This window comes from Schistocerca piceifrons, chromosome 2, assembly GCF_021461385.2.
Source record: "Schistocerca piceifrons isolate TAMUIC-IGC-003096 chromosome 2, iqSchPice1.1, whole genome shotgun sequence".
Lineage (NCBI taxonomy): Eukaryota > Metazoa > Arthropoda > Insecta > Orthoptera > Acrididae > Schistocerca > Schistocerca piceifrons.
The window spans coordinates 959,132,071-959,276,249 of record NC_060139.1 but is presented as its reverse complement, the minus strand read 5'-3'; the positions used below and the strand labels follow the sequence as shown (position 1 = coordinate 959,276,249).

Below are 144,179 nucleotides of genomic sequence, written 5' to 3'. Positions count from 1 at the left end.
GTAGGAACTGAATAGAATAGAGGAGAAAAGAAATTTGTGGCATAACTTGAGTAAAAAGAAGGGAACTGTTGATAGGACACTTTCTGAGATATCAAGGGATGAGAACTGTAGTATTGAGGGGAAGTGTGGTGGGTTAAAAATTGTCAAAGGAGACCAAGAGATGCATACCATAAACAGGTTCAAAAGGATAAGAATGCAGTAGCTATTCGGAGATGAAAAGCTTTTACAAGACAGGCTAGCTTGGAGAGCTGTATCAAATCAGTCTCTGATTTGAAGACCACAACAACAGCAACATGCATTAGAAAGTGTTGAAAGTCACTCACTAATTTGGAATGTGATGAGTTCAATTGCCCTAATATTCGGATGAATTAATGTAAACTAGATTTAGTACCGTGCTTAGAAAATTACCCATCTCACCAAGCTACGAACGTATCACCTCAGACATAGATAAGTGCTCGCTGAACTTATCAAAATGCTCTAAATATCACAACACCAGGCTTTGCAATGTGAACCAGAAAATAGGCAAATAGTTACAGCACATAATCAGTGAATGAACCACAGAAACTGACTGCAGTTCTACTTAATATCTTACTCAACGAAAGCAGGGTCCCAGCACACCAATCCAAATCGACGGACGGCGTCCAAGTAGCACTCTCTTTGTGTATTCACACTAAACGCTCCCAGTAGACCACATGGCGCATCCTGATTGGACTGCCGTGACCGCCTCGCCAGAGTTTTCCTCGTCGACCCCTACTGAGTATCTCAAAGAGAGTCATGAAATCGCTCACTCGGTACGGAATATATCTTCACGGAGTGTTTGCTAATTAGATCACATGAAAGAAAATCGGTGTTGAAATTTGCAATTGACAGACAATTCTGAACACGTTGGGCAGTCCGTGTTGATATACCAACAAAACGGTCTGCTTCAATCACAGTGTGGCCACGGAAACTTCCAAACACCATAATTTCTTTTTGTCATTCTGTCACGTCTACATGTCGACCCATCTTAATGAGCTGATTCCTTTCAACTGGCTGGCACGTCACGCCATTTCACTGACCATGACTCATCTTAGCAATGGAGGATCACATGACCACCTGATACCAGTATAAACCATCTACGAAACTCCTATATGCCCTTTTAATGGCACTCTAGTGTTTTTTTTTTTTTTTCAGTGCGCTTGTTTTCCACCTGTAGGTGATGTACTACCTACACGAAACACTACCAACTACTCCGTACATTAGGGCCATAACTAATAAAATAACTAATTAAAACTCTACACCGACATTCCATAGACTTCTTTCGCCCTCCCTTTTCATTTCTGCCTGTTCGTCACATGCACCAGTTCGTCTATATTACATAGTAGCCTGTGCCATTACTCACTTGTACAAAATATTTCACTTATACATTCATATAGTTTTAATATTCAAGTATACTGTAATATATGATTTATTTGTCAGAGTCCCTTTGTGTATTATATTATGGTTATGTCTTGTATCGCTATAGTCATGAAATGTCACATACCTTTGTGCAACAAACTTTTTACAGCTATCGACTCTTGCTGCAGTTGTGTGGAGTATGTGTTTCGTATTAAGTTATCTGACGATGGCCTCTGAAGCCAAAACCAGATTCATAACGAACGATTAAATAAATATTATTGTGTAAGATTAATACTGTGTATTCAATTATTAATACGTCTATGTGGAATATTCATTAAATATTATTAAATAACAAATCTTCTGGGATTAATATTTTACAGAGTAATCACAATTAAATATTCATCCTAATGTAGGTTTTATTATTTACACAAGTGAAGTGTAGTTGAGGCTGGGGAGACATACCTTCAGCCAGAACTCATCGTTTGACTATCCTCCATGTAACTTTCAGTGGATGAGGGTATCGCGATTTACCCAGTCCAGCCTCCATCGCCATTTTTCCATTGTCTAGAATACTGTATGTTCAAGTGCTCCATATCGTCGTTCAGTGATGTACACTGTAATGTCCTTTAAGTTTTTCGACAGCCTCTCGGCGGGAGTGCAATATTTTCCCATCCTTCTATCCTCGTTAATCACTGTGCGATCATGATAAGAGAGTTTGTCTCATAAAATTAAAAGGATTAGTTTGTTTCATAAAATAAAAATGATTTTTTTTCTTACAATCTTGCCTATTAAAGCAGTGAAATGTTTGTAATGAAAGATTTTACTCAGTTTGAGGCCACAAGTTGGTGTCATTTATATAGTGATGGATATCAGTAAACGTAGCATAATGTGAACCTATTTAATCAATTGTGTTGATTCCATTTTTTAATACTGAAGTAAGTGCAATTGATTTCAGCGTTTTCAGATTAGTAACAAATAAGGAGACAACGTCACCCAGCTATAGGGATGTTCATTAATTATGTTACAATCATGCATTTTAACACAGTGTTGTGTTTGCACCACAGCTATTGAATTTCAGAAATGATCAGGCTGCAGCCGACCTCCAGGAGGTCTAGTGTGGTACGTTCTGCATCACAACAACAACACGAGAAAGACAAATTTGGAGTTTGATAGTCTATTGTAATTTTTCCAGCGTAATATCTTCTGGTCTGAGTTTTATTCACACTTCAGGTCTCGATTTTTAACAAACACGAACAGACCGTACTCCCTTCTGGTGACGCAAATTGCAGAGTGTATGATTTCACCGTGATTCCAAAGCTACATTAAACGTTATGTCCCTTCACTACCGACTGAAGATGAGTTAGGATGGGCCATGAAAGAAGTCGAAAGCTGCTGCAAGTACTCTGTCACCAGTAAGCTTTCTTACAAAAGAAATTGTACTTTGTTAACTGCACCAGTCGTTACATGTGTTAATAATGGAATTATTTCTTGTTGTGTTTGAATTTTAGATGTGACAGATATTTGAGTTGGACTCTAATTCGAACTCAGATTTCCTCTTTCACGACATTTGATTCCCTCCATCATTTAACTGTTTCCCTGAGATTTCGAAGTTTTCAAGAAGGTGTGCCCGCCGCTGTCTGACTAAAGTAAGCTGCCTGGGTATAGGTAAGAACCAAAAGTTTATTGAATATAATTTCCACAAAAAAACTTTCTCGACAGTGAAACAGGAGAAAGGATGGTGCTTCCATAAGTGAAACAAAATGGATGTAAGTCCCACAGTAACTGATACAAAACAAATGATGGTTCATAATAACAGAGGTGCTTAGACTTCCAGAATCACAAAGTTAATTAATAAGTTCTGAGATACTTGAAAGAGTTACACATGCTTCAGTGAACAGAGACTTAGTCTTAAGAGCTTTACGTTAAAAATAGTGAGTTAAGTTTTTGTAGTCAAACGCTCTTTTACGAGCAGACTTGAAGTCCCAATAACTTTAGCCTAAAATGGGAATATAAGTTTCTCACTTGATGTTGAAAACCAAAGTCCAAACCCAAACTTCAATCAAGGAGACTAAATACTTAACAACTCATGGTGCAATTCGCTGAAGAAGTGTTGTCATCAATAGTAATGAAATATCTAATTCTGGCAATGACAGTAACTTCCAGTCTTACACTATCTCGTCAGTTAGAAGAACAACAGTACAATTATGCCAAGTCTCAACAAGCTCATTGCTCATCACTAAGAGTCCCAGCTGAGGAGGCGGTGTGCTATTCAAAAGTCGATGGCCCAGTTCTTGGCACAACATAGTGGAGATCTTCAGGCTGCTGGGTGCAGCAGAACTGCTCTCCAGAGTATGTGCGCTGTCCGAAACAGCCACCTCATGGACAGATACATGCAGACCTATTGTTTGTCCATGTCATGGTAGATGTATGAAGAGGTACGGTTTGCCTCTATATAGCCAAGTATCTGGTGACCTTGAAGGAGTGCTGTTGATGGCCTTTGCTAGTATGGCTGTAGAGTTCTGGGGCTGCAAAGTTCAATGTCGTCTGTACTGGAGTGACTGAGCTCGCTGCAACCTGCACAACAGTTAAGTTTTGCGTGTAGCTGTCGGTGCCTGATGTCTAGGATGCCACAGCACAAGGTCTGCATGGAAGGCATGTGTCTGAGATTGAATACTTGTCCAGCTCTTAAATAGTCATCTTGTCGTTTCAAGTTGTAGCATGTGCACGCCAAATCAATGGTGAAAAATGATTATTGTTTTCTCATGAATTGTCAACAATAACGAGAGGCAACTGTTTCGACTCGCAGTGAGACACAGGTCTCTTCGTCATTTTATTTCTATTTCAAACATCCACATGTTCAGCTACTAATGAAATAAACTGATATTTAACGTCTATTCATGGCTGGAAAACAACGGCGATAGCCGCTGGGCTAGAATTCCAATAATACATAACATAATCCTAATAAGGCATACCATTTTCGTCCCCTTATTTAATTCATCTCGCTATTTGTGAAAAATTCGATATCTAACATTTGATTATACTTAGTTAACAATCAGACTAGTTGACGGATTCGACTCCCCATCTAACACAAAACATTTTCATGTTGTTTCAAGTTAAAAAGTCAGCACATTTTGTTACTTGTGAATGAATTTTGTTTAAGATTTTTCGTGTTTAGTTTACATGAACGGTAGATGCTGAATATGAATTCGGGGTCTGTGCCCAGCATAGATATTTTCATCATGCAATTTCGTATTGAGACTTATTACAAAAATTTGAGTTCACAAATTTTAAAGACTATATCATCTTTAATCATGAGTTTCCTTATATTTGAAGTATCCTTACATTAATTTACTTTTGGAATGATTGTCATAAGGGGCAGTGTTCTCTGGTGGTCTCATAGAACAACCATTTTGTATAGCATACACATTTTGTGCCTGTTCTTTCGGATATGTCCAAAGGAAGAGACACCACATGTATATTAACTAGAGAGAAACAACCAATGTTTATTTCAGTGAAGATCCACAAGCAAGCCTGAACTCCTACAGCAATCAGCAATTGCTATGAGTAGTGGGGATAATGGACGGGGCCACTACTTCATTAATGTGTGTATAAGTTGGAAATTTGTGTTAGTTAGGGATCCTATCCGGATGGCAGAGGTAGTCAAGGCCAACGTTTGCAAGAAACGGAAAATCCAGCACAAAGTTTAAAAAAATGTGTGTGAAATCTTACGGGTCTTAACTGCTAAGGTCATCAGTCCCTAAGCTTACACACTACTTAACCTGAACTATCCTAAGGACAAACACACACACCCATGCCCGAGGGAGGACTCGAACCTTCGCCGCGATCAGCCGCACAGTCCACGACTGCAGAGCCTGAGGCCGCTCGGCTAATCACGCGCGGCACAAAGTTTAAACATTCAGTATTGGTTTATTTCAACACCCACTAGCAACTAATGTCATTATTTCTTTGATTAATTTCGTATAATCAACGACTGTCCTAAAAAGTGATTAGAGGACGTGTAAGAAAGTTACGTTATCTGAGCTGCATCCAGATTAGCAGTTCAGATCGTTCGGATACTTTTCAGCAGGATAGTACATTCTTATGAATTCCTTTCGCAAATTAAGTTCGCTTTTTCCACTAGTGATTTCCTTTGTCCAGGAAGGCAAACTATGGCTGTGATTGTTTTTTATGTCGTCGTTGTCTCGTTCGTCATACGTTATTTTGCTTCAAAGGCAGGAGAAAAAATCCATTTCTTCTACTTTGCAGTCCCCAATTTTGATGATCAGTTTAAGCTATTGTCATTTCTCCTACTCCCTCTTACTGTCGTATTTCATTGTTTACTCTCAACCTGCAGTTTATACTCATTAGACTGTTCGTTCCATTCAACAGATCCCGGAATTCTTCCTTAGTTTCACTGAGGATAGCAATATCATGGATGAATCTCATATTCTGAATATAGTTCCTTTCAGCTGACGCTGAACTAAGATACTAAGAAAAACTTTAAAAAATTCTAATGTTGCTGAATTCCAGATTTTCATTTTGTAGAAACTATTATCTCTTCGACATCTGTATTAAAGTATGATTAGTGTGGTTAGCCAGATCTATAATTCTTTTAAATTTGTAAGCAACAGAAATGTTAATATGTTGATATAAAAATCAAAATATAGTTTCAAAAGTTGTGTGTAAATCAACAATGACACACCTCGCTCACAAAAATTTAGCTAAATAATAAAATTTTCGTGTTTCAAGTCCAATCACTTAAAAAAAAAATCGCTCTTCACGGTATATAGAAAACTTAGATACATCGAAAACATCGATCTTTTAGTGCTTTCGTCGTCGAAAGTTCGACATATCGATACTTCAGAAACTTTTGTTAGACAAGCTTCAATCCTGTAGGTATTAGTTATTTGGTAAACACTGGAGCGCCAAAGAAACTATCATAGGCACGCGTGTTCAAATACAGAGTGTGTAAACTGACAGAATAAGGCACTGCGATCGGCAACGCCTCTACAAGACAAGTGTCTGGCGCAGCTGTTAGATCGGTTACTGCTGCTACAATGGCAGGTGATCAAGATTTATGAGTTTGAACGTGGTCCTATAGCCGGCGCATGAGCGATGGTTCACAGCATCTCTGAGGTAGCGATGAAGGTTGAATGATCCCGTACGACCATTTCACAAGTGAACCATGAGTATCAGGAATCTGGTAAAACATCAAATTTCCAACATAGCTGCGGCCGGAAAATTATCCTGCAAGAACGGTACCAACAACGAATGAAGAGAATCGTTCAACGTGACATAAGTACAACCCTTCCGAAAATTGCTGCAGATTTCAAAATGGTTCAAATGGCTCTGAGCACTACGGGACTTAACATCTATGGTCATCAGTCCCCTAGAACTTAGAACTACTTAAACCTAACTAACCTAAGGACATCACACAACAGCCAGTCATCACGAGGCAGAGAAAATCCCTGACCCCGCCGGGAATCGAACCCGGGAACCCGGCCGCGGGAAGGGAGAACGCTACCGCACGACCACGAGTTGCGGACTGCAGATTTCAATGCTGGGCCATCAACAAGTATCAGCGTGCGAACCATTCAACGAAATAGGATCGATATGGGCTTCCGGAGCCGAAGGCCCACTCGTGTACCCTTGATTACGCCGCGACATGCCTGCCCTGGACCCCTCAACACCGACACTTGACTGTTGATGACTGGAAGAAACATGTTGCCTGGTCGGACAAGTCTCGTTTCAAATTGTATCGAGCGGATAGACGTGTACGAGTATGGAGACAACCTCATGAATCCATGGACCCTGCATGTCGGCAGGAGACTGTTCAGGCTGGTGGAGGCGCTGTAATGGTGTGAGGCGAGTGCAGTTGGAGTGTATGGGACACCTGATACGTCTAGATACGACTCTGACAGGTGACACGTACGTAAGCATCCTGTCTGGATACCTGCATCCATTCATGTCCATTGTGCATTCCGATGGACTTGGGCAATTATTATTCCAGCAGGACAATGTGACACCCACACGTCCAGACTTACTGCAGAGCGGCACCAGGAACACTCTTCTGAGCTTAACACTTCCACTGACCACCAAACTCTCCAGACATGAACATTATTGAGCATATCTAGGATGCCTTACAACGTGCTGTTCAGAAAAGTTCTCAACCCTCTCGTACTCTTACGGATGTACAGACAGCCCAGCAGGATTCATGACGTCAGTTCCCTCCAACACTACTTCAGACATCAGTCGAGTCCATGGAACGTCGTGTTGCGGCACTTCTGTGTGCTCGCAATTGTCCTACACGATATTAGGCAGTATCTTTGGCTCTTCACTGTATATCGTCTAGGAAATTCGTGTAGCATTTCAATATTTTATCTACGAAATTAATCGCACACATCGACATAACGAAGTTAAATGCACAACAGGAATTCACTGAAACCAACCAATAATTCTTCTATCAGGATAAAGTGAACACACCACTCAAGTCTTAAGAGATCCCCTCTTGGTACAGGACACAACGTAGTGGTGACGTTTCCACTAGAGAACTTGCCACGCCGGAGGCGCACCGAAGTGACAGCACACACAGGATCGGTAGAAAAAGAAAGCGATGTTTATTGTGCAGCTGCACAACAATAGTTCCATTGCTGGCAGCTACCGTTACAGTGGCGTATGCGTGGCCAGCGGATAAACGACAACGAGCTGTTAACACCGTCTAATGCGGCTGCGTGTTGCAAACGGAAGGGTACGAAGTCTTTCAGATCAGAAGTAAAGATAGGAGACCAACAGCACAGCTGTGCAACCACGGAGTTGGCTAACGTGTAGCGGAACGCCATTCTTACTGTATTTCCGGATCGTGGACCTAGGTAATTTCCAAGGCATACCGACAGCTATAATCTCAGTAGATGTAGTGAAATTTTCGCATCCAGTACCTTGTGCTACTGTCTTCGGTTAGTTAGTTAGATACTTGTTCCATAGATCATTTGACGATTCTTTTACCCGAAATGATGTGGCACGAGTCATTTTACAGGAAATGTATCCATGATTAGTGTTATATCAATGTACACATTGTTATTTTTACTCCTTCTCATGTAACTACACTTGACGTTATGTATATATCAAGTAGAAATGAACAAATTCTTTTTTTTAATGGAATAGAAGGAGTAGTCCAGGAGCAATGATTTTAAATTAGATTTAAAACTTGCTTCGCTACCTGCAGACGCTATATGCTATTGGACAAATGATCAAAATATTCTGTCGCTGCTACTGAACTCCTTCCTGTCAGACGCTTTATGTTATTGGAAAAATGATCGAAAATTTTTGTTGCTGCATATTGAATTCCTTTCTGAGCCTGGGACAGCTTTAACAACGGATAATAAAAGTCATTTTGCCCTCTATTGTTGTAGGTACTGAGATCACTGTTCTTCTTACATCATGATGAATTTTATAGGACTAATTTCATTAACGAATATATCTACTGTGACGACGCAGTTAAAATGCCTAGCTCCTTAAAGAGGTATGTACGTGATGTCCGTGAGTGAAAAGCAGTGTTATTCTTACTGCTCGCTTTCTAAGTAATGAGTTACTCCAGAAAATTAATCCGTTAGACATTACTGAGAGGAAACATGCAAAATATGTCAGAAGTTGATATATATATGTTTCCACGATTAGCAGTTACACGAAAAGCAAAATTAGCTTAACTCAACAAGCTCTTCGTTGTCACTGACACTGAAACGCAAGAGTTTGCTTATTTTTTCTTTTATTTCATTTCATTCCGTTCTGTTATATGGCGCAATACGCTTGAACAGTTCCTTGCGTCCATACGATTATTGTCTAGTCTACAACAGTGTTATCATGGCAATCTTTGCCGAGCGAGGTGACGCAGCTTTCAGCACACCGGACTCGCATTCGGGAAGACGACGGTTTAAACCCGCGTCCGGCCATTCTCATTTACGTTTTCCGTAATTTCTCTAAATCGCTTCAGGCAAATGTCGGTATGGTTCCTTTAAAAGGGTACGGCCAACTTCCTTCTCCATCCTTACCTAATCGGTTGGGACCGGTGATTTTACTGTTTGGTCCCGTCCCCAAAATGAACCAACCAACCAACCAGGACAATTTGAAGTGCAAATTCGCGAACTTCGTGGGTGACCACTGGTGAAGCGGGAAGAAGTTCCAATTTAGCCAGCTCGATACATACGAGTATACTCCTTATTGGATTCATATTCTGGGGTCCCTGATAAGAAACTGCAGTATTTTCTAAGTAAATTACAGACTGCAGAACTTCACGGTCCAGACAAATTAACATCGCTACCGCCTACGTTCGACATCAACGTGCAATAACCAGTCAACAGTGGAGGATATATAGAGCAAGTCGGGGCGGAGGGAAGTTTGGAGGGATGTGGGAAACGGTGCAGTCGTTGTCGTAATGCGGAAACGGAGCGATTTATCTGACGTCCATAAGGGCACGATCATTGGCTTTCGAGCGATAGTGGAAGTATTTCGGATATGGCTGAATCTGCAACCTCTGCAGCTATGGTTAAAGTACACTAATGGCCATTAAAATTGCAACACCACGAAGATGACGTGCTACAGACGCGAAATTTAACCGACAGGAAGAAGATGCTGTGATATGCAAACGATTAGCTTTTCGGAGCATTTACACAAGGTTAGCACCGGTGGCGACACCTACAACGTGCTGACATGAGCAAAGTTTCCAACCGATTTCTCATACACAAACAGCAGTTGACCGGCGTTGCCTGGTGAAACGTTGTTGTGATGCCTCGTGTAACGAGGAGAAATGCTTACCATCACGTTTCCGACTTTGATAAAGGTCGGATTGTAGTCCATCGCGATTGCGGTTTATCCTATAGCGACATTGGTGCTCGCGTTGGTCGAGATCCAATGACTGTTAGCAGAATATGGAATCCGTGGGTTCAGGAGGGTAATACGGAACGCCGTGCTGGATCCCAACGGCCTCGTATCCCTAGCAGTCGAGATGACAGGCATCTTACCCGCATGGCTGTAACGGAACGTGCAGCCACGTCTCGATCCCTGAGTCAACAGATGGGGAAGTTCGCAAGACAACAACCATCTGCACGAACAGTTCGACGACGTTTGCAGCAGCATGGACTATCAGCTCTGAGACCATGGCTGTGGTTACCCTTGACGCTGCATCACAAACAGGAGCGCCTGGGATGGTGTACTCAACGACCAGCATGGGTGCGCAAATGGCAAAACGTCATGTTTTCGGATGAATCCAGGTTCTGTTTACAGCATCATGATGGTCGCATCCGTGTTTGGCGACATCGCGGTGAACGCACATTGGAAGCTTGTATTCGTCATCGCCATACTGGCGTATCGCCCGGCTTGATGGTATGGGGTGCCATTGGTTACGCGTCTCGGTTACCTCTTGTTCCCATTGACGGCACTTTGAACAGTGCACGTTACATTTGAGATGTGTTACGACCCGTGGCTCTACTCTTCATTCGATCCCTGCGAAACCCTACATTTCAGTAGGATAATGGATGACCGCATGTTGCAGGTCCTGTACGGTCCTTTCTGGATACAGAAAATGTTCGACTGCTGCCCTGGCCAGCACATTCTCCAGATCTCTCTCCAATTGAAAACGTCTGGTCAATGGTGACCGAGAAACTGGCTCGTTACAATACGCCAGTCACTACTCTTGGTGGACTGTGGTATCGTGTTGAAGGTTGGTTGGTTGGTTTGGGGAAGGAGACCAGACAGCGAGGTCATCGGTCTCATCGGATTAGGGAAGGACGGGGAAGGAAGTCGGCCGTGCCCTTTGAAAGGTACCATCCTGGCATTTGCCTGGAGCGATTTAGGGAAATCACGGAAAACCTAAATCAGGATGGCCGGACGCGGGATTGAACCGTCGTCCTCCCGAATGCGAGTCCAGTGTCTAACCACTGAACCACCTCGCTCGGTATCGTGTTGAAGCTGCATGGGCAGTTGTACCTGTACGCGCCATCCAAGCTCTGTTTGACTCAATGCCCAGGCGTATCAAGGCCGTTATTACGGCCAGAGGTGGTTGTTCTTGGTACTGATTTCTCAGGATCTATGCACCCAAATTGCGCGAAAATGTAATCACATATCAGTTCAAGTATAATATACAGGGCGTTTCAAAAAGAAAGAGCAGATTTCAAACATTTATTTCTCAAAAACTACAAATGATAGAAACACAATTCCAACGGTCCTTCACTCAATATGAGTACCAAATGTTACACAACAAATATCAAAACTGTACCTCAATATGAGCACCATTTGTTACACGACAAATATCAAACCGGTATCTCATTTCTTGCCACACACGACGCAACTGGTCTTTAGTTACCGAATTCACGGCCGCAACAATTCGATGTCGTACCTCTTGAAGAGTAGCGGGCATAGGTGGGACATAAACACAGTCCTTTATGTACCCCCACAAATAAAAATCGCAGGGAGTAAGGTCTGGTGACCTGGGAGGCCACAGACGATGACATTGATCTTGTGCTCCTGCTCTTCCAATCCACCGTCCTGGAATGGTGTTATTTAGGTACCGTCGTACAGGTTCAGAGAAGTGTGGTGGGGCGCCATCTTGCATGAAGATGAAGTGATTTGAATCTTCCTGAAGTTGAGGAAATAGCCAGTTTTCTAACATGTCCAGGTAAATGGTTCCTGTGATAGTTTTCTCCATGAAAAAGAAAGGTCCATAAACTTTGTTTACCGAAATTGCACAAAAGACGTTAACCTTTGGTGAGTCTCTTTCATGTTGAATAACGTCCCTCGGAGTTTCACTCGCCCAAATTCGTACGTTATGCCGATTAACTTTACCAGAAATGTGAAACGTTGATTCATCTGAAAAAATTAATCGTTCGGCAAAATTGTCCTCTTCCATGTCCTGTAGAATTGCAGTTGAAAATTCGAACCTTTTGTTGTGGTCGTCAGGACGCAATGCTTGCAATAACTGCAGTTTGTACGGCTTCATGTGCAGACGGTTACTCAGAACGCGCCATACCGTTGTTTTAGACATGTTTAGTTCGTGACTTGCCCGTGCCGTGGATTTTCTAGGGCTCCTTTCGTAAGCTGCACGGACACGCTCGACATTTTCATCCGATGTGCGTGGACGACCCGTGCTTTTTCGCTTGCAGATGCAACCATCTTCTACGAATCTGTGATGCCACTCATAAATTTGCTTATGACGAGGCGGCTGTTTGTTGAATTGACGGCGGAATGCACGTTGCACACCAACAATGGACTCTAACTTTGCAAATTGCAGCACACAAAATGATCGTTCCTGTGGTGTCGTCGCCATTTTCCTACAAACAAACGCCAGCGCCACTGCGGATTTGCATGGAACTTCTGCGCGGACCATTGAAAAACTTTGAACCTTTCTCTGACAAGAAACGTTTGAATTGTGTTTCTATCATTTGTAGTTTTTGAGAAATAAATGTTTGAAATCTGCTCTTTCTTTTTGATACGCCCTGTATTTGTCCAATGAATACCCGTTTATCATTTGCATTTCTTTCTGGTGTAGCAATTTTAATGGCCAGTAGTGTACATCACGCCTGGGAGAAAGGCGCTCCGAAAACCGGCCCCTAGGCAATCGTGGTGCACCATGGACCATAGATGAAAATGGTGAACGATGGCTGCGGAGACGTGTACGGGTGAACAGACGTGTAGATGTTGAGCTACTAACAGCATAAATGAACCAAGAGGCTACCAACAGCGTCTCCACAACGAACGTTTAGCGAACATTGTTGCGTGTGGGCTTGCGCAGCAGGCACTTGGTTCACGCATCCTTACCGACCGCTGTCATTTGCGAAGAAGGCTCGAATTTTCACGCCAGTACCATAACTGAGTGGCTACATGTGGCATTTTGAGATGTTGGATCACGTTTTATGCTTCATCGGGCAGACGGTGGAACGGCTTGAAACGTCTGAAAGCAAAGGGTCCAAGCGTTATGGGGAGCGTTATTGTTTGCGGAATGTTTTCGTGGCATTCCGTGAATGATCTTGTCATTTTGGAAAGCACAATGGATCAACACAATTATGCCTTTATCCTTGGGGAACACGTCCACTCTTACATTCAGTTTTTCCTCGGCACGGTGGTAACTACCAGCAGGACAATTCAACGTGTCAGACAACTGGCATTGCACCAGCGTTAGTTTATCGAAATCCCCTGGTCATCAAACTCTGAGGATTTAAACCCTATCGAGAATCTATGGGACCACCGTGATCGGACTGTAATCGGCATGGATACTCAAGTGAGAAACCTAGCGCAGCTGGCCACAGCACTGAAATCTGCACGGTTCTACATCCCTGTCGGTACCTTCCAGAATCTCATTGACTGTCTTCCTACACTGTAAAAGATGATTCTTCAGGCTTTTGACAGGTAGTCACATTAATGTGACTGAACCGTGTATTATTACTTGAGTGATAGTAATTGTGTGACTCGGTGGCTTAAAAGGTAAGTTTCAGCAACAAATCTAAAGCTCCAAGACAAAATTTTAAAAAAAGCGTTGTTCCACAGATTTTCTGTGCCACTTACCTCTCAATTTACCTGTGACAAGTCAGAGGACGACAAGGACACACCACGTCTAAGCACTAGTAAGACAGTGTGGATTTTAAATCTGCCTTACGTTTCTTTTTCTTTTTTTCACCAGTCTTCTGACTGATGTCACGCATCCCACCACGACCTCATCTCCTGAGCCCTACCTCTTCATCTCAGAGTATCACTGACACACAACGTCCTCGAATATTTGTTGGGTATATACTAATCTCTGAGAGCGACCTTCCAAGAGAACGAAGGGACTGAAATCGAAGGAAAGAGACTATCATACTTAGCCTATGCAGACGAAATCTGTTTACTCTCTAGGTCAGAAGAGGAGCTGTAGCAAATGACCAAAACACTAAAGGAGGCTGCCAGCAAATTTGGGCTAAACATAAACGAAGCCAAGCCAGAGTACCTCGTTATGAGGCGTGGTCATTGTCAGACTGCTGATCATCTACAATCACTGCAGGTTGGGGACCAGTCCTACAAGAGAGTGCAAGAATTCAAATACCTAGGGGCACTTTTCACTGAGAGCTCGTCATGTGAAGCAGAGACCAATGCCAGAATACAAGCAGGAAACCGATCTTATCACAGCCTAGCGCAACTGCTTCGGTCCAGATATCTCTCCACACGGTTCAAGATTCGACTGTACAAAACCCTGATTCTGCCTGTTGTTCTATATGGCTGTGAGACATGGAGTATCCGGAAACAGGACTTCCATAAGCTCCTTGTTTTTGAGAGAAAAGTGCTTCGGATGATCTTCGGTCTGGTTCTGGATGCAGATACAGGGGAATGGAGGATCAGATACGACCAAGAGCTTGAGGAACTATACCAGCAGCCCAACATAACAGGAACTGTCAAAGCCAAACGAATGCAGTGGGCCGGCCATGTGGCCCGGATGGAGGATCACAGATGGCCTCGGAAGCTCCTGGATTTCACACCTACAGGAAAGAGACCGCCAGGGAGACCCAAGAAGCGTTGGAGGGATGGACTCCTTGAACATTTAAACCAATTGGCAATAGATGTGAACGGACAAGAAGATTAGATTAGATTTACTTTCATTCCAATTGATCCGTAGTGATGAGGTCCTCCAGGATGTACAACATGCCAGAAAAACAACAATACATGACAAATATTTACAACTGAAACAAATAAGCTAATGTACCTTCCACAGATCCCAAGTGGAATGATAGTCATTTTTAATGAACATTGTATGAAAGAATCATTTTACAAACACTCATTTACTAAGATCACATTAATGTGCTAAATTTAAAAAAAAGATTTTTTTTTATTTGTAAGTAATAAAGATAAAATAGAACTACTAAAATACTCGTGTACAATGAACACATTACTGCACTGAAATGGTGCAGAAGTTAGATTGTACTTACATACATACACATACACGCACACATACATACATACACACACAACACACACACAATGAACACATTACTGCACTGAAATGAAGCAGAAGTTATATTGGATTTATACACGCACACACACACACACACACACACACACACACACACACACATTCACACACGAAAATCAGTTGGTTCTACCAAGAAATTCATCAATGGAGTAGAAGGAGGTGGCCGCCAATAAATCCTTTAGGGTTCTCTTAAACTTTCATTGGTTGTTAAGCTTTTTATGGCTGCTGGCAAGTTATTGAAAATGTGTGTTCCTGAATAACGCTCACCTTTTTGTACAAGACCTTAAATTCTTATGAAGATTATTCTTATTTCTAGTATTGATTCAATGAATTGGGCTGTTGGTTTGAAAAAGTGATATATTTTTAATGACAAATTTCATTAAGGAATAAATGTATTGGGAATCAGTAGTTACAGGGTGTCCAGAAAAGGACTCCTTGATTTCAAAATTAAATATCTCGAAAACAAAGATCGATAGAGGAATGCAGTAAACGGTATGTTTATTGTGAAAGCTGTAAGAAGTTTATACAGCAGTTTGAAATAATAGTTACAAAAGCTGCTAACAGATGGCGCTGTAATCGCCATACGTAATGCCTAGTATAAATAGTGATCCGAAGCCCAGAGCGATCAGTTCCACTATTGAAACGTGAAAGGAGGTTAGCGTACCGAAGGAAGAGATTAAAACCATGTACTCCATTGAACAACGCGTTTTTCTGGTGCTAGAGTACCACAGGTTAGAAGAGAGTCCTACGGCAACAAGGCGAAGTTTTCAAGCACGATTTAATGTTCCAAGAGGACCCGATGCGAAAACCATTCGTACGCTCTTCGCAAAATTTCAACGAACAGGCAGCGTAACTGATAATTTAGTGGGGCATGTTGGCCGCAAGCAAACCGCAGTTACGCCTGAAAATATCGCCACAGTTTCTGGAATTATTCAGCGAAATCCAATGTCATCCGTCCGTAGAATTGCATCTGAGACTGGTTTGAAGTGTTCCAGCACGCGGAAAATACTGAGAAAGAGCCTACACATGTTTCCATTCAAAATTCAAACGCACCAGGCCATACCCGTGCGAGCTGTGCAACAAAGGGTTGCCTTTGCTAATAAGATGCTCACAATGATTGATAGTGAAGGATTTGATGTTGGCTGCATCTGGTTTACAGATGAAGCACACTTCCACCTGAATGGATACGTGAATAAGCAGAACTGGCGATTTTGGGGTTCCGAAAAGCCATATTGGTGTGAAGCGAAACCCCTGTATTCTCCTAAAGTTACTGTGTGGACTGCAGTATCCGGCAAAGGCATTATTGGCCCTTTTTTCATTCGAGAAACGGTCACTGTTGCACAATACGTTGCAATTTTGGAACAATTTGTCGCCACACAGCAAGCGCTAGAGGATCGACCAGGTACTGAATAGTTTATGCAAGATGCAGCCCGACCACATCGGACCGAACAAGTGTTTCGCTTTCTTGAGGAATACTTCGGGAATCGAGTCATTGCTTTGGAATATCCCAAATTTACTGGTGCAGGCATGGATTGGCCTCCATATTCGCCGGATTTGACTCCCTGTGACTTTTTTTTGTGGGGCACAGTGAAAGACATGGTCTACCCGAAGCATCCAGCCACGCTGGACGAGCTTGAATCGGCGATCTCTGTGGCACGTGAATCAATTTCGGTTGAGATACTACGAAATGTGATGGCGAATTTCATTCTTCGTTTGCGCCACCTCTGTAGTGCCAATGGTGAACATCTTGAAAACATTGTGATGTGATTGTTTGCAAAGATTATTTTCATACGATTATTTCACTTATGTATGCTGATATGAGCTGTACAGCGTACAGCGCCATCTGTTAGCAGCTTTTGTAACTATTATTTCAAACTGCTGTATAAACTTCTTACAGCTTTCACAATAAACATACCGTTTACTGCATTCTTCTATCGATCTTTGTTTTCGAGATATTTAATTTTGAAATCAGGGAGTCCTTTTCTGGACACCTTGTAGTATCCCTAGTTCCCTAAACAGACTTCTGCACTATGTTCTTGAGTTCACACCACGTATAACTGTTGTTGCACGTTTTTGAGCCTGGAAAACTTTAGCTTGGCTTTATGAATCGCCCCAAAAAATAATCCAATATGACATTATGGAATGAAAGTAAGTATAGTATGTCAGCTTTTTCATTTTTATATCCCCTATGTCTGACACAAATCGCATTGCAAACAGAGATTTGTTAAGACGCTTCAGCAGTTTTGTGGTGTGTTCCTCCCAGTTGAATTTATTATCAAGCTGTAATCCCAAGAATTTAACACTGTCCACTTCTTCTATCTGCTTGTCATCGTATGTTAGGCATATACTCTTGGGACACCTCTTACAAGTTCTGAGATGCATGTAGCGTGTTTCTTCAAAGTTTAGTGAAAAAGAATTAGTTAGGAACCAGTGATTAATGTCCATAAATATTTTATTAGTCGATCTTTCTAAGACTACACTTGATTTGCTATTTATTGCAATGTTTGCATCATCAGCGAACAAAACTAACTTGGCATCTAGCAATGTTACTGATGAAAGGTGACTGATACAAACAAGAAAAAGTAAGGGCACTAAGATGGAACCTTGTGGGACCCCACATGTAATTAGCTCCCAGTTGGGTGATGCCTTATTGGGAATTGGATTAATATGTGTCTCTTTCCTAATATCACCCACTTTTTCCTGCCAGAGATATACGATTTGAAACATTTTGCAGCATTTCCTGTTACACCATAATATTCTAATGTACTTAAAAGGATATTGTGATTTACAGTCAAATGCCTGTGACACATCACAAAATATACCAGTTGCCTGCAATTTTTTGTCTAATGAATTAAATACATTTTCACTGTAAGTGTAGATAGCCTTCTCAATATTAGAACCCTTTAGAAACCCGAACTGCGATTTTGACAATATGTTCTTTGTGATAAGACGATTATAAATCCGATCGTACATTACAGTTTCTAAAATTTTTGAGAATGCTGGCAAAAGTGAAATTGGACGTAAATTCTACGCTGTTTCCTTATCTCCCTTCTTAAACAGTGGCTAATACAGAACAATGTCAACCTCTACTATTCCAAATACTGGATTTGAAGTATTAAACCGCTGGTTATGATGTGCAGCATATTTCCAAATAATCTCCTGTAGCCACAATGTTGGCTTATTTTAAGGTGTTCAGTTTCGTTGTAAGAGTAATAATCTAGGAAAGTAACATGCCTATTCTGCGTAATAAACGATACTGTGGGGCCCATGTTCCATGTTGCTGTTTTCCCAGCCAGTTTACCCTTCCCTTTCCTGTTGAGGTGAAGGCTATGCCTAGAATAATCCCACCTATTGAGAGAATCAACAGGATCCACACAAATGTGTGACCCTGCACCCGACATAAACAGCCATTCCAACTCCAAATTAACTCTCTTGACAGAAGAGTTCAAATGAGGTCGGTGCAGCTGGGGGAGTGAGGGTCAAATTCATATCATGGAAGTTACTTGAAATAGCTGGTCTGAGGTATTCCAAAGCAGCATCTACAGAACCTGACAAACCCCAACTTTTCAGTAACTGTTATAAAATGTTTGTTAAAAAGTTCTGTAATACTATACACATCTGTCACCAATGTATCATTTACTATTAATGCTATTTGTCCCTCTTCATGTTTGGTTCTACCGGTCTCCTCCTTCACTGTATCCCATATTGTCTTTATTTTGTTATCTGATATGACTATCTTTTCCTTGTAATATATTTGCTTTGATGTCCATATTACAGTATTTAATATTTTGCAGTATTTCTTGTAATGTGCTATAGCAACAACATCAGAACTGTTTCAGATTGACAGATACAGTTTTTGTTTTACAAGATACCTCTATTCCTTGAGTAATCCATGGCTTCTTTGAAGACTTTCCTCTAACCTTGGTTAGTTTTGGGGGAAAACAGTGTTCAAATAAGGTAGGTACTTTATTAGCACAAATATTGTATTTTTCTTTCATGCCATGAGCACTGTAAACATCACTCTGGTGAATGTTTGTGAGGAGTGTCCTAAAATATTAAATTTTTGGTTGAGTTCAGATTTAACAGATTTTATATCCTGTTCAGTCTCAACATTTAACAGAAGGAACTGCATGTCATCATCTGAGACTATTGACTACTGATTTTGTAATATAATTTTGTTCATTGGACTTTTCTATAAAGATATTATCAATTGCTGTTTGTGAGCAATTGGCTACTCTAGTGGAGAACTTTACAGCGGGAATTAACTTCTAATTGGGAAATTCTTCAAGGAAATCTACACTGAAGTCACCAGCAACCACTATTTCTTTGTTTTTGGTTGTTAAATGGACCATTACAGCTTCAATGTGGTTTATGAACACATTAAAGTTATCTGCAGGTGCTCGATATACACTTAATATTATGAATAATTTTTTGTGAAATTCTACTTTTGTTGCACATGCTTCCAAATGCTGCTCTAGGCAAAATTTATTAATGTCTATGTTCTTAAATTTATGACAGTTGCTGATGAATGTGGCAACTCCTCCTTTCTGCATTTCTGCTCTACAAAAGTGAGATGCTAACCTAAATCCTGTAATACTTAAAAGTTCTATACCAGTGGTCACATGATGTTCAGAGAGGCAGTTTATGTCAGCTGAGCTTGAGGACTCTAATTCATCTATGCAGATAATTAATCGATCAATTTTATTTCTCAGTCCTCGAATATTTTGACGCAATAAAGATAGCTGACATTTCACATCAACTGAGTTGAAATTGGGTAGAGTTGAAATTCCTCCTGATTGTTGAAAATTCTTGAGCAACAGCTGTTTATTCTGATGTAATAAGCTAGAATTATGTTTTTGGTTTCTTTCTCTAACTGAAGGTTTGTCTCAACCCTAACCTCTCTTCAAACTTGGTTTCTTTCTGTCCTCCCTATCCTAAAAAAGGGTCTCTTCTGAACTCTATAACCACTGGTATTTTATCACTCATGACAATGCCTCCCTCCTTTAACTTTTCTGCTATTTTCCCAGCCAGTTTACCCTTCCATTTCCTGTTGAGGTGAAGGCCATGCCTACTATAATCCCACCTATTCAGATAATCAACAGGAACCACACCAATGTGTGACCCTGCACCTGACATAAGCAGCCACTCCAACTCCGAATTAACTCTCTTGACAGAAGAGTTCAAATGAGGTCGGTCATGGCACCCAAGAACAGATACAAACTCAACACTGGTATGCTTCGATGCTGATGCAATCTTTGCCAGGTCACACTTTATACTGTACCCAGGATCTCTGTCAGTATTATTACCTGGCCCACCCACTATAACCACGGCGTCTTCCTTAGTGAAATCTTTGCAAACTGATCCTAATTCCTCTCACGTGCTCCAGACCAGCACTAAGTTTAAAAAAATTGGTGACCTGGTATTCTGATCCTAGCTCATCCTGCAAAAGTTGGCCAACACCTCTTCCATGGGATCTACCTAACAACAACACTTTCTTTCTGATTTCCCTAAATTCTTACTTTTCAATTTGCTGCTGAGAGTTTGTCGTGCCGTGTCTACACCTGCAACTGCTTGAGGCTCAGCAGGTTCTAACTGAAGCAACAGGTGAAATCTATTTTGCACATTCACCATGAAGCTGTCAGACAAAGTTCTAGGCCTTAAGTTATAACTTAAGGAGCGTATGAAGAATATGACATGTTTTGCTGTATTAAAATGTGCTCATCATCGGTACCTACGGTCTTAATCTGCTTGTAAGATGGCGGTTCAGGTGTTTGACGTAGACCTAAGATGATACAGATGTGATGCTCGATGGGCTACAGTGATGGGAAGCTCCCCTTAAAGTCATACACGTTTAAATGAAAGATCTCGCAATAGATAACGTCTTATTAACTGAAATTACCAGCGGTAGCCCAATTAAGCATGAAAGTATGGGTACCACACCTCATGCAGACTTATTAATGAAGGCTTGCATCAAACTTTGAACAGAAACTAGTGGTCATAACACATTTAAAAAATGATTTACTCTTGGAAGCAAGAATATATGCATTTAATAAGTGGACAAGGGGTTGCAAATATGAACCATAGCATTGGCACAAGAGGTTGCTTACATAAGATGTGACACTATGCAATGGTTGCTAGAAAGTTCAGTGATTTAAAGAAAGGTCCACAGGAAACACCAATACTCTTGCCTAAATGCACGATAGGTGCAACTCTTACTCTGAAAGTTGTCTTTTACAGGTGCCTAGGGTCAAGAATGCTCCTGATATCATCTTAAGATGGAATGTCTTCTAACACTACAAAACTTTGCTGGTTCTGCCAACATCAGAATCCTGGCACCCAGTTGGATCAGACCTTGCGATTTCCGACTAATGACAATTTTGTAGACAAGTTTAACGATTTCGAAGTCTTTCGAATTTTGCCATGGTTAACAAATAAGCATACAGTAGTCGAGCAGCTCCTCATAAACCATACTTTTCTGCAGTCAGTGTTATTCTACGATCGAGATGGAGTAAAGAGCGACGCTACTGTACAGTAGATGACCGGCAACGAATGATTTGGAATGACGAATCACGCTACACCATGTGGCAAACCGATGGAACGCTTTGGGTTTGGCGAATGCCCGGAGGACGTTAATAGCCATCGTGTGTAGCGCCGATAGTGGTGAAGTACAGAGTAGTTGGTGTTACTGTATGGGGACGTCTTTCTTGTTTAGGGTCTGGTCCCCTTAACGTGCCTCAAAAAAACCGTTGAATTTGGAAGAATTTGAACACACTTTACAGCACTGTGTACTGCTTACAGCGGAATAGTTCGGAGACGATGGTTACATCAGCATAACCAAGCAACCTGTCATAAAGCATCATCTGTGAGGCAGTGATCTGTGGACAACAACATTCCTGAAATGGTCTGGCTTGCCGAGACCCGTGGAGCACCTTTGGGATGAACTGGCGCGAGACTCCAGCGTCCAGCATCACCAACTTATCTGGTTTCTCCTCTTGAGGAAGACAGTGCTGCCGTTCCTCCACACTCATTCACCACTGAAAGTGTCGCCAGCGGACTTCAAACGAGTGGCGAACACAACTCCACCAATAGGTGTCCGGATACTTTCGTCATGTAATGTAATTCAGTGTCTCATGTGCTTTCTTTATTTACAGAGATCTAAAGCATCCTTGATGACACATTTCAGATTTTATTTTAAAGAGCCCACGGATAAAATACGGTCGCTATTGCTGTTATTGTGAAACTTACTGTGCGCAGTAGCTTGCACTGCGATTTGCTCACGTTTCCCGCAGTTTTTTTTTTTTCTCGTTCCTGCTTTCTTTCTTTGTGGAGGTCACCAGGTACTCTTGCGGACTTGCCACGGAGTGTGAAAAATACACTGCACGGAGAGTTATCATTATTCAATCTTCTGTTCCTTTAGTTAAAAGGTAGGCGGTTGTCGCAAACACCCGGTGTGTGTGAGTTGCAAATCACGAAGCTGCGAAGCGGGTAGCCACCTGGGGATTACTGCTTAGTCCCGATAACGGTACAGAAAGCGGCTCATTAGCTCTGGACACGCTGAAACGGAGCAAAGCTAGTTAAGGCCGGCGAGCCGGATCTTTTATGGCTATGTATTTTTACATCTTTCCACGCACGATTTCTAAGCTACAAGCTTGACCTGCAGCAATGGCTTGTACGGATGTACCCTCTATAAAATGAAATAATTAGAAAAGGGGCCTGTCATCATCATGGCTATCCTATCAGAAATTAGGGCCTTCGGCATTTTCCGACCTCAATCCGCTTTTCCCTCAGTCTTCCTGCGTCTCTTGGGTCAATGGGTCTGTATGACAGTGTCACTTTCGGAATCCTTATATTGTCCATTCTCTCTCATTTATCTTCACTCTTGCTTCTATATTCGTCCATTTCATCCCGTATTGCAAATATTTGTAACTGGTTCTGCATATCCTGGTGTCTTATTTGATAAAGGTGTGTGCGTCCCAGTAGTGCCCCAAAAATTTTCATTTCTATGGCTTGTCTATGGTTGTAGTCCTTCTGTCTTAATGTCAACCTTTCATTGCCATGTAGAATACCCGACGCTCCCGTCATATTGTGCAGTTTTAACTATGTTTCGGTCCGCGCTGTTTTCAGCGTCGTTCCAAGAGCGCCGTACATTGCATGACATATCAAATGGCTCTGAGCACTATGGGACTCAACATCTGAGGTCATCAGTCCCCTAGAACGTAGAACTACTTAAACCTAACTAACCTAAGGACAGCATACACATCCATGCCCGAAGCAGGATTCGAACCTGCGACCGTAGCAGTCGCGCGGTTCCGGACTGAAGCGCCTAGAACCGCATGCATGGTATCTTCCTAATTTACTATTTATATCCCTATTGTAATCGTACGAGATATCGCAACTTAAATAATTAAAATGTAGATTCATATCTAAAGTTTTGTCGTCCAAAATAATCTTCGCTCATATTGGGTGTTGGAATGCGGAGGTTACTGATTTTAAAATTATATTCTTAAGAAATTTTATGTAGTAAATAAATAGGTTTCTCAAGATTTTCTTCAGTGTTTTGAATACTCATTAAGTCATCAGCATATTACGGTATACTGATAATTTTTACTTTATGGACCGTCTCACTACAACAATGAAACACAATTGTTGTGCCATACACGTTTCGCCATTATTTTCTGCAAGGAATCTTCAGTGGCCTGGAATATGTACTTATTTTTGCTATTTAGTTTACATTTTTGTCAATGTACCTATATGTTATAAACGGTTCTGGTGGTTGGTTTTTGCTATTATGTAGTAATATTTTGAACTCTACTTACAGGTTGCGTGGATGATTTTCTACATATTATGCTCCTGTTGCATTTTTGGTGTTGTTTCTCTTCTTATAAATGCCAATGTGGTATACGTACTGTAAGACCTTCAGTGCACACACCATCAGATTATTTGACTCGTCGCTCTAAAGAAGTAGGCAAGTGTCAGTAATATGTCTCGTGGTCTTATCGTGGCGTGTTTATCTTCTGCCGTTAGGTCAGACGATAGAAATACCACTTGCAGGCTTAGAGTAGCAAATTGACGGTGACCAACTTTAAACAGAACTTGATTAATTTTCACACACATTTATTAAAATAGTAACAAGCATAAACCTTATGTAACTTGATACTGGATGCTATTTGCAATAGACAATCTGAAGTTCCTTTGGTCTTGGCACGTTAATCTTATTCTCACTCATCTCTGATACTTGACAAAGTGTCTATACATTTATCTTCATGGCTATGTACAGGAATATGGTAATCTTATTAGGCGCAGACTGAAACTTGACTATACACGCGGATCGGTAGAAGCAGAATTTGGTCCGTCTCTAAGGCAGCGCCATCTCGTAGTGCGGAGATGGACGAGTGCTGCACCTGCGCTGTTGTGCTTAGCGGGGCGCGCTCTGGTGGGAAAGTTGTGTATGCGCTGACTACATGAACCTATGTACACAACAGCCAATTTGCCATTTTTCCCACATATCACAGCACTAGGAACTGAACACTTGTTTTGATGCAATGTTTTGGGTTGTGTTGCCGACTGTCAGATGTTATTGCCAATAGCCACAGACACAATGAAACATTCCATGTCTAACCATTCCCACAGCCAGTAACTTGCAGCACTAAGACATATGTTACATAGCTTAAATAGAAACCCACTCAACAAGAGAACTATGAAAAAGAATGAGTTCAATGACACAAATAGCTGGGAGCAATGGGTATGACACACATGTAGTACACAGGCTCAATCAAAAAATAAAAACACAAATACAAAACAAACATAACATTTCCAGAATACAAGATAACTCCCAAGCTGCAAACTTACAAACTCACTCAACAAACACACTAAATGTCAACACCACACAGAAAAGACCCAGATGGTACACCGTGACTTACACACATAAATTAACACACAGAGTTGCAAACATCCTAAAGAGACAGGGATTCCAAATAGCGTAAAAGAATTGGTAAACCTTCCAATCACACCTAAGCCAACCAGCTACCAAGACGGACAAATTTCAACAATCAGGAATACATAAACTTGAATATCAAAGTTGTGATGCAGTATGCATAGGCATGCCATGCAGGAATTTTAAAACATGATACAAAGACCATATCAGGATTTGGAAGTACGAAAGAAATCACTCCACATTTGCAGAACATTTAAAACGCCATAACCACCATCCTACAAACATTGAACAGGAAATGAAAATAATGATAATAAACAACCAAGACAAACATCTTATACAAATGCAAAAAAACTCTCACATTCAGAAAGCCATCGCTGAAAACAAACATGTGATTAATGAACAAACACACATCAGCACAGTCTCCTTACTACACTGAATAATAGAAATAACAAGATAAAAAATTGACCCTCACATAACAAAAAAATATCACAGATACTTCAATTATTACACTCGAAATTTGGCAATAACATTGGATTTTTGACAATAACATCTGACAGTCAGAAACACAAACCAAAACATTGCATAAAAACAAGTGTTCACTTCCTAGTGCTGTGATATGTGGGGAATAACCGCAAATTGGCATTTATAAGAACAAACCAACAATTCAACAGGAGCGTAATCTGTAGAAAATCGTCCACACAACGTGTAAGTACAATTCAAAATATTACTACATGGTAGTAAAAGCCATCCACCAGAACTGTTTATAACCTATAGGTACATTGACCAAAATGTAAACTAAACAGCAAAAATATGTACATATTCCAGGCCACTGAAGATGCCTTGCAGAAAATAAAAAGGGGCGAAACGCGTATGGCACGAAAATTGTTTCATTCAGATGTAGTCAGATGATCCATAAAGTAAAAATTATCGGTATACCGCAATGTTACACGCACCTGAGGAAGACAGGACTACAAATACGACATCTTTGGACCTCGTATTTGAGTGGTTCTCGTGACAGTTGGCAGTTTATGGTTGGAGTGCTGATACGTTATCTGCGTATCCAGTAGATGGGTTAGGCATGGGGATCATATCAACCAGTACCACATCAAATAGAGCCTGAAGATGACACAATGAAGCGTTGAAACTGGTAGCGACAAAATAAAATAAAATCATAAGGAAGGCTGTGTTTTTATTTTTTGTCACGACATTAACTTTTGCCGATTCTCGAACGTCCTGAACGATAATATGGACATTCCCTGTCCGCCCGGATTCGCACATTGTGCCTGTTCATCACTGAGGATGAGTTTCTCAGGAAACCTATTGTCTCCCACGACCTGTTACAACTGTGGCAAAAATAAAAAGCACCTGACTTTGTAGTCAGGGGTCAGGATTGTAGCAATATTGCAAGCGGCAAGGCTTCAGCCTCAGTCGTTTCCTTCAGATCTTGTGGAGAGCTCAGTTCTCTGCTTGCTCTGTTCGTCGACTTCTATGAACTACGAGCGAAACTCACCCGCACGCGGTCAACCGTTCATTCATTCACTGCAGACCGACCTGTTGATATCTCTTTGCAGAGGCATCGTGAAGCCTTAAGCTGCGCATACCATCGCCGAATGGAGCTGGAAGTTGGCGGATCTTTGGTGAACTACGTTCTGAAATATCGTTGCGCTATTGCAGTAGACTGATGTGAATGCGTTCCAGGCGCGACATGCGCTTTCTCGGAGCCTGTCGCCATTTTGCCTAAGTGATCACTGCTGCGCTCTCGTGGGGGAAATCTGAAGTGAGGCTGCAACAGTGCAAACCTTTTTGAGTTTTTCTATATGAGAGTTACGTTTTGTGGCAATATGTTAATTAACGTAGCTGCAACGAATGGGTGAAATCGCTTCAGTCATTTATAATAACCTTGTAGAATGTTCCAACCGCTTGTATGGTATTAGTGTAACAATATTGGCCGATCCGTAGACGTGACAGAATGGCATAAAGCAGTTGTGTCTGAACGTGAATACGCCCACGCCGTGAATGAGCTGCCTGAATTGTTGGCGTATCAATGCAGACTGTTCAACTACCTACAGGAAATGGTGCCCCACTCGCAAGCATGTAGGATCAGATGTCGAAAAAGATCTTAAGTGATAGGGAATGGATACGTGTGTCACTCATTATCAGTGGGAATATATCTGAAGTCCTAGGAGAATTGTTGCTATCAGTGAATGCAGATCCTTCTTGACCAGTTTCGGAGAGAACACTTCGAAGGGAACTTCATGCAGTAGACGTTTGGCACTGGGTAGGCTAGCTCAGAAAAGAGCGTATCGCACAGCAGCACAAAAAGCTTCGCGTCTTCTGTGGGCCAAACAACACAGAGGTGCATGCTGTGATCTGACGACTCGCGGCTTATGCTCTTTTCAAATGGTGCAAGCCTCGAATGCACTGGCGGCCTAGAGAAGCGTTTAGCCTACAGTGTGCAGAGCGTATGTGTGGCTTCGAAGGCGTTTTCCGCGATGCCCATACGGGTTCTCGGAGAGCATGATTTGTTGTCTCTTCTGCATCTCCATCCCATGTTTACAGGCCGTCAGGCACAGGTTCCTCATTTTTTGAACATTCAGGTACCCTATCGCACCTTGCATAGCTCGCTAAATCATCATTATCATCATTATTATTTAAGTTCATGGATTACGTTCGAGAAACCTGTTCCGGCTTCAGCGTATTATCTCCGACGCTTCCTGGGTCGACTTACGTTCATTAGCCCTTTGGCTACATATTGCAGGACATTTTTAAGGCGTCTATCTTGCTGTATTCTGTCTACGTGTTGCTTCCGTTCCTGATGTATGTGTCGATTTTTTCTTTTATTGCAAATATTTTAAGCTCGTTACTAATATCTTCGTTTCTTATTCTATCTTCCAGTTTGCATTCTATATCTGATCTGAGGTATTTCATTTCTGACGACCTGTTCGATTTATATCTTCGTTGTTTGCTATCCAAGCCTCACATCCGTAAAGTACTGGAACAGCTAGTGTTTCACAGAATTTCAGTTGGGGTTCTTTGTCTTTTTGTTTAACGTTCTTTTGATACAATGAAATTTTGCTGTTTAATTCTTTATGTCTTCATCATAATCAACAGAAATGTTGCTTCCCAGGTAGTTAAAATGGCCTACTTGCTCAATGATTATGTTTTCTATCACTATTTTTGTGCGCACCTGTTGGTTCCTTCGGTCTGTCATTACTTTTTGTCTTTTATATAGATATTTTTAAATTATAGTTGTGGCCAATCTGGTTTAAAACGTTATTTATTTATAATTCTTCTTCTGAAGTTGCTATTACAATCTCGTCGTCTGTATGTATTAATGTTTTTATGTAATGATCCTACCTAGTTTTATCCCTTTGTTGTGTTTAGTTTCCTCATACCATTTTTTTAATCATCTCGTTTATATATAAACTGAATAAAATTTAAGGAATATTGCAACCTTGTTTAACTCCTTGGTTAGTTAAAATGCCCTTCTGTTCCCTGTTTCTATTATCAATTTAGTTTCATTGTATAAGCTCCTTACGGCAAATATCGTGTCGAATTCCATTTTCCTGTCATACACTCCTGGAAATTGAAATAAGAACACCGTGAATTCATTGTCCCAGGAAGGGGAAACTTTATTGACACATTCCTGGGGTCAGATACATCACATGATCACACTGACAGAACCACAGGCACATAGACACAGGCAACAGAGCATGCACAATGTCGGCACTAGTACAGTGTATATCCACCTTTCGCAGCAATGCAGGCTGCTATTCTCCCATGGAGACGATCGTAGAGATGCTGGATGTAGTCCTGTGGAACGGCTTGCCATGCCATTTCCACCTGGCGCCTCAGTTGGACCAGCGTTCGTGCTGGACGTGCAGACCGCATGAGACGACGCTTCATCCAGTCCCAAACATGCTCAATGGGGGACAGATCCGGAGATCTTGCTGGCCAGGGTAGTTGACTTACACCTTCTAGAGCACGTTGGGTGGCACGGGATACATGCGGACGTGCATTGTCCGGTTGGAACAGCAAGTTCCCTTGCCGGTCTAGGAATGGTAGAACGATGGGTTCGATGACGGTTTGGATGTACCGTGCACTATTCAGTGTCCCCTCGACGATCACCAGCGGTGTACGGCCAGTGTAGGAGATCGCTCCCCACACCATGATGCCGGGTGTTGGCCCTGTGTGCCTCGGTCGTATGCAGTCCTGATTGTGGCGCTCACCTGCACGGCGCCAAACACGCATACGACCATCATTGGCACCAAGGCAGAAGCGACTCTCATCGCTGAAGACGACACGTCTCCATTCGTCCCTCCATTCACGCCTGTCGCGACACCACTGGAGGCGGGCTGCACGATGTTGGGGCGTGAGCGGAAGACGGCCTAACGGTGTGCAGGACCGTAGCCCAGCTTCATGGAGACGGTTGCGAATGGTCCTCGCCGATACCCCAGGAGCAACAGTGTCCCTAATTTGCTGGGAAGTGGCGGTGCGGTCCCCTACGGCACTGCGTAGGATCCTACGGTCTTGGCGTGCATCCGTGCGTCGCTGCGGTCCGGTCCCAGGTCGACGGGCACGTGCACCTTCCGCCGACCACTGGCGACAACATCGATGTACTGTGGAGACCTCACGCCCCACGTGTTGAGCAATTCGGCGGTACGTCCACCCGGCCTCCCGCATGCCCACTATACGCCCTCGCTCATAGTCCGTCAACTGCACATACGGTTCACGTCCACGCTGTCGCGGCATGCTACCTGTGTTAAAGACTGCGATGGAGCTCCGTATGCCACGGCAAACTGGCTGACACTGACGGCGGCGGTGCACAAATGCTGCGCAGCTAGCCCCATTCGACGGCCAACACCGCGGTTCCTGGTGTGTCCGATGTGCCGTGCGTGTGATCATTGCTTGTACAGCCCTCTCACAGTGTCCGGAGCAAGTATGGTGGGTCTGACACACCGGTGTCAATGTGTTCTTTTTTCCATTTCCAGGAGTGTATTACCCTGCTTAATCTGACGTACATCTTAACATAGCCGATAAGAGCAATGTACAGGTCTCTTTATTTAATTCTGTTCCTTTAATTTATTAATAACTTCAAAGTAAATATATTAGCAATTGTCATTCGCTCAAACCTAAATCCAGACTGGTCATCATTTAAAATTGTTTCAGTTATTGCTCTTAACTTTATTGTTAAATTTTTTGCATATACTTTATCTGCAAAACATTTATTCCCCTATAATTGATACAGTCTTTTGCATCTCCTTTTTAAAAATTGATAACATATCAGCTGTTGGCCACATTTCCGGTATGCTCGCTTTCGTCCAGCATAAATTTAGGAAATGTAGAAGTCTTAGTTCGAGGAGAGTTCCACCATATTTTAGTAACACGCTGCAAAGGTCATCTATACCAGATGCCTTTCTCTTTTTTACTGTTTTCCCACCCTCGTACATTTCTGCTTGTTCCAGTGCATTTCGGTCGTACCATAGCTTCATAAATATTAATACTCAACGTATCTTTTTCTTGACTAATTCTTTTTTTGTTTGAAGGCAATTGCTTGTTGTCAATGAATATCAATTTCTAGTTTTTTGTATATCTGTCCCAACTTGCTCTGCATGCTTTTTCACATTCTTGTTTAGCAGCTGCTCTTTCTCGATTATATTATACTATTTTCCCTCCTTTTTTTTAATTCTCCATTCCACATTCTGAATTTCTTCTTATTGTATCTTTTAAATTTTGCTCCCAGTACTTCAAGAGTTATTAGTGCAAATAGTGGTTCCAAGATTTTTTTTAAAGTAACAGAAGCCAGTACATTGTCCTGCTCGGTGAGTGTTCACTGGAGATGAAGATATTGTCAGGAGTGTCTGAGGAAATTGTGATACAATCGAAAATGTAAGTTTAGGGTGACGAGTAGGAAAAACAGTCCTGTACTATTCAAATATAGTATAAGTGGCGTGCTGCTTGACACAGTCACATCAATTGAATGTGTGTGAGGAACGAGCAGAGGAAGGTCGGTGGAGGATAAGATGAATGATCCTCTTCGGTTTATTGTGTGAATCCTTGGAAAGTGTAGTTCATCTATAAAGTAGTCCGAGTACAGAGCACTTGTGTGACTACTGGCCAAGTGTTTGGGGTCCCTACCAGGTTGGATTAAAGAAAGACGTGGAGCAATTCACAGGCATGCTGCTAGATTTGTGTAGCGGGGCTTTGAATTTCGCCGCGCTGCACTCGTTCCCTCAGATAAAAAAATATCCCGTCCGATTTGCTTTTCATTCTTTCCCTTTTTCACGGTCTCTCTTTTCACATTTATGTTTTTATTAACCACTACAACTGGCGACGTGACAGGACGCAATTTTCGGATGTGTCGTTTTTGAGCAAATTTGAAACTTTAATTTGTATTTTTTCCCAACAGAGAATATACAAAAATCCTGAACTTTAAAGGGTAACTAAAACACCAACTTCATTGTACCTAAGCAAATGATCATGCAACCATATTGTAAAGAATTTTTGTAACTAATTCAATCTGTTTTCCTTTACATGGGCATATATTGATGCAAAACTTATTTTGAGACCTTTTGGTGAGTATCCAATGGAGATGTATTAAGAAAATCCATATTTTGACGAATACGATTTACGCAGAAGTGATTGACCAGCCGCTGCAGGACAGAAAATTTAATGGTGAGTCACACAATTATGTTTCATTCAAGCATTCAATAGCCAACTGCAGAATCCATTTTTCCCTTTCCACACATCCTGTAGTTTTCTTCTAGATGTTTCCAAAATTATCTCTCTATATTGTAGTTTGTGGTAATTATAGTATTGTTGTAGCTGCATATGAAGATCGTGAATTTGACTGCCACACAGTCATTTGTTACGAAAAATTTTGTCCGCCCTGCTGCATCTTTCTCAACCATTGTTTGCAATAGAGCAATCATTTACGTTGACGAGAAAATATTTCAGCCTAAATTTGAGTCAAATCTTTATTAATTAGACTCATATTATTCCCTTTTGACTTACGATTATACATCCTATTACAATGGAACGTGGTAAGGTAGAGATAGTTTCGGCAGATGAGTTAAGTGAAGTAGATTCATCTTTCAACCAACAAGAAAGTCCGCGTTTCCCTCCATGGACGAGTTCACAGATCAATGCAATGATTTTGCCTCAAACTCGCAACATTTGTGATAATACACAGATGGCGACTTTAAATGACGAAATGTGGAATGGACGCGAGACTAGACCGTCAGCGCCATTGTTAACATCAATGTCAGAACCGAATATGAAACAAATTCAGCAATGTGTCACAAATCGGACACAGGAAACTGACAAACTGGACCGACTATTAGAGTTATTTGCAGACATGAAACGAGACGTTAGTCAGAAAATTGACATATTAAACCATACTATGACCGAAAATTTTGAACAGACGACAAAACAGATGACAAATAACACCACTCAACAGCTCAGCCAGCGATTTCAGACATTGTCCGATCGAGTCACTAAACAGGAAGAAACTTTGGTTACATTCACACATGAAACAAAAAACAATATCACCCGATGTGAGAATCAGTTAACTCAAATAGTTAATGTGCAGCAGGAAGTGAACACTCGTGTGGAAGAGTTAGCTCAGGCCCACACTTCAGCTAGCTCCACCCAAGAAAAGCTGACTGAAGAAGTGGGAAATATTACCCAACAGCTTACAATGGTAGTTCTTGAACAAACCCACCTCAAAGAAAAGATAGAAAAATTAGAAGTTCGAGCGGTCTCGCGTTACTAAACAACGACACCAACATGGCCGAAAGAATTGCACACGAATGTAAATTGTGTGACGACTATCTGGACAAAAACTTGAAACAATTACACAGGATATACTTTCAAAAGCAAAGACACATGTTAAAGACGAGACAAAACACATAGAAGACGAAGTGACAAAATTACGAGACAATGTTGTGCCGTGTTTGGTGATTGGTGCAAACGCATCGTCAGGGAACGACAAAACAGCTAAAACCATGGCTAATGACACAGACAGGACACCTATTGTGGAATCACCTATTTCCAATCAAAATTACAATGTGCCGCCTTCTTTTCCACCAAACGAGCAATATTACGATACGACACCTAGAGTAGCAAGTGACACAAACTATGTCAATACAGTTATGCCAACCGGCATGGCTGATGACACGTTTGTAAGACATAGGCATTTCCAGACATTTTCCAGTGAAGACAAGCACAAAGTCCACGCTATTGTGTTTATTAGATCATTTGGCGGTGTTTTTCCTCGTAGTTGGTCACAAGTCGATAAAATCAGATACGTCACTAATCTCATGAGAGGACGAGCAGCTAAGTGGGGTGCCGCTATGAAACGGCGGTGCCTTACGTTTGAACAGTTCGAACAAGCCTTCTTGGACGAATTCTGGTCCGAGAATGAGCAACAGAGTCTAAGGAGAGAAGTGTGCAACCCCAAGACCTATGACCCTAAACAAGAGACATTAAGACAATACTTTGAGAGGTACCTAGACAAGACACTGTGAAACGTCCCCTTTGAAAAATTACAGAGGACTGTGCTTAAACTGACACACAATATTTTTAGCGCAACGCAATCTGACTTTCAGTAATCCCTACAAAAGAATGGTCCTGACTAACATTAACCTATACGTTTCACAAATCACTTACCTCACCAAAAATCTTCGTTACTCGAACTACTGCAATACAGCGAGCGCCACTACTGCCAGCTAAATAAAAGATTCAAACTATGGAAGGCACTAACTACTGATAGGGATAGTTAGCAAATGAAAGATATTAACAGAGAACAAACAATGTATTTACCTTAATAGTCATAATATATGTAGCAGTTCATGACAAATTACAAAACTCCGCCATCTCTCTCCCCACATCCACCACTGCTGGCGGCTCACCTCCAACTGCGCAACGCTACGCGCTGTTAACATCCAGCTGCTGCTGCCCAACACTACAATGGCAGACAACAATGCAAACTAGCCACAGACCGCACCCAGCACAGCCAGTGATTTTCATACAGAGCGCTACGTGGCGTTACCAATAAGAAAACCTAAACAGCCTACTTACATGTACTGGTCCAAACCAGCCGACTTGCCAGCGATAATTGACACTTTAAAGAGCCACTTACCCTTTCCATACAGAGACAGATTAATAGGAGTACCGGAGAATCACATTAAGAGTTTTTTAAACTTCTTAGATCAAATGGACGTAGTTTACAGAGGCGATTCATGCCATTCAAATTTTACTCACATTACTAACCAAAATCAGCACCCACCCTAAAGGAACCGTAGTGACGGTGGTTGGTGGAACCATCCGTCCGCGCCGCGACACAATACGATGCCTGCGCGCGAAACATATTCAAATGGAAACGTGTATGACAGTAGGAACAACCGCAGAAATTCGTGGAATAATAATAACAACAATAATTATCACCCATATCAAAATGGTAACTACAAGCAAAATGAAAATTACAGACAGTACAACAACAACAACAACAACAATAGGAGACGTGAGAATTACCGGTACAACCCGGGCTACTTTGACAGGAACATGACATATAACAGACATAATTACCACCAAAACAATAACAATCCCAACAATCACCGACAGAATTTGTGGAGCACACAAAATTCACGCATGACAAATCATAACACTCCACGGAATCCACCGCCGTTCCCCAGTACAGTTATGCACTCCCCGCCACGAAGTAGCAATAACAATTGCGGCGCGACATCAGCTGACGCGTGGGCGCCAACCGGCCGGAATGTAAACATAGTGGAGCTGGTCAATGAACCCAGCCAAACACAGCAGACGACGGAAACAGTCGACGACCGAGCTAAGCGCTCGTGCTTCGGTCGTGAGGTGTTGTAAGAGCGCAATGGCTGAGACGGTTTGTTTCCTCAGGTAGGACGACAAAATGACAGCTGTTATATTCAGGTCCTTTCAGAGTAGCAAGCATACCTCACCCAGGTTGTTACTCCCTAGAATACCCATTACCTCACAAGCCGAGGGGGCTGCATCCCCACAGACATTTGAAACCCTTTGTGCACTAAAACAACATAATATAATGATAACTAAGTTGAACATGAGCAAGTTGCTGTGAAAACGAGATCATAAATATTTGTATTGAATACACGAACATTAAGTTATACAGCCTAAGAACACAAACATTCATTTATGGAAATTATACACTGCAGTTACACTTGTACACATAATTATGAAGAGAAGGTAAACCCAGGCGAGTACACTTACTGAATGAGAAAAGATATTCATACAGGAATGAGGTCCACACAGGTTACATTTGTTGTTCATTGTAAATTATAAGGTGAATCAACAATTAGTTAGTTATTTCAAGGCACTCTTAATGACGGGAGATAATAGCTGCTGAGACCAGTAATGACATATGTATGTAGCAGAATGAATGAGGATGTAAGAATGAATGAACAGTATGAATGAGTTAATATTTAGGTTAATATAAGAAGGTAAGTTACTGTGAAGTAATTGATGGAGACAAGAGATTATTTGAGGAAGATGATATTGGAGTTTTAAGAGAATGGAAGTGCCAAATGGCCCCACGTATGTGATATATTAATGTTTGATGAGGAATATGTTTAATGTATAAGAATATATATATATATATATTATGATGAATATGTGAGTAAGGAATGAGTGAGAATGTTTGGTAATATTGTGCTACATAGAGAAGTGAGTAAATAGTCTACATCTTTAAGATTACATAAGAATTTCAGTTTGAAAGAAAACATTTGTGATGAGTTAGAACACGTGAGTACAAGATGCTAAATGCGAATCTATTCACAGTGCCCTCGAAAATGGACGAATGCAAGAAAAGCAGAGTGAACATAATGATGATTACAGCTGTGGAAATAAGTGTAATAAGAATGTAGCTTGGAAACACATTAGCTTTAATTTATTGCAGAAGTGTAACTTGGTAACCTTTCGTTAAGTTTTGTTAAGCCACTGTGTGGAAGAAAACATTTATAGTTCGTGTTCAGACAGGAGAATGATATTTTAAGGAATCTAAGTTGAAATATAGTTTTCACACAGCTCTCATGTGAATACATTTGTGTATATGAAAGTGAAATTTAGTGCCATGTTAGCCTTTATTATACTTACATATGACAGAAAACCCTGAGGAAGCAAAGGATAGGAGAGTTATTAAGGCTGTTTTGCAACTCGTACAACACCTCCACTTAAGCGAACAGATGACAAAATTACATCTACGTTGAAGACATTTGACTTTTCAGGCTATGCAAGGTAAGTGCAAAGGAGCAGTGACCATCCGTGCAGCCGACGTCGAGCAACGGACAGTGAGAAAGAGACATTTTACTGTCAATTATAATAATATGTTCTTTATTTATGATTTATAGATAGAAATGATATATATATACCACATACATGATGTTTAACCTTCACTAAAGTAGAAGAAAGTTCATGGTTGAACTCTTGAGAGGAAATTTGATATGTTATCATATAATACACATTATGTGAGAGACAATCTCCGAGATACATTTTCCATTTGTATAGATGATAGCCACAAGCAGTGGAGATATTGAGGAAGTACTGAGCAGATATGCAATTCACTCATGCAAGGATTTGTTAAGGTATAATACACTAAGTCATATGAACAATCACAACACAAACAGAGAATCTGTCATGATGTTACACTACACAGACTTGACGTAAGGACACTTACATTTACCCATGATTTGGTAAATTGTAAGTACCTCCTTTCACATACCCCTTGAAGGTGTTGCAAACGTTATAATGTATTGTGTTCTCTTTTTATGTATTAGCTGTAGGATTTGGTAGTTTTTAGGTAGTGAATAGTTTCTTCCAGTCTATCTTTCTTTCCTTCTCCATTATCCTACCACCTCCTGCAGCTGGGTATTGTTTGTTTATGGAATGTAAGAATATATTGTGTGACAGTAAACTTTCAAGTATGAATAAAAAGACATGAAGAAAACTGAATGTTGATGGCATTACAAGCCTGGTCAACCACTAGCCAGCCAAGATATGGAATCAAAAGAAAGAAAGAAATAATAAATGAAGGAAAGCCCGTGCTTTAAGTATTAAGTCTGATATCCCATGGCACGCCCAAACCTGAATAAAAAAATATAATAATAAATAAAAAAAATTAATACCCCAATAAAATAAAGCCAATGGGACTTAGTATAATTTTTTAGTGTAAATATTTCACATGCAGATACTTGTAAATTTATATGTATTTGTATATGTATTAAAACTTTGCATATTGTCAACATATTTTGAAATGTGACCACGAAATGTAAGCTTTCAGAATTAACGATGTAAACATGCTTGGACAAAGTGAACTTTGTTAAAATGTAAATATGGCAAAAAAGTGTTGCAAACTGTGTTAAACTGTGAACGTTATAAACGACGAATTTTGTGTTGTTTGTGAAACTTATGTCACATAAACCAAATAACTGTTTGTAAATCGATATAAACTGCAATTTACTTCGACAATAATGAGGATTTTCACACTGCAAATGAACGTTTGTTGGCAAGTGTAAACAATGTGGTGAAACACCTACCTTTGCGAACATCGACGTCGTTGTTCCTGGCCGGCCTTCATAAGCTTGGAGACAATAAACTCAGCACCTGTCGTAGGCGATGTGGAGGCTAAAAACTACATCGACCATATATGCCCCGGGAACAATAGTCATGAAAACGCACAAGGACCTGGAGTGTTGTGTCGTAACAGAAGACATGGACGTTGCTTCAGATCACGCACATGCTCAATCTTATGGTGTCACCGAACTTAACACGCCATTTATGCTGGAATAACAACTTGTAATGAACACTATGTGAAAGTGAATACTGTGCAAGATTGCCATAACACAGCGATTTTGAAACTGCCACACGCGAAATTCAGTGATGCCATTGCACATGTGCAAAGGCTACGTGCTGCCAGAGATGCATTGGGAAACCAACGCTGGAAGCGCACAACATTAACTGCGCTGGTGAGCAGCTTGCTCAAACACACACTATGTAAACATATATATATATTAATTGTCTAAAAAGGATCAAAACTGTAACAAGTGTATGTAGTATATAGATTTAGAAACCAAGTATTGACAAATATAATCCTCTAAGTATGCACTTGGCGTTTCCTGGGAAAATATGTATAATAGACATTTAGGTATATCTATTCTATTGTTTGCTAGCCTGTCACGCTAAATGTTTTAGCGTGACAGTCGAGGGGGCGATGTAGCGGAGCTTTGAATTTCGCCGCGCTACACTCGTTCCTTCAGATAAAAAATATCCCGTCGCAGCGGTATGAGCGCTCGACGGCAGAGAAAATACTAAAATGGTAACATTTTTTTTGTTTTCTATCCGTTTTTTGTTTGTTTCTTGATAGCCGTAGCTTAAGGCAGGCGTGATCGGATGCTGACGTAAAAAACTTAATGGCTAATCTTGATCTGATTGTAATGTGTAGACATTGTGGAAGTTATTAAGAAATTCGGTGGATGGAAGTAGCAACGTGAATTAAGTTGCATACAGTAACAAGATGATTTTAATTGGTATAAATTAGTGATCCCTGGACTATTGCAAGATTTCGGAGCAGATTTTTTCACGCAGAAATGAAGGAGATTTTTGAAGACCTGGACGCCGCTCGAAAGAAGACATGTTAACCTGGTTAAGAATGAACTCTAAGCTACGCCATTTCCCCCTGTCAGTTACATTTTGTTATTCTCTGTTATCTTTCAAAAATTTTTGTAGTGGAAATTGGTTTAACTTTTGCTCAAAAACGCCACAAGGACCACCCCAACAATAGCTTTTCCGAATAACGAAGTCCGATAGCTTTTCTGTAATACAAAGTCTGATTTGCTTTTCGTTCTTTCCCTTTTTCACGGCCTCTCCTTTCACATTTATGTTTTTATTAACCACTACATTTGCTTCTTGCCATTGGGCTTTAGTCAACATATGAGTGTTGTAGAAATCATACTTGAACTCATATGGGAATCCCTGAAGGGAAAAAAGATTTTTTTTTTTTGCGAAATACTGCTGAGATAGTTTAGACAATTTGCATTTGCTGCAGACTGCAGAACGATTCCAATGTTATGAACACATCTTACATAAGGACCATGCAGGCTACACAACAGAAATCAGGGCTCGTACAGAGGTATATAGACTGTAGTGGCGACTTCAGACACCAAATGTATCAGAATGACCAAATGCAGCAGGAAGAGGTGGAGGGCACCATATTAAGACTCGTTTGAGCTTTCCTAGTGGTTTATTGTTTCCATCTACAGTGCCGTGTTCCCCTCGGTCTGCATCACCAGGTCCCACAATGCTGAGGTCACCACTTCGCTGTCTGTGAAACAGCTTGGCGCGGAATGACTGCCTCAGCGACCCATATGTGCACTGTGTGTCGGCCTTGTATGCTAGTGGAGTTAAGGCGAAGTCAGAATGCCGGCAGTCGACTCAGTGGGTTGCGTCCCTGTCGACTCAGCGCCACTTGGTGTAACCCGCAGGTGGCCAGCTGCGTCCTTATCGCCGGCATGGCTGAGATTGCAGCGACAACATGTGCCCGTGATCCAGCATCCAAATCTGCAGCCCTCGCCTCAGGATGCCCCTGGTGTGTGCTGGAAGCCAGGACGCCTGCCCGTGGAAGTGAGCCGTGGAGTGGCCTGCTGCTGGCTGGCTACGGATCCCACGTCGGTCTCAGAGGGTCGAACCAGCGACCTGCGGTGGACTGCAACGCTGGTGCACCATCCGTTACTGCGTGTAGCTGCTGGTGTGACACCCCCCACCATTCAGGAGAGCTGCCACACTTGAATGGATATTGTTAGAAACCCACCCCTATTTATATGTTTCTAAGCGCATCTGTTTTGCCATATGCAATGCTTTGCGTCACGTACTCATAATATGCTAGATTGGCCAGTGGGCCCCTTCTGCCTGTGATTTTTGACATCAAAAACCGCTATGTATACTCTTTCAGCAATTTGACGGTCCTGTGACCTCTATTCTACTTCGAAACTGTTGGTATGCAAACTGGCTCGCATCTGGCTGTAACTTCTGCTCAGAATATTGCAAAAAACTAACTTTCCCTATCCTAAACGGTGGTGCCGCTACAAGACACACGTTTTGCACTCGCTCAGCTTTTGTACAAGGTACCCTCCCCATGTGCCGTGTTGTCGCTTGCGGAGTATGTGTCTAGATAGAGATGTCCCATGGAAGAAGAGTGATTATTTTTTGTTCCATTGTGCTTACAAGACGGGATATGGTACATACATTTTAGTTTGTGTCCTTACAAGATGACCGAGGTCGTCAACGAAAACGACATTGAAAGCTTGTTTTGGTATATCATACGAAAATACTGGCGAAGTTGTACTGTGTGGCTCAACAGAGGGCCACTATTTATACATGCATAGTATGTTCTAGTAAATCACAATATTCCTTAAATAAGTCTTGCAGCAAACGATAAATAATAACAGATAGAGGTAATCGATCCAGTAATCCACAGTCGCTAACCAGAGATTATATCCGCTACACCATGACGGACGACCCTCAGCACGTGTCCATATTGATTTAGCACAAATTATGATTATAAACAATATTTTATTGTGACCTTCCTAGGTTAAAATACAATTGCTTCAATACAAATTTATTGTTTGACTTTTGCAAAAACATATTCACTTTTCAGGTGATTTCATATGGAGTATTAATCCAATACCCATCACCAAGAGTCAATGTTTCCTCGGATATTTGTTAGATTAAGATAAAAAGAATGCTTAACTAACAGAACTGTGAGGACATAGCTGCTGTTGTATATGTATAGATGTAACAATACCACATTACAGGTGAATTGTAAAAACAGTTACTTTAGTTATCTTGCAATGAAAAACTGCTCATTCACAAACATTCAAGTGTGACTTTATGCTTTGCTAAAAGAAGAAAAATGTCTGGTACTGGCTGAATTTTTTCTAGTTTTGATTTTCTGTTGGAAACTTCGTGAAATAAATCTCTCGAACAATATGCAAATATAGCTTAAGTGTCTAATTATTTTCATTATACCATTTACAGATGCTTCAATGTTACACACATTATTTGCTGCTTCTAATTGATTAATAATTCACATTAAAAGTAATTAGTACAGAACTGTTTGCAAACTCAATAATCAGTCTCGACATTGCAACTCATGTTCTATAGAACTTTCTATTTGTTAATTTTACATGAAAACAATTACACCACAATATTCTCGCTAGTATTCCTCCAACTTTGACAGCAGTGTTCCGGCCAATCAGAAATTCGTAAATACAGTATAACAAATTACTCTACTTTCGTAATATCGACAATTGCACGTTGCATTTATCGTCAGTAGATACACAATTCATAATTATTTCATAAAATATTAAATAATGAAGAAGAAGAGCGAGGTGTAGTCACGTAATAATATAAACAATAGTGAAAGGCGGCAGTCAGCGAACTTTGATCAGGTTTAGTAGTTTTATCAAGTTCGGCAGAACGTCTTTCTTCTGCGTGTGTTTTATCTTATTTTCACCATGTCAGGAAAGAAGATCACGCTGGGAACCGAAATAAATATCATGCTGTTAACCGAAACGAGTGAGTTTTATTTTCATTTTTATTGCGTTTCATGTTCAGCATTCTATGTACCTTTAACAACTTTTTCTAAACATGGATGATTGCTAGATTGTATGAAATCCGGTATAATTAAAAATTCATGCACGCTGGTGAATTCGGATGGACTTTCTAGGGTCAGTCTTGAAGCTGAGCATTGGGAATGGCAGTCGTTTCATATTGGAAGATGGCTTGAGGAGCTTCTCTTGTGGGGAATTTATCTGTCCGGGCTTTCTTAACGGGCTGCTTCGGTACTGGTTGCTTCAGTCCCATGCGCTGGGCACATCGTGTTCAAATTTTAGACGTTGAGCGAATGAAAAATTTTGAGTGAAGGAAACAGGTGTTGCCTCCCTTATCTTCTCATTTGGTGTGCGTGGGGGGGGGGGGGGGGAGGGGTGGAGGGGGAACGGAGTTGAGACAGGTTGCATTTTTGCGCAGGGCACAGGGTTAGTCAGTCGATGAGCAGTCGCGGTGCTGGTACAGGATGAGTGTGATGTGCCCCTCCTGTGCGCACCGAGAAGGTGATTTTGGATGTGCATTAGCTCAGTCTTTCGTGTTGGAAATTTTCCATAATTTTTAAAATCATTCGTCAGAAGCATTATGGGGTTCTTGATAGTAATTATTTTGCTATCGTTTAACTAAATTCAGACTTGTGCGACATCCGCTTCAAACATCTTGACGCCGATTAAGTTTGGTGTTTGTTCTTGCTGCCAGTAAAGAGCTAGTACTGACGACTCAACTTTTGTTAGAAAATGAGGAATTTTACGTTCAGTCATTTTGCGAATGTTTGAATCTTGGAGTGTGTTCACATGACATCCGTGTTGCGTTCCTTACTCAACCTAATCTTCGGTCAACAATGATGATCAGTATAATGCCAGACAGTTAACCCTTACGGAACCATAACGGTAGAATTAAATTTTTACTGGAATTCAGGAGTACGCTCCATTTTGTGAATAAATGTCCATTTGGAGTCACCTTCGTTCTTCAAACTTTTCTCCGTTGTGGGTACAAGCACGCCATCTCACTTCCTGTGGTCTTTAACCTCATGTACCTGTAGCAGAATGGTACTAGGAAGCATATCGTAGAGTTCAGTCCCTGATCCATCAATCTGAAGTGTGGCAGTTAGACTTTAGTTGCTCGATTTCTTTATTATAGAATATAGGGCTAAACTCAATTACCGTCAGTGTACCTTGAAACGACGAGGGATTGAGGGGAACGATGAACACTGTTTTATTCGATAGGAAGCTCGCGACTATGAAAAGTCCATGCTACGTGTGACACACTGAAGAACCAACTATCAATATTTAGACGTTTTCGATATTTTAATAAGCAATGGGCGCTTTTAATGCTAAATGTTGTAACTTTCCCACTATATATTTCTTTCTGTCTGAAATTTAGCCCAACTTTAACTCCCGCTCTATAAAAATCTACCTATTACCAAAACTTTGTCCTCAAAAACTGTTAATCAACTAAACTCGTATGCTAACCTTTGCTGTAAGAGATACTAATTTGAATTGAACTGTAACTGAACTGAATACAACTTATCTTTATATTAAATGCGCAACTGAAGTACAACAATTAACTGGTCGTAATCAAAATCATTCTTGCAAATTTCTCGAAAGCACAACAGCAAACAGGCAGCGGCTAAGCTAGATCTCTATTTCTAAATAAATATTCAAACTCTTGCACTCTATATGGTGCAATTTGGTAATGCGTAACGATAAACAGTGTGGTGGGAGAGTACCTACTCTTATGAAATGAGATTCCAAGATAATGATTTTAGAATGAAGTTGGCATTCAGAAAGAAAAAGTAAAACATCGCTTGATGTTCACACGTAACATTCGTCTGAACAATACAGGGTCATTACTAATGATTGAAGCGATTTCACAGCTCTACAATAACTTTATTATTTGAGATATTTTCACAATGCTTTGCACACACACACAAAAACTCAAAAAGTTTTTTTAGGCATTCACAAATGTTCGATATGTGCCCCTTTAGTGATTCGGCTGACATCAAGCCGATAATCAAGTTCCTCCCACACTCGGCGTAGCATGTCCCCATCAATGAGTTCGAAAGCATAGTTGGTGCGAGCTCGCAGTTCTGGCACGTTTCTTGGTAGAGGAGGTTTAAAAACTGAATCTTTCACATAACCCCACAGAAAGAAATCGCATGGGGTTAAATCGGGAGAGCGTGGAGGCCATGACATGAATTTCTGATCATGATCTCCATCACGACCGATCCATCGGTTTTCCAATCTCCTGTTTAAGAAATGCCGAACATCATGATGGAAGTGCAGTGGAGCACCATCCTGTTGAAAGATGAAGTCGGCGCTATCGGTCTCCAGTTGTGGCATGAGTCAATTTTCCAGCATGTCCAGATACACGTATCCTGTAACGTTTTTTCGCAGAAGAAAAAGGGGCCGTAAACTTTAAACCGTGAGATTGCACAAAACACGTTAACTTTTGGTGAATTGAGAATTTGCTGCACGAATGCGTGAGGATTCTCTACCGCCCAGATTCGCACATTGTGTCTGTTCACTTCACCATTAAGAAAAAATGTTGCTTCATCACTGAAAACAAGTTTCGCACTGAACGCATCCTCTTCCATGAGCTATTGCAACCGCGCGGAAAATTCAAAGCGTTTGACTTTGTCATCGGGTGTCAGGGCTTGTAGCAATTGTAAACGGAAAGGCTTCTGCTTTAGCCTTTTCCGTAAGATTTTCCAAATCGTCGGCTGTGGTACGTTTAGCTCCCCGCTTGCTTTATTCGTCGACTTCCGCGGGCTACGCGTGAAACTTGCCCGCACGCGTTCAACCATTTCTTCGCTCACTGCAGGCCGACCCGTTGATTTCCCCTTACAGAGGCATCCAGAAGCTTTAAACTGTGCATACCATCGCTGAATGGAGTTAGCAGTTGGTGGATCTTTGTTGAACTTCGTCCTGAAGTGTCGTTGCACTGTTATGACTGACTGATGTGAGTGCATTTCAAGCACGACATACGCTTTCTCGGCTCCTGTCGCCATTTTGTCTCACTGCGCTCTCGAGCGCCCTGGCGGCAGAAACCTGAAGTGCGACTTCAGCCGAACAAAACTTTATGAGTTTTTCTACGTATCTGTAGTGTGTCGTGACCATATGTCAATGAATCGAGCTACAGTGAATTTATGAAATCGCTTCAATCATTTGTAATAGCCCTGTACTACTCTTAAGAAAGTGAACAATGATTTAAAAAGGGAACAATGTTATCAGAGAATTTCTATAAAAATCAAGCAGCTTAATCAGTTAATATGTTAATGCATGATTCAGGGAAGTGGGGTGGTCTTTCTCTCAGCTCTGAGGAAGTGAACAAAGTTAACTAATGCCAATAATCATTTCTATAACTTAGATATGCAGTGATGCAGTCTTATCTCAAACTACTTCTCTTCCAAAAAATAATAACATTACTCAAAATTTATATTCCTTACGCCTTTGAAGATATACATCATATTTATCCTCGCTGCTCTTTGCAATAAATCTTTCTTCATCCAACACGTACCATCACAAGTCAACACAGCACTATTAAACATGTCCATCTCCTACCACACTTCAGCTGAAAATGTATCCGACTGCGCAAAGGCAAAGACTGTGCCACAACAAGATTATAGATTGTTTAACCGTAACGTAACTTGCGCTCTCTCTCTCTCTCTCTCTCTCTCTCTCTCTGTCGCGCACATCGATAACTTACAAAAATAAAAATACCAGTGCCCACGTTAAAAGTGTATCGTGTTCTTCATTAATCAGATGTATGCTGTAACCGCTACTGACTACACAACACAATATCGGAGTGGGAGAAACTAAGTGATCATAAAATCAACTGTAGAGTAATTAATAGAATGCGCTTGTGATTCATTAATGGTCATGTAGTCCGCAAGTATGTGGATATTAAAAGGGAGTCCTCTCAAAGTGAGTGGTATCCATGAGGTTCAAGACTAATACCGTTCATTTCAAATTTTTAATATGTGACAAATGTTCCATGTTTTGTTGAAGACATCAAGCATGAAGGGATGCAGGTGGTTTGCAGCTTGTCTTCGATTACTACCACAGGTCTCACGCAAGTGCAGGAGAATGCCTTCCACATCATACTACGCTCCCACCAGCCTGCGTCCATGGCGCTCTGCATGTTCCGTGCCGCTGTTCACCTCGATGATGAAATATTAGATACAGGCTCCCATGTAGATGCTATTTTCCTTGACTTCCAGAAGGCGTTCGATACTGTTCCGCACTGACGCCTGATAAAGCAAGAGCCTACGGAATATCAGAGCAGCTGTGTGGCTGGATTGAAGAGTTTTAAGCAAACAGAACGCAGAATGTTGTTCTTAATGGAGAGACGTCTACAGACGTTAAAGTAACCTCTGGCATGCCACAGGGGAGTGTTATGGGACCATTGCTTTTCACAATATGTATATAAATGACCTAGTAGATAGTGTCGGAAGTTCCATGCGGCTTTTCGCGGTTGATGCTGTAGTATACAGAGAAGTTGCAGCATTAGAAAATTGTAGCGAAATACAGGAAGATCTGCAGCGGATAGGCACTTGGTGCAGGGAGTGGCAACTGACCCTTAACATAGACAAATGTAATGTATTGCGAATACATAGAAAGAAGGATCCTTTATTGTATGATTATATGATAGCGGAACAAACACTGGTAGCAGTTACTTCTGTAAAATATCTGGGAGTATGCGTGCGGAACGATTTGAAGTGGAATGATCATATAAAAGTAATTGTTTGTAAGGCGGGTGCCAGGTTGAGATTCATTGGGAGAGTCCTTAGAAAATGTAGTCCATCAACAAAGGAGGTGGCTTACAAAACATTCGTTCGACCTATACTTGAGTATTACTCATCAGTGTGGGATCCGTACCAGGTCGGGTTGACAGAGGAGATGGAGAAGATCCAAAAAAGAGCGGCGCGTTTCATCAAAGGGTTATTTGGTAAGCTTGATAGCGTTATGGAGATGTTTAGCAAACTCTGCAAGAGAGGCGCTCTGCATCGCGGTGTAGCTTGCTGTCCATGTTTCGAGAGGGTGCATTTCTGGATGAGGTATCGAATATATTGCTTCCCCCTACTTATACCTCCCGAGGAGATCACGAATGTAAAATTAGAGAGATTCGGCTTTCGGGCAGTCGTTCTTCCCGCGAGCCATACGCGATTGGAACAGGAAAGGGAGGTAATGACAGTGGCACGTAAAGTGCCCTCCGCCATACGCCGTTGGGTGGCTTGCGGAGTATAAATGTAGATGTAGATGTAGACCTGGCGATGATTAAGAGATCAGTAGACTGTATAAAGAAAAAAAATTAAGGATTAGAGGGAGAAGAAAACTGAATTTTATGACGGAGATCTGGAATTCGATAGCAGGAAAAAGCCAAGAATGAATTATAGATCGGTAGTTGGGAACGTGGACGACGAGGGGGGGGGGGGGGGGGAGGGGGAGTGGAACACTTTGCATCAAGAACAATTTATTCATTGCTGATACTTGGTTTCAAAATCATAAAAGAAGGTTGCGTATATGGAGGAGAGCCAGAAACATCGGGATGTTTCAAATGGACTACATAATGAAACATTTTGGCATATTAAAACTAATACTCAAATTTAGTGTCCCAGTTTCCTGTTCCGGCCGGTTACAAAATTTTAATCTTCCAGGAAGTTTCAGATCAGTGCACCCTCCGCTGCAGAGTGAAAATTCATTTTGGAGACTGCATAACGAGAAGCGAGAGAATCCGAACCCTGATATTAAACAGCAAAACATTTCCAGGGGCATAAGTCACTGCTTAAGAACCGCAGATTAAAACTGAAGAAATTACAGAGAGGCAGTAACTGAAGCAGATGTGATCTGCATAAGTTGAAAGAGCAAGAGACTGATGAGAGTTTAAAATGGAGTATCAGGCAATATTTGAGTGAAGCAGCGCTAAGGAAACAACAGAAGGCGAACTGTGGAGTTTAAAGAGTTGAAATAGTGAAGGCAGCAGAGGATCAGTTAGGTCAAAGACAAGCCGCAACAAAAACCCTTGGACATGTACAAGATATTGAATCTAATTGAGGAAAGGAGGTAATATAAAAATGCAGTGAATGAAGTAGACACTGAAAGTAGTTGACGAGTTTTGCTACTTGGACACCAACGTAATGGACGATGTCCGAGGTCAAGGGGATATAAAATGCAGACTAGCAACAGCAAAAGCATGTGTGAAAAAGAGAAATCTGACTTCATCGAGTATAAATTAAATGTTAGGACGTCTTTTCTGAATTTATAGTTTAGCCTTGCATGGAAGTGAAATGTGGACTGTAAACAGGTCAAACGAGAATAATGTAGAAGCTTTCGGAAGATGGTGCCACAGATAGTTACTGAAGTTTAATGGATAGATCGATTAACTAATATAGAGATACTGTTACCAACTGTATAACTTTACAGTAAAAAATGGCTATAAGAAGGACTCAGTTGATGGGACGCATCCTGGAGCATGAACAAGTCGTGAGTTTGAAAAAGGGGGGAGGAAAGGGGGAGTGTGTGGGAGATCAAGGCCCGAATACAGTAGACAAGTTGACGTGGATGAAAGTTGCAGTAGTTATGCAGAGATGAAGAGATTTTCAGAGGATACAATAATGTAGAAAGATGGATCACACTAATCTTCGGACTGAAGACTACAAAAGTAACACCTGAAACATTTACTAGTACAGAAACCTTTCTCCTCGGGCAGCAAAGACATGAGATGAAAAGTCTACCTCCACCAAGATCTGCCACTGCAATGCTTCAGAAAGCTCTGATTTATTACCGAGATAGAATCACAATCTATTAAAAAGTATGGGTCTACCAATACTGTTGTGTATTCGTCAAATTTTTACTGATGCGTAGCACTGAGGAAACAAAAATGCTCCGGAGTAATGGGTGTGCAGTTAACATTACCTTCAATACGGGCGTCCCCCTCCCCTCCCGCGCCAAGTATGAAGCATTCATAGTACACTTTTCTCATATACAGCAGCCCACACAAGACCACTACAGCGTAATTGAAACATAAATAGTATACAGAATACTCTACACAACTGACCATTAAAATTGCTACACCAAGAAGAAATGCAGATGATAAACGGGTATTCATTGGACAAATATATCATACTAGAACTGACATGTGATTACATTTTCATGCAATTTAGGTGCATAGATCCTGAGAAATCAGCACCCAGAACAACCAACTCCGGCCGTAATGATGGCCTTTATACGCCTGGGCAATGAGTCAGAGCTTGGATGGCGTGTACAAGTACAGCTGTCCATGCAGCTTCAACATGATACCACAGTCCATTAAGAATAGTGACTGGCGTATTGTGACGAGCCAGTTGCTCGGCCACCATTGACTAGACGTTTTCAATAGGTGAGAGATCTGCAGAATGTGCTGGCCAGGGCAGCATTCGAAAATTTTCTGTATCCAAAAAGGCCCATACAGGACCTGCAACATGAGGTCGGGCATTATCCTGCTGAAATGTAGGCTTTCGCAGGGATCGATTGAAGGTTAGAGCCACGGGTCGTAACACATCTGAAATGTAACGTCCAGTGTTCAAAGCGCCGTCAATGCAAACAAGAGATGACTGAGACGTGTAACCATTGGCACCACATACCATCACGCCGGATGATACGCCAGTATGGCGATGACGAAAACACGATTTCAATGTGCGTTCACCGCGATGTCGCCAAACACGGATGCAACCATCGTGATGCTGTAAACAGAACCAGATTCATCCGAAAAAACGACGTTTTGCCATTCGTGCTCCCAGGTTCGTCATTGAGTACACCATCGCAGGCGCTCCCGTCTGTGATGCAGCGTCAAGGATAGCCGCAGCCACGGTCTCCGAGCTGATAGTCCATGCTGTTGCAAACGTCGTCGAACTATTCGTGTAGATGGTTGTTGTCTTGCAAACGTCCCCATCTGTTGACTCAGGGATCGAGACGTGGCTGCACGATCCGTTACAGCCATGCGGTTAAGATGCCTGTCATCTCGACTGCTAGTGATACGAGGCCGTTGGGATCCAGCACGGCGTTCCGTATTACGCTCCTGAACCCACCGATTCCATATTCTGCTAACAGTCATTGGATCTCGACCAACGCGAGCAGCAATGTCGCGACACCATAAACCTTAATCGCGATAGGCTACAATCCGACCATTATCAAAGTCGGAAACGTGATGGTACGCATTTATCCTCCTTACATGATGTTGTGTCTAGACAAGAGAGCCTAGACACAATGAGAGGAAGCCGATAGGCACGCGCTTAAACTCACGCAGGCTGGCGTGAGGTCTGAAACAGGATACGTAATGAATGCTATAAAGAAAAGTACGTAGCTGCTGGAATACTTAACTTTAATCCATAATTGTATAACATCGCTCTTGTACAGATATAATCTCCATTTCAATATACTTGGTGATGGCGCCTTGCTAGGTCGTAGCAAATGACTGAGCTGAAGGCTATGCTAACTATCGTCTCGGCAAATGAGGGCGTGATTGTCAGTGAACCATGGCTAGCAACGTCGGCTGTACAACTGGGGCGAGTGCTAGGACGTCTCTCTAGACCTGCCGTGTGGTGGCGCTCGGTCTGCAATCACTGACAGTGGCGACACGCGGGTCCGACGTATACTGCCGGACCGCGGCCGATTTAAAGGCTACCACCTAGCAAGTGTGGTGTCTGGCGGTAACCCCACACATGAGGCATCACAATAACGTTTCACCAGGCAACGCCGGTCGACTGCTGTTTGTGTATGAGAAATCGGTTGGAAACTTTCCTGATGTCAGCACGTTGTAGGTGTCGCCAGCGGCGCCAACCTTGTGTGAATGCTCTGAAAAGCTAATCATTTGCATATCACAGCATCTTCTTCCCGTCGGTCAAATTTCGCGTCTGTAGCACGTCATCATCGTGGTGTAGCAATTTTAATGGCCAGTAGTGTATTATAGATCCGAAATTTCTGTAAAAATAGAAGGGCATGCCGAAAAGTAATGCCCCTGAGTTGTTTATGCGAAAAGTCTTAAAGCTTTTCAAATAAAACGGACTGTATCAACATCAAATATCTTTTTTCTTCATGCCCACATACGAGCCCCTTTATCACTATCAAAGTGAAGTGCTCGAAGATGATCTTTATGAGATCTTTAAGGGATGAAAATCGGCTTAATCGGCACTGTATGGAGGATGATCGATGACAGTGACCCCAGGACGTCTGTTTTTTGCAGGAGAGGATGCTCCATGTATGGACGCAATTTTGGAATTCGTGTTCTTTCCAGTTTTGACGCTTCGAGATAGTTACGTTACACACTGCCACGTCATACGCTACAATTCGGAGCCCTCTAGCGGCAAAGTGAAGTGGAAAGTCCAGCGAGTGATACGCATGACATGTAGTACTTCAGTAATGATATTGAAAATAGAAAATTCGGAACCATTACTTTTCAGCACGCCATCGTATACAGAAAACATGGTTCATCGCACATATTGTACCTACTTGCGTTTGAAACTGCTAGTGCCACGGAGAAATTGCTATAAAATACTGAGGATTAAAAACATCAACTGTACTGTCTGGGTTACATTTGTAGTACCCGTTCAAAAGTATCCAGACACCTATTGCGGATATTAATATGGGGTGCGTCCATCCTTCGTCTTTGTGGTTGCTTGAACTCTGTCGGGGACGTTTGAAATGAAGTATCTACGTGTCTATGGAGGACTGGCAGGCCATTCTTCCTCAAGAACCAAAACCAGAGGTAATGATGTACCCTGGCGTCTGGTTCGAAGTCGACGCTGCAGCTCATCCCAGAACTGTCCCATTGGGTTTAGGTTGGGACCCTGGGCAGGCCAATCCATTCCAGGACTACTATTGGCACAGATCATTGCCTTACAGGTACTTTTTTACGACAGGGTGCATTGTCACGCTTATACAACGTTAGCCCTTTTTGCACTAGACACTTCATTTTACAACCCTTAAATAACGCTCATAACCTTCTAATATGCAAAATACAATATGTAATAGCAAGAAAATAACTAGAAGTTTAAATTAGAATAGAATTGATAAGTACATTCAGCCGGCCGCTGTGGCCGAGCGGTTCTAGGCGCTCCAGCCCGGAACCGCGCTGCTACTACGGTCGCAGGTTCGAATCCTGCCTCGGGCATGGGTATGTGTGATGTCCTTAGGTTAGTTAGGTTTAAGTACTTCTAAGTCTAGGGGACTGATGACCTCAGTTGTTAAGTCGCATATTGCTTAGAGCCATTTGAACCACGGTTGCATTCATAGCAATCTACCCACTAATACCTCAAACAAAAACATTACAGCATTGTGCACCGACTTCATATCCTAAGGCAAATCTTAACCGGCTTTTAAGAATTGACACATTACTAGCTGGACCCTCGCGGCCTTATAAACATTTATATAAAATTTTATTGCTTCAAGATTATCTAATTACTGTAATCTACATTACTTGTTTAGTCAATTTATTGCCATCTTCGGGTGTGATAATTGATCCGTGAACAGCTTTGCCATGACATATAAGAACTGAAATTATACAAATTCTGAACAGCATGCAATGCTATAAAGCATGTCAGTGATTCATTTATGTCATCACATGGTAAAAGAGAGTGAAATTAAAATAATGCCGTGTGCTCTTTATATGGGTTTATGGTGAAATGACCTCCCTGGCACCAGAAACCCGTTCGAGTGGCTGAAGGCTCCAGTTGGGCAGCCGAAATGATCTGCTGCCTGTCTTACCAGCACCTGAACGATTTTGAACCGGATAGGCTAAAACTGTCGCCAAGTAGAGGTCCCAACATACCGGTAACATTACTAATCCCGAAAACATCAGCTTTATACACTTGGAAGATTACCGGAAAAGTTCACGTCTGCTGATGTGGGATGTTTCATTTTTCACTATCTCCTCCGGTTGGAGTATACATTAAATCATTTTTGAGTATTAAGGAGATATGATTCAGTTTGCATGTCGAGTTTGCAACTAGCTCATTTCTGTATACGAACAAGACCTTCTCTAAAAGCATCACTAGTAACTTTGTTCTCACAGAGCTGTAGAGGATGTGGCTGCTTCTACATTCAATATGGACTAAAGACTCAGAAAGATCATCAGTCCCCATCACGTGGAGTATATCAGTGCTCTCCCTCGGGTGAACCAGAGTGCAGAAAGGAGCTGTTCCTGTGTTTTACGACCATCTCAAAATACAGGGACCTTACAATTTCCTCGGACTATTTCTGTGGCATTTTATTTTCAGGAAATGTAGTCAAACGCTAATATTTAACGTAATTTTTTCATAGTATATATTCTTTATTTTTAAATTCGTGTGTCGAACTCGGCATGAGCATGGAAATTCCCTAGGCTGCTGAGGTGCAATTACATCAAGGTCTGGATTACAAACTATGATATATGTCAAACAATGACTGCATTCTTATTTATAATCAGGAATGAATTACGAAAGCTGTAGTCATTTGTGGAAAGTGGTTTTAGATTAGGAATAGTCTGTTAGAATGTAAATCTGAGTTAATTGAATTAACTTGCTAAATTGTATTTAGTTTGAATTGGTCGAAACATCCTTCAGTCAGTAAATATTTTTTCCCAGTCTACCAACAAGACGCTCTTTTTTACTTCACATCCTTCACATCAAGAAGTAGAGCTGTCTGTCTGATATCCGGCCCATTATACAGCCTCTGTTCTTTTCAGCCAAATACCAGCTGAATTGGTAGTTGAGAATTGGTTTTTCCAGTTGGTAAGAAATAGAAGGGATATTATGAGAGGGCGGGGGATAGGGTGGGGAAGAGGTGAGGCCAGGTTCGATTCCCGGTACTACCATTAATTTTTCCTTGGTGGGGGGACTGGAACGGGATGCACAACGCATTGTGAGACCGACTGAGGAGTTGCTTGACAAAGCAGAAGTATCACCAGCTCTGCTCAAACGTCTACGGGGCGTTCAGCGGTGTGCTGGCACCCCCTCCATACGGCACACAAATGACGCAATTGGCAGAGGATGACACAGTGGTCTGTCGGTCCCGATTGGCCATTCTGCGGCCAGACTGGCGGTGATTTCAGCTTCAGACATTCGCCTTACAACCTATTGAAACCTTCCAAAAATCTTGGGGGGAACCTGGGGGAATGGAGCTATTTTTAGTTTATGGCTAGGGAAGACACAAAAATTAAAAATTTATGTGTGTGTGTGTGTGTGTGTGTGTGTGTGTGTGTGTGTGTGTGTGTGTGTGTGTGTTACTGTGATACGCAAATCATTCACTGGAAAGTTTTACTCTACCACGCTTTTACTGTTTGCGAAAGGTATCAAACATGAAGCAGCATACCGTATTTCGCGTCACTTGATGAAGAAAATAACTAACATCTCGAAGTTTAGGTTTTAGAATTTAGTTCACAAATGGTACGCACAATGACCTTTTACAATGATTCAAGATTTATTCATTCCAAGCACGTTGGAAATTTAATAGTAAATCCAAGTATCTTCTGGAGTTTATAGGAAACACAATCCATAAGAACATTAGATACGTATGAAAAAGGAAAACAAAAATACTAACACGAAACGAATTATAATATAACCTTAACGGAACACTAAATGATCACCATCTGTTGCTTCTTGTCACATTTAAAGCAGGTTGTAGATGCAAAAAGCCAACTCCTCTTGTTCCGAATTAACATAACAACTAGGCACGCCTGGAACATCTTGAATAAAACAGATCGTGCTACAAATCACTAGCCAGATATAATGGAAACAAACATTCTTTCATAAAAAATAAGTAAATCGCAATACACTCCATATGCGAGATGGAAAAACTTACCCGCTTAGCTGACGCTCGAGACTCATTTCGTGTACAGATCGTAAAAAGTAACTGGTTCCACGATTTTTTTTTAGTTTACATTTGTAGGTGAAGTAGGTGCGTGACGTCTATTTGAAACTATATTAGCAATAAAGTTAAGACAAATAGCCTCATGACAACGCATTTGTTACGCGAGGAAAACCAGTAACACCTGTTCTGACAGAAAGTGGTCATCTTCGGCTGCCTTCTTTTACATAATATCATATGTCGTACGATATAGCCACGAAGACAGGGCTGTTTACATGTATCGACAGTTTAATATTTGGTATTAGGAGAGCAACACCTCCGCACAGAAGGATTCAGCAGTGGTGTAAAGTAGCTCGCAGCGTTATGTTCGCAGACACGCTACACTCGACGCAATGATGTGAACTAAATTACTGGTTTCATAAACTAAAATAAGTAGGCGGAACGAAAAATTAGTCGCTCCCAGTGACGCTAATACCGTGTAACACCTTATGTGGTCGCGATAATGGCCTCAGTTCGGCGAACGATGGAGCCCAGAAGTTTGATCAGACACGCCATATACAGCTAAAGCCAATCATTGACTGTGAGGTTCCGCAAACCGCTCAGATAGCCGTGCGTGTTAAAGCGCCACTTCCGACACTTGGCCCTACGCCGATCCCGCATCACATTCATCCGGCGGATAAACAATGATGGTCGGAGTACGCCCAGTCTGGCCGTGGTTTTTAGGCCGTTTCCAAATAGACACGGAGGTTATCGCTGCAACAGCCGGTTGTCCATTATATCGTGTTTTTTTTTACGACAGTTTAAGCTGGCTACGCTGGTGTCCAAAATTAAAGGAACAAACTGCTATTTCTCCGACCTGTGTCTAATTCACGATATAATCATACAGACTGTCAACACATGTCGTTACGATCGTGTTCTCCGCAGAAGACGGCATTCCGATCAACGCACAACCACGTCAGCAACGACGTCAGGGCACCTATCAAGCGGGGTAGTGTCTGCAGGGTAGTCCCACATCCACCAACGCTGTGTACACCGTCACAGACGGTGCAGCATGCCACAGGGAAAACACCTGTAGGCTTTCTTCTGTGGAGATCCATTGGAAGAATGGAAACAGTGGCAAACTGATGTGGTCCGATGGCTTAATGTGAATCGTTCTATTTCTCGGACGAAGAGACAGTTTATAGAGACCGAAACTGTATACCGGAGTCCAGGACAGAGCCGACCTAATGAGAAATCAGAAAGAGTGGATCTTTATTTGCTGTAAGAGCACAACGGTACCGTCTTACAAGGGAACCTCCCCATCGCACCCCCCTCAGATTTAGTTATAAGTTGGCACAGTGGATAGGCCTTGATAAACTGAACACAGATCAATTGAGAAAACAGGAAGAAGTTGTGTGGAACTGTGCAAAAATAAGCAAAATATACAAACTGAGTAGTCCATGGGACATATAGGCAACATCATGGACAATATGAGCTCAGGAGCGTCGTAGTCCTGTGGTAGCGTGAGCAGCTGCAGAATGAGAGATCCTTGGTTCAAGTCTTCCCTCGAGTGAAAATTTTACTTTCTTTATTTTTGCATAGATAGTCCGTTCGTTCATTGACGTCTCTGTTCACTGTAATAAGTTTAGTGTCTGTGTTTTGCGACCGCACCGCAAAACCGTGCGATTAGTAGACGAAAGGACGTGCCTCTCCAATGGGAACCGAAAACATTTGATCGCAAGGTCATAGGTCAACCGATTCCTCCACAGGAAAACACGTCTGATATATTCTATACGACACTGGTGACGGCATGTGCGTCACATGACAGGAATATGCTGTCGACCCACATAACTTGTACACTTGGCGAATGGGTAAAAAGATTCTTCTACCTTGCCCGATTTAGGTTTTCTTGTGGATGTGATAATCACTCCCAAAAAAGTGATGAAAACATAAGAGTTTGTCACATAAACTGAAAATAAAAAATTAAACATTTCACTCGATGGAAGATTAGAACCAAGGTTGGTTGGTTGGTTGTTTGAGGTTAAAGGGACCAAACAGCAAGGTCATCAGTCCCTTGTTTCAAATAGACTCCGTTCTGCTAACGGGACATCTCAGAAAAGTCAGAACAATAAAACGGAAAAAGGGGAAACGTAAAAGGGCAGTCACGTTGTCAATAGTAAAAACAAATGAGGGAAGTTGGCAAGAGAACGAACCCAACACTATGCTGAAGCAGCATAGGCAAGACCACCTGTGACTTAAAAGGTACAACTGCTATAATGCAGAAAGTACGTATGGGAATAGAAAAACTAACCAAGCCTTAAAAAGAAGAGGTAAAAACAGAGTAAAAGGGAAAGAAAAGAGGATTCCGGTCAGGGAGGTGAATCGGGAATCTCTGAACACTGCCTACAGTGGGAGACACCCAAACACTCACCGCCCTGCCCCAACACCAGAGGGAGATTAAAAACTTTAAAACTGAGAATAAAAACCACTCTCCCGGAGGAAACCTAGAACCAGAGAGACCATCCGGGAATCGTCAGCCAACATCAAAGGTAAAGTGTGGGGGAGTCTGTACTTAGCACGCAGAGCCAAAAGAAGGGGGCATTCAACCAAAATGTGGGCCACTGACTGGAAGGCTCCACAACCACATAGCGGGGGTGGCTCATCACGCAAAAGGAAACCATGGGTCAGCCTGGTATGGCCAATGCGGAGACGACACAGTGTGGTCGAGTCCTTGCGGGAGAGGCGAAAGGAAGAACGCCATGGGCCTGGATTCACCTTAATGGCACGAAGTTTATTAGACAGTGGAGTAGCCTCCCAAGAATTGGCCCATGACTGTGCAAAGTGGGATTTGATGTGAAGCCGTAAATCCGCTGCAGGAGGGGTTACAGAAAACGGGGGGTAAGTAACTGCTCCCCCAGCCAAACGATCAGCGAGCTCATTACCCGGGATACCCACATGGCCCGGGACCCATAGGAAGTCAATGGAACAAGCAGCACGGTGAAGATCAGCGAGATGGTCATGGATGGCAGAGACCAAGGGATGGCGCGAAAAACACCGGTCAATAGCAAGAAGGCCACTCATCGAGTCCGTACATAACAAAACGCGGTTTTGTTGGGATTGTTTAATAAAGGTAAGGGCCCGGGAAATTGCCATCAATTCCGCAGTAAACACCCCACATGAGGGTGGCAGTAGATGATTTTCTGTTCCAACAAAGGACGTGAAGGCATACCCAACATGATCAGCAGATTTAGAACCATAAGTGTAAAAAACAACAGCATCCCGAAACTCCCATAAAATTTGGCGGAAAAAGGAACGGAACACCACCGGGGGGATGGAATCTTTCGGACCACGGCGGAGATCCATCCGAATTCGAGGCCGAGGAACTAACCAAGGAGGGGTGGAGGGGAGGGAGCGAGGAAGACAGGACAAAGAAGGAAGCCGAAAATCACGGTTAAGAGACGCAAGGCGCAGTCCAACCGGTAAACCCGCCCGAGGGCGGGAGTCAGGCGGGCGACGTCCATGGTCTGGGAATAGGATAGAATAGGAAGGATGAGCGGGAGAAGAACGGATAGTAAGGGCATAAGACACCAGAAGCTGGGACCGCCGAACAGAAAGGGGGGGGATCCCAGCTTCAACCAGGAGACTATCAACAGGGCTAGTAGGGAAGGCACCAGTGGCCAAACGGATACCACGATGGTGGACCGGATCCAGCACGTGCAGCGTGGAAGGAGCAGCTGAACCATAAACTTGACAACCATAGTCCAAACGTGACAGAACTAGAGCACGATAAAGACGGAGGAGGAGGGAACGGTCCGCACCCCAAGAGGAGTGGGCAAGGAAGCGAAGGACATTGAGTTTACGGAAACATCCTACCTTCAGGAGTCTGATATGGGGCAGCCAAGTGAGCTTGTTGTCGAAAAGAAGACCTAGGAAACGAAACTGTGGAACCACAGGCAATCTTTGTGCAGCGAGATAGAGCTCTGGATCAGGGTGGACCGTAGTACGGCGACAGAAGTGGACCACCCGCGATTTTAAAGGAGAGAATTGAAACCCGTGTGAGAGGGTCCATGCAGAGGCACGCCGTATAGCCACCTGGAGCTGCCGTTCTGCAGATGGCATCGAGGAGGAACTAACCCAAATGCAGAAATCATCCACATACAGGGCAGGGGCGACCAAGGGACCGACAGAGGCCACAAGTCCATCGATAGCAATGAGGAAAAGAAGGACACTCAAGACAGAACCCTGTGGGATGCCTGTCTCCTGGGTCCGTGGAGAACTAAAAGCAGTACCAACTCGAACTCTGAATGACCGATGGATCAGGAACTGGCGGATAAAAATCGGGAGTGGGCCCCGAAGACCCCACTGATGAAGGGTTAGTAAGATGTGATGGCGCCAGGCCATGTCATAGGCCTTGCGAAGGTCAAAAAACACTGCAACCAAATGGCGGCGCTGGGAAAAAGCCTGCCGAACTGCGGATTTCAAGCGAAGTAAATGATCGATTGGAGATCGTCCCTCTCGAAAGCCACACTGGTAAGGGGACAATAGATCCCGAGATTCGAGGACCCAAGTGAGCCGACGGGCTACCAGCCGTTCAAGTAACTTACAACCAACATTGGTCAAACTAATTGGCCGATAGCTGTCAACAGATAGGGGGTTCTGACCAGGCTTAAGGACAGGAACCACAATGCTATCCCCCCACTGAGAAGGGAAGTCACCCTGGAGCCAGATACGGTTAAACACCCGAAGAAGATGGTGCCGTTGTGGAGCACTGAGATGTTGAAGCAGCTGGTTATGAATGGAATCTGGGCCAGGGGCCGTATCGTGAGAAGAAGATAGAGCAGAAAGAAATTCCCATTCAGTGAAAGGTTCGTTGTAAGATTCTGACTCACAAGTGGTGAAACATAAGGTGACAGCTTCAGCCTGCTGTTTTTGATGAAGGAAAGCAGCTGGATAGGAGGCCGACGCTGATGCCACTGCAAAATGGGTCGCAAGATGTTCTGCGAGAACTAATGGGTCCGTACAAATGCCATCTGGGAGGTGAAGGCCTGGGAGGGTGGACTGCCGATGGCAACCTTGGAGAGAGCGAAGTGTAGCCCATACCCGTGACAGAGGGACAGTGGAACCAAAGGAAGAAACGAATCGTTCCCAACATATCCGCTTGCTCTGTTTGATTAAATAACGGGCTTTAGCGCGAAGGCGCTTAAAGGTAGAAAGGCTGGCTACAGATGGGTGCCTCTTAAAGTGTTGCAAAGCTCGACGGCGATCACGGATGGCAATGGCAATGGCCGTACTCCACCACGGGACTTGCCGACGACGAAATTGTCCAGATGAGCGCGGGACAGCAAGGTTAGCAGCGCGAACAATCGCGTCAGACACGTCACGTAGGACGTCATCAATACAACCCGACAAAGAGGGAGAAAACTCGACCTGTGCAGTATATAGAGGCCAATCGGCGCGGTGGAAAGACCAACGAGGTAACCTCTCCATCGGGGAGCGGGAAGGGAGCGTGATAATCAACGGGAAATGGTCACTATCACAAAGGTCGTCATGTGGCGACCAGTGTAATGAAGGGAGGAGAGAGGGAGAAGAAAGAGAAAGATCAATGGCAGAAAAGGTACCATGACCAGCACTGAAATGAGTAGGGGAGCCATCATTAAGAAGGCACAGGTCGTGGTCTGCAATAAATTGGTCTATAAGAAGACCTCGTCTAGATGGAAAGGCACTGCCCCACAAAGGATGATGAGCATTAAAATCCCCAAGGAGGAGGAAGGGAGGAGGAAGTTGCTGAAGAAGGGTGGTTAAGGCAGCAGGTGTAAGAGTCCTGTCAGGAGGGAGATAAAGATTGCATACTGTGACTGCAGAGTCTAAGTGGACCCTAACAGCAACCGCTTCCAATGTAGTTTGGAGAAGAATCCACGTGCTAGCAATGTCTGTACGGACCAACGTACAAACGCCACCAGAAGCCCGCAAGGGTCCGACCCGATTTCGACAGAAAACACGGAACCCACGGAGGGTCGGTGAGTGAGCATCAGTAAAATGAGATTCCTGGAGAACCACACAAGCTGCTGAGTAGGACGAAAGAAGGGATTTCAATTCCGGAAGGTGACGATAGTAGCCATTACAATTCCATTGGAGAACCACAGAACGATGGTTTAAATGAGGGCTGAACACGCTAAATCCAGTCATACCGCCGGGTCCCCACCCGTCACCGACAAGGAGGGGGCGACATCCATAAACGACAGGTCAGAATCCGGTTGTGAAGTCGGGGAAGGGACGTCCGGTGACACCAGAGGCTCTTTGTCCCGGGACTTATGTTTCTTCTTCTTTTCAGGCTGAGATCGAGGAGGGCTGTGTGGCATAATGGAGCCAGCTGCAGCAAGATCAGGAACAGAAAGAGACCGGGCGACCTAGGGGCCGATAGACCGCGGCTCTCGCGGTCGCCGCGCTGCAGCAGACCTTTGACCTGGAAGGTGCCGGGAAGGGGCATCCCGGGAGAGGCGCCCTTGACCGGCAGACGCCGAAGGAGTGGGACACTTCTCCGGCTGGGGAGGGGGAGCAGCGCCCAGAGGAGAAGGTGTGGGAGCCGCAGGGGAGGGGGGAAGGAGAGGGGTCCGGGATGGGGGTAAGGAAGGGGGAGGAAGGGATGAAGATGTAACCAAGGCGTAACTAGATGTCATGGACACAGGGTGCAATCGTGCATATTTCTTACGGGCCTCTGTGTAGCTTAAACGATCAAGGGACTTATACTCCTGTATCTTTTTTTCTTTCTTATAGACTGGGCAATCTGCTGAACGTGGAGAATGACTACCATGACAATTTACACATACAGGAGGGGGAACACAGGGACTCCCCTCATGGAGTGGACGTCCACAGTCACCACAGAGAGGGTCCTGGGAACAGCGAGAAGACATGTGGCCAAAACGCAAGCACTTAAAACACCGCATAGGAGGTGGGATGTACGGCTTCACATCACAGCGATAGACCATAATCTTAACTTTCTCAGGAAGGGTATCCCCTTCAAAGGCCAGGATAAAGGCACCAGTATCAATACGATTATCTTTAGGACCCTTCTGAACACGCCGAACAAAGTGAACACCCCGCCGTCCGAGATTGTCCCGAAGTTCCTCATCAGTTTGAAGGATGAGGTCTCTGTGAAAAATCACACCTTGTACCATATTTAGAGACTGGTGAGGGGTAATGGACACGGGTATTGTGCCAAGATGGGTACAGGCACGAAGGGCCGCAGATTGGGCAGCCGAAGCAGTTTTTATCAGCAACGAACCTGACCGCATCTTGCTCAGGGAGTCCACTTCGCCGAACTTGTCTTCAATGTGTTCCACAAAGAATAAAGGTTTGACACTGATGAAAGTATCTCCATCAGTCCTGGTGCAAACTAGATAACGGGGGAAAGGTTTTGCCCCTAGACGACGGGCCTGACCCTCGTCCCAGGGGGTAGCCACGGAAGGGAAGGCCGAAGGGGCAAGAGAAGCAGCACTTGAGGAATCAGTACCATGCAGAGAGACGGCCGCAGAAGAGCGGCCAGAGTTTTGGACCCGTATGCGTTTCATCTGCATAGCGTCCGCCCTGATACCACCCACTCCGATCAGGGGCTCTCCTCACGGGCGCCACCCAGCCACAGCAAGGGCTGTCTGGCACGGCGGCCATTGCCGGGAGTTCCGATGCTCCAGGATGACGAGCAACCACTCCAAGGCATGCATGAGGAGGTCACAGCTCAGGTATCAGAAGTGTGATCCCTGTGTGTTCAGGGGGCTCAACCAAAAGGGTACATAGCGACCCCACCACACGGGCTGGCTACCGTGCTGGCTATGCACCCTAGCATCAGACAACGACGTAAAAGAAAAGGTGGAATGTACTAGGAGGGCACACGTCGGAGACACTAGGTAAGGTGCTCTTCCCCAAATGGCTCACACTACGGAAGAGAAATTTTGGAATGGAGGTCAAACCCCAGAGGGGACCAAGGAATGCCAAAAGGAGGAGATGATTACGCAACAAAGCCGGAGTGTAAAACCAACAGAACCAGGAGGATAGCGGGGGCCAACATAAGCAAGGACACCAATAGAGGGAGAGGAGGGGGCGAGGGGAAAGGGGTATGGAGGGGAAAGGAGGGGAAGGGAAAGGAAATGCAGCCCGGGAGAGAAAGAAGGCAGCAATGGCTCGGGGCCCCGTGCTCGCCACGCACGTATCCACAAAAGAGTTGTGGACCCCCTGGGGGGTTAGAACCAAGGACCTTTCGTTCCGCAGCTGCTCACGTTACCACGAGACCACGGCGCTCCTGCGTTCCCAGTGTCCTTGTTGTTGCCTATCTTGCGATGAATTACTCAGTTTGTATATTTTGCTTATTTTTTCACAGTCCCACACAACTTCTTCCTGTTTTCTCAATTGATCTGTGTTCAGTTTTACAAGGCCTATCCACTGTGCCAAGTTATAACTAAATCTGAGGGGGGTGCGATGGGGAGGTTCCCTTGTTAGTACTGCACTGCGCCGTGCGCCATTAGCCGAGCGGACTGAGGCGCTGCAGTCAGGGACTGTGTGGCTAGTCCCGGCGGAGTTTCGAGACCTCCCTCAGGCATGGGTGTGTGTGTTTGTCCTTAGGATAATTTAGGTTAAGTAGTGTGTAAGCTTAGGGACTGATGACCTTAGCAGTTAAGTCCCATACGATTTCACACAAATCTGAACATTTCGAACACAGTACTGCACTGCAACTGTCATCTGACCTCGCAGCATCAAAAATGGCTCTGAGCACTATGGGACTTAACTTCTGAGGTCATCAGTCCCCTAGAACTTAGAACTACTTAAACCTAACTGACCTAAGGACATCACACACATCCATGCCCGAGGCAGGATTCGAACCTGCGACCGTAGCGGTCGCGCGGTTCCACACTGACGCGCCTAGAACCGCATGGCCACACCGGCCGGCCTCGCAGCATCCCCTGGACGTGTTGTATCGAGGCAAACGGCGTACGGAAGGCTTCAGCAGAGTGACCTTTATTGTTGGAGACCTGCTGTCTATTTATCTCTGGCGTGTCTTCACAGAAGGGAACGTTAGAGTGAACTCGTTAACATGCCATCTGGACGGTTGAGCGGTGGGCCAATGTTCTTTTCACAGATCAATCCCGATTTGATCCGGAGAGTGATTGTCGACAGATTCGCATCTGGAAGGCACATGGAACACTATTTCCGGATCCAACCATTGTGGAAACAGACCGATGTCGAGGAGGATCCCTAGCAGTGTGAGCAGAGATTATGATGACCACTAGAGCACATCTTCATGAAATTGTACAGGTGAGTCAGCAAGATTTAACTGCTGTCAGGTACCGTCAGGAGATCTTGGGATCTTATGGGCCGTTGTTGCAAGATGCTGTGTGCCAAGACTTGGACGATAATGGTCGACGTCATAGAGCACTGGTGGTTGACTTTTTTTTTGGGGGGGGGGGGGGGCGGGGAACGGAAGATACTTCACGCATGTCGTGGCCTACTCGCTCTCCCAATTTAAATCCCTTAGAGCATGTCTGGGATGCACTAGGGAGACGGGTTGAGTCATGTCAGCATCCAGCAACCACTCTCCAAGGTTTGCGACCAGCTCTGCAGGAAGAATGGGCATTGTTGCCTCAACATGGGATTGATGACATCATTAAGAGCACGTCCCGTCTTTGTCAGGCCTGTACTGGTGCCACAAGTGTCGCACGCCATACTGAGCACATTAACCAGTTGTCAGAATGTGTCTGCAAATACGTTAAGCTGGAAAAAAAAAAAAACGAAGAACAAAAAATGGGTCAAATGGCTCTGAGCACTATGGGACTCAACATCTGTGGTCATAAGTCCCCTAGAACTTAGAACTACTTAAACCTAACTAACCTAAGGACATCATACACATCCATGCCCGAGGCAGGATTCGAACCTGCGACCGTAGCAGTCGTGCGGTTCCTGACTGAGTGCCTAGAACCGCTGGACCACCGCGGCCGGCAACGAAGAACATTTTTGTCTACAGTTATGCATGTTGCAATTGATTACGTTCTGTATTCTTTATATTGTTTCTACTGTACTAGCACCTGTTTATACTGTTTTGTGGCAAAATTTCCGTTTGTTGCTTTCATTTTGGACACCACTGTATTAAACCGCTCAAAAAATCTGGTTTCTAAAATAACCATTTTCTATTCAACACTCGTGCTCATAAATTAAGGATAATGCTGATACATGATAAAACAACGCTCTGGTGGACAGTTTGTGGGTTTAAATCACCTCGGGGTATGACCATGCGGTGCATTTGACCTGCGGTCGTCGCACGGTGGCGCTGGCAGGAATCCACATACGCAGAGGTGTGTTGGTGCATGTCAGAGTACGGTGCAGCGAGTAACTGTGCAGACGTTTCCAGATGTGCCAATAGTGACTGTTTGTTTAAAATGGCTCAAAGAACACATATTGATGACCTTATGAGGGGTAGAATACTAGGGCGACTAGCGGCTGGTCAAACACAGCAGGACGTAGCACGGGCCCTCCGTGTGCCACAAAGTGTGATCTCAAGATTATGGCAACGATTCCAGCAGACAGGAAACGTGTCCAGGCGCTACAGTACGGGACGTCCACAGTGTACAACACCACAAGAAGACCGATATCTCACCATCAATGCCCGCAGGCGGCCACGGAGTACTGCAGGTAGCCTTGCTCGGGACCTTACCGCAGCCACTGGAACAGTTGCCTCCAGACACACAGTCTACAGACGAATAGAGATGGTTTATTCGCCAGGAGACCTGCAAGGTACATTCCACTGACCCCTGGTCACAGGAGAGCCCGTAAAGATTGGTGTCAAGAACACAGTTCATGGTCATTGGAACAGTGGTACCAGGTTATGTGCACGGACGAGTCCAGGTATAGTCCGAACAGTGATTGTCGCCGGGTTTTCATCTGGCGTGAACCAGGAACCAGATACCAACCCCTTAATATCCTTGAAAGGGACCTGTATGGAGGTCGTGGGTTGATGGTGTGGGGTGGGATTATGACTGGTGCACGTACACCCCTGCATGTCTTTGACAGGGGAACTGTAACAGGTCAGGTGTATCGGGACGTCATTTTGCAACAGTACGTCCGCCTTTTAAGGAGTGCAGTGGGTCCCACCTTCCTCCTGATGGATGATAACACACGGCCCCACCGAGTTGCCATCGTGGAGGAGTATCCTGGAACAGAAGATATCAGGCGAATGGAGTGGCCTGCCTGTTCTCCACACCTAAACCCCATCGAGCACGTCTGAGACGCTGTCGGTCGACGTATCGCTGCACGTCTTCAAACCCCTACGACACTTCAGGAGCTCCGACAGGCATTGGTGCAAGAATGGGAGGCTACACCCCAGCAGCTGCTCGACCACCTGACCCAGAGTATGCCAACGCGTTGCGCGGCCTGTGTACGTGTGCATGGTGATCATATCCCATATTGATGTCGGGGTACATGCGCAGGAAACAGTGGCGTTTTGTAGCACATGTGTTTCAGGACGGTTTTCTCAACTTATACCAATACCATGGACTTACAGATCTGTGTCGTGTGTATTCCCTATGTACCTATGCTATTATCACCAGTTTTTTGTAGTGCCACGTTGTGTGGCATCGCATTCTGTAATTATCCTTAATTTATGAGCATGAGTGTACATGCCTATTATTTCCTGTAATAAACGTAGAAATGGAATAAAGATTGAATTTTCAGTCTCTCTCTCAGTTTCAAAATACAAACAAACAAAACATTAAATTCTCGAAAAGCGGTAAGTAGTTTAATGCGACAAAAACATGCAATATTCTCCTACTGATTCTAATTTTTTGAAACTTGCTCAAAAATCGTTTTCTAATTGGGCATCACAGCATCAGGTGGGCATTACGAACAGTCAGTGCTTGAAAATCGAGGTTGAAGAGTTCTGTTTTTCGTGTTAATTTGTCAGTTTTCAAGGGCTACAAGCAGATAAATACATATTATATAGACACATGCAGCAGATCAGCTACTATCTAATTTTATTTTATACTGGGAGTAAATTATTGTTAAGTTTTTAATTACATCTTGGGTTGTCGGGTGTTCTGCCGGATATCAGCGTCGTACTTGCACGATATTTCGGTCACGTAGCTCGAGACCTTCATCAGGTGCGACCTGAGACTGCTCCTCGAGTGGATCTGGTCCAGTATTTATGCCTATGGTCTTCCCCCTCCACCAACGGCTGCAGGCGCTTCCTCTGTGGTCCGCGCCCATTCCCTGTGACCTGCTGGAGCGTTGCTGCTCCGTTTTCCGTCCGCTGCGGTTCTAGGTGTTCCCTCTGCGGTCCGCGCCCACCAAGCCCGCTCCTGGGGGTTTCATCTGCGGTCTGGGGTACCAGACGTTCCCCCTGCGGTCCGCGCCCGCTCACCACGACCTGTTGGAGCGTTGCCGCTCCGTTTTTCGTCCGCTGCGGCTCTGGATGTTCCCTCTGCGGTCCGCGCCCACCAGTCCCAGTTCTGGGTGTTCCATCTTCGGTCTGGTGCTCCTGGCAGTCCGTCAGGGGCTCGTTTACCACCTCAATGTCTCTGGTTCTTCTGTTTGTGTAGTGTTTCAGCTGGCCCCGTTGCTCCTTTAACAATTCCAGAGCCGGATCCCAGGCTCTGCTTAGCTGGTACCCTGTGTCACGATTCACAAGATCGTCAGCCATTTTAATCTCAATCGATTCTCTTATAACACTGTCCCAAAATCTGGGTGTTTGTGCTAGAATCTTGGTATCCTCATACTTCATGGTATGATCTAGTTCCAGACAGTGTTCAGCAATGGCTGACTTAGTCACCTGTCTTAATCTAGTGTGCCTCTGATGTTCTTTGCACCTAATCTCCACAGTTCTTGTCGTCTGGCCAATGTAGGACATGCCACATTGACAAGGTATATTGTAAATCCCTGGTTTTCGTAACCCCAGGTCGTCTTTGACACTCCCCAGCAGTCCCCCGATCTTGTTGGATGGACAGAAAACACACTTGATATTGTGTTTACGCAGGATCCTACTGATTCTGGCAGAAATAGAGCCAGCATAGGGCAGATATGCCACCTTCTTTGCTTCATCTTGGTCTTCTTCAGGAACCTGTGGTATAGTGGGTGGTCGGAGTGCCCTCTCAATTTGTCTGTCCGTGTATCCATTCTTGGAGAAAACTGTTTTGAGACGTTCTATCTCTATGGGTAGATTCTCTTGGTCTGATAGGGCACGTGCTCTGTGGACCAAAGTCTTCAGAACCCCATTCTTCTGTGCAGGGTGGTGACAACTGCTGGCCTGCAGATATAAATCAGTGTGTGTTGGTTTTCGGTACACACTGTGCCCAATTGATCCATCTGCTTTCCTCTGGACTAGTACATCCAGAAATGGCAGTTGGCCATTCTTCTCCAGTTCCATGGTGAACTTGATATTAGGGTGGCATGAGTTAAGATGTTCAAGAAACTCATTGAGCCTGTCCATCCCATGTGGCCAGATCACGAAGGTGTCATCCACATACCTAAAGAAGCATGTGGGTTTAAATGTGGCTGTCTCCAATGCCCTCTCCTCAAAACTCTCCATAAACATGTTGGCAACCACAGGGGACAGTGGGCTGCCCATAGCTACACCTTCAGTTTGCTCGTAATATTGGTTTCTGTACAGGAAATACGTGGATGTCAGTGTATGACTGAACAGGTCCAACAGAGCACCATCAAATTTCTCTGCAATCAGTTCCAGTGAGTCCTTCAGTGGGACCCTGGTGAACAGCGATACCACATCAAAACTAACCATGATGTCCGAATCTGTGATGTGCAGTTGCTTGAGGCGTTGCAGGAAATCTCCTGAGTTGCGGATGTGGTGAATACATTTCCCCACATATGGAGCCAGGAGACCTTTCAAGTACTTGGCTGTTGTGTACGTAGGTGCCCCAATATTACTGACAATAGGACGTAGGGGCACGCCCTCCTTGTGTATTTTAGGCAGACCATACAGTCTAGGTGGCACTGGCGCTTTTTCCCGTAGTTGTCTGACGATCTTATCAGGCATCCCTGTTTCCTCCAAGAGAGCACTAGTCTTCTTGGCCACCTTGTCCGTGGGGTCACACTCCAGAATTCTGTATGCAGGGTCCTCCAGAAGTTGGCGTACTTTCTCATCATAATCCACCCGCCGCAAGATGACAGTGGAGTTCCCTTTGTCTGCTGGCAGTACCACAATGCTGTTGTCTTCCCGCAGTTTCTTGAGTGCAAGCCTCTCCTCGGTTGTGATGTTCGATTTCGGCGGCCTGGCCTTGGTGAGGGCCCTGCAGGTCTCTCGGCGGACTTCCTCTGCCACATTAGGTGGAAGTGTGGCTGCAACTTGCTCTACTGCACTGACGAAACCTGAAATGGGTACGTTTCTAGGGGTCATAGCAAAATTGAGACCCTTGCTGAGTACCTTTAAGGTTGTATCATCAAACTGTATGCCACTCAGATTCGTCACCGTGCGTGTCTCTTCCATCTGCTGTGCTTTCTTGCTCATGCGGTCAAACTTTGCAGATTGGCAAAATGAGGCATTCCTTCTAGCACACTCAGCTAAAGACCAGGAGGCATGGTCTACCCAGTCCCAATCTTCTCTTGTTAAGGAGGCTGCCATGTACAGATGAATGTGTAACAGCTCCCTGGCCACAACATCTAACCTGTGGCGCATATCTCGAATCCTCTCTCTCACCAGTGCCATGCTAGCTCTGCGTTTTATCTTGTTCGCCGCTCTGGAGTTGATGTGATGTTTAATTCTGGCAAATACTGGTACCACTTCTCCATCTCGACACCTCAGCAAAAAACTGAGAGAACTCAGCATCTTCCCTTTCTTCTGCCGTAGCTTGTCCAGCTTCTTGATATTCTGATACATCTCCTCCCCGTAGAGACTTTTGATGTAACTCTTCAGGCTTTCCCGGCGATCTAATGACATCTTGGGTTGTCGGGTGTTCTGCCGGATATCAGCGTCGTACTTGCACGATATTTCGGTCACGTAGCTCGAGACCTTCATCAGGTGCGACCTGAGACTGCTCCTCGAGTGGATCTGGTCCAGTATTTATGCCTATGGTCTTCCCCCTCCACCAACGGCTGCAGGCGCTTCCTCTGTGGTCCGCGCCCATTCCCTGTGACCTGCTGGAGCGTTGCTGCTCCGTTTTCCGTCCGCTGCGGTTCTAGGTGTTCCCTCTGCGGTCCGCGCCCACCAAGCCCGCTCCTGGGGGTTTCATCTGCGGTCTGGGGTACCAGACGTTCCCCCTGCGGTCCGCGCCCGCTCACCACGACCTGTTGGAGCGTTGCCGCTCCGTTTTTCGTCCGCTGCGGCTCTGGATGTTCCCTCTGCGGTCCGCGCCCACCAGTCCCAGTTCTGGGTGTTCCGTCTTCGGTCTGGTGCTCCTGGCAGTCCGTCAGGGGCTCGTTTACCACCTCAATGTCTCTGGTTCTTCTGTTTGTGTAGTGTTTCAGCTGGCCCCGTTGCTCCTTTAACAATTCCAGAGCCGGATCCCAGGCTCTGCTTAGCTGGTACCCTGTGTCACGATTCACAAGATCGTCAGCCATTTTAATCTCAATCGATTCTCTTATAACACTGTCCCAAAATCTGGGTGTTTGTGCTAGAATCTTGGTATCCTCATACTTCATGGTATGATCTAGTTCCAGACAGTGTTCAGCAATGGCTGACTTAGTCACCTGTCTTAATCTAGTGTGCCTCTGATGTTCTTTGCACCTAATCTCCACAGTCTTGCAAGTACGACGCTGATATCCGGCAGAACACCCGACAACCCAAGATGTCATTAGATCGCCGGGAAAGCCTGAAGAGTTACATCAAGTTTTTAATTGATTACCGTTTCCATAATTTCCTTTCTCCTTTTAATTTTACCTAGAAGTTGCGGATAAATCTTTAATCTTTCAATGGTACGTGGACGTGAACGGGTTGTGTTTTTATGCTTTCGGTGCACATTACTCTTAATTTACAATGCAGAGGAAGTCGTAGTTTTTTTACCAACACTGGATGATATTAACTAAAGCTGAACAAAGAAGTTTATTAACCTGTCTGTTATAGTTCAACACTTGCAACATTTTGTGTAATAGATGGTTTTATAATATTCGTTTCCATTCTCGTACTATTTTCTGGTGCATCGTCAGTCTAATAGCATTCAAACTGTGGTAGTCTGCTGTCAACATTCATAGGAACACATTATGCCTTTTGTTTTGTAGTTTGTAGTGCACCTGAGGAAACAGAAAAATCTTTATTATACCACAACATTATTTTGTTCAGCAATTACCGCTAAAATTATATGCAGAATGACAAACACAAAAATCTTCAGCAATGTATTAAGCATAATACAATGAGACTATACCATTCTTCAATACGGAGAAATTCTATGAATGAAGCTCAAACCATTGTTAAGATAAATGTACCTAAAGTTCGGAAAATGTAGCTTCCAGAAAATGAGAAAAGATTGTTCACAGTGCTTTTGACTCACCGAATGCCTCTTTCAGAACATTCCAGAAGCATGTTCTTCCCGGCTAGCTGTTTCTTTATCCTCTAGACTTTTTCAGGAGTACTTTCCTTACTCTGGACTCTTCAGTGGTGGCTCCCGCAGCCTTTCAACTACTCGCTGGTAATATATGGCAGTCAGAGGGTGATAGAACGGTGATGCTGTAATGTAACTTATCACCCCGGACTACAAGTCCATTTAAAAAAAACAAATAAGAGAAAAAAAAGGTGATTCGTTTTCGTATGTTGTTCACTGTGTCGACGTCCTGCGTTGCAACATTGTAGAAAGTTGAGTAAGTCGCGAGACAGTACGTCATTGATCTGTCATAAATAGAATATTACCTATAACTACACACGAACCAAAACAAATTACAAAACCAGTATATACAATCCTTCTAAACGTGCAGACGTAAAGCACATACTCTGGCAATGATTGTAATCAGTGGACCTGATAGTTACATGATACTAACGTAACCAACATGAACAGACTGAACAAGAACCCTGAGGTGTGTACAAAGTAAACAAATTTTAATACCAGTACGCGCTACGTGAAAGAATATGGGATATTACAGCGCCATCAAGCATGGTGAAGACTTTATTATGAACAACAATAATTTATTACAACATTTCAACTTTAATATAGAAAGAGACAGCAACATTCTGAGCAAAAGATTTTTGTAAAAAAGTACAGGGTGCTTACCAAAAGCCATATTATTCCTAGTAAGAAAGTAGTGGAATATGTTTCCCACACGCAGTCGCATTGCTCAATGGCGTTACAATTTTTATATAAAGCGCATACCAAATGTGAAATACAGAAGTACTAGAGCAAATAGGAAAAAAAAGAATAATTTATTAAAATGGTGGATGTAGCGCATGAGAGCTGCACTGCAACCTCCTATGAACGGGATGAGAGAATCCAACATCACAGTACATTGAGCCCACCACCTAGCGTGCTAGGCCATAAAAAATAATCATATGACGCCAAACAGTTCAATGTATCATAGAAAAATTGACCGTAGATAGCATAGTTTATGAGTTGTACCAGTGAGCGGACGCGCGCTGTACAGCAGCACATTACGGTAGACATAGTAAACATAATTCATAAGCAAGGCAACACGTAGTAGTAACAATATGGCACTGGACAAGAAGTAAAAAACAAGTACTTTAGACAGTTACAAAGTGATATGCTCAAAAAGTAAAATGCAATGTCAATAATAAAATCAATAGGCGGGACAGGGAAGAAAGTGAGGGGGAGGGGGAAGAGGAGGACTGAGAGAAACGAAGGTAGCGTATGTTGTTGGCAGAGGGCGGAAGCTACACAAAATCTTAACCAAGATTTTTATACCTACAGTTAGTGAATACTAATAACTGAGGCACATCATAAAACCGTGATGCGTAAGTTATAATAAACAAAAACATTTAGCAAATGCCGTAAGGCAAACAGATATCAGAACACACTTATAGCAAACTGTTGATACATATGAAAAGATTAAAGGAAATAGGATTAAAAAACACAATAGAAAGAATTGGGGGGCTGATGAGGATTGCGTAGGGAGTAGAAGGCGGCGGAGGGGAGGGGGACGGAGTGATGCATAACTGAATGAAAAATGAAGCCACTGCCGACATAAGGTTATATGTGCAATGCAAAGGTAGTGCCAAGAAAGCGGAACAAGAATTCCACACCCTACAGATCCTTGTAAATGTCAAAAAACCATTTACGACTTGAAGTGATTTGTTCATTCGGGGTATTCTGTGTGTTCTTCAAACGATGTACATTCATTTCAGTTTCAATAGGCCCCCCACAAAAAATTTGAGTTTTTCACAAAAATCACTGTATGTCATGGAAGTGGGCATCTTGCAACTCCAATAATGTTGTTAGACTGAAAAAATTCTATAGTTTTGGAAATGTACTCTGAATCTAGTTTAAGGATGACAGAACTACACTTATCAGTTCTCGCGACTACAGTATTATTTTCACATAATCTGTCATTCAACCATTCAACCTGCTCGCTGTTGCCGAAAAGGAATCAGAAATAGGACGCAGACGTAACACTTTTATAAAAAAAATTATGAGCGGCAACAGCTACTTTGACCTGCAGGGGTTCAGAAACATCACAAAATTTACAAACATTTTTAACTTCTGATATTGTACTTTTTATTATTTGTGCATGGACGTTTGTGGAAGATTGAAATTTACCCCTTTACTCAAGATTTTCATCCTCAGCTGTGATTTCTAATTCTGACAAGGAGGAAAATCCCTTGACTAAAAATATTTGAAAATAATTCATAAAATTATAATATTTATCGCCTTTCCACTTTTTTGCAGTACTCTATATGTCGCAGATGTGCAGACCAAGTAAGCTTCCGCTTCATAAACAGGGTAATTCAGATAAGGCGTTTTCTTTCTGTAACTTACAAAATGATAAACGAACGAAATACACGGGTTGGACAAAAATACGGAAACACCGCGAGAAATTGGTGCTGAAAGATGAATGTAGATGCTAGCCAAGCCTGCAGGTTGAAGCGTTGTACTTGACAACGAACAACACATGTGCAATGTCCTCAGTACGTTGCAAGTGTCAGTTGTGGTGTGTTGTCTATAGTTGTGAGTGCATTATGATGGAGCCAAGTGAATTAAAACTTGGACAAATAGTTGATGAGCATATCGTGGGTGCTTTCGTAATCACGCTAGCCGAAAGGTTTGGTGTTTTAAAGGCACCATATCGAAGATATACGGAGTGTTCAAAAAGTCTCTCCGCAGTGCCATATGATTGTAGCCGCGCATGCCGTATGCCGCAGTGAATACACCGAAATGAAACTCAGTGAAATACAAGTTATTAATTTATTGAATATTCATTTTCACTTACAAATTTTCACGTTAAATGTTGAAAGTGTCCCCCCTGTTGTTGAATATACAATTCAATTCGTCTAATCATGTTTCCAAACACAAGCTGTAACATTTCTTCTGTAATGATCGTATGGCATTGGTGGCCGGGAGACCCCTCGCGGGGCGGTTCGGCCGCCGCTCCACAAGTTCTTTAACGCCACTACGGCGACTTGCGAGTGAATGAGGATGAAATGATGATGAAAGACACGCAACACCCAGTCATCTCGAGGCAGAGAAAATCCCTGACCCGCCGGGACCCCGTGCGCGGGAGGCGAGAACGCTACCGCAAGACCACGAGCCGCGGACATTTCTTCTGTAACAGGAGCAGTGAAAGTGGATATTGCAGTTTTCAGTTCATCAATGGATTTTGGACGGCTTTTATAGACAGTTGCTTTAGCTGCACCCCAGAAGAAAAAGTCAGGTGGTGTTAGGTCAGGCGATCGTGGCGGCCAAAGTCCCTGTGAAATTATGCGATCACCAAAAACATCAGCAAGCAGTGACACTGAAACGCGAGCTGTATGCGCAGTTGCACCATCTTGTTGAAACTAACCGTTCAGTATTTCACTTAACACAAGTTCTCCTATGAATGGGTGCAGAATAGCACTGCAGTATCGTTGTGCGTTTATTGTTTCGTTGAGAAATATGGGACCCACAATCCGACGTCTAGAAATTGCAATCCATTTCATAGAATGAAGTGGTTCCTCATGAATACACAATGGATTTACAGTACTCCACATACGAGAATTTTGCGAGTTCATGTACCCGGTTAAATGAAACCACGCCTCATCACTGAAAAACGTTTCATTAAGAATATCCCTTCCATTTTGCTGAACGAAATTTTTGAACCATTGACAATAATACAGTCTCTTGCCATGGTCAGTATTTTTCAGTTCTTGCGCTACTGTCACTTTCTATGGGAAAAGTTCTAATTTTTTTCCTTACTGCTGTGTGGGCCGTTCCGACACTAACATCGATTTCCTGGGCGAGTTTTCTTACTGACTTGTTCGGACTCATGGACATTTTATCGGAAATATCGAGTAGTTTATCCTCAGACAAAACTCTAGGACGACCACTTCTCGGTGCATCTGTCACTGAACCCGTACTTCGAAATTTGTTAATCAAATCTCACACAGTATCGCGATGTGGGAGTGTCGTGTTCGGCAAAAATGAATTAAATGTTTGACGAACTGAAACTGTGTATTTACCGCCAGCTTTGAACACTTGTTCGACTAAAAACACACGTTCTTCAATGGTTAGCATTTTAACAGTGACAAAAACGAAACAAACAAACAAAGGAACTAAACTTTGAGAGGCACCCACATGCCTTCCTCATACTGTGGCATCAAGCAGTCAGGCCTGCAAGATGAGTGGTCTGCCAAGCGACTGGATTCATTCTTATTTATCGGGTAACATGAGCTCTAGTACTCACAATTAAGTTACAAATTATTCTCCTGTTTGAATATTACGCAACGGAAACGGATAACGCACTCTGACTATTAGTAATTTACACAACTCTGACTGTTCACTACGTACTGGCAATACCACATTTTCTTTCTTACTCAACGGCTTTGATCAACACATGGCCATCGCACTGAATATGAATGGCGCACACATTATAAATTCTGGATATCATGACAACATACTATTCGAAGGAAAAGGCCACCAATCTTTTCCTTTTCACTAACTTTTTTATTCCGATAAATTCTATAACCTAAACACACCATTACATTTTCTACAACAATTACACATGAGAAACTCCGCCCAGTGGGCATGGCTTTACATTGGTGATTCTCTATCTTATGGTCTCGTAATTATTTAACGCTACAGTGCACTTTCTGTATAGGATGGATCTCTTGCTATATGTCACACTTCGACTGTCACAACCATCACCACGAAAATTTCCTCCAGACCGAGCGGTACAAAAAGGAACATGCATGACCCACTGCCTCTAAACCTATATTGCTACTCTCCCATGCAAACCACACATACTTAAAATTACATGAAATACATCACACTGGCAACATACATCACAAAGAATAGTCACAACGTTGTAATCACATCACTTTCAGCTTTCCCAAAAAATGGTTCAAATGGCTCTGAGCACTATGGGACTTAACATCTATGGTCCTCAGTCCCCTAGAACTTAGCACTACTTAAACCTAACTAACCTAAGGACATCACACAACACCCAGTCATCACGAGGCAGAGAAAATCCCTCAGCTTTCCCACTTCAATTAGTATTCATCCCAGTTTCACATGACACTGCCCCACTTCGTAGCTTTTCTTTCCTACTATGAACGTCTTCCTGTGCAATGCAAGCCAAGTGGTGTTGCTGGATAGACGGCTGACTCACCTTGCTTCACTCTCAGAGTATTATAGTTTGAATCAAGCGTCACACGGAAACATAACACGCAAAGTAATATTAAGAACATATTCGTCACACACGCGAGTCCTCAACTGATACCACGGACGAGTACTTCTCAGATTGAGACTCACACAGTACTCACCACGTGGAAGTACTCGTCTCTAATTTCAAGTCCTGCACACGCCATTTCTTAAATATTTCCAACTTATAGTACACACGCTAGTAATTCAGCTTGACTTTAGCACTCGGAAGTATTTCAACTTATTTCTACACGTGGTTTCATTGTGACCGTTGGTCACTTCCGAAGGTTACTACGATCCCCTTAATATTACCTGCCTGTCACTTAATTCTCCCCCCAAAAGTTCCTAAATCAGAGAAATAATTATTCCAAACTACTCTTAAGTATTTCACATGCATTTCATGTCTCCACTCTCTTGTCTTTACGGAGCACTCCTAAGACAGGTCTTAACAGCACAAGATCCAGCGCCAGAGTGCTGAAACATGGCCGTTCTTCAGGTCAGCTCGCACCGGCGTCGAGGTGGGAGCGCGCCATGTTATCGTATTGGTCAGCCACATTTCAGGCGCTCAAAGCTCTGGTAAATTTCATCTCTTTGGTTCCACCAAAGGTGACCAAAGGACCGTCTCAAAGATGATCATATATTGCACACTCACTATCTGCGGTTAGCAGACGACCATACATTCATTCATTTCGCAGATCTGGGACTGCACATGTGATCAATTAAATAAATAAATTGTCCTTCCTTCCTACACTGGTATCCAGCTTCGGTGTATTAAGTGAAATTGAGTTATTACTACAAAAAATATGTTGTTCTGACAAGAATAACGAAGAATGTTGTACCTATTTTCAATGTCGGGCAGTACTGTACCCTTTCAATTTAAACGCTCACATCAACACGTAACGACACACACCACCGATACTACTGACGCTGGCAGAGATAAACGAAACAGTGGAATGTTGGGAGAGTCCACTTGAAGGGAAGTAACCCAGGCAGGCGAACAATCATACTGCACGAGTGGCTAACAATCATACGGCACTGCGGAGAGACTTTTTGAACGCCCCGTATATCCCGTACATAACGCTGACAAAAGTGTACGTTGGGTCATGGTGTCAGACGGTCTTTGAAGAGGATTGTGAAGAAACAGGACGACAGCTGCAAATTTGACTGCAGAACTGAATGTCACACTCGCGGACCCTGTCGGCACAAAAACAACACGAAAGGAGCTGCATACACTGGGAATTGCACATCGAGCTAGAATCCAAACGACACATTAATGATACCAATGCCCATAACAAGACAACCTGCTGGCGAAGCCCAAGCCCTGGGCCATGGAACAATGGAAGACTGTCATCTGTTTCGCTCTGTTTCCAACTTCTATCCGAGTTAACATCCCAAGAGTGAAACGTGGCGGAGGTTCAGTGGTGATTTGGGCAGCTATATCGTGGTCTACATCTACATCTACATTTATACTCCGCAAGCCACCCAACGGTGTGTGGCGGAGGGCACTTTACGTGCCACTGTCATTACCTCCCTTTCCTGTTCCAGTCGCGTGTGGTTCGCGGGAAGAACGACTGCCGGAAAGCCTCCGTGCGCGCTCGAATCTCTCTAATTTTACATTCGTGATCTCCTCGGTAGGTATAAGTAGGGGGAAGCAATATATATTCGATACCTCATCCAGAAATGCACCCTCTCGAAACCTGGACAGCAAGCTACACCGCTATACAAAGCGCCTCTCTTGCAGAGTCTGCCACTTGAGTTCGCTAAACATCTCCGCAACGCTATCACGCTTACCAAATAACCCTGTGACGAAAGGGGCCGCTCTTCTTTGGATCTTCTCTATCTCCTCTGTCAACCCGACCTGGTACGGATCCCACACTGATGAGCAATACTCAAGTATAGGTTGAACGAGTGTTTTGTAAGCCACCTCCTTTGTTAATGGACTACATTTTCTAAGGACTCTCCCAATGAATCTCAACCTGGCACCCGCCTTACCAACAATTAATTTTATATGATCATTCCACTTCAAATCGTTCCGCACGCATACTCCCAGATATTTTACAGAAGTAACTGCTACCAGTGTTTGTTCGGCTATCATACAATCATACAATAAAGGATCCTTCTTTCTATGTATTCGCAATACATTACATTTGTCTATGTTAAGGGTCAGTTGGCACTCCCTGCACCAAGTGCGTATCCGCTGCAGATCTTCCTGCATTTCGCTACAATTTTCTAATGCTGCAACTTCTCTGTATACTACAGCATCATCCGCGAAAAGCCTCATGGAACTTCCAACACTATCTACTAGATCATTTATATATATTGTGAAAAGCAATGGTCTCATAACACTCCCCTGTGGCACGCCAGAGGTTACTTTAACGTCTGTAGACGTCTCTCGATTGAGATCTTGCATGGGTCCCACGGGTGCTCTGCAAGTTCGTATTACTACCTACGGTGATGTGACCATTTTGAATGATCAGGTCCACCCCATGGAACAATGTTTGTTCCCCCATGGTGATTCTGTTTCCAAGACGACAGGGCTCTTGTTCACCTTACTCGCATCGTCCGTGATTGGTTTTGTGATCACGAGGATGAATTGCCGCATCTCCATCACAGTCACCAGATACCAATATTACTGAGAATCTGTGGTCTACTTTGGAAAGAAGAGTGCACGATCGCTATCCACGTGCAACATCGTTACCTGGACTTGTCACTATTTTCCAGGAAGAATGGTATAAGATTCCCTTGAAAACCATACATGACCTAATTTATTCACTCTGAGGCGACTGGAAGCTGATTTGAATTGCAACGGGTTTCCTACAATGGTTCAAATGTCTCTGAGCACTATGGGACGTTAACTTCTGAGGTCATCAGTCCCCTAGAACTTAGAACTACTTAAACCTAACCATCCTAAGGACATCACACACAGCCATGCCCGAGGCAGGATTCGAACCTGGGACCGTAGCGACCGCGCGGTTCCAGACTGAAGCGCCTAGAAACGCTCGGCCACAACGGCCGGCTTATTACAATGTATTAGCATCGTAATGTGTATCGTTCTTTGGTGTTTCCGCATATTTATCTACCCCTTGTATTTATTTACATAGGTGAAAATACGAAATGGTATATTTTCTGATTGGAGATAACCCACGACTTGTCGCTTCAATGTACGTAACAGAGCTTCTGCCATGGGCCGTCACTTTACAAGTCCGGCAGGGGTTAGTCATGGTTCGTTATTGGTGTTATGCCCCGGGGAGAACACTTCACTGATTAACGGTGGAGACACGCCTCTTGCAAAAACAATGGTTCCAGCAGCAAAGAGACAGCGCAGAAACCGACGACCGTTTACGTCCCCAAGCGACGTGATGGCGCCAGTCGGGAGTTGACGTCTGCTGATGAAATAGGAAGCTACTCCCTCAGCAGAAGTACCGATGCCAAAGGTGTTTACGAAAACCATGGGAACGGTTAGTTACTTTGGAAAAATAGACGGAATGGTAATAGGAGCTCTTGGCTCACAGGCTAACACCAGGATTAGAGCTCTCATTTGCCACTAAGAAGTGACACGGATCCTTCTTGGGCTCACAAGACGAGAGGAACGAGTGGAGGGGAGTCATGTGGAAAACTTTCTCTCTTCCAATGGGAAAAAATAAATAAATAAAAATAAAAAAATTTGTCGAATCCGGTTCGTGACAGAATTATTTTTGATAAGACACCCGAGTTAGAAAACAGAAAACATTCGGTTTTTGGAGAGCGACATAGAGAACTTTCGGTATTGGATATAGCCGGAGAACAGCAGCATTCTGGTTCTGAGATCGTCTTGCTGCAATGTCAGGATTTAACTGAGGTCGGCATTGTGAGAAGTGTAGAAACCTTACTACCAATTTAAAGCCATTTCACAAGCGTAGTAATGATTCTTAACTTTTTCCTTCCAGTACTTTCGTGATTCGCGACACAACGTTTGCTACAGTGGATCTTGAGCTGCCATGCCTTGCTCGTTAACTTTCCCGGTGCACGTATTAATTCTGGTGCATGTCTAACATCTCTTTAATGCCTTGGGTAGCGCACTTATTTGTAGTACATCAATTAAGGTCGATTCAGTAACTGTCGTTCGAAGGTATACCACAGTTACAGTGTGTTTCCCAGTACCTTGCGCATCCACCATTCTTTTATTACTTGTAACTGAGACTGTTCAGTTCCTCACGTATTCATGTTATTTTGAGCTAGGACGTTCACAATGTTCAGTTTTTCCCATGTGTGTAGACCTCTGTAAAATGAATGTGCAGTAATCGAATTCCTCTTGACACCGTTTCGATAGCTTGTTAACCCTATGTCAGTTGAATATACACACATTAAAAAAAGTTTTGCATCACTTCGGGTCCGAGAGTTCCGAAACCTTTACAGAAAATTGGAATAGAGATCAACATAAACATCATTTCCGTTCTTTTTATTGCTCATGAAAACCACACACTGGATGTTGTACCACCATGCAGCGAGACCTTTAGGGGTGGTGGTCCAGATTGCTGTACACACCGGTACGTCTAATACCCAGTAGCACAGTCCTCTTGCATTGATGCATGCCTATATTCGTCGTGGCATACTATTCACAAGTTCTTCAAGACACTGTTGGTCCAGATTGTCCCATTCGTCAACGGCGATTGGGCGTACATCCCTCAGAGTGGTTGGTGGGTCACGTTGCCCCTAAACAGCCCTTTTAAATCTATCCCAGACATGTCCGATAGGGTTCATGTCTGGAGAACAAGCCGGCCGGAGTGGCCGAGCGGTTCTAGGCGCTTCAGTCTGGAATTGCGCGACCGCTACGGCCGCAGGTTCGAATCCTGCCTCGGGCATGGATGTGTGTGATGTCCTTAGGTTAGTTAGGTTTAAGTAGTTCTAAGTTCTAGGGGACTAATGACCTCAGTTGTTCAGTCCCGTAGTGCTCAGAGCCATTCGAACCATTCATTCTGGAGAACAAGCTGGCCACTCTAGTCGAGCGATGTCGTTATCCCGAAGGCAGTCATTCACAAGATGTGCACGATGGGGGCGCGAATTTTCGTCCATGAACATGAATGCCTCGCCAATATGCTGCCGATATAGTTGCACTATATGCCGCAAGATGGCATTCACGTATCGTACAGCCGTTACGGCGCCTTCCATGACCAACTGCGGCGTATAAGGCCATCTAAAAACAGCGGGAAACCTCCACCCTGCTGCACTCGCTGGACGGTTTTTCTAAGGCCTCCAAACACATCTCTGACGATTGTCTGGTTGAAGGCATATGCGACACTCGCCGGTGAAGAGAACGTGATGCCAATCCTCAGTGGTCCATTAGGCATGTTGTTGGGCCCATCTGAACCGCGCTGCATGGTGTCTTGGTTGCAAAGATAGACCTCGCCATGGACGTCAGGAGTGAAGTTGCGCATCATGCGGCCTATTGCGCACAGTCTGAGTCGTAACACGACGTCCTGTGGCTGCAAGAAAAGCATTATTCAAGTTGGTGGCGTTGCTGTCAGGGTTCCTCTGAGCTATAATCCGTTGGTAGCAGTCACCCACTGCAGTAGTAGCCCTTGGGCTGCCTGAACGAGACATGCCATCAACTGTTCCTGTCTCTTTGTATCTCCTCCATGTCCGCACAACATCTCTTTGGTTCACCCCGAGACGCCTGGACACTTGCCTTGTTGAGAGCCCTTCCTGGCACAAAATGACAATGCGGTCCCGATCGAACTGCGGTATTGACCGTCTAGGCATGGGTGAACTACAGACAACACGAGCCGTGTACCTCCTTCCTGGTGGAATGACTGGAACTGATCGGCTGTAGGACCCCTTACGTCTAATAGGCGCTGCTCCTGCATGGTTGTTTACATCTTTGGGTGGGCTTAGTGACATCTCTGCATAGTCAAAGGGACTGTGTCTATGACACAGTATCCACAGTCAACGTCTGTCTTCAGGAGTTCTGGGAACCGGGGTGACGCAAAACTTTTTTTGATGTGTGTAGATAGCCAAGACCATCAGCCATGCTTTATGTGAGGGTCATTGTTTCTTATGGGAATTCCAGGATGCAAATCTTCTTTTAAAGAATAAATGGATTCCGATCGGCCTACAGTCCTTAGGATATGTTCCTTAACTTTGTATTAAGCATTGATACTCAAGCATCTGGCAAACCTAGTGGATATCGTTTATTTGATATTGGTTCAAACTGAAGAAATTAATCACTGTCGCCATTCTTGCTATTATTCTACCTACATTTTTTCCCTCAAGCTGATGACGCTGATAATAGAAGAGAACCTACAGCAACATTTTTTTTAGTAGTTTCTGAAGCAGTGAGGAGAAGCGAGCTTGGCCGGAAGCTGAGAGTATACAAAATTGATTTATAGACCTTCTTTGCCGATGGAGACGTTTTCATGAAGGTTACAAAACACAGTAGAAATAAAAGCCAAATTCACAATTGGTAATAAAACAAACGTAACACCATAGGATATAGATGTCGATCGTAACATATCATTCTGGCGAATACAAAGGTGTAGCGCAGACGACCAGAAAATTTAAGTGGTGTGTTTGCAAGAAAAGCGAAGGTGAATCCTCATTCATTACACTTCGAGAATGGGTGTTGTGTAACAATCCTGTTGCCTCCATCGCATGTGGTGCTTATGAACTGTGGGAGGAGGGTGAGAGACAGAATAAGAAGCATATAGACTGTCATTTTACTCCCACTCTGCACGAGGTGTCCGTAGTCCCACTGCTAATAACCAGTTCACAACAGTTCGTATTGACAGGTGTGGGATCACAAGTCTTCTTATCTGTGCTGTAGTAGCTGTACAATCTGCCAATGCTACCCTCACGGTACAATGAACCTGGCTGCCGTCGGTACTCTGTGGACGTCCAGAACCTCGTCTACAGGTGTAGAACGTTCACGCGACCACTGACACCAGCGTCGTTGCACAACTGTCTCAGCAGTTCCAATCTGTGTGCCAGTTCTTCGAAAGGACTATCCCGCCAGTCGAAGGCCACAATTTAACACCTTTCAAACTCGCTCAATTGGCTGTAGGAAGCACGGGTGCGTCTCCTTGGCATAGTTGCCTGCTTGCTTCACATATCTGCGCCACACTTAGCACAGATGGCTTTCTGGTAGCAATGCCCCAACGCTATTTGTTAGCGGACAACGTTGAAACCATTATCAGTATATCTACTATCCCTCAGGTGGCATATGCTATCATCGGATCAAAATCGACGCCGTATTTCCAGGTGAACCGATTTATTTCCTGACAATGTATTTTGATTTTCGTTCATCGATGTTCTACGGGATTATATTCTGAAATAATTCCTCCATTCTGCAAAAAATTATGATTTTTATTATGTGTGAATCTTACACACGCACAAGTTGCAGGTTTCTTTTTAAACAACAGGGAATATTAACCAAAGCCTCATATCCTTCGACTGTTATCAACTGACTAGTGTACATACAACTATTAGATCGCTTGCTACTACTCTCCTTGTAACAGAGACAGGTAGGGACAATTCCACTAAGCTTTGCATATGTTCATCCACGTATTTTATCGTCCCTTCAAGTCTTCTTCTATGTGTATGCCTGTTCATGATAAGTTTATTCTGTCTTCGAGACTTCTTCTATGTGTCTACCTGTTCACCATCAGTTTATTCTGCCTTCGAGACTTCTCCTATATGTATGCCTGTTCATGATAAGTTTATTCTGCCTTCGAGACTTCTTCTGTGTGTATACCTGTTCATCATCAGTTTATTCTGCCTTCGAGACTTCTTCTGTGTGTATACCTGTTCACCATCAATTTATTCTGCCTTCGAGACTTCTTCTATGTGTATGCCTGTTCATGATAAGTTTATTCTGCCTTCGAGACTTCTTCTGTGTATATACCTGTTCACCAACAATTTATTCTGCCTTCGAGACTTCTTCTATGTGTATGGCTGTTCATGATAAGTTTATTCTGCCTTCGAGACTTCTTCTGTGTGTGTACCTGTTCATCATCGGTTTATTCTGCCACCGAGACTTTTTGTTTGTGTGTGCCTGTTCATCGTCATTCTGTCGTGTACACCATGATCACTGTCGCCGCCTTCGTCTCACTGCCGTTTCCTCGCTGCTCCTCTGTCGCCGTCGCTGTCGCTCCTGCTGCTGCCGCCGCAGCCGACGCCGTCGCCGACTTAGTCACCCGTCCATCAACTGGCAACTTCACCGACGCTATGGTTTCTCCAACCCACCATTGTTTACACCTGCCCTCCCAGTCACCTACAACTATCACTTGAAGCATTTCCACCTCCCATGAGGCTTATTCCCTTCTTCCAGTCTTCTCCTCTCCAGGAATGTCACCCTCAGTAGCACCCTCTTCAGATCCAGTATAAGAACCAGACTCTAAGCACAGCACCAGCACCTGGATTACCACCACCATACGTCGATCCATCTGCGCCATTACCATTGATTCAACCAAAGGTTTCTGCAATAGGTACCTGGACTGTGGTACCCTCTTCATCCAAACTCCCATCCAAACAATCCCATCATTTGCTACCCCCAGTTGTGCCCACCAATACCTCTTTACCTACACTTATCAGAAAAACTGCCAAATGCCCCAGCACTGACACTGCCGCCACCTCTGATCCCAAAAAACACCAAAACATAAGGGAAGCCTGGGCTTCATGGACTGCCATGTCATCCCATCTGCCACTACAACTACAGAACTTCATATCTTCCTCCTCTCCTATCCTGACCCCAACTTCCTCAAATCGAAAACCGTCTTCCTCGAAATCGTAAAATATATCCCTTCCTATCCCGAATTCCTTCGGAAGATACCCTGTAACATCTTCAGTCCCTATGCAAAGCTCACACCCTTTCCCACAACCACCGAGACCAAGCAACCACTAACTTCTCGCTGTCCCTTCTCCCTCACTGCCATGATCAAAGGGATCTATCCTGAGACTACAATGGAGGAGATGAAGTTCGAGTTCAACTCCCATTCTCATCTCGAAGTTCAGAAAGCACTCCGCATTTGTGATGATTCTGGCCCAACCTTCACCGAATCCCTATCCACAATCGACCACCTTCCCCATCATGATGCCCTGATCTACATAAGATGGCACACCACTGAACTATCCAAATTCCATCCTCAATCCTACTGCTGCCAACGATACCTAATGTATAATGACCACTGCAAAATCCCTCCTACCTGCCCCTATTGTAAATCCCAAAATTTTGTCAAGCAACATCCTAACCTTGCTTCCCCTCTATCATGTAATACCTGTAACCTGCCCCACATGTTCCCTTCTTCCAAGTGCAAGGCTCAACCTCCACCTTACAACACAAACTGAGAGTTCCCATCATACCCAATGACAACCCCCTCAACCCCAAAAACTCCATCTGCCCACCTTCCACAGCTGAAGACATCATTTGCTTTATGACCATAGTTCCTCTAAGCATCCATCCCTTCCAATGGCCACACACCCTACACCAAATTTCTGTTGCTGCCCACTCTGTCTTGCACCTCAACAGACATGTCACAAGCAGGTCCACTTTCTTCCACCCATCTCATACCCTAGTTTAAAGCCACCCCAGCCACTCATCCCCACTATCCCCTCTCCTTCTCACTCAAGGTATGACAGCAGTGTAATATCCACTTCTTTTCAGCCAACAAACACCTCTTCATGCACATCCTCTCTTAACACCATATTGATGCTTTCATCCTGAATGAAACCTTCCTCCAACCTCATCATACTATTGGCACTTCACCATACATCCTCCACTGAATGGATAACTTATTCCCCATGGCCTGATCTGGAGTTGCTAGTGGTCAGCACTAGAAATTTCATGTTCAGCCACATTCCTGTACAACATTCTTACCAATCGCATTTCCACCCTCTTCCTCAAAAACATAACTGTTACCTTTTTCAATATCTGTATCTGACCACCTTATCCCATTCCAAACGATTTCCTCATTCAGATAGACCATACCTTTTCAACCTACGTCATTACCATTGACCTTAACATCCATAGCTGGTCCCAAGCTGAACACCAGCAGCAGCATCAGTTTACTCACTCCATCTGCAGTGATACAGTCCCTCTCTCACTGCATACCCACCCTGAAAGTAATTCCACTTCTGATGTTAGCCTCAATTCTCCTAGCCTTCTTCGGCTCATTACTGCAGCAGTCCTTGTCTCCTTTGGAAGCTATCATCTTCCTTTCCTACTTGATGTCCCCTACACCACACTCCCTATCCATGCACCCACTCTTCCTGCCTCTCCCAAACACATCTGGGACTACTCTCGTCCTAGCTGGGATGCCCATACAGAATTCATTGCTACCCAATTCGGAAGCATCCCTTATCCTTCCAACACCCCAGTAACATCCACCATACTGCCACCTTCCTACAACAGACCTTGCCAGACGCCATAAGTTACCACATTTCGGCGAAACCCATCTACTCACACTATCCCAAGATCCCTCCGTATGCTCTCCTACTGCACTGTGAATCACATTGCCATTACTGGTCTCTCCTGCATACTCATGACTAAGACACAGTTACACACCACTGGTAGCTACTATGACACATCCAAAATTTGCTGACTGCTAAAGAAACGCCGCATTTGGCACCAAACATGCACACACCTCAATGCCACACTTCCCACAAACTCTTTGAGGTAGCGTAAGACTTTTCACAACCTTACTGGCAACAACTCTGCCCCAACCTCACTCCCACATGCATGATACTCGCCCTCTCCCTGACGACCTAAGTGAGGTATCCACCACACATCCCAAGCCACCCCACTAGTGTAACACCAGACTAACATATGCATTTTGCCCACAGCCAACTGAGCAACATCCCACCCCAACAAGAGCGGCTTACTCCAGACGTCACCCAGCCCCAGAGGTTGCACCTCCGAGACTGCGAGATGCTGCCCGGTCACCAACCACAAGTAATTCAGGATGAAGATGAAGACATGCCTCTGGCTCCTCCTGCTCCGCCTGTTCCGCTGCTGAGGTCCACACCATACAACCAATGCCCCCGTCTGGGACGTTTTCATCCATATACTCCTGTGTCCCGAGTCACCAAGGCTGCTGAGGACTCGGAGGTGTACCCCAAGGATGTAGCGGTAATCCACCAATATTAAATCTCCGCACGGAGCAGCGGCGTGCTCCATTACGCGCGGCCGAGAAACGCATCGGTTGCCGCAGTTCTCCATGCGCGGGCCGCTGCTAACATCGCAGGCCGCCTTCGCGTGTGCACGCTTCAAACCACAGCGATTGGCCACCCATAACACTCAGCGATTGGCCGCCCAGAATGTACAGCGTCCCCAGCCGCCCGCTGTATCAACTATGGAGCCTTATTTAATGCCGCTACTACGTCTACAAGCCAGTTCTCATCGTACTATGTCCTACTCCACAACTCGGAAGTGCTACTCCACAGTGTACCTGCTGTTCGATGTTGATTTGGCTGTGCTCCGGACTCAGAATCCAAATGCTATACTGGAACCTGGACTTCAGCGTACATTAGCCTTAGTATGTCAATGGAATTCTGCATTTCACTTGCACTTCCTGGTCAATGGTATAACTACCATCAGTTTATATAATTGTCCATAAAGTGTTCGTCTTCAATTTAGCGCTTGGTAACAGAGTTATTTCTATCAGTGTTGTGTCATAAGCCATAGAACGTCGATATATTTATTGTGTTGTTCCTGGTTATAAAACTAAGCAAAAGCAACCACTTTGCATACTAAATTTCTGACACCTTCAACATGACTGACGACCCCCACTTAGATTACTCCTTATTCACAACAGTCCATGAGCATACCAATACCTCTCTGCATCCTCTCACTCCTAGCTTCCAGTACCCGTACAACATTCCACGGACAGAACTCACTATTCTAATAATGACTCAAGACATTTAACACAAAGTTCATAATAAACGCAACGCAGCTCCCATTCACGAGTTCTTAACCTAAAGACATGAAAGAATGCCCCCTCCCCCTCTTCCTCAACATCCAAACCACTCGTTATAATGTAATTCTTCACGTGCGTTTATATCTTGAGCTGTGGAAAACCTCTCGAATCCTCCTCTTCCTCAGACCTATTAAACTTGCCACTGATGCATCCTAATACCATCCCATCAGGCTCACCTCTGCGTTTAGAAAGGTTTTTGAGTCTATCCTATCTCACCATATCTATAAACACCTACAACAACATCTACCAATTCCTATTCATCAGTGTGGCTTCTATCCCAATTTCTCCCCAATGACAAACTTCTGAACCTTACTCATCTTCTGTCCCACCAAAACAACGACCACAAATTCCCCTCTCCTTTCTTAAAAAGCTAGCGACCCTTTATAATGCAATCCTTCACACTGATTTCTATCCTGAGCTCTAGAAAACCCCTCAAATCCATGCATCCTGCTACCATCCCATCAGTCTCACCTCTTTATTTAGCACGGTTTTTGAGTCCATCCTATCCCTCCATACCTATAAACACCTACAACAACACCTACCCATTCCTGTCCATCAGTGTGGCTTCCGTCTCAGTTTCTCCTCCGATGATATACTTCTGTACCTTACTCATCTCCTAGCCGAGCAAATCAACACGCAAATCCGTCATTTTTGTCTCCCTTGATCTCGAAAAATTGTATGGCCGTGAGCAGCATTCTGGCCTCCTCTTTAAGCTCCAAACCTAAGCACTTCCCATCAATTATCGCCTTCTTTCTCTCTAGCCTCCTATCTCATTGTCAACAACACCAAGGCTCACTACAGGTGCGTCTGATGGCTCAGTTCTCTCTCCCCTTTGTTCTCTACATCGCCCATACGTCAAAGCCCCCACCCCCTGTTCATCTCTTCCAGCAGATGACACCACATTCCTCACCCTTTATCCTACCCTCCAGAATGTTCACTGAAACTTCCTGCTCCGTCTCAATCAGTTCAGTTCTTGATCAACCAGCGACTCCTCAAAATCAACACTACCAAAACACAGGCAATTATCATAGGTCAAACAACCTGCAGCTTATCATTTATGACCATCTTAGCCACTTAATTAACACACTAAAATACTTCAGACTAACAACATTTGATTACTGACCACCATGGAAGCCCCATCTACTAACCCTTAACAGCAAGCCCACAATAGACTAAAATTACTAAAGCGACTAACTAGCGAACACTGGGATTACATTCTTCCACAATCCTCCACACCAATAAAGCCCTGATCTAACCCATCCTCTGCTATGCCACTTTGACCTTGACTTCTGCTCCTCCCTTCTCTTATCACGCCCTACAGGTCCTCAAATGCCATGCACTCAGCCTAGTGTTTCACATGAGCTTACCCTCCCCCAACCACACGCTCTACTAATTTTTAATATTCTCCTCCAACCTTTTCCATCTTGAACACCTCCACTGATCGTATGTTACCCATAAACTCGACACCATCCACCACCCCCTAGCCTCCCCCATTCTCACTGGTACTCTCTACCACCACATTTCCCCAACGCTGTATCTCCACACTCTCGACATCCTCTCTAAAACCATTAAATCCGCCCTGAAATACACCCATCCTGCCAGATCTGAAAGAACCCACCCAACTTCCCCTGGTCAGGGGACCCTCCCCCCCCCACTCCTCTCCACCCAGATCCTACGCCTTGGAATCCTATTCACTTTTCCATATATCTCCTTCAAACATCCGCCCACACAAACAGTCTCTTATACACTACCCCAACTGCTACATTCCCCTGATACCCCTCTCCCTGGCAGTCCAGGCCATTCGCCACTTCACTCCTCTATGTATCTATTTTAATCAGTCAGTGCACCAGATTTTTAATTTTTTTAACTTATGCGTCTGTTCATCTGCCTTTAATCTATTGTGACCAAACGATGTGGCGCAGGGGTTAGCACACTCGACTCGCATTCGGGAGAAAGACGGTTCAAACCCGTGTCTGGCCATCGAGATTAAGTTTTCCGTGGTTTCCCTAAATCGCTCTAGGCAAATGCCAGGATGGTTCCTTTGAAAGGACACAGCCAATTTGCTTCCCCATCCTTGTCACAATCCGAGCTAGGGCTCCGTCTCTAACGCTATCGATGTTGATGGGTCGTTAAACCAAGTCATCCTTCCTTCCTTCATCTATTGTGAAACATTCATTTGCTATTTCGTATGTGTCAATCTTTTAATTAATAAACAAATCTGCCTTCTATATTTGAAATTATGCAGTTGATTCTATGTATTTTTATTATGTCAGACATTGATTTTGCCAACTGCCGTGTCCAGTTTTATGATATGTTTTTAACTTTTCACTCTCATATGCCTGAAGAGCGGCGACTTGTATCCGCTGACTACGCACCTCCAGCCCATATGGGACGAGGGGCATGAAATGTAAATAAGGGAAAAAACAACACAGCCTCGCGGTACATTCATTCACTAATGAAATTTCTTGTCAACAGTCCACTGCAGTTTGACAGTAGTAGGTGTTCATCACTCCAGATCTTTTATTTTTGAGTCATCAGTCTTCTGATGTCCTCACCAGTGCCCACCTCTTCATTTCAGAGTAGCACTTCCAACCTACCTCCTCAATTATTTGGTAGATATATTAGAATATTTGGCTTCCTCTGCAGTTTCTACCCTCTAATGCTGCCTCTAGTATCATGGAAGTTAATCCGTGATGTCTTTAACAGACGTCCTGCCATACTCTCCCTTCTTCCTGTCAACATTTCCCTTATACTCCTTTCCTTGCCTATTCTCGGAGAACCTCCTGATTACTTACCTTATCAGTGTACCTAATTTACAACATTCTTCTGTAGCACCACATCTCAAATGCTTCGATTCACTTCTTTTCCGTTTTTCCCACAGTCCATGTTTCACTTCCAAATAATACTGTTCTCCAAACGTACATTCACAGAAATTTCTTCCCTAAGTCAAGGTCTGTCTTTGACACTAGTAGACGTTCCTTGGGCACGAATGCCCTTTTTGCCTGCGCCAGTATGCTTTATGTCTTCCTTGCTTCGTCCGTCATAGGTTATTTCGCTGCCTAGGTTGTAGAATTCCTTAACTTCATCTACTTCGTGATTACCAATTCCGATGTTATGTTTCTTGCTGTTCTCACTTCAACAGCAGAAGGAAAAATTATCTGTACTTTTCTCTTGTGAATGTAAATTTGCCACAAAAAAGAAGTGTAATATCCAGACATAAAGCTCTTTGACAACATGCCCACTGAAATAAAATGACAGAGAGGATAAATGTTTTCAAAAGTATATTAAAGTTGCTACTTCTTAACAATTCCTTCTATACTATACAGGAACACATGGTTAGAAATAATTATATACATGACATCATGCTGGTCAGTTACAGGTTACAGGCCAGACTGCAGAGACAATTAGAATAAATGTGAGTATATGTTGTCTCTGCCATCTTTTATTCAGCTGATACGCTCTATATCATAAAGTTTATCGTAAAGATGATCTACCCATGGAATTAAGTAACTGAGCAGCCCTCTTAGGCTGTTTCGAGATAATGGTATCGTTTGCAGTCTAGTAAGGTCATCGCAAGTTCAAAGCCAGCTGCAAAATGATTTAGGCGCGATATATGCATGGTGTAAAAAGAGGCAGTTGACTCCACAGGGTCCCGGGTTCGATTACCGGCGGGGTCAGGGATTTTCTCTTCCTCTTGATGACTGGGTGTTGTGTGCTGTCCTTCGGTTAATTAGGTTTAAGTAGTTCTGAGTTCTAGGGGACTGATGACCATAGACGTTAAGTCCCATAGTGCTCAGAGCCATTTTGACTCCAATTGGTAAAAAGTGAGAGGTCGTCCACATGTGTGCTAAACAGAATCCGGAATTTTCGATTACACGATGATATACACAAATTTAAAGTTTGTCGATTCAACTAAATGCCTAGACATTACAATTACAAACAACTTGAAACGGAACCATCGCATATAAAATGTGTTGAAGAAGAGAAACCAAGACCGCATTTTATTGGCAGAATACCCAGAAAATGCAACATATCTACTAAAGATACTGCCTACACTTCTCTTTTCCGGCCTCTTCGGAGGTACTGTTGCGCGGTATAGGATTCTTACCAGATAGGACTGACAGAAGGTACCGAAAATGTTCAAAGAGGGGCAGCTTGTTTTGCGTTGTCTCGAAGTAGAATGGTTTTCACTAAAACAATGGCGTTTTTGTTTAAGGCAAGATCTATTCACGCAATTGCAAAGACCAACTTTCACCTCTAGTGCGAAAATATTTTGTTGACTTGCACCTACATAGGAAGAAACGATCATCGCACTGAAATAAGAGAAATAAAAGATTACGCGGGCAGTTTTAGGTGCTACTTGAGAGTGGAACGCTCGAGGAATATTCTGCAAGTGGTTCGACGAAACAAGCACTTGTGTGAATTTCAGAGCAGTCTTGTAGATGCAGATGAGGACGTTGTAGCTAGCAGTGAAACCGCCAGTATCAGAACGGGAAATAACGACGCGATCGATTCCACGTAGTGTTACCTCCATCTTTCCGCCAGACTGCATTGCAAAGCGGCCGTTACCACTGAGCACTGACCTTTCCTGTTGCAGCGTTCCTACACAATAGGGTGCACGCGAGAACGACATTTCCAAGGAGATCGGTCTACATGAATCACTTACTCGCCGGATAATGACTTCCACTAACACGTGTGTCTCAATCTCCTTTCACGAGTTTACTGGAGCGGAACTGAAAACCGGTGACTCATGCGTCAACTTCTCGTGCATCACTGTGGGCGAAACCATCTCCGACAGGTGGCAAGTAAAAACTTAGGCGGAAACTTCGTCAACGTTTCGCGATCCGGGATGTGTCAGTTGAATTTCTTCCAAGTCTGTTTTCTCACCAGAAGATCCTTTGCCTGCGGTATTTCCAATGGCTCACGTCGCTAAGAAACACGGATCTGAGTCAAACTACTTCGAGAAACAGATTCCTTATTCCCAGTGAGGTAAATCTTTTAACGAGGAAATGAAACGTCCGGCAGCCGGAAAAGAAGAGAACCGAAACCGTTACTATTTGATTTTGCCGAAGAATGCTGCAGACTGCGTATTGCGCACAAATAGACCGAAGACACTTTATTGTTCATGTACACTATTGATACTAAATCTGAAAGTAAGCGTCCACATCTATATAAATTACAACGACGACACAATACTACTTGTGGGTAAATCATATAACAGACTGACATACATTAGCGAAAATGCTAAGAAAATCCAAATCTACGAAAGAAGAAAATTTTGGAAAGCATTCTGTTATTGGAGCAAAGCAGCGGTCGGTATAAAATGCTACTAATCATATTGAAACAGTCTCGATCGCGTTTCCAGATTTTTAATCGTTAGCAACCAGTATCGGTCCTTTCCTCAGACCATCTTTAGGCTTTTCCCCGCTGCAATATAGTAATAATACATATTCAGTACAGAGGGATGAAAATGTGGCTAACTAGCGTCTAAAATATACGCTACAATAACTAAAAAGTACGACGTTATACCCATCATGACTGCTGGTGGCGGCAGACGGAGAGAGATACGTAGAAGTACGGATGTCACTGCTGGATACGGCAGCTTTAGTCGAGATTATATACTATAAACTCCGCTGATCGCCTGCAGCATTACATCATTGGTAACCAGTCATGCGTGAGATATGCTACATTGATTGATTTAGTCGAATTTATAAGAAAAACAAATACAGAAATAAATACCAAAATTACATACATAAAATTTTACGTGCCTAATCCTATCATTAATTTAAGTAACAGAAAAAATGACAGACATACTGTAACGCTATTGCGTGCAGATTGCCCTCTATGAACTGATATTATTTTATTTTTACAAACAAGAAAACTTTCATTCGAGCGAATCTACAGTACTGCTCGTCACTCTATGACCTTTACAATGGTGAGCCCTTTTCTCGCACGCCATTAGCTACCGGAATAGGATAGAAGGAAAATCATAATCCCGCCCCGCACAAAACGTGGCTTGCTAAATATAGATGTGATTGTGCATTTATTGCAGTTAAAGGCCTAAAAAAATAGTTAAAAATTTTATGATTGTCTATGACAGTGCTGTATGTCAAGCACACTACTGGCCATTAAAATTGCTACATCAAGAAGAAATACAGATGATTCATTGGACAAACATATTATGCTAGAACTGAATTGTGATAACGTTTTCACGCAATTTTGGTGCATAGATCCTGAGAAATCAGTACTCAGAACAACCACCTCTGGCCGTAATAACGGCCTTGATACGCCTGGGCATTGACTCAGAGCTTGGATGGCGTGTACAGGTACAGCTGCCCATGCAGCTTCAATGCGATACCACAGTTCATCAAGATTAGTGACTGGCGTATTGTGACGAGCCAGTTGCTCGGCCACCATTGACCAGACGTTTTCAGTTGGTGAGAGATCTGGAGAATGTGCTGGCCAGGGCAGCAGTCGAACATTTTCTGTATCCAGAAAGGCCAGTACAGGACCAGCAACATGCGGTCGTGCATTATCCTGCTGAAATGTAGGGTTTCGCAGGGGTCGAATGAAGGGTAGAGCCACGGGTCGTAACACATCTGAAATGTAACGTCGACTGTTCAAAGTGCCGTCAATGCGAACAAGAGGTGACCGAGACGTGTAACCAATGGCACCCCATACCATCACACTGGCTGATACGCCAGTATGGCGATGACGAATACAGGCTTCCCATGTGCGTTCAACGCTATGTCGGCAAACAGGGATGCGACCATCATGATGTTGTAAACAGAACCTGGATTCATCTGAAAAAATGACGTTTTGCCATTCGTGCAGCCAGGTTCGTCGTTGAGCACACCATCGCAGGCGCTCCTGTCTGTGATACAGCGTCAAGAGTAACCGCAGCCATGGTCTCCGAGCTGATAGTCCATGCTGCTGCAAACGTCGTCGAACTATTCGTGCAGATGGTTGTTGTCTTGCAAACGTCCCCACCTGTTGACTCAGGGATCGAGACGTGGCTGCACGATCCGCTACAGCCATGCAGATAAGATGTCTGTCATCTCGACTGCTAGTGATACGAGGCCGTTGGGATCCAGCACGGCATTCCGTATTACCCTCCTGAACCCACCGATTCCATATTCTGCTAACAGTCATTGTATCTCGAGCAACGCGAGCAGCAATGTCGCGATACGATAAACCGCAATCGCGATAGGCTACAATCCGACCTTTATCAAAGTCAGAAACGTGATGGTACGCATTTCTCCTCCTTACACGAGGCATCACAACAACGTTTCCCCAGGCAACGCCGGTCAACTGCTGTTTGTGTATGAGAAATCGGTTGGAAACTTTCCGCATGTCAGCACGTTGTAGGTGTCGCCACCGACGCCAACCTTGTGTGAATCCCCTGAGAAGCTAATCATTTGCGTATCACAGCATCTTCTTCCAGTCGGTTAAATTTCGCGTCTGTAGCATGTCATCTTCGTGGTGTAGCAATTTTAATGGCCAGTAGTGTAAATTATTTAAGTAGGCAAAAGTAAAATAAAATAGTACCTGTATTGGCAGTGACTAAAAAGCATCTTTAGCAATGATAATTAATTCCTTACCATTAATTGCAAATAGGACTGACAGGACAACTACACAAGAAATAGAGAAAAGTTTCTCTTTTGAACCATGTATTGTGGTTTGCATACAATCAATTTGGGTATTGGGCTGCGTCGTTATCAAACAGCAAAACAACTGAAATACCTACGTTTCGGCCGTCTTCCTCCTGAAGAAGAACGCTGCAAGGTGGTTGAGACGTCGGTGGTTAGTTGTTTTGGTATTTCATAAGGACACAGCCTAATAGCCAAAATGATTGTATTCGTACTCACTCTGGCCATGGTATTCCACGAACTTATACATCTACTGTAGCTTCAGTTCAACTGAAGGCGAGCAGGCAACTGCAAATCCATGCTGTAACGTTCTGTCCGTTGTACTCAAATGGGACGGGGAGTAGGGGGCGGGAAGGCTACATAGAAAAGCTGAAGCATTAAAACACAAAAAGTTTCGAGACTGGATTAATAAAAATCAGAGCATCGTTAAGTTGGAAGTTTAAATGCTTCAGCTGTTCTACGTAGTGTCTCCCCCCCCCCCTTTCCCCATCTGAGTCCAACACACAGAACTTTCAATCATGTGAAACCGACAGGAAAGTTCTTTTTCGGCATGTTGTTCAACTCGATCGTCATGTTGATATGTAAGGGTCGGTTATGTAGACAAAGCGTTGACCCTTCATGTGAATTTGTGCTTTCCAGAAAAGAATTGTGCGCGTTTTCATTTCAATTAAGTCGTTCCAGCGCGCAGCCGTCGTTGTTTTTGCCCGGGACTCAAAGTGTGCGGCCCCTGTTTTAATTGGGCTAGTACGCAGCTGTACTGCTTATCGGTATAAAACGATTTGCCTCTTTCTTTACCGGGAAAAATATGCGCTCCGGTACGTCGTACTAGCAGTAAGGGAAATTATAGTATGATAAAATATTAAATTTCTGAGACAGATGAGACAATGTTTGTTAATAACGACAAAGCATTATCAAACTGGCCATAGGTACGGGTCCTAACCTTCAGCGACTTTATTTTTTCTTCATGTTGGCTAGCTTGACCCGGTCTTCGGTTAAGAACATTTGCTTCGGTTTTGGTTTTTGCTTTTCGAGAAGCTTCGGGCATATTCAGAGACTGTCAGTCTCTTCTGCTCATACTATATGGCATTGTGCATGCTTTTACAGCTAGTGTAATATTTGTAAAGCAACACCATTGTTATAAGCATTGAAATGGTTTAAAAATAAAACAGAATGAACAACCGAGGTTATCAGTTACTCTGGTGAAGGTGAGATAATGCGTTCTGGGTGATCAGTTATAAGCGGTAATAGTAAGAGTGAAACTGTTCGAATTCACTTGGCCGGCATGCTGGACTTCAGAAGAGCACAGTCCCTTTACTAGAGAAAATAACTGGTTGGAGGTAAAAAACAATAAGTTTCGCTGCTCAACACCTAAGGCAGTAAACAAACTTTGAATAGCGCCGCTATCTACAAACGGAGTAAAGCCATGTTAGATCAATATTAGTCGGTTCTAAGAAAAAGCAAATGGAAGTACGAAAACTTAACACGTACTGGGTGGACGCTACTGACAGAATTTTTAAAATTGCCTGCAAAGAGGCCACACTGAATAGACCTTATTCAGATATGCCTATTGGACATCCAATTTCGAGAAATAAATGGGCTGAATATGGAGAGAGTACTGTATTATATTTTAGTCGTGCAAAAATTATTGTTCACATATCAGAAGAAAGAAGAAACAAAATAGTTAAACATAATGTGGATAGCAGTATTAAACAGTATATTAGTTGATAAGTCTACTACCATAAGTAATAAACCTGTCATAGACATTTGCTTGAGAACCTGTACAGAAATATTTTTTTTTTATTTTGCAGAGATGTCTGAAACGACAGCATTTTCAATAAAAGTAGTTCTGCTAAAAAATTTGGATTCACATAATCTAAGTACAGCTTACCTTAAAGCAAACCTAGTTGGATGTGACTGGGGTGTTGCTTCCATAATGCTTAGTAAGAAAAATGGTGTTGCAACAGAAATGAGAAAACTCTTTCGTCACATACTAAAATTGCATTGCTCAAATCATAGATTGGAATTAACTGTTCATGATACGCTAAATGAAGTGTAGGGTGTTGCTAATTTTCATAAGCGCCAAAGAAACTGGTATAGGCAAGGGTATTCAAATACAGAGATATGTAAACAGGCAGAATACGGCGCTGCGGTCGGAAACGCCTATGTAAGACAACTGTCTGGCGCAGTTGTTAGGTCAGTTACCTCTACTAGAATGGCAGGTTATCAAGATTTAAGAGAGTTTGAACGTGGTGCTATAGTAGGCGCACTAACGATGAAACACAGCATCTCCGAGGTAGCGATGAAGAGGGAATTTTTCCGTACAACCATTTCATGAGAGTACCGTAAATTCAGGAATCCGGCAAAACATCAAATCTCCGACATCTCTCTGGCCGGAAAAAGATCCTGCAAGAACGGGACCAACGGCGACTGAAGAGAATATATACTTATATGGACATGTCCGAAAGAACAGACACCATTGATGACCTGCACCCGTCTAGAACGAAATTAGAATTATATTAATACAGTCAGCTGCTCACGGGCGTCGATATTTATCAATGGAGACAGGTGAAAATGGATATGGATATGGTGTCTGTTCATTCGGACATGACCGAAAGAACAGACAACATATCCATAAAAGTATATAGTTGTGGCAATACCGGCCATGACCTTCTGCTTCTGTACGGATGCACACATATTCCCAGATCTCTTACGGGACTTGGTAAGAATGTCTATCACGAGTAATGAGTGTCTTGGGGTGGGACACTACGAATGTAGTGTGTGGACATACAAGGTGAGAATGTGTGTCTCGCGGGAGGCGTGCGGGGAATAGTGCCTGCAGTTGCACTATCCTCTGTGCCCTCGGTGGCTCAGAGGGATAGAGTGTCTGCGATGTAAGCAGGAGATCCCGGGTTCGAGTCCCGGGCGGGGCACACATTTTCACCTGTCCTCGTTTACATATATCAACGTCCGTGAGCAGCTAATGGTATAACATAATTCTAATTTCACTGAAGAGAGTCGTGCGACTTGCCAGAAGTGCAATCATTCCGCCAGTTGCTGCAAATTTCAACGCTGGGCTATCAACAAATGTCAGCGTGTGAACCATTCAACGAAACATCATCAATATGAGCTTTCGGAGTCGAAGGTCCACTGATGTACCCTAAATGACTGCACAACACAAAGTTTTACGCTTCGCCTGGACCCGTCAACACCAACATTGGTCTGTTGAAGACTGGAAACATATTGCTTGGTCGGACGAGTCTCGTTTCAAATTGTATCGAGCGGACAGACGTGTACGGGTATGGAAACAACCTCAATAATCGATGGACCCTGGATGTCAGCAGAGGACTATTCAAGCTGATGGAGGCTCTGTAATAGTGTGGGGTGTGTGCAGTTGCCGGCCAGGGTGGCCGAGCGGTTCTAGGCGCTTCAGTCTGGGACCGCGCGATCGCTACGGTCGCAGGTTCGAATCGTGCCTCGGGCATGGATATGTGTGATGTCCGTAGGTTAGTTAGGTTTAAGTAATTCTAAGTTCTAGGGGACTGATGGCCTCAGATGTTAAGTCCCATAGTGCTCAGAGCCATTTTTGTGTGCAGTTGGAGTGATACGTGACCTCTCATACGTCTAGATACGACTCTGACAGGTGACACGCACGTAAGCATCCCGTCTGATTACCTACACCCACTCATGTTCATTGTGCATTCTGACGGACTTGGACACATGCAGCAGGACAATGCGACGCCCCACACGTCCAGAATTGCTACAGAGTGTCTCCAGGAACACTCTTCTCAGTTTAAACACTTCCGCTGGCCACGAACTCCCCAGACATGAACATTACTCACCTTATCTGGCATGCCTTGCAAAGTGCTGTTCAGAAGAGATCTTCAGCCGCTCGTACTCTTACGGATTTATGGAGAGCCGGGCACGATTCATGGTGTCAGTTCCATCCAGCACTCCTCAGACATTAGTCGAGTCCATGCCACGTCGGGCCGGCCGGTGTGGCCGTGCGGTTCTAAGCGCGTCAGTTTGGAACCGCGTGACCGCTACGGTCGCAGGTTCGAATCCTGCCTCGGGCATGGATGTGTGTGATGTCCTTAGGTTAGTTATGTTTCAGTAGTTCTAAGTTCTAGGGGACTGATGACCTCAGTAGTTAAGTCCCATAGTGCTCAGAGCCATTTGAACCATGCCACGTCGGGTTGCGGCACTTCTGCGTGCTCGCAGAGGTCCTACACGATATTGTACAGGTGTAACAGTTCCTTTGGCTCTTCAGTGTGTGTGTGTGTGGGGGGGGGGGGGGGGGGTGTTCGTGTATATGCATACAGTATGTCTCCTAAAAATCAGATTCAACTTAATGAATGTGCAACTGGGATATCCCTTGATTTGAAACCATTAATGCAAGTTGTACATGCGGTTACAGTGTCCTCTGAGTGCAAAAAGTCATTTAGAACGAAGACTTAACAAAGAAAATAACAGTCATGTGCAACGTGCAAGTAACTGTGTTTTTATAAAAATGTATTGTAGCACGGCTTGATGTTTCTGATCCTGCTCCATACGTCAGATCACGACACCAAAGAGGCAAGAGGACAGCAGAAGAAACGGTATGCAAAAAATGTCTAGCTGGAGCAGGCTTTGCCTGCAGGGGTAGCGACTGTTAAAACTAAGGTTATGGAAACAGCCACAAGTCGCACTTTGTAAGGTTTATCGAGCGGATTCGCTCTTCATGTGAACAAGAGCATCATCAGAACACACACTGTAAAAGATATAAATTGAAGTAACATGGTAAATTTACACTGATGTTACGAAAAGTGCATATTCTACTTCCCGTATGGTGACATGTTTAAATTTGGTTGACAGCATTAAAGATTGCGTTTAAAGTTCAGCCAGCTCTACAGACTAAACTGGCTCTACTATAGTACTTAATACTTACGTTTGAAATACGTTTAAAATACAGTAGCAAATGATGACAGTAACAGCGCCAAAGATGAAACTGGCTGTACAACAGTACTTGTAACGCCCTTGGTATGTTCTATCCAAAAAGAATTTACAATTGCAGCAAAGAAATTTACATTTCAATCGCCTCTTTTATGGGCGTGTGTATAAACATCTCATATCTGTACATATCTCCTTATCTTTCAAAAAATACGAGTACATCTGTAAAAATTAATACGTCTTTCAAAAAAAACTCATATTTAATTCGTGTTCAAAAATGCATTCAAAACTACCGTTCTTAAAAATATTTTTATTACGATAAAAAGGCAGGCATTCTATTTTGGTTGCTTATCTACAGCACATTGTCAAATAACTGGAAGAACCCATGTAAATTAAATTCGTTTTGTTCGTTTAATAAATTATGCGGGATTTTCTACGAAAATTGCCAATTCTTACGAAACATTTACCAGAGAACCATTACCAGCGTTGTGGATAATTTTCATAAATCTTTTCAGACGAATGACAGATGCCGACCTCGGGTAAGATCAGTTTGAATTCCGGAGAAAAGAAGGAACACGCGATGTAATACTAACCCTACTACTTCTCATACCGTAGAAGATAGGTTAAGGAAAGGCAAACCACGTTTAAAGCATTTGTAAAAATGGTTCAAATGGCTCTAAGCACTATAGAAATTAACATCTGAGGTCATCAGCCCCCTAGACTTACAACTACTTAAACCTAACTAACGTAAGGACATCACACATATCCATACCCGAGGCAGGGTTCGAACCTGCGACCGTAGTAAACTTAGAGCAAGCTTTTGACAATGTTGACTGGAATACCCTCTTTCAAATTCTAAAGATGGCAGGGGTAAAATACAGGGAGCGAAAGGATATTTACAATTTGTACGGAAACCATATGGCAATTATAAGAGTCGAGGGGCAGGAAAGGGAAGCAGTACTTCAGAAGGGAGTGATACAGGTTTGTAACCTATCCCCGATATTATTCAAGCTGTATATTGAGCAAGCAGTAAAGGAAACGAGACAAAAATTTGGAATAAGAATATAAGAATTAAAGTCCAGGGAGAAGAAATAAAAACTTTGAGGTTTGCTGATCACATTGTAATTCTGTCAGAAACAGCAAAGGACTTGGAAGAGCAGTTGAACGGAATGGACAGTGTCTTGAAAGTAGGATATAAGATGAACATCAACAAAAGCAAAACGAGGATAACGGAATGTAGTCGAATTGAGTCAGATGACGCTGAGGGACAGATTAGGAAAGGAGACACTTAAAGTAGTAAATAAGTTTTGCTATTTGGGAAGGAAAATAACTGATGATGGCCGCAGTACAGAGTATTTAAAATGTAGACTGGTAATCGCAAGAAAAGCGTTTCTGAAGAAGAGAAATTTGTTTAACATCGAGTATAGATTTAAGTGTCAGAAAGTCCTATCTGGAAGTATTTTTATGGAGTGTAGCTGTGCATGGAAGTGAAACATGGACGATAAACAATTTATGCAAGAAGAGAATAGAAGCTTTTGAAATGTGGTGCTACAGAAGAAAGCTGAAGGAGAGATGAGTCGATCACGTAACTAATGAGGAGGTACGGAGGTGCGGAGAAGGGAAACCTATGGCACAACTTGCGTAGAAGAGGGGATCGGTTGGTAGGACATGTTCCGAGGTATCAAGGGATCACCAATTTAGTACTGGAGGGAAGCGTGGAGGGTAAATATCGTAGAGAGAGACGAAGAGACGATTACGGCAAGCAGTTTCAGGAGGATGTAGGTTGGAGTAGTTACGCAGAGACGAAGAAACAAATATTCAAATGTGTGTGAATTCCTAAGGGACCCAACTGCTGAGTCATCGGTCCCTAGACTTAACACACTAGTTAAACTAACTTAAGGCCAAGGGAGGATTCGAATCTCCGGCGGGAGGGCCGCGTGATTCGTGACATGGCGCCTCTAACCACGCGGCCACTCCGCGCGGCTGGAGATGAAGAGGCTTGCACAGAAGAGAGTAGCATGGAGAGCTGCATCAAACCAGTCTTTCGAATGAAGGCCGCAACAGCATCTTGTATCTCGCCTAGTGTATGTTTAGTTGTTTCAAATGTACACTTTGTGCTTTACGATTTGAATTTAAATTGCAGTGTTCTTTACAAGGTCGTTTGGCCAATGTACGAGCTCTGACAGTTTGGGCAATTCACTTTATATACTCCTGGATTATAATATTGGTCCTTATGTACATCGGAAGGACGACGGTTCAATCCCGCGTCCGGCCATCCTGATTTAGGTTTTCCGTGATTTCCCTAAATCACTCCAGGCAAATGCCGGGATGGTTCCTCTGAAAGGGCACGGCCGACTTCCTTCCCCATCCTTCCCTAATCCGATGAGACCGATGACCGCGCTGTCTGGTCTCCTTCCCCAAACCAACCAACCAACCAACCTTATGTACATACATTTTCCTTGTGTATTAGTGTGAGTCTAAAGGAGTTGCTGGTTCGAAATGCTACTTTCACTTTTCGTAAAAAATGGCTCTGAGCACTATGGGACTTAACATCTGAGGTCATCAGTCCCCTAGACTTAGAACTACATAAACCTAACTTAACCTAAAGACATCACACACATCCATGCCCGAGGCAGGATCCGAAAATTGTGAAACGTCTCGCAATACGGTCTGTTATAGGACATTTGCATGTGAGTGCAACATATTTTTCTGTTCTACTGGCTTGCCTATACTATTGTTTGTTTTTTTGTCTCTCAAAATTTTTCTGTATATTCTGGTACAATTTCATTGTAGCAGCCTCTATTCAGCAGTCCTCATGAAGCCAACACAGCATTTGTTTAAGACATGGCAAGAAATTCCAGATCACAACGAATGCCCGTGGGGATAACACTTCAAGCTGATGTTACGATAGATTTTAGTTTCGAATGAGATGAAAGTTAAGTCGTTTAATACCCGTTACATTACGAATATCTCCAGAAAGTTTGGTAAGCATCGGACTGGTGCTTCACGGTGAAAACACTTCCATTTTCGTCAGTAATGTCTGTCAGGTTTTCGCTTATGAGCGCCGTTCGTGAGCAACTCGAAGGTTACCTTGAGACTGGCCACCCATTTTGACCCACTATTTCAGTCAAAGCCTTTCAGTACGACTCCGAATTATTGTCCAGCATCACTGAGAAGCAAATGATTCGCGAATGAACGCCCAATGTTACACAGGTCCGCAATCTACGTAGTCGGGCTCGCTGCTGGGGAATCGAGCACAGTGTCCGGAGCGCGACAAGCAGGTGGAGCCGTTAACAGGGACCTACAATAGGTTGGCTCTCAAATAGCTCCCGCGGGAGCTGTACCGTATAAAAATGTATTACAGCCGCGTGAGTCAGAGGCAGCCGGCCGCCGCCGCCGCCGTATTTCATCGGCTGGCAGCAAGTGTGGCTGTCTGGGCCGGCCGCCGTTATTTATCGCCGTAAAATAAATACGGCGGGTTCCGGCCTGGCGTGTCCTCGTATCGTATTAATCCACCCGCGCGACGCCGCCGCCGCCGCCGCCGCCGCCGCCGCGGTAACCACATCCGCCTGCGATCGGGTGAGCGCCAACACGTGGAGTACTCGCTCACATTCGATACTAAGGGGAGGGGGGGGGGGGGATGTTTACAGGGTGTTACGAAAAGGTACGGCCAAACTTTCAGAAAACATTCCTCACACAATAATAAAGAAAAGATGTTATGTGGACATATGTCCGGAAACACTTAATTTCCATGTTAGAGCTCATTTTAGTTCCGTCAGTATGTACTGTACTTCCTCGATTCACCGCCAGTTGCCCCAATTGAAGGACGGTAATGTTGACTTCGGTGCTTGTGTTGACATGCGACTCATTGCTCTACTGTACTAGCATCAAGCACATCAGTACGTAGCATTAACAGGTTAGTGTTCATCACGAACGTGGTTTCGCAGTCAGTGAAATGTTTACAAATGCGGAGTTGGCAGATGCCCATTTGATGTATGGATTAGCACGGGGCAATAGCCGTGGCGCAGTACGTTTGTACAGAGACAAATTTCCAGAAAGAAGGTGTCCCGACAGGAAGACGTTCGAAGCAATTGATCGGCGTCTTAGGGAGCACGGAACATTCCAGCCTATGACTCGCGACTGGGGAAGACCTAAAACGACGAGGACACCTGCAATGGACGAGGCAATTCTTCGTGCAGTTGACGATAACCCTAATGTCAGCGTCAGAGAAGTTGCTACTGTATAAGGTAACGTTGACCACGTCACTGTATGGAGAGTGCTACGGGAGAACCAGTTGTTTCCGTACCATGTACAGCGTGTGCAGGCATTATCAGCAGCTGATTGGCCTCCAGGGGTACACGTCTGCGAATGGTTCATCCAACAATGTGTCAATCCTCATTTCAGTGCAAATGAGGCTTCATTCCAACGTGATCAAATTGTAAATTTTCACAATCAACATGTGTGGGCTGACGAGAATCCGCACGCAATTATGCAATCACGTCATCAACACAGATTTTCTGTGAACGTTTGGGCAGGCATTGTTGGTGATGTCTTGATTGGGCCCCATGTTCTTCCACCTACGCTCAATGGAGCACGTTATCATGATTTCATACGGGATACTCTACCTGTGCTGCTAGAACATGTGCCTTTACAAGTACGACACAACATGTGGTTCATGCACGATGGAGCTCCTGCACATTTCAGTCGAAGTGTTCGTACGCTTCTCAACAACAGATTCAGTGACTGTCGGATTGGTAGAGGCGGACCAATTCCATGACCTCCACGCTCTCCTGACCTCAACCCTCTTGACTTTCATTTATGGGGGCATTTGAAAGCTCTTGTCTACGCAACCCCGGTACCAAATGTAGAGACTCTTCGTGCTCGTATTGTGGACGGCTGTGATTCAATACGCCATTCTCCAGGGCTGCATCAGCGCATCAGGGATTCCATGCGACGGTTGGTGGATGCATGTACCCTCGCTAACGGAGGACATTTTGAACATTTCCTGTAACAAAGTGTTTGAAGTCACGCTGGTACGTTGTGTTGCTGTGTGTTTCCATTCCATGATCAATGTGATTTGAAGAGAAGTAATAAAATGAGCTCTAACATGAAAAGTAAGCGTTTCCGGACACATGCCCACATAACATATTTTCTTTCTTTGTGTGTGAGGAATGATTCCTGAACGTTTGGGCGTACCTCTTTGTAACACCCTGTATATTGATGTTCCTGTCACGCTGAGGCCAAAGCATATGCAGTAAAACAAGCAGCTGTTTTATTTTAAACCCCCTTGGAAAGTAACGCATATATTTTCGATAACATGTTGTGACATAAGCACACCGGACAAATAGTCACCCCAGTTGTAGAATTTTGGAACACGTATTATGTTCGAGTATAATGACTTTTCTGGACACTAGAAATCTACTCTGTAGGAATCAGCACGGGTTTCGAAAAAGACGATCGTGTGACACCCAGCTCGCGCTATTCGTCCACGAGACTCAGAGGGCCATAGACACGGGTTCCCAGCTAGATGCCGTGTTTCTAGACTTCCGCAAGGCGTTTCATACAGTTCCCCATAGTCGTTTAATGAACAAAGTAAGAGCATATGGACTATCAGACCAATTGTGTGATTGGGTTGAAGAGTTCCTAGATAACAGAACGCAGCATGTCATTCTCAATGGAGAGAAGTCTTCCTAAGTAAGAGTGATTTCAGGTGTGCCGCAGGGGAGTGTCGTAGGACCGTTGCTATTCACAATATACATAAATGAGCTCGTGGATGACATCGGAAGTTCATTGAGGCTTTTTGCGGATGATGCTGTAGTATATCGAGAGGTTATAACAATGGAAAATTGTACTGAAATGCAGGAGGATCTGCAACGAATTGACAGGGAATGGCAATTGAATCTCAATGTAGACAACTGTAATGTGCTGCAAATACATAGAAAGAAAGATCCATTGTCATTTAGCTACAATATAGCAGATCAGCAACTGGAAGCAGTTAATTCCATAAATAATCTGGGAGTAGACATTAGGCGTGACCTAAAATGGAAAAACCATATAAAATTAATCGTCGGTAAAGCAGATGCCAGACAGATTCATTGGAAGAATCCTAAGGGAATGCAATCCGAAAACAAAGGAAGTAGGATACAGTACACTTGTTGGCCCACTGCTCGAATACTGCTCACCGGTGTGGGATCCGTACCAGATAGGGTTGATAGAAGAGAGAGAGAAGATCAAAGGGAGAGCAGCGCGCTTCGTTACAGGATCATTTAGTAATCGCGAAAGCGTTACGGAGATGATAGATAAACTCCAGTGGAAGACTCTGCACGAGAGACGCTCAGTAGCTCGATACGGGCTTTTGTTGAAATTTCGAGAACATACCTTCACCAAGGAGTCAAGCGGTATATTGCTCCCTCCTACGTATATCTCGCGAAGAGACCATGAGGATAATATCAGAGAGATTAGAGCCCACACAGAGGCATACCGACAATCCTTCTTTCCACGAACAATACGAGACTGGAATCGAAGGGAGAACCGATAGAGGTACTCAATGTACCCTCCGCCACACACCGTCAGGTGGCTTGCGGAGTATGGGTGTAGATGTAGATGTAGGAGGCAAAACACTAATTTAGGCTCTTCGTGCTTGCTGCTGGATCCAAAAATCAATGCGACTCGATATTTCGGTGATACAGCCGTTCACCATCTTCAGGAGAGACGCTGCTGCTGCTGCTGAAGATGATGATGCCGAAGCTGGAAATCGCTCCTTATAGAGCCCCGTACTGCACACGGTGCATGCGCCACCCTCCTCCACCCCCCTTCCACCCCACATCGCTGCACCCAACGGGGGGCTTGTGCCGGCACCCGTAGTACAAGGGTGAGTCAAATGAAAACCTTAAATTTGTAATAACAAATCGAAATTTCGCTCCGTTATCCTGTAAGTTGGTAAGCGGGCTACAAACAGCGTGCAGAATGGCCTGTAGGTGGCAGCATGCTGCAGATGCACACATACCGCCGCAGCATCAGTATAAAGATGGCCGACCCACTAGCGACTTGCACCAGGCAAGAACAGCGTTCTGTTATTCGGTTTTTGCGTAGTGAAGGTGTGAAACCTATTGAAATTCATCGACGAATGAAGGTTCGGTACGGTGATGCATGTTTGTCACAGCAGCAAGTCTACGTGTGGAGTAGGAAATTCGCAAATGGTGTGGTTTCAGTGGAAGATGCTCCTCGTCCAGGTCAGGCACAACGAGTTGTGACTCCACCGAACATTGCCGCAGTTGAAGCCATAGTGAAGGAAAACCGCTCAGTGACACTGAATGACATTGTAACATGTTTACAGATGAGTCATGGGTCAGCACACCACACTGTGCATGATGCGCTCCAGTTTCGCAAAGTGCCTACAAGATGGGTGCCACGGCAGCTGACTCCTGAAATGAGAGAATGACGTGCTGCTTGTGAAGAACTTCTTCGGCGCTTTCCCGAGAAGGTGATGGCTTCCTTGCAAGAATTGTTACTGGGGACAAAACCTGGGTTCACTTCCACCAACCGGAAACGAAGAGAGCGAGCAAGGAATGGCGCCATTTCTTATCACCAAAACCAAAGAAGTTTCGAACATAACCATCAACAGGTAAGGTTATGCTTACTCTCTTTTGGGACGAAGAAGGCGTCGTTTTGGAGCATTACATACCTAGAGGGACCACCGTCACCACTGCATCATACACAGATGTCCTAAAAAACCATCTGCGGGCTGCAATCAAATCAAAGCGACGTGGATTGCTGTCAGCAGGTGTCCTTTTGCAACATGACAGTGCAAGGCCCCACACTGCCCGTATAACAGTTGCAACAATCACAGACCTGCATTTTGAGTGTCTTCCTCATCCGCCATACTCGGCATCAAGTGGTTTCCATATGTTTGGACCACTCAAAGACGCAATGGGAGGAAAGAAGTTCCGTTCTGATGAAGAGGTACGCCACGCGGTGCATGAGTGGTTGCGCTGGTTACCAAAAGAATTTTTTCTAAAGGAATTTATGCACTTTGTAAGCGCTGGAGGACTTGCATTGAGCGTGGGGAAGATTATGTTGAAAAGTGATACAGGTTTGTACCACTTCTGCACAATAAATAATATTTACAAAAATAAGGTTTTCATTTGACTCACTCTCGTAAAATACTGGCGCCATTAATGTGTCGTACTCACAGACTACCCTCCAACACTCGGACACCAAATATAATATTTCTGGCTTTATAGGCATTCTATTCAGGCACAAGAACCTCTTCTTAGAGCAGTTGATAGGGCAGCAGTGGGAAAGTGACGTAATGTGGTGTGAGGTAGCGATGACAGACGAGTATCGTGAGAAAGACCGCCTAAATTGTGGACCTCCTCCGTGAGTGGTTGCTGCTTTGGGTAGTTGCGCGCCAAAATGACGATCTTCTGTTGTTAATGTTATAAAAACCAAACATCGTGTATACTTGCATTTCAAATTAAAGCGTCTCTCAAAAGCGTGTTATCATTCCATTATTTCAGAAGTATTAATAACCAGCAGGATAATAAACAACTGCTAAACGAAAAGACAGACGAAGCACTTCGGTGATCTTCGGATCGCTCCTAACTTGGATGGCGGGCGAAGTGGTTCGGCTGTAAGGTCAGAAATGGTTGGTCAGTCTCGGAGGACAGACATGTTTTCCTCCGCGATTGGTTTCAGTTAAGACTTAAATATCCAGTTTTTAAGATTAGAGCTGGTTTGGAAGTCTCGGAAGGCAGATATGTTGTCTGTCACGGTCGGCATCAGTTAATACTTTATTGGCACTTTCTAGTTATTTGAACATGTAGTTAAGAGCAGTGTGATAGTGACTACGGAAATACGCAAATTTTGTTGAAGAATGGAAATTATTTGTAACTTTAAAGTGGAACGTAATTGTGAAGTTTCTCGTGTTCTGCTAATAAAAGCGAGTGGCATCCCTTATAAACAAACTAATTGGAAATTTAATTATTTCTAAAATATTTGCTCCTCAATATGACGGATTCACGACCTACGTGCTGTTTTCTGCGGAGGGGACAACACCTATAGAAAACTGCAGGTTGGTGAACGTTTGTTAGAAATTATGCATTCCACTCAGGGCAGTGGAAGCAAATAGGCACTTCGCGTGTACTACAATCTCAGTATAAATGAGATTAGTGACACATCATCTGTGATAAACAGAGGAAGTATGAAGGAGAGAAGTATTCGAGGGAAGGAGTCTATCACAGCCTCGTATATATCTCTCATCCTTTCTCTCTCTTTTCTTGAATTTGCCGTACGAAGAAGATGAGAGATAGTACAGGGTTTCACGTCCTCCTGAAAGGAAAACCGTCTCTTTAATCAGAATTGTCTGCCACCCTAATTTCATCTTCTATGATTGGAAGACTGGGACTGCGGCTGGTCGATGACCTGCAGAAAACAGGTATCCAACAGCCCTGAATTTATGGAATAATTTTATTATACTACCAGTTCGATGCCTCATTTCACCATCTTCAGGTCTCTATACACAAAACGAGATAAGCCATTTGTGCTTGCCAAAGGAATCACTATGTCAAACTGATCTCCTTAGATATCTTCACAGGAGACTTGGACACTTTACACAACTAACGACACCTTGTGTGAAGTATCTTCGTCTATTGTGGAGATACCTAAGGACAGAAAGAGATTTTCACTCTGCAGCGGAGTGTACAGTGATATCAAACTGCCTGGCAGATTAAAACTGCGTGCCGGACCGAGACTCGAACTCGGGACCTTTGCCTTTTGCGGGCAAGTGCTCTACCAACTGAGCTACCGAAGCACGACTCACGACCTGTCCTCACAGTTTCAATTCTGCCAGCACCTCGTCTCCTACTTTGCAAACTCCACAGAAACTCTTCTGCTAACCTTGCCCGCGAAAGGCAAAGATCCCGAGTTCGAGTCTCGGTCTGGCACACAGTTTCAATCTGCCAGGAAGTTTCTTACCTAAGGATAACTTGGATTTGTCGTTATATGTGTGAAATTCCACGTCAGTTGTGAAGGCATCGAAGGAAACCAGTATGATGTAGTGATTCCTCTAGTAAGCACAAACGCCTGGATGGCTTGTTTCGTCCACAGGGGCCTGAAGATGGTGCCAATGCGACACCGAAAATGGTAGCGTTATAAAATAATTCCATAAATTTACGGCTGTTGGATATCTGTTTTCTGCAAGCTAATTTCAGTTATCTCCTTTCAAACACTGTCCCAGATACCGGACGTACCAGCAGCTATCAGTGTCTTGTCAGATTTCATCGCGAGTTCCTCGCTGAAATAATGTCGGCCACCCACTTACGTTTCACACTGCTGTAGTCTCGTCTGATAACTATGTCCCAAGCCTCTGTCCTTAACTACGTGAATCGCAGGCCGATAAAAGCTTTCCCACAGTGACACTGAACTGAGTGTAAATTTGAGACTCCATATGGCCCAAATCGCCTTGACAGATGCGTGTAGTGCTCTGATCTTGGCTGATTGACGGAACACACCGTTAATATCAAATCTCCTTAAAATTCTTCCAATCTTAAAGGATGTACCGCTGTTATAACGAATAAAGGCTGTAAATCTATTCTCCTTTTCACGAATCTCTTGGGATTATTAACACTTCAGAGTTCGAGCGTTTGGGGATATCCATTTTCCTCAAAACCAGACGCCAAATGTACAAGTTCCTGTTTTAGACTATTCGCGTACCAGAGTGCTAACGACACCTCTGCTTCCATACGGTGGATAGCAACTCATTGCCTCGGTATATGTTGGTTTTCGGGGAACGCTATGTCCAGACTGCCATTACGTTTTATTTTTTATTTTTTGTAGACCATTACGTCCAAAAATGGAAGCTTCCCATCACTTTCGCGTGAATTCAGCGCTATGATGAAGGCATCTGAAAGTCAGTTAACAGTACCACATCCACGAGGCCAGACAAAACACATATCGTCATCGTACCTGCATATCCCTTTGGTTTCGAAGTCGAAATGCTGACCTCGAAGTGCTGTCCTCGAAGACCTCCATGAATGAATTGGCAATTATGGGCGACGAAGAACTGCCCACAGCCACTCCGCGTATGGTACGGTGTCCTAAATAGGACAACGACATGCAGCCTTCGCATCAGTTTTCTGCGGGATTCAGCAGCAGCAGCGTCCCTCATAAAGATGGCGGATGGGTAGATCGGGGAAATATCGGGCCTGTTGATTTTAGGAACAGGCAATAAACCCGAGGAGAACGCCCAGAATCATTACGGCAGGAAGACCTAATCAGCGACTCCATTGTAAACCATTAAGACAGCTCCTCTAGCCATGACAACGGTTTCAGTTTGGCGAAGAAGAGAGCCCACAAGTTTCTTCAGGTATTTCATACACAGCTGAAGCCACTCGTTGACGATTAGATCCCGTAAACCTACCAATCTGCTGGGTCAGCTAATTATCACGTTTCACCCACTGTTCCAAATAGTCCCACATATTTTTTAACGTGATTAAGATCGTGTACTTTAGCAAGTCACTCGAGGCTTGCCATAGATCGCCAGAATATTCGTCAGAACAGGATATTATCTTCTCATGTTAACATCATACTCGTTATGAGCCAGAAAAAATATATTTTCAAATTGATTCCATGGTTTTTGCATTGCTCTTAAAAATTTCGACAGTGATCTGTCAATGCCGCGTATAAATAATCCACGAATCGCAGTGAGCAACTTTCAGGTTCCAGTTGTACCATATTTGTAACGTTTTTGACGGCGTTTTTGTAATATTAGAAGACATGAATAATTGCAAAATAAATGTAAAAACAGCTAATCTCATTGATTCAGTAACATAAGCTACAATTTTCTTAAGAAGAAACACGATTATGTGTAGAATTACAGCTTATTCCGCTGAAACACATATTTCATGTGTGAGAAGCATATATTTCAGTTGTTTCTTGTTATTGTGATAGGCACTTTCTTTGACTCGTAAAATTTTTTATGCAGTCTGATAATTCGCCCAGTCTTATACTTCCTTTGATTTTCTAATACACGAATGTCTTTGTAAATGCAATTACTTTTGCTTCAAAAGGGAGTGTGTTGAAGAGTCTTGTCATTTGTGTCTCAGACAAAGTGACAATTGTGAATTTCTTTCTTCTGTGTTGGGAAACAGTTTTATTGCTTTTACCGTTTTGTCATGACATCCGTGTGGTTTTCCCTTCAGCTACATGTGTCATGGCTCATTAGGTATGCTTCATAATGTAGATATTACATTCCATACATGTTTCCTACGTTTCAAATTCACTGATTGGCTAAAAGTGTAGCGTACGAAACTTTGCGTTATTGGTTAGATACACAACGTCTTTTCGCAAAAGATCAGAGCTTCTGGTATTTGCTAGCAATATTTTGTTATTAAAGGAAAACGAGATTCGTCAGCAAATGTCTGTAAGTGACAAGAGAATCGTCAACGAACTGTCGTGCGGTGTACTGGTACCGTTTCATACCTCCCAGGGTCCTTAGGGAACTAAAGAATGACAACTCAGTTGCCATTACTTAGTTATTGCTGATTTTTATGGACCACACGCACTCCATATTATATAAACTACGTTACAAATCAATATTAATAATAATATTTGCACTCATACGATATGGTATACAGAGGTGTCGCTTGCTGGCCGCTGGTGCGCTGTTATCGCTGTGGGTCACAAAATACGAGAGTGCCGTTACTGTTTTGTTGAGCTGTGATACGTACTCTTTGGTTCCAGAGATTTTTTTTTATTTTGTTCTATTAGCTTCTAGCATACAATCTTTTTAGCCATCACAAATACATGTACTGACGCACACAACAAGGTAACATTGTTTTCTTCGTCATACATACTGTTTAGGGCATACATTCATATGTTTTCAAATCAAAAATATTGTACTCAAATTACAAAACACAGTTGACTGCTAAAAATTTATTTGTTAATAAAGTTCTTTAGTTAAGTTCAATTCATTTTAGATTTTTATGTCTCCTTTCGCTAGAAACCGGGATATGGCGTCTTACGTACTCCTGGTCGTGTCTCCGAGAAATGGGATCGTGCAGAGCGGCTGGCAGTGACCAAGTCTTAAGAGATCCTTTAAAAAGTTAACTCTGCCTTTCTCATAGCGTCAGTACTGAAATAAGATGTGATTTACATCACCAATTGTTTCCTCTTCACATTGACAGTACGGTGTCTCCGACACGCCGATTCTATGTAAGTGGGCAGGGAAAGATCCATGATTGAGATGCATTCTATCAGTGGACGTTATAATTTTCCTTGAATGTTTGAAGTTCGCAAACCATGTCTGTCTTGGTATGAATGTCTGTATAAGTGCATAGCTTTTACATCTTGTTTGTTGGCTTTCATTCCATTCTTCCTGCCATGAGGGAATAGCTTGTTTTACTTTTAGGAGGTACTCTCTGTATGGGAGTTTAATGTCATAAATCGTAAATCGTCCACTAGGAAATGACCGAGTGAGTGAATCGGCTGGAGAGAGAGAGAGAGAGAGAGAGAGAGAGAGAGAGAGAGAGAGTCGTCGCTGGCTAAGAAGATTTGATGGCGTACGTATCGAATAGAGGAATAGTTTTACTTTTGATGCTCCCTGGTGTAATTGACAATAGAGGATGATTTTATAGAGAGGCGGCTCATTTGGAAAAAGGTAATAAGAAAATATTTATCATTTGCTGTACGCGCTAATCGCCAAGTATTGTAGTGTAAAGATTACACTGTGTATAACGATATTTACATTTTGGTATCCAGGGCGAATTATTGTTCATGTATTAGTATCTTAATTTCTATTCTTCGCCCTCTGCTTGCAGTTAAAAGTATTTTATTTGAAAAACAATAAATTTTACGTAACTTAAAATACCGTTTGTCGGAATTAGTTTTCATAGAGTGTGACAACACTAAGGAAAGATCAGAGCCTCATGCTAATGTCGTTCATTTCTGGGTTAGTGGAGAGATCGGAATATCACTTCAATTTCAAAATAAGCATTTATTCATTTGCAGGTATCTCACTGAAACTTACCCTCACAACTTGAACGAAAATCTTGACATTGTCACGTCTTACGCTATTGCGTGGACAGCTAGCTGCACTTTTGGAAAAGTGCAAAAAATTGTTATTTACAAAAACAGCTTACAGAAAATAAGGCAGTAATGCAGATCGTCCTGGGGAGAGGACTTAGGTGAAGAACTTTCAAGTTCAGGAGCGGTAAATCTAACTACGAGTATGAAGGTTGCGGTTAGCACGCTAGGCACGAATTTGCCTATTATAAATTTTCTGATTCTGACAGGTTGCTTCTATTTCTTACCAGGCGTATTGGTGCTTGATAGCTCATGCTGCAGCTAGGACGATCTTTTTAAGCGTTGACGCGAATAAGCAGATTAATACAAAAGTTTAGCTTCTGGAAGTCTTATTAATTTTCGGTGTTTTCGCAATTTTGACTGTTGCTGTGTGTTTGGTAGGACGGGAGAACCGATTTGTTTCCTTTAATGTAAGGCTAGCGATTCTGTTCGCACACTATAAGGAAACTGAGTGTGAGCTTACTTTGGATTTAGTAGTCATAGTTGGTTTAGGATTACTCAAAATTGGCGACTCGAGGTGTGTAATTGATTATATTATTTGATGTAACAGTCCCTAGCAATGAGTAAATGAGGAAACTTTATTATGTAAGACTGCAGAAAGCGGTGATCTTCCATTCGTGTGATAGTAATTTTCCCTTGAAATTTACAACCATATTAGAGGACTGCATATGTCTATGCCGTATTTTGGTGATTGACAAAGTGACGAGTGATAATTTTGAGTTCATTAGTAGGATTCCCGATCTATCAACGCCCGAAAAAGGTTAGCTTTGTCTATGAATTGTCCTACGGTTAGTGTAAAGTGGCGGCGACACTTAGGATTTTTGTTTTATTTTTGTTGCTCTTGCGATTCCGTTTGAGGGACTTAAATTGATTTACTGGCACTCGGGCACTACTTTTTGTAAAAGGTGTAAAGGACTGAGCTTAACTGACAAAATAAAGTACAAACACAAACATAAGACTTTATGGGAGTTAGAAACCTCAGGCCAGTATTCTTATTCCAACCTATACGTTTTAAGGAATTTAAAATTACATGATTTGAGTGTGTTCATCGTAAAGTGACACACTACAAAGATATTTGTGTGAGTTCTTTAACTACGATTAATGAACTCACATGGAGAAAATCGAATAACTTGAGAGATATCAGAATAAGATTTTTAGAATAATTAATCCTGAATTAGGGAATAAATTGAATTTTCTCATTTTATCACAATGCGTACTCAACCTTCGTAGAAGTTTTTGGTTTAAATAAACTGAAGTAGCGAAATATACTATCAACATCGCCGATGTAAACAAAAGGCAAAGAGATATTTTTCATTTACAGAAGTTGAGCATTTCTGCGAAGCATTCAAGCTACTTAATATTACATTACAAAAAGTGATCAATTTACTACAAGGAGACATTGATTCTAACATATTATAGAGTTTACAGGAAAGTAATTTCTTTTTTTTTATTAACAACGGAGATTAATAATTTACGAAGTAGTAATCCAAATTCGATCAGGTACTCTGAATACAGATTAATAAGGGAGATATATTTTAACGTTTTACGCCTTTTGAAGTGAGAAAAACTGTTATAGTTTTTGCAATGAATTAATAGTGACTGTTAGTTGGTACCGTGATTTTTTTTTGGTGTAATCATTTTTTGAGTAAAATTTTGTGAATTGGAAACTATTCGCCTAACGAGGACACATTTAATTCTACAGTGACAATTCCACTCAATATGAATGAGCGTAACGAATTCTGAAGCGCAATTCCTACAAAGAAGAATAACGAGAAATAGTAGACAAAGAATCCTCGGCTAAATCCATATCAGAAACTGCAAATGGTTCTAGTACGTACTGGAATCTGTGAAGTATATCAGGTTCTCTTGCGCACATTTTTTATTAAAGTATTTGTTTTTTCTGGTGTGCGTGCTGCGTCTTATTGCTATTGAGTGGAGTGTTATTATCTTTCGATAATATCGTCATTAACAGCAATGTACAGTACAACATTAAATCGTATTAAACGAAAGTCAAACTCATGAATTGCACTCAATAGACAGGGCAGGCGGCCAAATACAGTAGTATTCTACATATTATTGGTAAACATTATTTGTAGCCAGTTGCATTTATAGGCAGTCATTTTCACTTTAGATTAACTGGCATCACGTACATCGAAAGTAATTTACACAGTCAATGTTCGTATTCTAAAGTAGAGTGATAAGGCTATTCTAGATCAGAGAATATCGTCGATACTGTAATCGGAACTTACAAGCATTTGTTTTTACATTGGTAGTGAGAGGTTTTGTCACACAATTACCAAGTTTAGGCGTATTAGTTTTACCCGCTAGCTTCAAATAACTCTTCAGTTGAATGGAGGCAAAAAAATTACCTGAACAAGATAATCTTTATTGATGCTCGTTCCCTCTGACTGATTCTCTATCCAACGGATAATCGAAGAAAAGTCATGGCTGACCTTTGTACCGGTTTATGGTATGAGTCCTGACAAGCAAACGGTCTTATAATGCTATTCAAGTATCGTGACGACAAAGCTGTTATATTGATTAATAAATCTCAGATCTGTAAATGAGATTAAAAAGCAAGCGGTTGCCACAAACTGGCCACATGTCATCCAACAGAGTTCCTTTCTAATATAAGAGCTGTAATTAGGTGCGGCCGCCAATTTATATAGGTGTCAAATTCAGCTCAATGTACAATCGTCACGTTATTTCGTGAGAAGAAAACTGGTGTGGGGAAAAATTGGATACTTAATACGCTACTAATGAACGTCATAAGCAAACGAACCAAACGGGAAACGCCCTCAGCGCAGATATGAAGATTTGTTGCATGTCAATAGTGAGGCAAAAAATTCTCCGATCACCAAGCTAATTTACGGATAGTAAAGTGGTATCGCTGATTTTGCTCTCATTTTCCAGTAACCAGAACCAGAACGCATTTATTTTGATAATCAGAATGATGTAAATCATCATTTGATATATTTTAGGCCGTGACTGCTCTCTTGCGTTCATTCCACAAGCTTGAACGTAGAGAAGTGGAGGTGCTGAAAAAGGTGTCACGTATTGAGACAAGAGGTTTTTACCCTAATTTTTACAGTCACCATTCTCTCGACTGCTTTCATGTTGTCCCCCATTTCTCCGAGCTTTTGCTGCTATTGTATCTGCCGTGCCAGTCACTCTCAGTGGCCTAGTTAATCTTTTCCTGACCATAGAGATCTTCCCCAGGCGACCGTGGAGAAATTTGGAAAGAGAATTAAAGCTCATGGAGAAAGAATAAGAACTTTGATGTTTGCTGATGACGATTGCAATTATAATAGAGACAGCAAAGGACTCAGGAGTTGAGCGGAATGGATAGTGTCTTGAATGGAAGTATAAGATGAACATCAACAAAAATAACATAAGGGTAGTGTAATGTTATCGAATTAAAACAGGCACTGCTGAGAGAATGAAACAGTAAAAGCAGTAGATGCGTTTCGCTATTTGAGCAGAAATATATTGTATGATTGCCAGGTGATATTAAATGCATACTGTGTACAGCTAAAAAATCTTTCTTAAAAAGAGGAATATGTTAACATCTAATGTAAATTTAAGTGTCAGGAAGTCTTATCTAGAGTGTAGCATTGTTCGGAAATGAAACGTGGACGACACGCGGTTCAAACAAGAAGAGAATAGAAGGTTATAAATGTGGTGCTAAAGAAGAATGCTGAAGATAAGATGGGCAAATCGATTAATTGATGAGGAACTACTGAATCTAAACAAGGGAGAAAGAAATTTGTAATTTTGCTTCTCTGTGGGGCCACAGCCTCCAGAGATTTTATCAAGGAAAGCTTTGTCCTTAGTAAGCTCTACTGTTTTTATTTTTTATTAACTGTGCTGTCGGCCTATTTCGACAATGACGTCATTATCGAGCACACCGAGGCTCACGAGAAAGACAGGCCGTGGCGCTTACGTCACAATGGTAGCTCAGAAGACAAAATGCGTTTCCAAACCTGTTAACTCGCAGCTGGGTGTGTGTGTACTAACGAGAATTGCATTTTCCACTAGAATGTGCTATTATGAAGTCTTAGTGATTAACAGTACTACAACAAAATTTAATTTAAGATCAATACTCCATATAAATGGTATAACGGCTTGTTTATAGCATTTAGTCTCTTCTGCTTAGCAGTACTCATTACATGCTGGAAGTGGTGCCTTATGCAACTCATAATCATTTTAGTATGACTTCATTTTATTGTATCAGTACAGCTGTAACAAATTATAAGTAGGCCCATGCACTTCTCATCATTATAGGACTAATAACAGTAAGATTCCATAATAGCGGATTCCAGCAGAAGATTCAGTTTTCATTTGTACGGACACGCCTAGTTGCGAGTTAACAAGTGTAGAAACGTTGTTTGTCTGCTGAGTTGAGCGAGCGAGCGAGTGCAGGACTACCGTCGTGACGTACGCACCGCGGCCTGTCTTTCTCGTAGGCCACGCGAGCACATACGAGGTGTGGCTAGAAAAAAACCGGACTAGTACTGGTGAAACAATAAAACGAATGCAATAAGGCTGAAAGTCGCGTGGCCTGTCACGTGACTCTCGCTCCGCCTACTGCTCGAGTTTCATCTGCCTCCTGCACTCAGTCTGCCCGTGGCGTCTGTTTTAAGTAGTTGACGTTTTGTCTGTGCGTCGGAAAATGTTGAGTGCACAGAAAGAACAGCGTGTTAACATCAAATTTTGTTTCAAACTAGGAAAATCTGCAAGTGAAACGTTTGTAATGTTACAACAAGTGTACGGCGATGATTGTTTATCGCGAACACAAGTGTTTGAGTGGTTTAAACGATTTAAAGATGGCCGCGAAGACACCAGTGATGACACTCGCACTGGCAGACCATTGTCAGCAAAAACTGATGCAAACATTGAAAAAATCGGTAAACTTGTTCGACAAGATCGCCGTTTAATAATCAGAGCAGTGTCTGAGTTAACAGGAGTTGACAAGGAAAGTGTTAGGCAGATTCTTCATGAAAGTTTCAACATGAACAAAGTGTGTTCAAAAATGGTTCCAAAGTGTCTCACAATTGAACAGAAGGAACGCCGAAGAATGATTTGTTCTGACATCCTGGAAAACATTGAAAGTGATCCCACCTTCTTACAAAATGTTATTACTTGCGATGAATCGTGGTTTTTTACTTACGATCCCGAAACTAAACGCCAATCGATGCATTGGAAAACTCCTGGTTCTCCACGACAAAAAAAAGCACGAATGTCAAAATCGAAATTCAAGGCAATGATGATTGTTTTTTTTGACATCAAAGGGATTGTGCACATTGATTGGGTACCAGAGGGACAAACAGTGAATCAGCATTACTACATTAGCGTCCTGGCTACCCTACGTGAGCGAGTACGGAGAAAACGGAAAGATTTGTGGAGAAAAAATTCATGGATCCTTCACCAAGACGATGCCCCAGCTCACAGTGCGTTGTCAGTGAAGACGTTTTTGGCAAAACACAACATTCCCATCTTAGATCATCCACCCTACTCACCTGATTTGGCCCCCTGTGACTTTTTTCTTTTCCCTAAAGTCAAGTCAGCTTTGAAAGGAACTAGATTTGAGACTGTTGAAGCAGTAAAAGAAAAAGCGACGGAAGTAATGTATGGACTTACCGAAAATGATCTGCAGCATTGCTATGAACAGTGGAAAATTCGTATGGAGCGGTGTAGAGACCGAGGACGAGAGTACATTGAAGGAGATAACATGAAATTGTAAATAATTGTAAATAAATGTTTTTTCCAGCATCAGTCTGGTTTTTTTCTAGCCGCACCTCGTATGGAAGAGCATTACATGGTACGTAACATAAGATGTGGCCTCCTGTACGACACTTTAACGCAATTCATATCCAATATTGCAAGTGAATGGAAGCACGTTATTACATCTGCATCAACACATGACAGTACATGTAAGCTGTAACCACTTGACATATAAAGAAATAAAAATGATAGAGCCTACTACGAACTGCCGGCCGGAGTGGGCGAGCGGTTCTAGGCGCTACAGTCTGGAACCGCGAGACCGCTACGGTCGCAGGTTCGAATCCTGTCTCGGGCATAGATGTGTGTGATGTCTTTAGGTTAGTTAGGTTTAAGTAGTTCTAAGTTCTAGGGGACTGATGACCTCAGAAGTTAAGTCCCATAGTGCTCAGAGCCATTTGAACCATTTTACTACGAACTATGTTTTCTTTTACACAGAAATCTAAGGCATAACTTGAATAAAAGAAAGGATTTTCCAATGGGACACTTCCTAGGGTGTTAAGAAAACGTCAATTTGATAACAGCAGGAAGTTTAGTGAGTAAAAGTTATGGAGAGAGACCAAGGGATGATACAGAAGACAGGTTAAATGGATGTTAGTTTTGTAGTTATTCGGAAATGAAGAGGTTTGCACAGGATAGACTAGCATGGAGAGCTACATTAGATCAGATTTCGGACCGAAGACCACCACCACCATGCCGGCCGGAGTGGCCGTGCAGTTCTAGGCGCTACAGTCTGGAACCACGAGACCGCTACGGTCGCAGGTTCGAATCCTGCCTCGGGCAAGGATGTGTGTGATGTCCTTAGATTAGTTAGGTTTAAGTAATTCTAAGTTTTATGGGACTGATGACCTCCGAAGTTAAGTCCCAAAGTGCTCAGAGCCATTTCTGAACCACCACCACCACCACCACCACCACCACCACAACAGCAGCAGCTTTTCGTTCCACACAAAAGTTAAGTATCTATTTTACGCAACGGTTGTCAGCGGATACAGTGTACAGGGTACTCGAATTTCACACCATCATGACGTCCAATGTTAAAAGTCGAACTGTACTGACAGAAAAAAAATCGCACCACAAAGTAGGAATTGACAACATAAGTGAAACTTGGTAGGCACGTTTCTACCTCTGGAAGATAATGTTTATTAAAATTTCACACCAGTCGCATAAGAGTAACGCTAGTTGAGCAACTATGGGGATGCAAATAAAGTTCGCTTTCAATACGAGCTGTAACGGTCGTGAGTGCTAGTTACCTTTGAAATTGGACGCAGTGTGTTAATGTTAGTCAAGAATGCCGTTAAGGGGACAAAGACGCCATTACCAATACCCCACTCCGTTTAAACGGGGTCGCGTAATAGGGCTACGACAAGCTGGATGTTCTGCAATAGTGCAGAAAGACTTGGCAGTAATGTAGCCACTTTACACAATTTCTGGCAGCAGTGGTCAGGAGAATGAACAGTCGCGAGATAACTGGGCTCCCAGACGGCCACGTGATACTACGGAGCATCGTTTTCGGCGTACGTCTCTGGACCATCTTACTGCACATGCAGCAGCAATATGAGCAGCAGATGACACCACAGTGAAACTGTTACTTCAAGGACAGCTCCGACCCAGATGCCCTGAAGCGTGCATTCCACTGATCCCAAACCACCACCATGTGCGACTTCAGTGGTGTCGCAAATGGAGGGCATGGTGGAGCTCTGTTGTGTTTTCTGGCTCGGTGCCAGCGATGGCCGTGTGGTGGTTAGCAGGAAGTCAGTTGAGGGTTTGCAACCAACCTGTCTGCGTGCTAGACACACTGAACCTACACAAGGAGCTACGGCCGAGGTGCAATTTCGTATGGCAACTGGAGCACTCTCGTGGTTATCCCACGCACCCTGACTGAAAATCCGTATGTCAGTCTGGTGATTCGACCTGTTGTGCTGCCATTCGTGAACAGCATTCCAGGGGTTGTTTTGCAGCAGCATATCGCTGGCTCACACGCCGTTGTTGTAATCCAACATGCTCTACAGAGTGCCGAGATGCTGTCTTGGCCGGCTCGATTACCAGATCTGCCTCCAATCGAGCACATACGGGAAATCTTCGGCCGACAATTCCCACGTCATCCACAACCAGCATTAACCGTCCCTGTATTGACCGACTAAGTGCAACAGTCATGGAACTCCGTCCCACATACTAACATCCGGCACCTGCACAGTACAACGCAAGCACGTTTGCATGCTTGCATTCAACAGCCTGGTGGTTACATCGGTTATTAATGTACTAGCATTTCACTTTTGCGATGGCTTATTTCGCGCTCATATTAACCGGTGATCTTGCAATCACTTACGTATATTACCTAGACAAACGTATTCCCGAAACTTCATTACTCTACGTTACTTATTTTTTGGTGTTGAGATTTTTTCTATCAGTGTAATCTCATTATGCATAAATGAATCTGCAATGGTCAGAGTAAATAATGCTTTTATGTTAATCAAGCAATTACCTCAGGTACGAATTAAATCATTTAACTCAAGTATTAAAAGTAACTAGAGATTGTTAAGTCTGATTACTTGGGACGAAGTGCAAAATTTATTCTCAACACCGTGAAGGAACAGTTTATCCATGGATGTTGAAGAGGGAGGTTGCACATTCCAAATGGACAATAGTCTCTTTTGATCGACTTACATATTGCAATCCTTGCCTGCTTTTACAATTTTTCCTCTCTGCTCTTCTACCTTAAGAATTCCTGGGTGCCTGAAGGCTGTCCCATTAAGCTTCAGGTGTTTATTTCTCATTTTCACCAGTACATAACAACGTCGACGAGAGGATGATACTAGAAATAGGCTCCCAAGTACGGATAATGTTTTCGCTAGAAAAGAGGGTAATCCTATCGAATATTAACATTAACCAGTTTAGCCGTGGAAAAACTCGGAAGAGTTATTCATAGGCTTTTTTCCTCGAATTTTCATTCAGGTTTCTATACAACTTTCATAATTTTTATTTTATTTTTAACATATTTCTGTGCACCAAATTTCAATTACTCTGATTTTCTTTCCACGACTCATTTACGTCATATTAACACTGGATAACAGTAATGCTCTTTCCTGAACAAACATTTCTCGTAGTTCTAACGTCAACATCTCCTGGGCATAGTTATGTACAAGTGAAAATGAGCAATCAACAGCCTTAAGCAATGTTCTCCCTTGAATGTACTTTTATGTACATGTTACGCAGGCTGCACACTGTATAGGATCATGATCTCAGGATCACACGTCTATGGATAAACTATCTTGGAATACAATTCGGAGAAGTTTTTGCCTCATTAACGACAGACAACGTATCTATATATGTACGCAGATGGCGTGCCCCGTTGGGTCTGTTTGCTTATGATGTTCATTAACGGCGTATTAAATATCTTACTTTTCTTTTTTTTATAAAAAGAAGCGTACATATTAACGTGACGACTACACATTGGATGCAATTCTACATCTATAAATTGGCGACCACTCCCAGTTGCAAATCGTATACTAGTAAACAGCTTCGATGAATAGCATGTGACCAGTTTGTAATACCCTCCTGCGTTTTAATCTCACTTAGAAGTCTAGAATTTATTAATCAGTATAATAGCTTTGTCGTCACGATGCTAGATTAACGTTTTTAAGACTGCCACTTGTCAGGACTGGATAGATAAAATGTTACATATGGATGGTAAACAAATGAGATAGTCGTAGCACAAGGTCAGCCATGACTTTCCTTTGAGTATCCACTGCGTAGACGCAGAGAAGCGGCAGCAGCACCAACATCTATTATTTGACATTCGTTATTTTCCTTTTGTCTACCGTAGCGCCACCCCATTGTTACATATACTTTACATTCAGAGCTCGAAGGTTGCACGCTATGACTCTAGGGTAAATTATACGACGCACTTTTAGATCACTGTGGCAATTTTCAGAACAACGTAAAACCCTGAGAATAATATTTAAATAAACCTTTTTTCTGGCCCACAACGACAGATGGCGTTAACACGAGAAGATAAAATCTTTCTGCTTCATTCATTTAGATATTTCCTTCCCTGTCGTCACCTGAGATATGCACGTTGAAATATGCTGTAAGTGTTCATACTGTAGTTCATCGCCTGTGATCAATTAATGTGTAACACGGGTTCTTACGCTGAACATTTATGTAATAACTACTTTCTAAATCAGCACTCATGTTGTACAGTCCACTGAACAATGCATGGCAGAGGGTGCACTGTACCACTGTTAGCGATTTTCAGTCCTACTCCATCTGAGTACTCAACCCGAAAATGGTTGTCTGTTTGCCTTTGTATGCACACTAAATTTTCTTATCTCATTGTCCTTTGAAAGATATACGATGTTGGTTGCAGAATGTCTGCTGAGTGTTCCTCGAATACGAATTCTCTACAATTAACAAGCAAAGTTTCGCGAGAACAATGAAGCCTTTGTTCCGAATATTCCCATTTACCTTCACCGAGCATTTCTGTTACACTTTACTATGTCCGTCCTGTTACGTCTGTGAATTCGTTCGGTGTCTTCTGTCGTTCCTACGTTCCTACTTCATAAGGACTCCAATGGCTGAAAAAATACTCATTAACTAATTAGAAAATCCTGATGCCTTTGAAATCGGGAGAGCGTTTTCGCTGTTGAGCTCCCGTTAACTCCTTCCTAATCAGGATATTAATGAGAAAAGGAGATGTAGTGTCATCTCTGCTCTTCAATTATGCTTTAGAAAATGTCATCTGAGATTGGCGGAAAGAAGTCAACAATTAAGGATAGAAAATGGTGGAAAGCCCTAGGATACAAGTATATAAATCTTAATATAGACTGCCTAGACTTTGTGGATGGTTTAGTAATCTTTTCAGACTGTATAGATACGTCAGCTAAACAATTTCACCAGCTGAAAACAGTGCAGCGAAGGCTGGGCTTCAAATCTCCTTTAAGAAGACGCGCTTTATGAAAAAATATAAAAATCAGCGCCAAGAGAACTGGAGATCGGACTAGAAGAAAGTAAGCAGACAGAAAAGCTTAAATACGTTGGTGTATAGATAGACCCTAACCTATCCACATTTAAACAGAGGTGCCATTCATTGCACCAAGCGATAATTGTGTCGAACTTCGCAAGTTAACCCTGGCGGAACAATTTAAATGATTGAGAATGTAGGCAAAATTTAGTGTACTAACAACATTTATTTTTCCAAAACAGACATAAATTATGCTAAATAAGTTACTGATTCAATACCGTGAACAAATAACAGGTGATTTAAGACTACAATGGACAAGGATCCTGGGTTTGTAAAGATGGTTTAACTCTGGCCCTAAAAATGTGGATAACGCAATCTGAATTGATCTGACTCTGAGCAGACTTTGATTGTTCAGATCTAGAAGTTTCTCTACATAGATGCAGCTGAGAGAAAGTGGCGATTGAGATCTGTACGCCCTGACAATGCCGGAGCGGCAGTACGTTACCCTGTTTGCTCCGTGCGGCGATGTAACTTGCAGCTGGCGAGATGTGTGGGGCGGAGGTGAGTCTTGGAGGCGGCACCTGTGAATCGATCGCAGCCACGAAAGAAATGCAAAAATCTCACGGTCTAGCGGTCAGGCAGACAAATCGCAGTTTACTCTCTACCAGAGCCCTGAAATCATGGTAGATTTCAGTGTCTGACACACGCATTCGCTGGTCATATCAAGGACAAATTTGGCTAACTTATATTATGGAGTGAACAAGGACATCAAACGTCAGGGCTGGTAAACCAAAACCGAATAAGTGTGCCCTAGGCAAACGAGTTGTCCGAGACGTTTGAAGTCACACTGTCGTTACAGTAAGAACCTCACCACAGGCTCCCCAGTCTAAAGTACTCGTAAGTGAAGTCAGTCTCAGGACAGGTCCCAAGTACCAACCACACATGCCCGAGCTTCGACTAGCAGTCCTTACCAGACCAAAGTCCTTCACCAGAGTGCTTTGTAACTCTCCAGAAACAAAACTTCCATTTTCCCGGAAAATGCACAAACGACACCGCCTTCACCCCGTCTTGAGCCAGTCACAGGGCTCTAGAGCCACTAAGTCTCCCCTCCCACATGACAGCATTATGTCGAACCAGGGCAAGAGTTAAGAAACCAACGTCTCTGTAAAAAAGAAACCGCCAGTTACTGGCTTTTCTTTAGGTTTCACAGAGGGGAAGATAATTTTTTTCGAAATCGTGTCTCTTCCCATGGCAACAAGTGAACAGATACAGTCTCAAAGATCTTTATCTAAATCGCCTGTGCCTTGGGGCTGTGTCTTGGAACTTCTTAGTCCTAGCTATGAGGTGTAATAAAGATTCTATCTCCAAACGTTTCTCAGATGTCAGATTTTTCTTATACAACCGAGGGAAGTGGTTCACTGGCCTATTTGCATTATTGGCAAAAATGAAAACAGGTGAATTTTTATTACGTGTGCCTATGCACACAATGGCCGTTTTACGACTCCACTGTGTAGACGCATTCCTTCAGACCGTCGCCCCAGCCCGGACTTGCGCTGGCGCTGCTACAGGTAGCGTGGCATAGTTCTGCTGGAGTCCTGTCTCGACGAGGGGCTGCCCTGTCTGCCCTGTATGGCCTTGGGTCTGTCCGGCAAGATTTACTAAGGGATGGGCTCGCCGCCAATCGCTTTCAACTCCCAACAAGTCGTCTCTACGAGCTAAATGGCTCTAAGCACTATGGGACTTAACTGCTGTGCTCATCAGTCCCCTAGAACTTAGAACTACTTAAACCTAACTAACCTAAGGACATCACACACATCCATGCCCGAGGCAGGATTCGAACCTGCCACCGTAGCAGTCGCGCTGTTCCGGACTGAGCGCCTAGAACCGCTAGACCACCGCGGCCGGCTCTACGAGCTAAGAATCATAAAAATACCTCATGGTTTTAGCGCCCTACCAGCCTCCATCAACGTCTGCTCAGGTCATTAACTTTCTAGAGTCCCACTCAAAGTGCGTCAGGTTGTAATGAAATCTTTAACGATTTTCTGTCTGAAAAATAGGTGAGAGAGTACCTTGTCCTCTCTCAACTACTTGTACGTTTCCATACGATAGTCCAACGGCGATACCTTCCCACTGACAGCAGTATAATCACTGACCAACACTCGATACTATTTTCGTTTTTGGTCAGCATTCGCCTTCCGGTACAATGTACCAGATTCTGTTAGGCAGAAATTTAATGAGCCCATCGCACTTATGGGAAGCTACTCCTTATGGTCGTATCTGAATTAGCTGTTTACTATGTGGTGCAGTGTCGAACGTCTTTCGGAAAACTAGGAAGACATAATCTATTCGATAACCTGTCTGCTCTTTGCAAGATATTGTGTATGAACAAAGTAAGCTGAGTAAACTCGCTTGGTTTCTCGTGTATATCTACTGGTCCTTTCAGGGCAGCTTGTTTTCCTCCAGAAACATCACAAAGTTTGATGTTAGAATGTGCTCTATGAAATTGCGACAGACGGACGACTGCAGCATTGGTCTGCAAGTCTGTGAAACGCGAACAGGTATATAATCAACATAAAAAGGCTCTTTATTTCTTTCAGCGCTTTGAATGGCAGCAACAAACGGCACTGGCCATCATATTTTGCAGCGTAGGGCGCACCGAATATATAAGTTGGTTGGATCCACCAGATGCTGAAAAATGATAGGTATTCGTGATTTTGTTGGTCATAAATCATGTCTAGTGTATGTTCAGTGAATAGGCCTATGTTGTAAAAGAGCCTGTTTCACACAAAAATACAGTCTTAGTTACCATTTAATGTCACGTAACTATAGGTCTAATTCATGTGGCTAACAGAACACTAACATTTACTATTAAACTAGTAAATAACAGTACACCATTAACTTGTTCTAATTCGTTTATCGTTTATTCCTATTAGATTTACAACAGAAATACCACGATGGTAGTAGACATTTGGAAATTTGTGGTAAGTTCCTGTGTGACCAAACTGCAGAGGTCATCTGTGCCTAGGCTCACACACTACTTAATCTAACCTAAATTAACTTACGCTAAGGACAACACACACACCCATGCCCGAGGGAGGACTCTAACTTCCGACGGGAGAAGCCGCACGAACCGTGGCAGAGCGCCCAAGACCACGCGGCTACTCCGCGCGGCCAGTAGACATTTAATTACTAATTCGTTGTACAATGTAAGCCAACAGCCTTGCCGCAGTGGTAACACCGGTTCCCATCAGATCACCGAAATTAAACGCTGTCGGGCTAGGCTAGCACTTGGATGGGTGTCCATCCGGCCTGCCGAGCGCTGTTGGCAAGCGGGGTGCTCTCAGGCCTTGTGAGGCAAACTGAGGAGCTACTTGACAGAAGTAGCGGCTCCGGTCTCGGAAACTGACATACGGCCGGGAGAGCGGTGTGCTAACCACGTGCCCCTCCATGTCCGCATCCAGTGACGCCTATGAACTGAGGATGACACCGTTGGGCCTTCATGGCCTGTTCCGGAGGAGTTTAGTTTTTAGTTTAGTACAGCGTAAAACAGTATGATTTCGTTTTATTTTTTGGTTCTTCGAAGCCTACGACTGTGAGAACAATGGTTTTGCTTGTTATACAGTGACGTTTATACAATGACACCAGGAGGTTTACGTCAGATTTGTCGTGTAGAATTCGATGTTGAATCATGCAGCACGTTACACAAATGTATGAGTATTTTACCTAAATGAACTGACCTTACGGAATCTGGTAATTGCTCTTTTCGGAGTAACTGAAATCCTAACGCAACGTGACGTAAAACACGATAGTCCTGTCTTCCATTAATACTGCTCAAAGCCACACAAAATCAACATGACACCAGAATAAAACAAATCCAGCTACATATGTGGAATTCCTCTGAAAAGAAAATGATAGTGAAACATTCTAATAGCATTTTAAAATGCTTCTCTACGTCCACTATCGTCAGTTTTCTCTATAAATACCAACGACCCATGTAAATTTACCTCTCTGACAACTCTTAAACAACAGTTTACTGGTGTGAAGCACGCGAAGCATCATACCGAGTCAGTGGTCTAATAACCACGTGTAAAAGCTATAAACAAATTCATCAGCACCTATAGGGAAAGATGCAGCAATATTGCCAAAATTGGCGTGTTCACATTACAGTGAAGTCGCTGAATAACGCAGCAGCACCCACATTGCAGACATCACGCTTAAGGTGCCATAATAAACGGAACACAGTGCATAATGGGAGTTATTACCCGAAATGCGCCTTGCGGGAAGTAAAGAAAAATCATGATTGGCAGCAGCAAAGAACGTTTGTTTCTCCGCCTGTTTTTTTGTTTCTAAGATAATGAAAGAAGACTTATTTTACAAGATTTTCGATATCTTAGCTAGTTTTCTACGTAGTCACCGCTCAAAATTAAACATTTGTCGTAGCGATCCACAAGCTGTCCCATGCCTCCTGCATACTCAAAAAATGGTTCAAATGGCTTTAAGCAATATGGGATTTAACATCTGAGGTCATCAGTCCCCAAGACTTAAAACTACTTTAACCTAACTAACCCAAGGACATCACACATTTCCACGCCCGAGGCAGGATTCGAACCTGCGACCGTAGCAGCAGCGCGGTTCCGGGCTGAAGCGCCTAGAACCGCGCGGTCACAGTTGCCGGCCTGCATATTTATTTGACGCCAAGTTGTTAGACCCGTTGCTATAGTCCCCCTTTCAGTTCGTTCTCATTTCGATAGTACTTTCCGTCATAAAAATCCATGCATTTGGGAGAAGGCCACGTCCGGTCTATAATCCTTCATAAAAGCAGCATAATGCAGCCGAGCGCTATCGTGAAAAAGCACCATGCCGCTGGACGACAGTCCACTCCCTTAGTCGGTGAAGGGTCTGGCAGTAAGGCGCGGCATTTATGCACGGCCGGTTCTAAGAGGGAGAGCGGGGAGTGGGAAAGGGGGCACCTTATTTTTAGGTTAAGTATATAATATTTGTTGCGGCTAAATTTTAATGAAAATAAATGTTATTGAACTATATACAAGTAAAACAAATGCAATCAAAATCAAGACCATTCAGTAAATAAGAAATACTGCAGAAGGTATAATAAGATGGGTTGAACATGAAATACTGCAGAGGGCAGTCTTAGGACAATGGGGCGAAGATGGCTGGAAAGTACAAATGGGTTCAATCAAGAATATTTAAGAAGAATGAACTGGCTTGTTTTGTACCATGTGTTGTTCACTCTTTAAATTTAGTAGGAGCACATGCAGCCGACACATCTGTTGAAGCTCAAATATTCTTTGGAAATATTCATCATTTCTATATATTCTTTATGGTTTCAACTTAAAGATGGTGAACTATGAATTTACTTTCAAAACTTTTCCTTAGGAATTTACTTTATTTACTAGCGATTCACCAAGAACATTAACACATTTAATCACACTATGTGAGCGTGGAAGTAGTTGCCAGGGAGTAACTGATGAAATCAAAATGAAACTGCTTTTAACAAATGGGAATTTTATTCCTGAAAGCATTTTTCAAAGGAAACAGATTTAAAATTATAAGCAGAAAGTACTTTCTAAATATCAAGTTACAATTTATTCAGAGGCATAAAGAAACAAATTTTCAAGTGTATGAGCTTTCGGGCTGAGAACATTGCGCTCCCTTTTGACACGGCCGTAGTCACGACCTCTCACAACAACCTCTGAAAGACTACACAGGTACAAATCTGCAACACACCAGATTACCTTAAGGTAAAATTTTGACAATTCACACAAGCACACAAACTATGCACCCCGTAGGAGGGATGGAAATGGTACAAAACACTAAAATTAAAAGATTAACTTGCACCGAAGGTGCAACTTGATTTTAACTTCTAAGAAAAGTCTTACGGTGGAAGGGCGGCAACTTTATATACTAAAATGACCATCTAAATAAAAGCCCACGAAATGCTATCTTGCATAAAATTATACAAGGTTGGCCAAACATGCTCTACAGTACACATATACCGCCTCTCAAGATGATAGGCAAGATAAAAACATATTTCAGGAATTAGGCCGTTACACTTCAAGCAATAAATTCGTTAAGACACCGAATCCGACAAACACGACAGAGGCAGCTATTAACGTACGGCAGATTGATAGGGAGATTACCGAACAACCCGAACCGCAGGTTGCTCTAACCCGCCCCTACTCCACAAGGGAGAAAACGGACCACCCAATTCATAAATAACCACCTTCCCGCGGGTGGGCAAACGGAGAAGAATGATGGGACGACCCCAAAACAAAGCGGCTGGTGACCTCACCAAGAAAACAACTAGAATTTAACAAGTAAATGAAACAACATATCACCAATCACTTAATTTCTAATAAACTGCGATTTCTGCCGAAGACCTGGCGCAGCACCCCCAAAACGCTCTCCCGAACCGTCCGCTGCCAGCCGCTTCAACGGACGCAGGAAGGCGCGCTGATCTCCCGTCTCACGGCGTCGCAGCTCGCATCGGCCAGACCGATGTCGTGGGTTGACTCCTGTTGCTCTCGTGTCGGCCGTGAAGCCACTACCCCTCGCTATTCGGCGCGGCTCACTGGACCCACGTGGCGACCTCACATGCGCCGACGCTCAAGGCGGACAAGTCATCTCGTGTCTCAGTGCAAGACCGACCAACCGATCGACCCAACCGCCAATGACCATTGCCTGAGCAACTCGAGCAGACTGGCGGCCTAACGCGCAGACTCAGATGCGGAAACTAAGCCCCCCGACCGCGCGACCACTCGTTCCGCCACAATTTCGGACTAGAGACTGATCCAAACTGACTCCAGGCTCACCCAGACTCACCCTCTGGCGAGCTCATAGCGCCCTAAATGCACGTGAACAGGCAACCTTTCCGACCAGAGGGAGACACCAAAGCTGCGATTGCCACAGCGGCGCCACCGCCAGAAACGCAGGGCGACTGCTTCACACAACACGCTATGGCGTGCTCTTCAAAACAGCAATTTTTACCACGGCTCAGATTGGAAATCTTACAAAAACATGTACCCATAAAATTAAAATCCCAGAGCACGAGTAGGTGGTGCGGAAGAGTAGAAGTGGTCTAAGCTGTTTACAATCATTTCGATAGTGCTATAAAGGCTCTGGAAGAAGTTAAAATTTATAACTTGTCAACACCAGAAACAAAAAGTGGGGCAAAGTCCATTTTAAAGAACGGCTGGAAACTCAAATTCATTGCTTTAACTCGTTTCTGTTATGCAGTATGTAAAAAATCTAAATAAATTCGCTGAATGCGAATATCTTGGCATCAGCTGTGATACGTATAGGTTTACGTCCTACTAGCGAAATACGAAAATTTCTGTCGGTCCGGAAATTTATTTCGAATTAACTTCGGTTGACTGTCAATGGTCATTAATGCCTGTTCATGCCGACATGCATGTAAATATTAAAAAAATAGATCATGTCAGTTAGTTTCTGCACAGACTGCTCGCAATATTCAAGGCCCTTAGAGCTCTCGCAAAGCTTCTACAGGTTACTGTACCTCAGAAGCTATTCCTGAGGCCAAAGTATTATCAGAAAATAATGAAATATGAATATAATAGTTAAAAAAAAGATTGTAGGGTAGAAGAAAATGGCCGATGAGCTTTGTGAGGATGAAGAATCCGAACAACCACAGCAAGATTTGTTTAGGATACCCTTGTTTGAAATAACTGACAAAGTGATAATAGAGCTGAGTACCAAAATTAAGGCATTGGAAAAAAGTAGTACAAAGTTTAGTTTTTTGTGTGTGTACTAATTCAAGAAATGTAGGTAAAGAACTTAAAAGGCCAAAGCAGCGGAATTGGTTGGTAACTACGTAGAAGATCTTCACAAAAAAATGGTTCAAATGGCTTTGAGCACTATGGGACTCAACTGCTGAGGTCATAAGTCCCCTAGAACTTAGAACTACTTTAACCTAACTAACCTAAGGACAACACACACATCCATGCTCGAGGCAGGATTCGAACCTGCAACCGTAGCGGTCTGGCGGTTCCAGGTTGTAGCGCCTAGAACCGCTCGGCCACTCCTGCCGGCGATCTTAACAACAAATAATTTATTTGAAAATGAAAGTTTCGAACACCATGCACTGGCAATTCAAAGAGGCTTATAAGGTGCAACTGGATCATTCACATTAAGTTCAATTTATAAAATTAAATTGGTAGAGGGGTATCCCAACTTCACTACAGGCTTAGATATATTCTTTACCATCCAAGTTTCCGTTTCCTCTGCAGAAAGGATTTTCAGCAAGCCGAAATTAGTCAAGAATTATCTGAGGAGCACGACTGCTCAACAAAGGATAAAGTTACTGTCCATAGAGCACAAACGAGCTGCTTCCACAAACTACGATGAGGCCATAAACATTTTTGCAGAAAAATAAGACGTGGTAAGTGAAATTTTAAGTTTATTACATGTACAATGAGAAACCTTTTGTATTTTTCATTTGTTTGTTTTGATTTTAATCTTAATTCAGTCAATAAAATAAGTTAACGTTACGAAATAGTGTTATTTATTTCGAAATATATTGCCTAGATTACTATTACAAAACTATTGATTTTTACTGGAGGGGGGGGGGGGGGGGGAGTGCAGCATAAGTTCTGCTCCCCTTGTTAAAAATTCTGTACCTCGCCTTACGTTTATGGTTTCTCATCTACGCATAAAGTCAATGTGTAGCACTTCCTTTCCATCCCAAAACTCTATGGTCATAATACTTTTGGTGCTCAGAATTTTTCCGCTGGAGATCCTGAATGATGACATTCCACTGTGTGGCGATTTGGTTTTGGGTTTTTAGGCCAAACTAAGACATCCTCACAAATAGCAATGTGGTTCAAACACAACTCGCCGTCCTTGTCGTAGCAAGTGAGAAAAGTCAGTGCAGCTTCCCTTTGTGTTCATCTGTGAGAAATCAAGGAACTCATCTGGCACGCACATTTCTCTAACCTAAAGAACAACTAAAAATTTGGTAAGGTATTGAACGTGAAATTTTGGCTAAGCAAATGCTTAGTACATCAGTAGTGTAATGTCTGTTCCGATTAATTTTTTTTTACTCCTACATTTGGACTCGACAGCCACGACTGAAGATTGTGTCATTATACCAATACAGAACCAAACAATACAGAATAATATACCAGCTTAATTTACGTAGATGACATCATATGCCTTCTACATGAAACTCAAGACCATATACAGCAACAATGATATAAACACAGTCTGAGCACAGATAAAATTCTGCATAGAATAAAAAAAAAGACAGAAAGCTAAATTTCTTAGTCGTATGCCTTTTAGAGGAAACACTCGACAGTATTCAATAACTCCACAATGACTTAACACAGCCTGCTCACAGATAAAATTCATTAGGAAATGAGACGCTTAAAGTAGTATATAAGTTTTGCTATTTGGGGAGCAAAATAACTGATGACGGTCGAAGTAGAGAGGATATAAAATGTAGACTGGCTATGGCAAGGAAAGCACTTCTGAAGAAGAGAAGCTTGTTAACATCGACTGTGGGTGTGCCAGGAAGTCTTTTGTGAAAGAATTTGTATGGAGTGTAGCCATGTATGGTAGAGAAACACGAACGATAAATAGTTTACACAAGAAGAGAATAGAAGCTATAGAAATGTGGTGCTACAGAAGAATGCTGAAAATTATATGGGTAGATCCAGTAACTAATGAGGAGGTCCTGAACAGAATTGGAGAGAAGAGAATTTGTGGCACAACTTGACTAGAAGAAGGGATCAGTTGGTAGAACACGATCTGAGGCATCAAGGGATCACCAGTTTAGTACGGAAGGGAAGCGTGGAAGGTAAAAATCGTAGAGGGAGACGAAGAGATGAATACACTAAGTAGATTCAGATGGATGTAGTTACTCGGAGATGAAGAGGCTTGCACAGGATAGAGCAACATGGAGAACTGCATCAAACCAGTGTCTGGACTGAAGACCACAACAACAACAATGTAATTACCATTATGTCAAAAACTGTTATGCAACGTAAAAAAATTATCACAGAGAATAAATAAACCCACTGATGATGTTTGGGCATTAAAAGAAGAAGAATTGTGTTTGCTCAAGGCAGAACCACATTTTCGCTATTATAGACCAGGAAGCAAATGCGGACAAAAAGAAAGAGCTTCAACCACAAGATGATGATACACCAATTTCGAACTGAAGTTCATTCATCGTATTACCATAAACGTAGTTATCTGTCTGTAAAATTTTCATAGGGAAACTCTTTTTATGCATTCACGATCCGTATTGCACTACGAACCTCATACTTGGCGGGATCACTAATTCTGTCGCCAGTAAACGACGGTTCCTGCTCGCTGTTAACAATATACTGATGCTATTGATTAGGAAGGTCTATGAGACGGCAGCGGAAATGGGAGGACAATTGCACTGATTATCAGATCACAGTTTCTTTGCTGTAAGAATGACTCTCTAATCACAAATAAAACCTTATTATTGAACCCAGCAGAGGACTTATATCAACCAGCAATGACGTTGCAAAGCATGATGGATAAGTCTGCAATTGTTTTCGAGTACGGTGGCGTTTTGGCCAGTCTTCGTTGGTGAATCCGGTCTTCATTCCTTTTTGAAAATAGGAGACAGGTCTTTCTTGCCAAGTCTGCATTCTTCCTACGTTGTTTGCCAGGCGCAGCTCTCTCTGATCGGCAGTACGTGGCCAGATACCTAACAAAGTTTCCTTTTAGCAACACTTCTTGGAACTACTTACCAGCCGATCAGTATATAAGGTTGAAGAAATTGCTCACGACATGGTGCCTGTGCTTCCCTTCATGTCGCTCTACTCACGCTTGCTGCTATCTGCGATCGTTTACCACCATCCGCGTTTGGCTGGCTGCCTGCATGTGTCCCGCCGACTTCCCGTTCTACTCGTTTATCTCCTTTCGTTACCTCCTTTGCGTGCGTTAGGCCGAGACGTAATTTATATTCCTGGTGAGAGGAGGATATTTTACGCCTTGCAGTTCTCATAAGACAGTGTTCATCGCATGGCTTTGTCACAGGTTGCACTGTCCCAAAAGGACCTCCTTCAGTCCAGTTGGTGCGTAAAAAAGTTGGGAGGAACAATGGGGAGCGGCACATCAGACACATACGAGGGAATTCCAAGAAGTAAATTCGACGAATTTTGTACAACCTGGGAATAATAGGTTAACCAATGCATTCAACTTTTTTTTTTTTTTTTTTTTTTTTGTAAACGATCTGAAAATATGTAAGCTGACTACTACGATTAAATTTGCTTTTCTCAGCTACATATTTTGTATATCATGTTGTACTATATTGTCGCTAGATTCATTTCATTTTAAAAAAAATATAGAGATTTTTTTCATTCCGCCATGTTATGTTCTTCTTTGCTTAGATGTACGCGAAGGTTCAACTCTAACGTTGCGAAACCGATAGCGCTATTAAAGGATCACACAACAACTGTTTGCGGTTTATTTTCAAGAACGCATAACTTCAGTTGCGGATGTCCATATTACAGTGAAGTGAGAAAAGTCATGAGATACCTCCTAATATCGTGTCGGACCCCCTTTTGCCCGGAGTAGAGCGACAGCTCGATGTGGCATGGACGCAACAAGTCGTTTGAAGTCCCTTGCAGAAATATTGAGCCATTCTGCCTCACAATTACAATTCACATGTGCGAAAGAGTTGCCGGTGCAGGATTTTGTGCACGAACTGACCTCTTGATTGTGCCCTCTCTTGTTGCGCTTGTTGCCCTCTCTTGCTGCGCAATGATCTTAGTATGGGACGACAAGTGTCCCTAGGCAGTATATACGTGCGGGAAATTTTACTCGCCACCCTGAGGACCAACTGAATTCGCTCCGTTTTGCCTACTTGTTCTACGGTAAAAGCAGGAATGGGCTTCCTTTTAGCACGATACTGTCAAAAGAACTGCATGGAGCAGGAAAGAGATTGTAGTCTTTCACTTTAACACTGAACCCTAAAATTGTGGAATCCACCCATAATTAAACTTTTTCTGCTGCTAATATTCAGGCTGTATCCCCACCCAGCCGTCTTCGGAACGAGCGGACATCTTAGATATGTTGAGTCATCGTAAAACCATTGGGAACCCGGAACACAATATCTTTCTCAATAAGAATGCAATGGTCCTTGTGAATGAAGTTGTAAATAAGTTATTCGGAATAGAACTTAGATAATACTTGCAAAATAAAGGCACTGCAAGAGGAAACCCAAATGTACATATTAGTGCTGAAGTGGGTGTTGGGAGTGCAGTGAATACTAATGAGGATTGACCGGAGCCATAATTAATCCCCAACTAGAGAATAACCAAAAGCGGTGAATATGTGACCAACCAGAACATGTAGGTGACTTGTGTGGGTCACCTAGCATGAGCAGGCTTCAGGGGCTGGTGTGCTGGATCGGTTAAGTACCACTGCTTGACCCTTCTGGGATTGGAGACGACGGCGCCAACTCACCTGTGGCCAACACATACAGGCTGTGAATGGACAGCTGTCTTGTCATCAACCTGCACAAATGAATGGTCTCCTCAGCACACTTGTAACAGGGCACACATGACTGTCGACAAGGAGCATCTTCAGGAGGATATCAACGCCTCAAAAAAGTTTTTAACGAATGGCTATCCGCTATGACAGATCGGAAAGGCTTCGAAATTCAAACCTGTCGTTAGTAGGGAATCTGTCTTCTAAAACGGGTCGCATTCACTCTATGCATAAAGACAACGTTATTTCGCTGCCAGCACCAAAGACAGCAACGTTGTGCAAGATGATTTAATTCTACGGAAGGCACGCATGTATAAGATTCCTTGTCAGTGTGGTCCGTCATACTTTATGTACGGTTCAAGAACGTTATGTGGGACATCAACGGTATACTTGGCTGCTACAGCCCGATATATCTGCAGTGGCCGAGCAGCGCATTCAGGAAGGCCTTGCTATGGACCACGTTAAGCTCCGCATTTTGACATATGTGTCGTCGTTCTGGGGTTCGGATTATCAGGAAAGCCATTGAAATACGTTTGGCGAATGACTGAATTAATCGTGATAAAACTTTTAATCTTCATAAAATGTAGAATCCGCCATTGACAGAAGTTAAGTCTCATTGATAACGGTACAGTTCCTCTGTCGACCAGAGGGGATCACTGCACTTACATATCTGATCTCTGATTATCGTGTGATGATTCTTCCACTATGATCTTCCGTGTACGCATGCGCAATTGGCACGTCGTCCAGCATGTAAGGTGGACGGGAGCAGTTTACCGTGAGACGAACGTCTCTCGGTGGTCCTCGTAATTTTTCCGGAAACAATAGACAAGGAATGATACAGAACTGCAACGTTTTTCAACCAGTGTCTTGGACGCAGTCAGGGTGGCCTCATCGCCTGGGGAGGGACAACGCCGCAATGACAACCTTCGACGGCCACCCCTGTGGCGTGCCGTAATTATAGACCACAGGAACCAAATATGGGCCAACAGAGCTTCCATCCAAAAATTCAGCGATGGTTACGCCTGGAAGCAATATGGTAGTCAGCCACTCAAATGCAGAGGCCGACGCTTGGAGGACGTTTCTCGAACAATTTCCGGCCGATAGGTGACCCGTTGGACGAAGACCATGTCTATCATGTTCATGCAAGGTAGCCAAGATACCAATAACGACATGTCGGTGAAGAAGACTTGCAACCGATTAATACTGAAGAGCCCCACTGCTCCACTGCCAGTTTCACCGCCTAGCACCAAGGAAGGCGGGGGGAGGGGATGGGGGGGGGGCCTTTGTCTCCAACGACATGCTTCTTCAATTGCCGCCACTGACTGTTGACCATCTCATGGCCTTTTCAGTGCAGTGATGAGGAATTGCAACATCCCTGCAGTACGGAAGAATGCGAAGTTTGTGGCCCTCTCCAAGTCTGGGAAAGACGCCCGATCTCTGCAAGGCTATCGACCTACAAGCCTACTCGCTGCAGACTTAAGTGTTCGAGCATCTGTTCCTGTGACGTCTACTGAACTATATGGAAGCCGACAACCTTTTACCAGATGTCCTGTTAAGATTCTGGGATGGACATTTTACAGCCCCCTAAGTACTGTTTGGGGGGTTTCGACCAACACTAGTTTTTTGGAGCCCCGCCGTTTTATGTCAGCGGAGCTTTCGACTCCAAGTGACATGAGGGACTAATACACAGGGTAGTCAGAAACAGTGTGAAAAGCTTGGAAATGTTTCGCAGGGTAGGTTGTGCTGGAAAGAAACTGTTAAGAAAAAAATTCTATACGTTGCGCCGTTTCCGAGTTAATTAGCGTTGGAGTTAGCCAGTCAGACTGTTGAGAGCGCAAATTCAAGCGGCCTGACAGAGACGGTGTCACCAAACGTGTTCTTCGGTTTGTTTTTTAAAATTGAACGAGATAGAGATGCAAAAATTGGACATGGGGTGGTAGTAATGGTAGAACCAAAGTCAAACGCTCAGCAGTCTCGCGTATTATCGCCTACCTACGAGGACAACTGTCACTAACTGGATCTGGGGGGCCATTTGACTTTACGCACCTAACGGCCTAATTGGCTAACTTCAGTGCTAATTAACTCAGAAACGGCGCAATGTATCAATTTTTTTTTCCTTGAGGAACCAAGCCTGCAATACCCTTACATGTTTTTCAGACTGTTTCTGACCGTCTTGTATTTGTTGCTAGTACACGAAGTCCCAACACCACACGTAAGATTGCCACGCATCTATTTGGATTGAAGTATCTTCCATGCACTTGCTGATGATAAAGGGTCATAACGTCTCTCACTCGCCGCCGGTATATGAAAGGGTTGGTGCTTCGCTTGATGCTATGTATGCCTTGTCAAAGAGGGCGGAGAAGCGGATAGAGGTTCAGGGCACTCTCTTGTCCTAGGGGTGGGAAATTGCCCCTAAAGGCGGAAGAATCAGTAATGATCAACGACATGAGGATGCAGAAGGCAATGGAAACCACTGCATTAAAGACACGTAACGTGTATCCACAGGACATGTGGCCTGTAATTGAAGAAGTGTCATGATGATCTCTCCATTGGCAAAAGATTCCGGAATAGTCCCCCATTCGGATCTCCGGGAGAGGACTGCCAAGGGGGAGGTTACCGTGAGAAAAAGATTGAATAATCAACGAAAGGATAACGTTCTACGAGTCGGGGCGTGGAATGTCAGAAGCTTGAACGTGGTAGGGAAACTAGAAAATCTGAAAAGGGAAATGCAAAAGCTCAATCTAGATATAGTAGGGGTCAGTGAAGTGAAGTGGAAGGAAGACAAGGATTTCTGGCCAGATGAGTATCGGGTAATATCAACAGCAGCAGAAAATGGTATAACAGGTGTAGGATTCATTATGAATAGGAAGGTAGGGCAGAGGGTGTGTTACTGTGAACAGTTCAGTGACCGGGTTGTTCTAATCAGAATCGACAGCAGACCAACACCGACAACGATAGTTCAGGTATACATGCCGACGTCGCAAGCTGAAGATGAACAGATAGAGAAAGCGTATGAGGATATTGAAAGGGTAATGCAGTATGTAAAGGGGGACGAAAATCTAATAGTCATGTTACAGGAGAATATGGGCTAGGGACTAGGAATGAAAGAGGAGAAAGACTAATTGAGTTCTGTAACAAGTTTCAGCTAGTAATAGCGAATACCCTGTTCAAGAATCACAAGAGGAGGAGGTATACTTGGAAAAGGCCGGGAGATACGGGAAGATTTCAATTAGATTACATCATGGTCAGACAGAGATTCCGAAATCAGATCAGGATTGTAAGGCGTACCCAGGTGCAGATATAGACTCAGATCACAATATACTAGTGATGAAGAGTAGGCTGAAGTTCAAGACATTAGTCAGGAAGAATCAATACGCAAAGAAGTGGGATACGGAAGTACTAAGGAATGACGAGATACGTTTGAAGTTCTCTAACGCTATAGATACAGCAATAAGGAATAGCGCAGTTGGCAGTACAGTTGAAGAGGAATGGACATCTCTAAAAAGGGCCATCACAGAAGTTGGGAAGGAAAACATACGTACAAAGAAGATAGCTGCGAAGAAAGCATGGGTAACAGAAGAAATACTTCAGTTGATTGATGAAAGGAGGAAGTACAAACATGTTCCGGGAAAATCAGGAATACAGAAATACAAGTCCTGAGGAATGAAATAAATAGGAAGTGCATGGTAGCTAAGACGAAATGGCTGCAGGAAAAATGTGAAGACATCGAAAAAGATATGATTGTCGGAAGGACAGACTCAGCATACAGGAAAGTCAAAACAACCTTTGGTGACAATAAAAGCAACGGTGGTAACATTAAGAGTGCAACGGCAATTCCACTGTTAAAAGCAGAGGAGAGAGCAGATAGGTGGAAAGAATACATTGAAAGCCTCTATAAGGGTAAAGATTTGTCTGATGTGATACAAGAAGAAACAGGAGTCGATTTAGAAGAGATAAGGGATCCAGTATTGCACTCGGAATTTAAAAGAGCTTTGGAGGACTTACGGTCAAATAAGGCAGAAGGGATAGATAACATTCCATCAGAATTTCTAAAATCATTGGGGGAAGTGGCAACAAAACGACTGTTCACGTTGGTGTGTAGAATATATGAGCCTGGCGATATACCATCTGACTTTCGCAAAAGCATCATCCACACAATTCCGAAGACGGCAAGAGCTGACAAGTGCGAGAATTATCGCACAATCAGCTTAACAGCTCATGCATCGAAGCTGCTTACAAGAATAATATACAGAAGAATGGAAAAGAAAACTGAGAATGCGCTAGGTGGCGATCAGTTTGGCTTTAGGGAAAGTAAAGGGACGAGAGAGGCAATTCTGACGTTACGGCTAATAATGGAAGCAAGGCTAAAGAAAAATCAAGACACTTTCATAGGATCTGTCGACCTGGAAAAAGCGTTCGACAATATAAAATGGTGCAATCTGTTCGAGATTCTGAAAAAAGTAGGGGTAAGCTATAGGGAGAGACGGGTCATATACAATATGTACAACAACCAAGAGGGAATAATAAGAGTGGACGATCAAGAACGAAGTGCTCGTATTAAGAAGGGTGTAAGACAAGGCTAACCTTTCGCCCCTACTCTACAATCTGTACATCGAGGAAGCAATGATGGAAATAAAAGAAAGGTTCAGGAGTGGAATTAAAATACAAGGTGAAAGGATATCAATGATACGATTCGCTGATGACATTGCTACCCTGAGTGAAAGTGAAGAAGAATTAAATGATCTGCTGAACGGAATGAACAGTCTAATGAGTACACAGTATGGTTTGAGAGTAAATCGGAGAAAGACGAAGGTAATGAGAAGTAGTAGAAATGAGAACAGCGAGAAACTTAACATCAGGATTGATGGTCACGAAGTCAATGAAGTTAAGGAATTCTGCTACCTAGGCAGTAAAATAACCAATGACGGACGGAGCAAGGAGGACATCAAAAGCAGACTCGCTATGGCAAAAAAGGCATTTCTGGCCAAGAGAAGTCTACTAATATCAAATACCGGCCTTAATTTGAGGAAGAAATTTCTGAGCATGTACGTCTGGAGCACAGCATTGTATGGTAGTGAAACATGGACTGTGGGAAAACCGGAACAGAAGAGAATCGAAGCATTTGAGATGTGGTGCTATAGACGAATGTTGAAAATTAGGTGGACTGATAAGGTAAGGAATGAGGAGGTTCTACGCAGAATCGGAGAGGAAAGGAATATGTGGAAAGCACTGATAAGGAGAAGGGACAGGATGATAGGACATGAGGGATGACTTCCATGGTACGAGAGGGAGCTGTAGAGGGCAAAAACTGTAGAGGAAGGAAGAGCTTGGAATACGTCAAGCAAATAATTGAGGACGTAGGTTGCAAGTGCTACTCTGAGATGAAGGGGTTAGCACAGGAAAGGAATTCGTGGCGGGTCGCATCAAACCAGTCAGTAGACTGATGACCAAAAAAAAAAAATAAAAAGTTGTATATGGCAGTCTTCCTCACACCACGGGTGAAGTTGATCTTAAACGCTGATGACACAGTCTTGTGCACCACCAGTCTTAATGCACAGATACCGAATGAAAACTTCAGACGGCGACAAATTAACTCGGTGACTGGGGAACAATATGGCGGCTAGCTTTCAATCCAAACAAGACACAGGCCCTCATCTTCACGAAGTGTCTGCTGGCTCAGATTGTCAAGGTGACAACCTTAAACTGGACATCATCTGCCCGATATCTTGATGTCACGCTGATCAGACGTGTATTGTGGTGCCGATACACAGAAGTATGTGGCAGCGCCCTTGGACGACCCAGAGACCTGTACCACAACCTAAGCTG

General features: G+C 43.2%; 1 pseudogene; it reads left to right on the top strand.

Annotated features, from left to right (window-relative positions):
* Window positions 1-129,059: 129,059 nt before the first annotated feature.
* Window positions 129,060-129,177, top strand: LOC124778762 (annotated as a pseudogene).
* The last annotated feature ends 15,002 nt before the right edge of the window (window positions 129,178-144,179 follow it).